The 144,179-nt window shown below is 40.1% G+C and overlaps 3 protein-coding genes across 6 annotated transcripts; 2 read left to right on the top strand and 1 right to left on the bottom strand.

The window, feature by feature from the left end:
- Positions 1-5,023: 5,023 nt before the first annotated feature.
- hcfc2 (host cell factor C2) lies at positions 5,024-30,592 on the top strand. Its single transcript, XM_003220885.4, has 16 exons — positions 5,024-5,218; positions 5,531-5,679; positions 6,306-6,466; positions 6,768-6,976; positions 8,802-8,886; positions 12,341-12,444; positions 13,011-13,199; positions 14,783-14,953; positions 15,876-15,925; positions 16,635-16,752; positions 19,328-19,513; positions 20,459-20,520; positions 22,230-22,370; positions 22,653-22,838; positions 23,303-23,588; positions 24,305-30,592. Exons 1-16 carry the CDS (start codon positions 5,053-5,055, stop codon positions 24,328-24,330), a joined length of 2,289 nt encoding a protein of 762 aa, XP_003220933.1. The 5' UTR covers positions 5,024-5,052; the 3' UTR covers positions 24,331-30,592.
- A 2,199-nt stretch (positions 30,593-32,791) lies between these two features.
- Positions 32,792-48,255, bottom strand: nfyb (nuclear transcription factor Y subunit beta). 2 transcript variants are annotated; one of them, XM_003220907.4, is made up of 7 exons: positions 48,100-48,255; positions 41,813-41,906; positions 40,768-40,898; positions 38,541-38,738; positions 36,720-36,801; positions 33,854-33,933; positions 32,792-33,703 (listed from the first exon to the last, which is right to left on the bottom strand). In XM_003220907.4, the coding sequence occupies exons 2-7, from the start codon at positions 41,904-41,906 to the stop codon at positions 33,671-33,673; spliced, it is 618 nt and encodes a 205-aa protein (XP_003220955.1). In that variant the 5' UTR covers positions 48,100-48,255; the 3' UTR covers positions 32,792-33,670. The 2 variants fall into 2 exon arrangements, with proteins under 2 accessions (XP_003220955.1, XP_003220956.1); XM_003220908.4 differs by lacking the exon at positions 48,100-48,255 and adding an exon at positions 45,142-47,558.
- Positions 48,256-57,421: 9,166 nt separating this feature from the next.
- Positions 57,422-143,926, top strand: txnrd1 (thioredoxin reductase 1). Of its 3 annotated transcripts, XM_062983042.1 has the most exons (19): positions 57,422-57,682; positions 64,809-64,959; positions 67,151-67,243; positions 81,045-81,181; positions 85,138-85,198; positions 98,887-98,996; positions 108,418-108,537; positions 117,481-117,553; positions 118,085-118,204; positions 118,801-118,946; positions 121,678-121,793; positions 123,217-123,442; positions 129,422-129,514; positions 130,031-130,107; positions 131,764-131,920; positions 133,129-133,236; positions 135,444-135,539; positions 137,594-137,728; positions 143,094-143,926. In XM_062983042.1, the coding sequence occupies exons 2-19, from the start codon at positions 64,878-64,880 to the stop codon at positions 143,154-143,156; spliced, it is 2,013 nt and encodes a 670-aa protein (XP_062839112.1). In that variant the 5' UTR covers positions 57,422-57,682; positions 64,809-64,877; the 3' UTR covers positions 143,157-143,926. The 3 variants fall into 3 exon arrangements, with proteins under 3 accessions (XP_062839112.1, XP_062839113.1, XP_008108798.1); XM_062983043.1 differs by lacking the exon at positions 64,809-64,959; XM_008110591.3 differs by lacking the exons at positions 57,422-57,682; positions 64,809-64,959; positions 67,151-67,243; positions 81,045-81,181; positions 85,138-85,198 and adding an exon at positions 89,233-89,251.
- The last annotated feature ends 253 nt before the right edge of the window (positions 143,927-144,179 follow it).

The following is a 144,179-nucleotide window of genomic DNA, read 5'->3' as shown; positions in this document are numbered from 1 at the left end:
CAAAAGCATCCTTCTAAGTAATTACTTGAAAATTGTCCATTCTCAATTAATGTATTTCGATGAAGAATCAAAAATGTACCTAGATTCCAAATGTGCCATAAGGGATTAATTGGCGAATATTTCCCATGGAATACAATGAGCATTGGTGAAGTTGCCACACTTCCTGCAATGGTGCTGCTGTATAGGTTTTCTCTGGGGAGGGAGGATAATCTGCCAGATAATCTGGGATCAGATCCTGGGATATAGGAGCAGTGTGGAAAGGTACTGAGAAGATACAGGGCAGACAGAGACTCCTTTTACACAGCTGTATAAAATCCAAATTATCTGCTTTGAACTGGATTATATGGCGGTGTAGACTCAGATAATCCAGTTCAAAGCAGATAATATATATTATCTGCTTTGATAATCTGGATTATGTGTCAGTGTAGAATGGGCCATAAAAGTCTTTATCCTTGTTTCCTCTCCAGTTACATAATGGCATGATTTTGGAACCTGTTTCTCCTGTATTCTTGGATAAGTTTCAGTTTGTGCAGCCCGAGGATATGGGCAGGATCCTCAGAGAGATGACTGCAACCACATGTGAGCTAGTTCCTTGCCCTCCCCAGCTTACAAAACCAGCCAGAGGAAGAATGGCAGAGTTGGTGAAGTGTCAATCAATGCCTCTTTAAAAGATAGAGTTCCAACTTGCCTTAGGCTGGTTCTACACTGACCATATAATGCAGTTTAAACTGAATTACAAGGTCAGTGTTGAATCCGCCTAAATGAGGCTGTTGTTAGGCCTTTGTTGAAAAGGTCATCCTGAATCCCTCTATAATAGATAATTATTGGCCAGTGTCCACCATATCATTTTTGGGCATGGTTTTGGAGTGTGTGGCAGCCTTCTATCTCGAGGGCTTTCTTAATGAAATAGATAATCTAGACATACTTCAATCAGGGTTCAGACCTGGCCACGAGAGGGAGTCAGCATTAGTTGTCTTGGTGGATGAATTGCACAGGGAACTGGACAGGATAATTATGTTCTTATTGATTCAGCTAGAGTTCTAATTAGCTTTCAATCCCATAAACTATGATACCCTCTGGGCTGCCTCTCTGGGATGGGACCCGAGGACACAGTCCTGCAATGGTTGGGGTCCTTATTGGAGGAACAAACAGAAGCCCCTTCTACGCAGCTGTATAAAATCCAGGTTATCTGCTGCTTTGAACTGGATTATATGGTGGTATAGACACAGATATTCCAGTTCAAAGCAGATAATATGGATTATCTGTTTTGATAATCTGGATTATATGGCAGTATAGAAGGGCCCAGAGATCATGGTGCTGGTGGACTCCTGTTCAACATCCTAATCACTGGTTTGTATAATGCCCCTTGCTGTTTAACATCTAGAGATGAAACCACCAGAAGTGGGCATCTAGAGTTTTAGTGATGGCACCCAATTCTCCCTCTTCTTTCCATCTGGTTACAAGGAAGTTGTGATAGTACTGAAACAAAGTATGTTGTAAGTAATGGACTGAAATAGTGCTACCAAACTGAATCTTGATCCAGACAAGTGCTCCTCATATGCAGAAGGGCAAATCAGAGAATAGGTACTCTACCAGTGTTGGATGTGGTTATGTTTCCCTTGAAATTACAGAATCACAGCTTGGGTGGTTTTTGGAGTTATAGCTGAATCTGGATGCTCAGATTTTGAGTGATCAGGAATGCATTTGCATAACTAAAAATAGTCATGAGTTCCACCCATTTCTTAATATGTCAGGTTTGGCTACAGTGACACATGCGTTGATTAAAATCCCATTTGGACTACTTACTTACTTAGGCGATCCCTCGTAGTTTGAGGATGATTGTCCTCTGTTCCTGTTGTCTTGAGGATGGGTTCTTAGGTGGCTGAAGAGACCTATTCTTGATCTGCATGTTCTACCACAGTGAGGACATCGGTTTCCAGGTGGAAAGCGGTCCCGGTCAGGGTTGGCTTGACGGGCCTTCCTCTTGGCACGTTTCTCCATTAAGCCCTCTATTTGTGCCTCTTCGAACTCTGCAGCACTGCTGGTCACAGCTGGTCACAGCTGACCTCCTGGCCAGGGCTTCCCAGTTGTCAGTGTCTATGCCACAGTTTTTAAGGTCGGCTTTAAGCCCATCTTTAAATCTCTTTTCTTGCCCACTAACATTCTGTTTCCCGTTCTTGAGTTCGGAGTAGAGTAGCTGCTTTGGGAGACGGTGATCGGGCATTCGGACAACGTGGCCAGTCCAATGGGCAGAGATGGTAGGATATGCAATGCAGTATGACCCCAATATCTACAAGGGATACATTCCTGGACTTTCTATGCAAATGGAAAACTGTGGATAATAGTTTATTTTTCATGCCAGGAGCAACTTGAAAGCTCATACAAAAACAAACCAAACAAAATTGTCTTAAAGGTAAAGTAAAGGTAAAGGTTTCCCCTGACGTTAAGTCCAGTCATGTCTGACTCTGGGGGTTGGTGCTCATCTCAATTTCTAAGCCGAAGAGCCGGCGTTGTTCGTAGACACTTCCAACGTCATGTGGCCGGCATGACTGCATGGAGCGCCATTAAAGATGATACTATATTTCCTTTCCCTCCCTTACTCTTTCTTTACACTCTTTCATTGTGCTTTCCAGGTAAATATTATTATTTCAGTAACTTGCATGCCATTTTCAAAACTTGAATATACATTTTTGAGAAAAATGCACAATTTCTTTAATATGTGGAAAAAAAACAGCCCAGATTTTAATCCTATACTTCCTCCTATGCAGTTATTTACTGATGCATTTGGAGATTTGTTAATGAATATTGATAATCTACTGACAATTGCAACAACATATGAAAACAGGAGAAGGTACAGCAAGGGAAGTAAGAAAAGTAAATGGTGAAGGCAATAATTTCTGCAGAATTAAATATTTTACCTTTCAAGGGCAGCGGAGCAAATTAGAATTCTGTGTCTGGAAAAAATACTGCTTTGCTATCTGGATGGTCTAATGTTTTAAAGACTCATGCCAGAACTGCCTCACTCTTGAAATCTTCCCTCAAGGCACGAGACCTAAAGGCTTGTTGTTATGTGTATCTTGTAGTTCCTCGAAGAAATGCTAATGCGAATAATTATCTTTTAAAATTGTTTTGTGCTTTATTTGAAACTGGTTTTTTCTGGAACTATGGACCTGCAAAGAATCTAGATACTGCCTTAGAACCTCATTGCATTCATTATTTTTAGTATCCTGGGATACTTGCAGGACTCTGAAAGTACAGAGCCTGCCAGATGCCATCAGCCTGCCAGATGCCATTTTTCCGACTTACATACAAATTCAACTTAAAAACAAACCCACAGAACCTATCTTGTTCATAACTTGGGAACTGTTTGCATTGGTTTGTGAAAGAAAGATGTGGCCAGAGGTTATTTTTAGCTATGAATTAGTTGCAATTAGAGGCTTCACTATCATTTGTAAAGCACAGATTGGTTTCTTTCTTAATTTTTTTTAGTGCATTCCATCATCCAACGTCTGTTTGCAACATGATCCCAAGGGCACTTTCCTTTCATAATTATAACAAACTTGAATGCCTTGCCCCAGATGCCTTGCCCCACAATCACAACTGGATTTTCCACAAATGGCAGCAGTGGAATGATAGTCTGGGGAGAAAAAAAAAACAGAGGAGGGGGCAACATCTAATGTAAAATATCTACAAAAAGGACATCTACCTGTACAAGAAATTCTTGCACGGCAGAAACTCAACATCAGGCACTGGGAAAGTCCTCACTGCATAAAAGGTTTAAGAAAAGTCAGAATGCAATGGTTTCAACAAGAATTTGGTTCAGATAACTCTTCCAGAACTGGGTTGCTGTGATTTTTCTGGGCTGTGTGGCCATGTCCCAGAAGCATTATTTCCTGACATTTCACCTGCATCTATGGCAGGCATCCTCAGAGGTTGTGAGGTATATAGGAAAGTTGGGTTTATATATCTGTGGAAGGTTCAGGGTGGGAGAAAGAATTCTTGTCTGTTGGAGGCAAGTGTGAATGCTGCAATTGGCCACCTAGATTAGCATTGAAAAGCCTTGCAACTGCGAAGCCTGGCTGCTTCCTGCCTTGGGGAATCCTTTGTTGGGAGGTGATTAACTGGCCCTGCAACAAGAGACAAGAAACAACCAGGGCCAACTAATCACCTGTCTGTTGGAAGCAGGTGTGAATGCTGCAATTGGCCACCTTGATTAGCATTGAATAGCCTTGCAGCTGCAATGCTTGGCTGCTTCCTGCCTGGGGGAATCCTTTGTTGGGAGGTGATTGGCTGGCCCTGAAACAAGAGACAAGAAACAAAGAAAGAATTCTTGTCTGTTGGAGGCAAGTTGATTAGCATTGAATAGCTTTGCACCTGCAATGCTTGGCTGCTTCCTGCCTGGGGGAATCCTTTGTTAGGGGGTGATTAGCTGGCCCTGAGACATGAGACAAGAAACAACCAGGGACAACTAATCACCTGTCTGTTGGAAGCAGGTGTGAATGCTGAAATTGGCCACCTTGATTAGGCATTGAATAGTCTTGCAGCTGCAATGCTTGGCTGCTTCCTGCCTGGGGGAATCCTTTATTGGGGAGGTGATTAGCTGGCCCTGACTGTTTCTTGTCTCTTGTCTCAGAGACAACTAATCATCACCCCCCAACAAAGGATGCCCCAAGCAGGAAGGCTATTCAATGCTAATCAAGGTGACCAACTGCAACATTCACACTTGCATCCAACAGAAAAAGAGTTATTTCTCCCACCTTGGACATTATTCCACAGATATATAAACCTCCCTTGCCTAGTTTCCAACAGACCTCACAACCTCTGAGGACGCCTGCCGTAGATGAGGGCGAAACGTCAGGAGAGAATTCTTCTGGAATATGGCCATGTTAGGAATTGTGGGAGTTGAAGTCCAAAACACCTGGAGGCCCGAGGCTTGCCCAGGCCTGCTCCATAGTATGAACGAAGCCTTTGCCAAATGGCATTCCTTCGGCAGGGTTCCTTTTTGATCAGCGACGCCGCCACCGCGGTGCATTGTGGGAGCGGCGTTCTAAGATGGCGGCGGACGCCGCTGCCCTCAACTGGAGGCGAGTGTCTTCCTTCACGGGGCCGGTGCCTCGATCCCGCCACGGGCACCGCGCCGCCGCCATCCGCGAGCTGGTCATCATCTTCGGAGGCGGGAACGAGGGCATCGCAGACGAGCTCCACGTCTACAACACCGGTGAGGACGCGAGGGCACAGGGAGGGATGGAGGAGGGTCTCCCCGTTGCCTTCAGGGTTGAAGGCCTGCTTTTGGTAGCAGGCCTTTGGGTTCAGCTGCTCGAAGAGGTGGTGGGGATGGGCCAACCTGGGCCTTCCAGGTGTTTTGGACTTCAACTCCCACCATTCCTAACAGCCTCAGGCCCCTTCCTTTCCCCCCTCAGCCGCTTAAGATTTCTTATCTAACAGTTTTGATGGGAAGTTGCAGTATTCAATTTGTATCATCTGATGCAGGCACATTTACATTTGAAATGTTTTGTGTGTTCTAACCTAGCTACAAACCAGTGGTTTCTTCCTGCTGTTAGAGGCGATATTCCGCCAGGCTGTGCAGCCCATGGATTTGTTTGTGATGGTACCAGAATACTGGTATTCGGAGGAATGGTTGAATATGGAAGATACAGTAATGATTTATATGAATTACAGGTATGAGTGATACTTATAATTATTTATCTCTCCTTAAAAATTACAGTGTTACATACTGGTTGACTGAGAATCCCTAGATCTCTTGAAAAGGATGATTGTGAATATATTTAGTTATAAAATTTGTAAAATGTGAACTGTGGTAGAATTTTACCTGTTGAAAAACTAGATGCATATCTTTTAAGAAAAAATCTTGAACTAGATGTACACTAACCAGTCTTCCCAGAAACATGTGCTCATAGCACAAGACTTATATGTAACTTCATGTGTAATGACTGTAGCCATTGCCAAACTGGCTGCTGTTATGATTTTACTGCAAATAAAATAAATGAGATCCTTACATCATTTTGCCAACCCTCCTCCGCAAGTGCATCTTTGCATCTGAGGTGCTGCCTAGGGTGCTTCCAGATGGATGGCTTCTTGCACTGTCAAAATGAATTGTACCACTTTTTTGGTATTTCTTCCCTGACAGTTAAAAAATGAAAAGAAGAAAGGTAGTGGTAACGTTATAAGCAGAGAACAACATCAGCCTCAGTTCCTCATAACGTTCCATGAAGTGAAAGTTTTGTCTGGTAATATTGTCAGTCTAATAAGTTGGTTTATGTACATGTTTCTGATCTATCTTCCAGGCAAGTCGATGGCTGTGGAAGAAAATGAAACCCCAACATCCATCAACAGGCTTGCCACCTTGTCCTCGCCTCGGCCACAGCTTTTCTTTGTATGGTAACAAGTGTTACTTATTTGGAGGACTAGCAAATGAGAGTGAAGACTCTAATAACAATATTCCCAGGTATGATGCAGAAGTTGGAACAGAATACTTAGAATTCCTTGTTTTGGCCTCCTAGTATTTAAACCTTCTTGTGGTGCTAGCAATTAGAACATACCTATTTTTTCTTGCTTGTTGAATGTGTAATTTCATATATACTTTGGCTTTGGCAACTATCTATGGGAGAGAATTCCAAAGTAATATGATATCTCTCTCAAATTCTTTTGGTCTTTCTAAACTACCCATAATTTTGGCAGCAAAACATGTATACTATATTGATAGAGTGAGGGTTTTACTGACTTCTTTTCTCATCATCACACCCTAGGTATTTAAATGATTTTTATGAGTTGGAGCTACAGCATGGTTCAGGAATCACAGGCTGGAATATTCCAGTAACCAAAGGTGTTCTGCCTTCACCCAGAGAATCTCATACAGCCGTTATATACTGTAGGAAAGACTCTGGAAATGCAAAGATGTTTATCTTTGGAGGGATGTCTGGCTGTCGACTTAATGACCTTTGGGAGCTTGACATTGGTGAGTATAGTCAAATGGCAAAAAAGTATTTCTGTGTGTCTTGCATATCAAATGCATATTTATTTATTTATTTACTGTACTTATACCCTACCCTTCTCACCCCCGAAGGGGGACTCAGGGCGGCTTACAAAATATAGCAATAGTTCAATGCTAGTTATGAAGAATTTATAATTTAAGTGCACAGTGTATATTGTGAATATTGCACTCATTGTGCAGCCTCTTCTTTTAACACAATATATATTAAAAACATATCCAACTTTGCCACCTTGTATATTTTGGACAGGGAACTGCAACCAATCCTCCTCCCCATCAGGTGTGCCTGTATGATACCACATATTTTAAAAATACCTTTTTGTATCATTCTCCTTTAATGTTTCAGGTGTACAGTAGGCCCTTCACATTTGTAGATTTGATATTTATTAATTCGATTATACACGGATTTGAGTTATAGGTTCTCTTTAGTCATCTCTACATCTTCCAATATGATTCTGTGATCAACTCTGCCAGACATTGATCATAGAGCTGTGCTGGAAGACCTAGAGAGAACACTTCTTTAAGCATTTTTAGATCTGCTAATATGCTTCTGTGGTCAACTTCCATCAGAATTTGACCATAGAGTCACACTGGAGGCTCTTGAAATTCCCAGAGAGTCATTCTCTCAGACTGAACAAATAGTGATTTTTTTATTTGCAGAATTTACACTTTTGTGAGAGCCCTGTGCCCCTAACCTCAGTGAATATGTAGGGCTGACTATATTCTTAAAATGCGTGAAGGTGGGCTCAAACTGCTCACTATTAGAAGATATGTTCACTTTAGAAGTATTTAAGTATTTGTAATAGTGATAATTCTGTCCTAAAACTGAGGTAAGCAACATGGGATCTATGGGCAATAGAAGGCTCAGTTCTCCTGTCTATTTTATAATTCCTACTATCACTGGCTCAATTGCCACTGCAATTGTGACATACCACTAGAAATTCTTTCCCCACCAAATCCTAAAGTATATGAGGAGTATGCACCTTGTTTTAAAGAAGAACTGTTCTCCTGGAAACCCCTTGGAAACACAGTTCTGTTTTACACAAGTCATGTGTTCCCCATATAGCTTGTTTCCAAAAGTAAATCTGTGGGGTTTCTTGCTGTACCATCAGAATTCAGCAGAGCAGCAACACATTTGGTGGCATAGCACCACAGTACAGTGGGTTCAGAGGCGGGTCGGAGAATCTCCCGCTTTCCCAGAGCTTGTCCACTTCTGTTTTTTGCAAGTACAGTATAACAATCCACAGACTCTGCCTTGTCCATATGCTACATTAAGTCTATGTCCTAGCTATATAAATTCCTTGAGAACTGTAGAGATATACGGCAAGCCCCAACCCTTTTGAGTTTTAGAAAAGCCTTAAAAACATGGCTTTGTGCCCAGGCTTTTAACGAATAAATGATAAAGACGACCCAGATTGTTATATGGATAAAATTGGAGGATATTGGACGAACGGATTTTAAGCATATGTTTTATGTTTTATATTTTATACTGTATTTAATTGATTGTAATATATTTTAATATGTTGTTGGTTTTAATGATGTATCGGCATCGAATTGTTGCCAATTGTACGCTGCCCTGAGTCCCTCCGGGTGAGAAGGGTGGGATAGAAATATTTGAAATAAATAAATAAACTGTAGGCAGATAATGCTATCTTAGACAGTTAGGTCCATGTGCCATTATGTGTTTTGCAGGCATTCAAGAAATGATATGGTCAATATCGTGTTCAAAGAAGTAATCTCTTCCTCCCTTTTCCCTCCCTCCTTCTCTCTCTCTGATTTTTTTTCTTAACAGAATCAATGACTTGGTCGAAATTAGAATCTAAAGGGACAGTGCCACTTCCTCGTAGTCTCCATACAGCCAATGTAATAGGAAACAAGTATGTCTGTTGTTAAAAGCTCACCTATAGAAAGGTACACCTAGTAGGAGACTGTTACTGTAGTGTTTATATTTAGGAATCCTGCCTGTGCCCATCTCTGTGAAAGCCAAACACCATCAGCCATACACAAAGCTTTCCTGTAGGTGAAAGAGTTGACTTTGGAACACCCAAAAACTGAAGTGTATTGCTTTGATTTGGGTGATTACCTACAAACGAATAACTCCCCTTTAGAGACATTTAATTCTCCGAATTGATTTCAGAGTCATAACTTGAAATTAATTAGAAACTTATGTTATCCTTTAGGGAAAGAAAAGGCAAATCTTTCTATCAGTTTAAAGCAGGGGGCATACACAGTCCACTGGGATCGCCAAATGTAAAATGGCTTCTCCTGAGATTTAAATGATTGGAGAGCAGGGCAAAAATCATTGGGGAAATTCCACACATACCCTAATAATGTTTAGGGTTGCTTGGAGGCAGTTGGGGCCCACCAGTTTCTTAGAATAGCAGGATCATAATTTTGGAAACACAAGATACTGACTTTTGAATTGATCATAACTTATATGGCTGCAATATGGCAGCTCACTCTGAATATCAGGATGAGGAGGTTTTCTGGTTCCAAGGCCAGGCCAAGTTCCAGTTTGGGAATTGAGCCTTTAGCAATTCTGGTGGCATTAGGATAGGAAGCAATTTAAATAACATCTTAGGATCAAATTGTTATTTGAGTGGTTTACCACCACATGTGCCATGCATAGCTCGATTCTGTGATTTCTTTTCAGGGGTATACGTTGGTATAGCTGCAAAGCACAGCTCAGTTCTACGCAGGTTATTTGAAGTTTAAGTGTTGTTTACATACTATTTTGATAAGAACAACCCCTGTGCATTTTGTATAGTATGCCAGTGAAAAATTAGGAAAAAAATAAAAAGCTAATAAAATATAATAAGAGCTACTCAATGTTAGCCCAGATAGCAGTTGAATTGAGATGTGTGGGAAGGCTTAAGTATAGCAGGTAAGAACTTTAAGTATATTTATTGGCTACTGGTATTGTTAGTATATTCCATTTACATGTACAGTATACAGTCACAGTCCTCTGAAGATGTCTAATCCAACATACCATGAGGAATGGATTTGAGTCAGAAGGCTTTTCTCCAGCACTGTTTCTACCAAACTTTTTTCTTCCAAGCATCCATAAACTGAATGTCACTTTCTATGTGCCAGTGCATGAAGACCACATCATGAGTAGGCTTATGCATGTAAACATCAAAAAGGCCCAGGAACAGTATGGTCAACGTCCCAGTATTCCTACCATCACCTGCTGTACGTTGGCTGAATATCTGGCTAGAGCTCCTATTAATGTCCATTGTGTAACTGGAAACATGGCACATGTATGCTGTAAGATATTTTATGTTTTAACTGTTTAGTTTTAAATGCTTTTGAGGAGTGTTTTTATTTGTCTTTAAAGCTTTTATTAATATATTTAATGTGTTAAATACATGTTGTCCATTGCCTAATGGGTAGAAAAGTTATATAAAAATGATAAATAGAAATAAAACTGAATTCTGATTTGGTCATGCTTTGAGTTAGGCACAACTAATTTGCTTCTTAATGCTTTCATTGGACCTTCTCTAAGCTTGACAAAATCTAGAGCTTAGATAGAGCTTAGATCTATCTTCTAGATAGAATTGTGCATGGCATCTTTTTTTTTAATGTATTTGTTATGGGCATATGATCCTCTTACACGGGGCTGCAGGTAATATTCCAGGCAAGGAATTATGTAGGTCTCCATGCTTTTCACTTTAGCTTTGTACAGCATAGAATCCATCACACCATTTACTGGATCCTTGCACCTTGTTGTATATATAACTCTGGATTCTTACTATTTTGCTACTGTTAACTCAAAAGCTTTGTTAAAAATAAGTTTGCTTGTTGGTTTTATTATATGGGGACATTTATGATGACACATCTGATTGTCTGGTAACAGATAGCTACAGATATCTCTTTACTTGTAGCTACTTACTATGATACAGGTTGAATATCCCTTATCCAGAATTCCACAATCCAGAATCCCCCAAAATCCAAAGTTGTCCACCTGAATGGCTGAGATAGTGATACATTTGTTTCTAATGGTTCAGTTTACACAAACTTTGTTTCATGCACAACATTATTTAAAATATTGTATAAAGTTACCTTCAGGCTGAGTATATATGAATCATAAATTAATTTTGTGTTTAGAGTTAGGTCTCATCTTCAAGAGATCTCATTGTGTATATACAGGCAGTCCCTGAAGGCATGAACAAGATATGTTCTGTAGATTTGTTCTTAAGTTGAATTTGTATGTCAGCTGGAACAGGTACATTTTTCAAGTTTAACTCCAGCCAAATACACATACAGACACACACACATATGTGTGTGCTTTGGATAGCATAATGAAGTGTTAACACCCATGTCGTCTTTGTTTTGCTCTCTGTGTCCCTGCTCAGAAGATTTCACATCACTTTTTGTCCCTGTGATAATTGGATTTTGAAAAGAATTGACTTGTGGAAACAAGGATTAGTGCTAAAGCTTCAGTTGTTGAGACACCTTTTCAAGACTGAATTTCCCTTCTGAGGGATAGATTTCTCACTTCCTGTTGTCTCACCCCGTTCTTAACTATGAGTTGGATGTTTGTAACCAGGGGACTGTCTGTATAGGCAAAAACAGGCATTCCAAAATCCAAAAACTGCACCCTGGTGTACATTGTTGGGTCATTCATACTTGTAAATAAACCATAACTCCCCACTCACTTTTTATATTGTGACATCCAAATTTTGCAGTTGTGCATGCTGCCTGATAGGTCCTGCTGCAAATGGATGCAGCTAAACAAACCTTCATTACATGGTTTGTTTCTTGTGATGTCCAAACCCAACAGCCTTGCCTTTCTCTTCCCTTACAAGCCAAATAAATAGCACAGATGGGTTTCTTTGTTTTTTGTTTTTTGCTTGGGTTTGTTGTGAGAGAGACAAGGTGGGTGTTTTGCACTTCAGCTCCCAGAATCCCTCACCATTAACCAAACTAACTTGTGATAGTTGGAGTTCAAAACATCTGGAAGGCCAAGGTTTGAGAATCACTAATCTAGGAAACAAGAAATCATGAGAGCAGCTTGCAGTGTGACACAGAAAATTGGAACTGGTAGAAAAGGAAAGAAGTTCAAGCTCTAATTTAAAAAAAGGAGGAAATTTTGTCCTATATACAACAAGTGTAGACCCATTGAATCAACAAAACATACATAGGTGTTGACTTATCAAGTTTCCAATGATTCAGCTGTTCTTCTCTAATTAGGATCAACAGTTGGATTTATGACAGAAATTTTGGAACAGTGTAAGAAATGACCATAGCAAAATAAACCTTGGAAAATAAATGTGCTTATCTTTTGAACCATTTTCTTCCTATCCTCCCTGCCCTCCTTCATGTTTGCAGAATGTATGTTTTTGGTGGATGGGTTCCACAGAACATAGATGAAAACTTATCTTCTCAAGATGGAGAATGGAAATGTACTGGCTCGTTTTCTTACTTAAACTTAGGTTAGTATCCTCATGCTTTTTTTTAATTTACAAAGCCACCCTGTATACTGGTGGAGCAGAAATATATCCCAATGACATATTGGAAGTGGTATAATTTTTATTCTGCTGGGGTTTCTGCCACTCTGTAGTTTGTCAACCAGTAGTTCTCAAGTATTACATTTCATTTTAAAAGATAACAAGTTAAAAGCCAATGCTGCATCTTAAGAGTGCCTGAAGGATTTAGTGAAGGTATGATACAAAACATTTAGACTTCAGTATTCATTTTGTGATATATAACATTCTTGTTTAGTTTTACTATTAGGCAGAATCCCAAAAGTTCTTAAAAGTCTAGTTATGTCTACTACATGTTCCTGTCATGCAGATTCTTTACCAAATATTTGGTTACTCAAAAATTAAAAAATTGCGATCATGAAAATATCTGATTTGTGGATTTTAAACACAATGTTCAAAGTGGAAATTTCCTCATACCTGTTTGATCAATCAATACTCTATAGATAGATTTAAAGTGATGGTTTGAGAACTATCATGCTTTCATTCACTGATTTTTGTTATGTTTTATTTGTTAGATACTATGGAATGGATAGGTCTAATCTCAGATTGTCAGGAAGACAAAAATAACTTGTTGCCTGGCCCAAGAGCTGGTCATTGTGCTGTTGTAGTTGGAACTCGTTTGTATGTATGGAGTGGCAGAGATGGCTACCGGAAAGCTTGGAACAATCAAGTTTGTTGCAAAGATCTTTGGTATCTCGATACAGGTGAGTGACCAAATAATAATCTTGATAACTTTATGGATTAACATTTGTAACCCATATACTATACATCTGATTTTTGTAAACATTCAAAAATATTACACATATTTCAGATGCATGACAAACCGAGCCTCCACATTTAGAGTTGATGCAGCTGTAACATTCCCATAGTTCAAGCTATTGTTCAAAGGTCTAGAAGAGTATAATATATTTCTGGACTTCCATTAAACTTCTTTTCCATTTTTTTTTCATTTCAGCAAACCATAATTTGCCATCATACTCAAGCTGGGCAAACTAGGGCTGCACAAACCCTATCTGCTATTTTTGTTAATAAAGTTTGTCCTCCATATCCACAGATTCAACCACCCACAACTTGAAAATATTCCTATATATATGGAACATCATTTTACCATGCCATTATATGTAATGGACTTAAGCATCCACAGATTTTGATATCCACTGGGAGTTCTGGAACCAAATCACAGTGGATATCAAGGTTCCACTATTTTGTTATTTGTAGCAAATTGGTTATGTGCAGCATCAAATATAAGCAGAAAAATTCATGGAAACATTTTATAGAACATTTCAGACTAGTCAAGCAAGTAAGCATTTTTATAAATAAAGTACTGAAAAAGGGCACTCTTCATTTCTTCCATATTCAGTCTAAACAGGTGGCACTTGTTGGACTCTGCCTTGGAAGTGATTATTTTTTCCCAGATGTCCTATCAGTACTTCCATATGCTCCCAAAAATCAGAAGTTAGACCTGGGAGTTTCAATATACATGACTTAATGTATGGAACCACAATATGACGCTAGTATGGCCTCAGTCTGTTTGTGTTCCCTTGGTGGTTGTTGTTATTATCATTTGATACACAACAAGTTAGTACACAGCAAACAAGATCACTATGCTGACTTTTGTATTGGATCATACATCGAACACTTCCCAAGTGTCTAGGACTATGTGATATATTGGCAAATAATGTATGCAGATCCGAGTAGGGTGGCCTTTTGCAGCTGATGGTAACTTTGTCGGCGCCAATTGTTTTCAAGTGCTGGCCAAGGTCTTTAGGCACTCACATAGTGTGCTGATCACCACTGGGACCACTTTTACTGACTTGTGCCAGAGTCTTTGCAGTTCAATCTTTAAATCCTCTTATCGCGTCAGCTTTTCCAGTTGCTTCTCGTCGATTCTGCTGTCACCTGGGATTGCAACATTGATGATCCGTACATTGTTTTTTAACATGATCGTGAGGTCAGGAGTATTGTTCTCCAAAACTCTGTCAGTCTGAATTTGGAAGTCTCAGAGTACTTTTACGTGTTCATTTTCTATAACTTTTCAGGCTTGTGATCCTATTATTATTATTATTATTATTATTATTATTATTATTATTATTATTATTATGTCTCCACAAAGGAGACACAAAGCAGCTTTGGTTTGTTTAGTCAGAGCTATTCAATGTGCAACATGCACTCTTTCCAGAGTGTTTATTGCTAAATAACAGATACATTTGATATTGAAGCATAAATAATGAGTCTCTTGCAGGATCTTAAACTGTCCTAATGTAATTGGAGCTCATTGTTCTTTAAGAGAAACCACCAGCACCCTCAGCGGTACAGCTAATCCGAGCAACTACTAATTCATTTCAAGTTAAGTGGGATGAAGTACCTACTGTGGAAGGGTATCTTCTTCAGTTGAATTTGGATGTTCCAACACCTGTGGCTGAAATGCCCATTACTGTGGTTCCTGAGGCATCTTCAGGTAATACATATGGTTTTTCAACATTCATTAAAATTATAGGCAAAACAGTTGTAAGACTTCTTTCTTTTTATTAAAGATGTGGGACCTGTGGTGTGTATCCGTTTTGGGGTGATACTGGGGGGGGGGGGGGGGGGGGGAGAGAGAGAGAGAGAGAGAGAGAGAGAGATAAAGGCCTAAATATCCTAAAGCGCCAGATCCTATCTGATCTTGGAAGCTAACAAGCTCAGCTCTATTTAGAACAGATGAGAGACCACCAAGAGGCTTCTTTTTTCAGAGTTAAACATATTGCTTTCCTCAACCTTCATAAATTCTGGGGTTTTTTTTTTCAGTTTCACATTTACTCATTCTAAAAAATTTGAAGGTGTGCTAGAGAAGGTTGGCTGAAGACAGATCTTGAGAAAATTAATATTTGTATGACAGAATCAACCATGAAGCTTTTCTCCTAATGTTTCTTAATCTCCCATTTTCATTTTATCTTCCATCATTAGAGCCAGTTATTTTCTACTGTTAATATTGCAACGACTTCTGGAATTGAAATGTTCCCTGATGCACTATATGCTGTCAATTCTGTTTAAAATTGACTGTGTTTTATCCTTAGAGAGATGAATTTCAGCTCCAATATCTATGCCTATAGTATGTGCTGGGTAATACTGATAGGAGTTGCAGTCCAAAAGACCATATGTTTTCTTCTTACCGTCTGTTTTCAGTTTAGAATATGTTGTCATGAGAAACAATTTTCATATCACTATTTTTGATAGTGATATGAAAACAAACTGAATCTTTGTGTTACACTTAAATGGTATAATAGATCTCAATGCATCTCAAAGCTTCATGCAATCTTCTGCTGTTTGTCACATGTATATGAAAGATAGTTCTTCCCTGCATTAAAACCTACAGTTAATGCATATCGTCTTTCCTCCAGGAATCAAGTTGGATCTTCACAGCCAAACTCTCAATAAAGCTCCGAACAATGTAAGTATATATTTATGAGGGATAAAGCTTGAATTTTCTAAACATTTATAATATGTTAGGGGAAAAATATTTTAGTTGAACTGTAGGCAGCTTGCAGATTGCAATTCCTATGAGTCATTTAACTTGGCTATGCTGGGTATGTCTGATGGGAGTTACAGTCCAATAACCTTTAGTCTAAGTTTAAGAACATTCATCCCTCTGTACAGCAAAATGTGAGGTGAGGTAACGTAGTAAGATGGGGCTTCAAGCATATACTCATGGCTACAGAAGCTGATGAAAAGATCTTGCTCAGTGTAGATACCATCAGAATTTTGATACTGCTATTCAATTCTGTACCTTAGTGTGTGAAATATAGATTCATAAAATAGCAGAAAGGTCAAAAAGAGGAGGCGGTAACTGCATGGAAGCTGTGTCCCAGTTTCCTCGGCAGCACTCTACAGGCTGTCCTCCTCCAAACTCAAATACCTGTTACTTCTATTTCCCTCTGTAGTCCCTCACAAAATTCCAACCCAAAGTAATCCTCTCACCATTTTAAGAAGGGCTGAAGATTGAAACATAGTTATTAGGCATGGTATTAAATTATTCTAGGTGCTTGTATATTTTTACATGTTTTGGAGGTTTTCTTCAGTTTTGGGACAAAACTGATGACGTGGCTGACATAGCAAATCATTTTATTGTAAACTAATTGCAGTTTGTTTCCCCTGTTTAGGTACAAGTTTCTATTTCTGAGACTAAAGGAAAGGTTTTGGAACCTGACAATGCAAAGAAAAACCATTCCATTTCCAAAGAGCCTGGTGCCTCTTTACGTTTACCTGGTAGCACTTTAGGTAAGAGGAGCATATGTGGTCAGTGAAAATGGAATTAGAAATGTGGGGTGACTTCCAGCTGTACAGAGAACAAAAAGATATGTTTCAGTGTTGGTTTAGTAAATGAACCAAGGTAGGGTTGAATGGAAACTGTTTTCAGACAACAGATGATGCTTCAGTGAATGAAGAAAGCATGTCAGACAGATAAGAACAAGCAATATTTGCATAGCCATGATTCCCCTGTATTGGTATATTTAATAAAATGACCAATGATTTTAAGATATTCAAAACATTTCCAGTATATGGCCTAGTGTTAAAGCAGATCATCTTTTCAGAGTGATTTACTTTAATTGGGAAATACTGAATCTGCCAGTGACTCATTAGTTTGTGCGTGTTTGGAGGCGGGGGGGGGGGGGGGGGAGATAGACCATGTCTGTCGCACAGTTGCCCTATCTGTAGGAGAGATTGCTTATTTTGTCTAAACAATAGCAAAGAGCTGTGGCATCTTAAAGTCTGGCAAGTTTTATTTGGCACAAGGTTTGGTGAGTTATTCTTTAGCTTCATCAATTCCATCTGATGAAGGGCGGCAGTAACAAAGACTTACCTACCGTGTTTCCCCGAAAATAAGACAGTGTCTTATATTAATTTTTGCTCCCAAAGATGTGCTAGGTCTTATTTTCAGGGGATGTCTTATTTTTCCATGAAGAAGAATTCACATTTATTGTTGAACAAAAAAATTGAACATTTATTATATACTGTACCATAGTTGTCATCACAAACCAGCATAACCAGACAAACTGTGAATCTTATCAAAAATTTCTTGTTACTATCATTATTTTCATGTACAACAATCTATGGTATGTACATTTACCAATCCTGCATGCTTTGGTGTTCTGTTCAACGGGCATGCTTCCAAACAAAAACTTTGCTAGGTCTTACTTTCGGGGGAGGCCTTATATTTAGCAATTCAGCAAAACCTCTACTAGGTCTTATTTTCTGGGGATGTCTTATTTTAGGGGAAACAGGGTATACACATAATAAAAGTGAAAATCTGTATGTGTGTATGTGGCATAGGTGTCCGCTCACACAGACAGTCTCCAGCCTCTACAAACAGGATATAGTTTCCAGTGCTGAGGAACCACCAAGTCACTCCCTTCCAGGACATTGCAGGTGACAGCAAGCACATCCCAATGTCCCTTTCTCTCTTCATTTGCATGACCCCACCCACTGACTCTTAACTCTTTCCTACTATTTCCTATGGCACACAGCAAACAGAGGAACTGATCAGCAACTGAACATACTAGAGAGGTTTGGGGAGAATTCACCATGATTTCTCGGAGTTGTAGGGACTGGGATCTATAGTTCACCTGCCATCTAAGAGCACTCTGAACCCCACCAACAATGGACCTGGAGCTCACTTGGCACACAGGTCCAACATGGCTAAATTTGCATACTGGCAGGGTTTGGGGGTGATTTACCTTGACACCCAGGAATTATAGTTCGCCCGTATTCCAAGAACACTGAACCTATCTGATGATGGATCTGGACTGAACTTACCACACAGAATCAACATGGCCAACTATGAATCTTGGCAGGTGTTTCAAGAAGATTGCCCTGGAAATCTGGGAGTTGTAATTCACCCTTATCCAGAGAACACTGAACCCAGCTGACGAAGGATCTGGACCAAATTGCCACACAGACCCAACACGGCCAACTTTGTATACTGGGGGAATTTTGGGAGGGTTGACTCAAGATTTTTGGAAATTGTAGTTCACCCACATCCTTATTCATTTTCTAATGAAAGCATTCATACAAAACAAAAGCAAAGACTTAGTTTTTTCTCTCTTAGAAATAGTGTAACATATGACCAAACTGATATTACCTCACATCTAAAAACAAACAAGGCCCTTTTCAAATAACCCAAGCATCGCTGGGTACCCAAGCTAGCGCTGAATAAAACATTGTATGCCCTCTAGGCTTTCATCATTTTGTTAAACTCATCTTGTGTGTTCTTAAATCCCATTCATACTTCTTCCCTTGTCCAAAATATATTGCAAGTTATCTTTGCAATTTTGAAAGAAGTTTCTGGAGTTGTACAGGAATCTAGTCCTCAATAAGGGTGTTGTTTTAAAAGCAGACAAATAAACTCCAAAGTCTCTGTATTCTAAATCCTGTATGTAGGCTAGGCTTTGCATTTAAATTGAATGAAGAAGTATTATGGATGGTACAACATAACATTGTTGGTAAAAGCTCATATTTTTAAATGTTGGTTTTGATATCAAAAGCATAAAACATCCTTGAAGTTGGATAGCACAGCCAGGGAAAGACTTATCTAAACATTTTCTCAGTGTTGTTTTGATGATTTTTGACCCTGTGAACTAGGATTTTAAAAAAGGAATAATTTATGCCTGCAGTCTGAAGTGGTATGGTCATACTTACACCTCAGTATTTTATCATTTCTGTTTGCTGCACTTGTAAACCAGGCCTAGTTCTAAAGGAAATTGAGGTCACATCTCTTTCTGAGAGAAATCCAAAGCTTGGATTTGCCATGCTTTTTGAAGTCACTCTTAATATGTGTTGTGCTTTTTCTTTTCAGTAAATGTGACTGAATTACTTGACTTTGACTCAAGATCTCAAAAACTGGACACTTCCGTATCCGGTATTGCCTCTACTGCACAAAATGTGGCATCCCAGCAGGCTGTTAAAACTGAGTCATCAAGTACAAATGGGGCAGCTTTAAAAGATGAAACTTCATTAACAGCAGCCACGTCAAAACCTGAAGGTTTGACATGTTTCACATACCATATATTTTTAATCATAATATCACCACCTTTATAATTGTGACTTTGTATCTCATATGGCACAGTGCTTATTAAACTGTGTTTATTAAACTGTGATATAAATAAGCCTTTTGTCACACAGGCAATTCTGTGTTTAAGTCTGCAAACAAATTTATGACCCAGTTATTGGTACTGGTTTCTTTTTGAGTTGTTTTTGAAAAAACGTGTTTTTTATTTTGAATTACTTAACCTTCCTTTTTGATTGTGGAAGCATTAGTTATTTCATTAAGTATTTTTGTAGATATCAGCTATTATTTTATGGTGACTTCTAATTGCATCCATCTGTAAGTATGGAGTTTGTGGGTGCTGAACATCTAAAAAATAAATACTTTCTTTCCCAAGGGACATAGTGCTTCCTCTTGTTAAATCTATTTTCTTGGATATCTTTTTTCACTCAGTATGTCATTTATTCGCCATACAAACACTGTGGAAGCTTTGTTTGTTTGTTTGTTTGTTTGTTTCCATGTTCATGAATTTTGAGTAAAACTATTTTGTCAGTGTTTTGAAGAAGTTTGGGCATTATTTCTAAAACTCATTGCATCTAAAAAATTGTGGAATTCATACTGAAAATCCTTCATTAATCCTGCTTCTTTTACTGTCAAAAACCCACTGCAATCAGCAATGTGTATTAATTCCACTCCATTTCTACCACTCAGTGTATACTTGCATGAAACTATATTCTTGACATATAGCCCCTTTGAGTCTCCTTGTGAGAAAGTGGGATACAAATACTGCAAATAAATAATTAGTTACAGTTTACAGCTACTTTCTAAAAAGAATGTCTGCGTTTAAAATTATGCTGATGAAGCATTATCCATGAAATGCATTCAAAAACTGCCATGGAAAGATATATTTACTGAAATGTAAAAACCTTCTTTTTCTTCTAGCTAAAGAGCCAACTATGTCCTCAACTAGAGACACTTCTATTAGTTCAGCTCTACAATTGCCTGTAAGTAAATGTATTGTGTGAAAGAAGGCGAGTTAATATGGCATGCCTCATACTGATGGCCTTTGGCTAGCTAATAAAGCTTGTTTTGGTAGTTGAACTAACGTAGATAGGCATCATAGTTTTAAAGTTGTCTCCCTCTGTCTAATGCAGAGGGGACTGTTTTTGCAGGGATGTGTGTGTGCATGCACCAGTAGTCCTCAAACTCACTATGATTTGCAACATACCCTTCTGTGCATTTGAATTTTTCACATTAGTTGCAACATAGCCTTTATCCCCCAAACCTTCCCTTTAAAAATATACATGCTCCCCAAACACCTGGCTTTGAAGAGAAAATTACATCTTTTTCTGATTTAACAACCAGTTTAGAGGCAACTGGAAGCAGTGTGTGTGGGGAGGGAGGGGGTAGCTACAACAATTTAATGCAGGTAAGTGTGAGGACTGTCAGAGAAGAGATAAAGCATGGCATCTCATTTCTGCCAAAGGAAAAAAAAGAAAGGGGCTGCTGTAAGATTACTAGAATTCTTAATCTCTCCTTTGCCAGACCCATTAGGCTAGTCGAGTATTTTGCAGATGAGTAAACAGCGAAGGCTTGTTTACAAGACTAATATATAAGATGACAGCATACACGCCATTGGTTTAGATATTATACTGTCATTGTAATATTGAAGAAATATTATACTGAAGAAATATCATGTGTATAAACTGCAATGAAGAAAAGCTGTACAAGAACTATCAATCCATATCAGCAGAGACTTGTTTGTTTTGATGTGCAAAATAACAAACCTATACCCTCAATTGAGATGGGAAAAAGAAAAGTATATGGCAATTAAAATTATCTAAATCTTTTTATAAAGTCAATAAAAAGGGGCAGTGATTTGTAGCCATCAGAATTTAGTAGCTTCAACATCTCTGAGCCTCAGCTCCACTGCAACAAAGAGATCATATTGTTATCATATTGCTGAGATAATCTATATTTTGAATACCTAAAAATGTTTGGTGGTGTTAATATCATGCCAATGCACATATGTGATAATTTGTGTATTTTCCGTACTGTTGGCAGGATATCTGTTGCCAGTATGGATAAATACAAAGTCCTTGTCTTTCTTCTTTATATCAAGCAACTAGCTGTGCCCAGCCACGCGTTGCTGTGGCGAAGTATGGTGGTATGGGAAATGAAGTATTGAGGAATTGGTGGTAGTTAAGGTAAAGGGTAAAGGTGTGGAGTCCAGATAATCCAGTTAAAGCAGATAATATAAGATTACATGGGTTATATAGCTGTGTGGAAGGGCCTTGAGTCTACACTGCCATATAATCCAGTTAAAATCTGATAATCTGTATTTTATAGGCAGTGTGGAAGAGGCCTAAGTGAGGCCTAACTCTGCCTGTCCCCTGGGTGAGTGGGTTGCTAGGAGACCAAGTGGGCGGAGCTTAGCCTTCTAACTGGCAGCAATTGGATAAAAACAATTATTCCTCTCCCTCTAATTAGGACTTTATTTTTCTTTTCTTTTTGTTGTATCAACCTAGAGGCGTGGATGATGGGTTGTGTTGTCAATTTTCGAGGTTGTGGGGTATTTAGTTTTGTTGTTTTGGCGGTCGCCAGGATTCCATCACTCTTTTATATATATAGATGCAAGGATGTGTGCTTATACTGTAAATTATTGCTATGTATACCATCCATACTTTAATGAAACTTGTTTTCCGAACCCTAGAAAACATCGCCGCCCAAACAGAATGCAAGGTTGAGAATGCAAGAACGAAGGTGGCATGATGTTGGTATTTTTCAAAGCAACAATGGTTTAGTGAACCAATTTTATTTACTAACAGAAGAAAAGGCCTTTATTTCTGGCAAGGTAACTGTTTATTCTATCCATCTTCTAGTTTAAAAACACCTGCAATGATTATAAAGAAGGAGGGAGAGAGATTTAGATTAAAAAAAGAAGAATCAGCTTGTGATCAGTGCAGTTTCGTGTATCTAAGTATCATTAATAGGTGGGTTGTGTTATTAAGATGAAGCAACTGCAGGTTCTTGATGCCCATTCTGCAAAGATAACATGCTAGAGTTTGCTTCTTTGAACTCTTAAAATTATCAAGCAAATAAATGATTTTGTTCCTCTTTGTTTTGTTTTGCTTAGGGAGACAATGTAGATGTTCCCAATGACACTTTACTTAAGAAACAGGATCTTACTCCTGGCACCTTATACAGGTTCAGAGTTGCTGCAATCAATGGCTGTGGTGTAGGGCCATTCAGTAAAGTCAGTGAATTCAAAACCTGCATCCCTGGATTTCCTGGCGCGCCTTCCATTGTCAAAATTAGCAAGGTGAGAAATGAACATGCAAACTGGTGGATATGTTTAGTATTTTGCAGCTTGCTCTTATCCCAAGGGGAAATAGTGATAGAAATAGATGGCAGGTGCTAAGTACTAAGTTCCCAGTATCAAAGATGGCAAATTTGCAGTTCGCCAAGTGATTTGGACTTCAGCTCACATCATCCCTTGCTGTTAGCTATGCTGGCTTGGGCAGATGAAAGCTGTAGGTTAACAGTTTTTGGAGGACCACATGTTTCCCATCACTATCCTTGGTGGTGACATAGCCATTTCTTCTTCTTTTTTGGTGTCCAGCAGAGTTTTGATGAAATGTAATATATAACAAAGAGAGCCTCTGTGTTACATTTTTAAAACACTCATGAGGAACCTTAACCAATCCTCCTATTTCTGAATTTAGGTTTAGTTCCCTAAAATTATCTTTCTATGTTATTTTTATGTTATTTCCTCCTCCTCCTCAGAGTGCTGATTGTATTCACCTTTCATGGGAGCCTCCTGTTTCGCCTTCAGGAAATATCTTGGAATATTCCGCCTACTTGGCTATAAGAACCACCCAGCTCCATGAGAATCCTAGTCAGCTTATGTTTATGAAAATCTATTGTGGCCTTAAGACCTCATGTACAGTGACTGCTGCGCAGCTTGCAAATGCCCATGTTGATCACACATCCAAACCTGCCATTGTGTTCCGGATCTCAGCCAAGAACGAGAGGGGATATGGACCAGCCACACAAGTTCGGTGGCTTCAAGGTAAAGGAAGTGATTTACCTAGATGCCCAAACCTTTCTCTCATATGTCTACTAGATGTTTGAAATTGTGATTTCGCTAATATTACTCAGCCATCCATATGGATACTTTGGGGTTTTAGAGGATTTTGGAATTCCAGATAAGGGATACTCAACCAATAGTTAGTATCCTGAACCCTGTGAGACATAGGGTTGACCATAGGAACGTAAGTCAGCACCACTGAGAATTCATCCAGCATTCTCTTGTTTAATGCCACTTCTTTCCACATCTTCCTCCTGAGTTTTCTTTTAAACCTCAACAAGGCTTATAAGAACATCCCATTTCAGCGCATTTATGTCTTTGTTCATGATGTAGGTTGCAGTGTGAGATGAGGGTATGTCTCGCTCCTGATTTTGTTTTTTTTCCATTTCTGTTTGCAGTTTGTTGTTGTCACAGTCTCCTTTGGTTTGTTCTCCAAAGGTTTACTTTTTAAACACTCTGTCGTAAAAGGACAAGATCATTCAAACTGCAGTGCTGTCTTGCAGGTCATTTGGATCATAGTACCACTGCTTCAGCCTGTTTCCTCCCAAACCATAACGCACACAACTATTTTGACATTTTCCCTTCTCCAAGGGTTCATTCCTCAAACCTGAGTTAAACCAAATCTAAAGCACATCAAAGCTGGACACATCTTCTCTGAAAGCTGGATGTTTTAAACAGCATTTTCTCTTTCTTTGCAGAAACGAAAACATCAGGTTCAAAATAGAAGCATCATGTTGTTACAGCAAGTTGTGGAGTAGCAATTAGAATTCACGAAAATCTTCCAAACATTTCGTTTTACAATGTCTTAACTTCACAGCATCAGTGCCATACAGGTGTGCAGAACTGGACCCATAGTGACTGTATTTTTATACTATTTTATCCAGTGTGGTCTCAGAGTGGAGTCCTTGGCTCATATCAAGAGGGTTACATGTGTATTTGAATTTTTGGAGAGTCTTCCTTTAAGCTACCAACTTATGTACCCCTCCCAGCCACCAACACATTAGCTTCCAGCTTATAGCAGTGTGCCATAGCTCAGTGAGCAAATGCTTGGCATATAAAGGTCCAGGGTTCAATCCCTGGCGCATCTTCAGTTACAACTTGAAAAGACCCTGGATGGAATTTTGAAGGGTCACTGTCGGTCGGAACAGACAACACTGAGCTAGATTATGTTTTAGCTCACTATGTTCATAGATGTAAATGTTCAGTTGAATTTTTAAACTTCACTATTTTTTTTAAAAAAAGGAAGACTGATTTAGCATGAAAAGTATTAGAAGAAGATGGATGGGGTAGGAACGACAGGTATGAACTTGTGCTAATTTTCTCCTTAAACAGCTCTCAATGCAAACTGACAAGTTTCAAATCTAATTGAACAGCTGCTTGAGGATCTGTTGGAAGAAAGAGTTCCCAAGAATGTTTGTCCCAGTAATTGCCTATTTATATTTTCTGTTGGTAGTTCTGATCATAATTTACAATTGTATGTGTTTCAGCTACATGTGATTTGTCTCTCTTCCTTCCACACCCAATTGTTAGGGTGTTGCGTCTAATATACAGCTTGCCACCAGGATATGCATTCCAAATCTCCCATACCAGCAAAGTAGTGGTGGGGGAAAACAGGAAGCGTTTGTGTGTGTATTTACATAAGTATATATTGATAAATCTGGCAAGGTGTATTGACATATATAATTCTTGGAGTACTGCTGTTTCCTTTTTAAAAAACTGTTTTCAAATTTACCGGTGGGAGTGATATGCAGCAAGTGAAAACAATTATAAGGGCAAACTCTCTGCATAACTCAGCATTGGTTTCTGCACTGACCCTGTGCTTTTCAGCACTGCTTATTTTACCCAGACAGGAACTAAAGAATGATGCTTACTTACAATGATGGTTAGCTAAGGGATGAGCAACTTCTTTCACAAAAAGGGCTGCATTTAATCACTGTTTTGGACACCAGGTTCAGCCTGTTATGTCTCTCCTTTTTAGACACCAGTCCTGCAAGCACTGAGTTGAGAATAGGTTCCCTTGAATTTGATGGGAATTGCTTCTGAGTAGACATGCACAGGATCATTCAACCAGGGTCTTTCTAGGTGGAATGCATGCAACCTGCCTTGTTAGATAGCAAGCTGTTCAACAATGGAATGTGCTACCTTGGAGTATGGTGGAGTCACTTTCTCTGTAGGTTTTCAAATAGGGCGGATGGTCATCTGCCAGGAGTACTTTGATTGGGTGCTCCTGCATGGCAGAATGGGGTTGGACTGGATGGCCCTTGGGATCTCTTCCAATTATGTGATTCTGACTCTTAGTCCCCATAGACTGAGCCCACATGGCCAGTGGTAACTGATGGTGGTAGTTGTGGTCCAGCACTGAGGGTCACATGCTTTCCATCCCTGCTGTTGACTTAGCTATACAGCACAGCTGAAGTCCTCATATTTTACAATGGAGATAATGTGATACCAGAGGCAAGTCTTCCAACAAACTCTTAACCAGATATCACATGAGAAATAGGTGCAAGGTGTACCAAATGCAGACTGAAAAATCATAAATGTATAGAAATTGCTCATCCCTGTCTTGATCTATATGTAGGTTTGTCAGTGTTTTTTCTGGCTTATATTTCATATTCATGCTACATTTTGTGAGGTGAATATTTTCATTTATAGTAACTTAAAATGTATAGAATATTTTAATATATTCCTTTTTGTAAAGATTTTTCTAGTGTTTGTAAACACATAATCTTTGAAAGTATCCCAATGATATGCAACTTGTAAGTCACTCCTGTTCTGAAAAGCAAAGTCAGTGTGAATGCACTACTATTACTATTTCTTATGGGCATAGAAATACTAAATCTGTAGATATTTTGAATGTTTACAACAGTTTTTATACGTTAAAGTCCTCCATAATAAGTGCTTCGTTTGGGAAAAAAGGAAAAGAAAACTGTATGCTTTGTTTCAGCATATTCATGCTATTTTGCACTAAATGTGAATTTAACTTTTGTAACATCTTTGTGTTACTTCCAGAAAAAAATTTTAGTGTAAAAGTTAAAAGCAAATTTGCACATATTTGCATGTTTCTGTGGCATACATTTTCATTTCCATTAGTTTTCTCTGTGGCCTTTTTTTTGGCCTTATGTTCATATCCTAATAATGAGATTTAATGTTAATCATGTTATCACTAATGTGCCAGCTTCAACCCCCTTCACATTTTTCCTGCATGGATGTAGGATCAAAACCATTTGCATACACCGAAATAGATGCTTGGATGGTGTTGACAAATGGCATTGTAAATCTTTATCCTACACCTTTTGTAGCAAAAAGTGTTCTGTGGGAAGCAGCTCTTGAATAGGAATGTTAATCTGTTCCTAACCACACAAGTGTACTAACTAAAGGCATTTGAATGCCCTTGTAGAGATAGTTGTTGACCAAATTATAGCGTAAAATATCTGAATTATGCCAGTACATTAGATTAATATAGCATAAAGGGACAATCCATTGGGAACACCGTGTTACGAATGGCAGCACTACTTACATTCATTTGAGTGAGCAAAGGTTCTTGTGGACTTTTACCCTTTCGTATCAAAATGAGATTTGCAAAAGGTGTTTTATTTTGAAACCTGGTTAGATGCATATGTGCAATAAACTGACTATTTTGCACTTCGATTTTCCCCTTAAGGCCTAATCAGTTAAGATGGGAATTACTTGATCTACACGATCATTTAAAAGTGGATTATGGTAATGCTAGTGTTTTACAATCATTTCTTTGTACCTGCAGAATTTCTTTGGGGAAGGCCACTTGTAGTCCCATTTATCAGACCAGGGGAAGCTATGCTGAGAAAAAGTGACTTGCTGAAAGTCACACAGTTAAGGTCTATTTTTTAAAAATGTACGACTTCAGAATAAGGTACTCCAACTGCATCCTCAGAACTGATTAATATAGTGAGAAAGAAATACTTAATCATATGACCATGAAGTGATCCAGTGTATCAGAACATAGTTTTTGTGGCCAGCATTGCATATCCTACAGCACTCTAATGCCATGAAAAAAAGAGTAGGAAATGTCTATAGCTTTTAGGTAGTACTTTTTATTGGATATTCCTTAAAAGTGTGTGTTATTTTTGTGCATAGAAGAGGCTTAAGCTATAATTCGGTGAATTTTTAGTATCAACCTCCAAATGGCAAACTGTTATTATCATTGTCAGCTCAGTGAAGTAGGTTATGCAGCATTTCACTTCGCGTATTAACTTTTTCTGAGATGAATTTTCTACATCCTGTTGGAAAAGGAGTGTTATTTATACAGTTGTCCTTTCCTGTTCGCTGTTTTGACTTTTGCAGATTTGGTCATTATTTGCGATTTTTCACTTCCACGGGGGTCTTATGCTCCTAACACCAGTGAATGTGGGGTGCTGGCTATGTTGCCTAATGACAACTGGCACCCTGTTAATGACAGATGCATATATAAAATTTCGTATTTGGGGCAGAGAGCTGTTTGTTCACCTTCATGCTCCCATCAAAAACCTCCCATACCTGGCACGAGTTAAGTCCTGTAATGGGCTGCTGTTGCTGCTACTCCTTCATGTCAGAAGGAATGAGGCAGAGGAGGGAAGGCAATTTAGACCAAGAAGATTCAGTTGCTTGAGATCCTGGGGGAAATGGAAAAAAAAGGGTGCACTCTTGCCCTCATTTCTTCTCCCACTAGTGGGGATCAACAGCTTCTGTATGTCTTGCCATGTTAAGCCGCCCTGAGTCCCCTTTGGGGTGAGAAGGTGGGGTAAAAGTATAGTAAATAAATAAATAAATGTCTGAATTGCCTACCCCTCTCCACAATAAGTGACAGCTGCAGAGTTCCACGGTGGGGGTTATTAACTACTGGGTAGCATAGGACATAAAACTACATATGCAGAGCTATACACACACACACAAGATCCCAGCCAAGGTGTCTAGCCTTTGGTTCACTGACATTGTGCACAGACTGGACTTATTAACTGTTTGTTTGATAAATACCCTTTCTTATTTGTGCATTTTCCGGGCTGTATGGCCATGTTCCAGAAGCATTCTCTCCTGACGTTTCATTCCTTTTCTAATGGATTTGTGCAACATTCGTGCCAGAAAAAGCTTAAGCTTCAGATAATTCTTAGCAATTAAAATCACATAAGCTATAAATCCGAGTTGGGCAAAGTACTGCTGAACAGCATCTTCCAGCTGCCCTTCCAACATAGCCATTGGTGAGGGATGCTAGGACAAGATTTGGATGATCACAAAATCCCCACTTCTGCTTTCCACAAATACAAGCTACCTTTTGATATTCCTTGCATTGGTTGTGGCTGGCTGAGGCACTTCGATATGGTAGGAAGACAACCAGTTGAGGAAGACTGCCTTAGATTGTTCTTAACCAGTACTGTGAAATACAAATTTTGGAAAATTTCTACAGTTGTAGCCTTTAAAGATGGAGGCTTGCCTAAGATTGTACCAGGCCTAAGATGGCCAGGAATGTGTCGTTTCTTCCTTTACTTGTCACAGACAAGCAGTGTGCTTCCTTCCACTATGGTCTTTCGATACACTACTTCCAACTCTGGATTAGATCCAGATCTGCCAATGACCATGGAGTGAAAAGATATACCTTTATAAATATGGGAAGACTCAAAAAGAGTTGTGAAATTTTACAACCCTTTTTGATAGAGGGGCATGCCGTGACAGGATGTGAGAATTTTGTTGTGTGGCTATTCAGTTACTAATAACTTTTGATTGTAGATACAGTACTTAACAATATGATCTGTTGAATACATCTGTGAGTATTTTGCACTTTGAGTTCATGTATTTCTGCACTTGTTTTTAAAAGGATTATCATGACTACCAAAGGTAAATTTACAGTGGTGTTAATCTAGACATGATTTTCAGTGTAAGTGTATTCTTAGCCATAGGCTATTATATAATTTGTCACATGTCTAGTTTCCCCCATAGTCAACATATTAATACCATGCATAATGGTTCTCTGTAGTAGCCCGTCCCCCGTTTTTATACTGTATAACTATTTTTGTGGCCTGTTTCTCTCAATAGCACTTAAAATGTATAAATCTCAATTTAGAGTTTATATTTGAAGCCTATTTTAGTCTCTAATCATTATACTTGGCTATCAGACCCACTGTAACTTTACTTAAAATATAAATCTGACTGTTTGAGAAACTAATAAAAGCTCTTTTTATTTGCTTTTGTAAAATATGTGTGTAACATCTTGTATACATCTGAATCCATCATGTAGTAATGTCAAGGAATAATAGACTTAGTATGAAAGTTATAAATAGAAGTTCATGCTATTTATGACATACTGCATCACTTCCACTTAAAAGTGTTTTGTGACTGAGTATCCAGCTATATGAACAAGAAACTGGCCTAATTCAGATTATATTACATCTTGAAAGCCAATGTGAAATACCTTTGCCTTGCTCAGTGATTGTGCTCATACCTTTGTGATCTAAGCATTCCAGGAAGCCAGTACTTAATTACCATGTCCTGTTTCAGGAAGCAGTTGCCTATATCCAATTTTTATTCCCAAATAAAGTAGGCTCATTCAATTAATGGCATCTTGAATTGTAGTGATTCACCAAGTCCACATTCGTTAGGATTAACATTTGGAAATAGACACATGGTTAGGAAAAGTGAATCTAGCTATGCTTTGCATTTGTTTTAATATGAATTGGAACTTTCCTGGTCTGATTATTGGGGCAGTAAAGTGGAGAAGGCTATTTCACATCTTGGCTTATTAAGATGGGGTATAATAATCTGAACAGCCATTTTAATGTATAATTTATAGCAATATTTGAGCATAATTTTGAAGTAGAGCACATTGGTAAGCCATTGACTTTACAAAAACTGGAACGTGGGGATAAGTAAAGCCAGATCATGATTGTCTTATGGCCTTTGGCTGCCATGTTCTGACAGAAATCCAATATTTTGTACAAGAAAAGCAGCATTGTTTGTAATAATAAAGTGATTTGTCCTAATTGTTTTATCTCTGTATGAATCATTTAAGGTTGTTAGTCATATTTATAGGAGACAGCATATGTAGTTGGATGATATATCTCTGGTATTTAGACAATTCATTTTTTTAAAAATGTCAATCTTTTAATTCATTTTCACTTATAAAGGTGCTAAGAGATACCTTGTATGTGCCTGGTAAAATATCAGCTACTAGGGCAAGGGCGGGATAAAAATAAAGTTTTACTTACTAGAGGGGATGAATGAGCAAGATCTTTGTACCTTTAATAGTATTTTTAATGCTTAAGGGTAGCTTATTATCAAGACTGAGTCAATAACACATGTAGGATTCCGCACTGACTGTAGAAATAGGTGCAGTATAATCCCACAGAAGGCAGTTACAATTTTAATCACTATAATCTCCCATTTGGACATAAAAGAGCAACCATGATGAAAATTGGAAGCTTCCATCAAAGTAAGGACACATCGAGGCAATGTAGTTGGTAACGAAAGGAACCAACAACTAAAATGATTAAGTACATAAAGTTCTGTTCCTATTAGAATTCAAAGTATCATGCAAGTAAGACAGCTGAGCCTTAACAAGCAGTGTCCCACCCACAGATTCAAAGCTATTTGATTGTTGAATCATGACCGCATCCATGGACACTGAGAACACGCATATTTATCTCTGTTGGGACAGTTACTTTGACATGAGCTTATAAATAATATAATCCCTTGTTTTCCTTGTCACATTACAAATAAGTATTACAACCAGCAATGTGGACAACTGGTGTGTTGCATGAGAGCCAATAATGCAGTTCAAGAAATGAACCTAAATTCATCGGCTATGGGATAGCTTTGTGTGGTGATGATTTAGTTTTGTTGCTAATTATTTTCACCTAGCTTGAACTTTACATTTTAACAACACCCACTACCCTGGTAGAAAGTCACTGAAAGCCAGAAATCTAGTTTGCTACTTGACACAGTTATCAGAACAAAATAACACTTGGCTGCTGAGCTTGGTCCATTTGCAGCAGTGACTCTGGCTTACTATAGTATTGCTACAACTGTTCAGAGTAGGGAAAGATAGAGGGGTGAAGTATCTGATGTGAAGATTGTTCTTATCATACCCATAACTGATCATTTCTTGTGCTGCCATCCATTACTGGACATGGGGGCAGACCTGAGACAGAACCTACTTACACTAGTTCTACTGTATATTAAAGCTCCCATGATCTATTGCATGTCCAACCTACAGGTCTGAAGAATCAGAGAAGTCAGGTTTAGTTTTTTTTAAAAAAAAGCTCACAAATGCCATATAGATGCTGTATGCCCTCAAATAGTTTCCACTTATGATGAGCCTAAGGCAGTGGTTCTTAACCTGTGGGTCCCCAGGTGTTTTGACCTACAACTCCCAGAAATCCCAGCCAGCTTACCTGCTGTTAGGATTTCTAGGAGTTGCAGGCCAAAACATCTGGGGACCCGCAGGTTGAGAACCACTGGCCTAAGGAAACCTTATGACGGGGTTTTCCTGGACCAAGTGTGTAACTTGCCCAAGGATATCCAGTGGCTTTTCATGGCTGATATGAGCCCATGTCTCTAGTAGTCTAATGCTCAAACCACTGTGGCTCACTGGCTTCTTTGTATAAATGTTACTTTTATTAAAGGGCTACTGTGAAGAAGAAGGATGACAGATTAAAAATCCAATGAAGGGGAGGAAGAGAGAGGAAGAGTTCAATATAGCTGTTTCATTTTCAAAGTCTTGATGCCAGGCCATGGTTTTTTCAGAAGCCAGATATATCATCTTTAGCTACCATTTCATCTACAGTGGATCATCTCCTTTCATACAAATACTGTGAATTGACTTGCTGATCATAGCAACTGTTATTTGAACACCAACAGCATAATTCAGTATTGTCAGAATAATCCCATCCTAGGTAATAATGTACTGGCACTGTCTTTGGAACAATCTGTACATCTACAAAATTAAGTACAATTATTTAGGTAGATTAATTTATTGCAAAGACAGGAAACAGCAATGTCAAAGCTCAGGCCTCCCATATCAGATCCATTCAGACACATGCTTACAATTTCACCTGTTCTACAGATATCATTTGAATTCCCATTGATGGCTGAAATGTAAGTGAACCTTATTTTTTTTAAAAGAAAATTTACCAAAACTGTCAAAATTGAGTAGAGAACGTGGCTTCTTTAAAAAGAGACCATAAATTAAAAAGGGTTTTATTTCAAAAACAATGAGACAAATGCCTCTAAATCAATGGGATCAACAAAAATTGTACTACATAGTTCTAGTTCTTGCAAAACAGACTGCACTACAAAGTACAGTTAACACTGCTGCTGGGCTCCAGACAATCAGCACAACTAGCCCTGCACACAAGTAGACTGTCAAATTCCCATCTCTTTTATTTAAGTTGTGCAAAGCAGCTCTTCCAAGATTATGTCTCAAGCTTCTAATGCTAAGTTCTAAGACTGGTTTCTTCCAGATTCACATGAATTCTATTATTACATTTTAAAAACTGGGAGATTTTGAACTGCTGGCGCTTGAGGAATTCCCTTTCAAAGTTAAAATATTAATAAATAGTTATTGTAACTTAGTCATGCAAGACAGTTACAAAAGAAAAGGTCATCTAATTTTTTTATAAGAAAGGCAACTTGCATTCAAGATGAACTGTACCCTTATGTTTTATTCAAAGGGTAAAACAAGAATTAAACCCAGCTGTTTACTAGAATTACAAAAGTAACATGATTCAATATGAAAATAAGAAACTGTCTACAAATCTCTGACAGTAGTAAATTGCAATATACAATGCATACAGGAGTTATACAGAGCAACAAACTTGTACAAAACAAAAATAGTTTAATACCTTTAAAATCCAATTTCTTTTAAAATCATTCATGAAAAAAGATTTGAGTTCACACCTCAATTAGTCAAGCCTCAGGCAGCTACATTACAGCTATTGAATATACAAAGTGACATTTTTCTCTTTTTTACCAGTCATTTCAAACTAAATTTTCCTTTCCTCTAGCATTCGCTAGTTTGTTGACCATCTCTCTCATGTCCCCAAGTCCAAGGCCTTCTTCCATCATGAAAACTGAATCTGCTGAACACCGGAAATCTAGAAAATGCAAAATAAAGTAAGATCAAGGGCCCAACTAGCAAAGAGATTACTGAACTATTTCACGAATTCAGTAGTTGGAATTATGCTGCAGAAAAGTGGGAGCATTGAAATGTTAACAAAGAGAAATAGAAGTTGGATCAACTATACCTGTTGATAAGATGTTGTATAAACCATAACGTTTTGCTGTTGGCCATCTGTAGTTATTAAACCTGCTGGCAACTGGTTAGCTGAAAAAGAAAAAAGCAGTTTAATTAAGGTACAACATACACTAAAAACTAATTTACCTTATTCACTATTAAACAAAAATTCATGCTCAGCATACAATTATTGGACTACTACACGTGGGTTTAACCTCCACAGATCTGATGATCTCCTTCAATGTCATTGTCCTAGAAGGTGGAGAGGGGAAAATACAGGTGGAGGCAGCTTGGAGCAAGGCAGAGGCATCATGGTATCAAAGCAGCAAAAGGAGTGACAGGCCAGGGTTGTTGGTGGGAAATGAGTCAAGTGGAAAAGGAGGATGAATGCTGTCAGCTTGGCCCTCCCGCAAGTATCTCCTTCAGTGTTATCCTCCTCCTCAAGAAAGATCATGACACTAGAGATTTGTAGAGCTGCAGCTGGGAACTAGTTTGTAACATTCATGTTTGGAGGGCCTAGAGATATTTGCTGTTTTCACACGTTCGCGGAGATGCTGCACCACAACTCCCACAAATGCAGAAGACCAAATTACATCTATTCTGTTTCAACAACACATTTTTAAAAGATGACACAGATACACCAGATGCTATTTAACAGACTCATGTAAAAACAAAAATATATATAGTTCAACGGTGAAACATTTGATTACCACCTCATTTGGAAAGCAAAAAGTTGTAAGAAAACATGTGGAACACCTAATCAAAAAGTTAACTTGTGTTTTAGCTGTTATAGCTTTCAGCTGAGAATAAGCACCTCACAGGTGCGGCTGGTGGGGACAAGAGACAGGGCTTTCTCAGTGGTGGCTCCTTGGCTGTGGAACTCCCTCCCTAGTGACATCCGGCAGGCTCCATCCCTTTTGAGTTTTAGAAAGAAAGTGAAGACCTGGCTATGTGAGCAAGCGTTCAAAGAATAAGTTTCGTTGGCTTCAACTCAGTCTGGACTAAGGTTTATGTACAAGGTTTTGTGGATTAATGGCTCAGGTATTTTGTATTGTTTCAAATTTGTTTTTAATTGCTTATGTTTTATTCTTTTGTATTGTATATTGGCATCGAATTCTGCCAGTTTTGTAAGCAGCCCTGAGTCCCTTCGGGTGAGATTGGGGGGGATAGAAATGATGGAAATAAATAAATACAGAAATAAATTAAGTAGCCACTTTTTGCTACTGACATTTCCACTCCACATTGTAAATGTGTATTTTCAGTTTGCTACACAGCATGGCTATTCTACCACACAAAATTCTCCTTTATGAAGTTTGATTTTTCACCATGTCCAACACTGTCCTGTAAGCAAACAGAAACTTTGTTCCTTCATGGTATTTGTATTTGTCTGTGTTTGCCAATACTCTTGAATACATGAACATGCACAAGCCCTTCCAATAAATCAAACACACATAATGCGGACAATGTTTCTAGAACAAGGAGATCCTCCAGACACATCCATAGTTCTACTCCTGTGAGGAAATTTCACATATACAGTTTAAAAAGTGATATAAAACAAGTATTGTTGGGCCAGATTCAGATATATCTATATAACTGGGCTGGCAGAAACAGTAGCACCTCCAGCATCATGAAAACACTCTACATAGAGTCCACAGGTCCTGCTGAATGGGGCAGGCTAGGCCATAGAGGCAATGTTCTGCTTCCTATCCTTGCTCACCATGGCTAAATTCAAGTTAGCTCAAAGATAAATTTCATCTCTACATAAACAGTAGCAGTTCTTTCTTATACTTCAATAACCCATCCAATGAAGTAAACAAACTGGATTCCTTTTCTTAAAGACCAGTACAACGAACACAGAATTTTCATTTTATCTCTAATCCAGTCTTCAGCAGAACCCACATGCACATTCAGCTGTGAGCTGATCAGAATTGTTGACAAATTATATCCATGCGTGTGTGTTATAGGCCAAAAGGTATAATCTACAACCTGTATTTCAATTTAGCTACCAAAGACTTGTATGCAAGTGACACAATAGCAGTTGTCCTGCATCTCATTCACTGTACGTTGCTTATCACTGTATTATTATTATTTATTTATTTCCCGCCTTTTTTGACCCTTGGGGAGACTCAAGGCGGCTCACAAACGGCACTACACAGTGCCTACAACATAAAACATTAAAAACCTACATTAAGATTAAATAAATATACATAAACACATACTTAAATACAATCCAATGTTAAGACACAGCATCCAAAGACAAGATCTAAGGCCAATCCAGAGTCAATTGCACGATTTCAAGTAAACATATTGCACAACTACTTATTGAAGGCTTCCTCCCAAAGCCAGGTTTTAACTCTCTTTCTGAAAGCCAGGAGGGAGGGGGCTGACCTGACATCATTTGGGAGGGAGTTCCACAACCGGGGAGCCACCGAGAAGGCCCTATCTCTCGTCCCCACCAACTGCGGTTGCGAAGGTGGTGGGACTGAGAGCAGGGCCTCCCCAGACTATCTCAGACTCTGAGATGGTTCGTAGGGGGAGATACGTTCGGACAGGTAGACTGGGCCGGAACCGTTTAGGGCTTTGTAGGCTAAACCCAGTACTTCAAATTGGGCTTGGAAGCAGATTGGCAGCCAGTGGAACTGACATAACGGGGGTGGTATGCTCCCTGTACGTCACTCCAATGAGCAACCTGGCTGCCGCCCGTTGGACCAAACTGTTTTCGAAGGCAACCCCATGTACACCGCTTTGAGTCCAACCCATGGGTGAAAAGTGGGATAAAAATTAATAATAATTTACTGTAAACCTTTCTCACAAATACTAGTTAAAGTTAAAAGAGCTCCTTCCAACAGATGTTAAGTAATGGTAATAATACTTACTAAATGCTTCTTCTGTGAGTTCCTCACTGAGCCCATCCGCTGTGGCAACTGCCCCTCCAATACCCTTTTCTCCCTTCATGGCCTTAAAAAAAAAGAAAATAATAAATAGCATGCAAACACAGCACAGGACTGGTACCTATGATTCCATTTACCTAAATCTGAAAAAAAAGGAGCAGGGCAAAAAGCAGTGTCCTCCAATCAGTGGTGGCTCATCCAAGTACCACTCATATGCTTGTTCTCAGCAAGGTTTGGCTGCAAGCACAACAGGCCACCAGAATTGGGGAGTCACCTTGTTTACTGGTTGGGTGGCGGATCCCCAAACATTGTGAAGGAGAGAGCAGCTTTTACAGAGTCATCAGACAGTGTGCTACTTGGATTCTTTGGGCAAGAATTCTAAGAATTCCACCTCTGTGGTTGCCCTGTCAGTTTTTAGTGAGTACATTTTGTAGATTCTCTTCAAGCCTCACAAAATAAAAGTGTTCGCTCACAAGTTTTGCACAGAAACTGCAAAAGTGTTCATTTAAAAGTGGCACAGGGCAACCGTGGAGGAGGAAGAGGCTACTTGCTTCTTCCTCCTCCTTGCAGAAGCAAGCAGTTGATGGGGTGGCTGGAGTGCTTCCAACTGCAGATTTAAATGTACAGTATTGTGTACGTTTCAATCCATAGTGGGGTTGAATCCATGGATTGCGAAGCCATGGATACAGCAGACCCACTGTATACCATAGAATCATAGAATAGTAGAGTTGGAAGAGACCTCATGGGCCATTGGCTTTCTTAGCAGCCGCATCACATTGCTGGCTCATGTTTAACTTGTTGTCCACAAGGACTCCAAGATCTTTTTCACATGTACTGCTGTCTAGCCAGGCGTCTCCCATTCTGTATCTTTGCATTCCATTTTTTCTGCCGAAGTGAAGTATCTTGCATTTGTCCCTGTTGAACTTCATTTTGTTAGTTTCGGCCCATCTCTCTAGTCTGTTAAGATCGTTTTGAATTCTGCTCCTTTCTTCTGGAGTGTTGGCTATCCCTCCCAGTTTGGTGTCATCTGCAAACTTGATGATTGTGCCTTCTAACCCTTCATCTAAGTCGTTAATAAAGATGTTAAACAGAACCGGGCCCAGGACAGAACCCTGCGGCATCCACTCGTGACTTCTTTCCAAGATGAAGACGACACATTGGTGAGCACCCTTTGGGTTCATTTGCTTAGCCAATTACAGATCCACCTAACCGTAGTTTTGTCTAGCCCACATTTTACTAGTTTGCCAGAAGGTTGTGAGGGACTTTGTCGAAGGCCTTACTGAAATCTAGGTACGCTACATCCATGGTATCGACCCAACTCGTAACTTTATCGAAAAAAGAGATCAGATTAGTCTGGCATGACTTGTTTTTGGTACCACACCACACAGGGCACGTGCAAGAACAGAAAATTATGTAAATAGAAGTTTATTACTCTGGCCTGTACATATCTTCCAAATAAATATATTTTCTTTCCTATATCGCCTCTGTTCAATCTGTTGTGATCATTATGTATTTTATATTGTTGTATTTTATACTGTGCATTTTATACCGCCGTATTTTATTGTATGTTGCTGGGCTTGGTCCCCATGTGAGCTAACCCGAGTCCCCTTGGGGAGATGGGGCAGGATACAAAAATAAAGTTATTATATTATTATTATTATTATTATTATTATTATTATTATTATTATTATTATTATTATTATCATTACCAATAAAATATCAGTAAAATAAAATAAAATATTTAACAAATAAAATTATGCAAATCATTGCAAATGGCATTCCAATGGGAAGGAAGAGATTACAAACCTCTCTGAACTTCTGCAGATATAATTTCAACGGCTCAACATAGCTGTCAAATCCCAAGGTGGACATGGCAAAGAGAATATCCTCTCCATTTATAGTCTTCCGTTTTTCTTGGTGACATCTCTCACTTGCTTCTGACGTTATAAAGCTGATGAATTCACTCACGCACTCTTGTACACATTCCTTTGCGTCTTTAGCAATCTAAAAATACATAATTTATATCCAGTAAATCAATAGTACTTGTCAGTATAATATAAATTAACACTCTAATAAATCCAATGTAAACTGCCAACAAAATTAAACATTTCAGAGGATTAATCTTGTAAAACCTAAATAAATAAAGCTCATGCCTCACACAAAATATACTTCTGAGAATTTGGAATTAATTATGGTATTTCCCCCTGTATGATCAATGAGAAGATAAGCTACTTCTTATTTTAAGAATGCCCGGAGGGTTCAAGAATAATTCCAGTTATAATGGAAAGGAAGCTCCCCAAAAAATTAAGAAATATAATGGATAAAGTATTAAGGAGGAAAAAACCTAGACAAAATAGGGGACTGGACTAAGATTGGAATGAAGAAGGAAAAGATAATGGAGGAATTTGGGGAAATAAAACTGACATGGTCCCATGATGTTCAGCTAGAGCAATGGTATAAGAATTGGGTAAAAAATAATAAAGAGAGGAAGGAACTTAACCAATATGAACAAATAATATATAATGGAAGGGATACAGATAACCATAAAAAATTGAAAGGTGTAACTGGTAGAATCTATAGGATATTGTGTGAAATAGAAGAAGGAGAAAGAAAAAATATCACTCTTATGGATATATTGGAGGTGGAGTTAGAGATGAAAATACAGTAGAGTCTCACTTATCCAACATAAACGGGCCGGCAGAACGTTGGATAAGTGAATATGTTGGATAATAAGGAGAGATTCAGAAAAAGCCTATTAAACATCAAAATAGGTTATGATTTTACAAATTAAGCACCAAAACATCATGTTATACAACAAATTTGACAGAAAATGTACTTCAATACGCATGAATGCTATGTAGTAATTACTGTATTTACGAATTTAGCACCAAAATATCAGGATGTATTGAAAACATTGACTACAAAAATGCGTTGGATAATCCAGAACGTTGGGTAAGTGAGTGTTGGATAAGTGAGACTCTACTGTAAATGAAATGGAATGGTCGCAATTGAATCAACAAAGGCATTTGAAAAACTTGTCAATAAGAGTCAAAGAAAATTATTATAAGATAATTTGAAAATGGTATTTAACACCATTAAAAATGTCAAATATTAATAAAAACCATTCAAATAATTGCTGGAGAGGCTGTCAGGAAGTGGGAACATATATACATATGTGGTAGCATTGTAAATATGTAAGGAAATTTTGGCATAAAGTATTTAAAGAGATAGAGGATATAATGAACATCAAATTGGAAAGAAATCCTAGTACTACATTATTATCAATGTATAATAATAAGATGAATAAAAAAGAAAAAGAAGCATTAACAAATTTATTGACAATAGCAAGACTGCTTATAGCAAGGAATTGGAGAAAAGTAATAAATGTTCAGATCGAAGAATGGTATAAGGAAGTATGGAAATTGGCAATAAATGATAAGCTAACATGCAAATTAAAAGTTAAAAAGAGGGATATGGGAAAAAATGATTTTGAGGATGTATGGGGTAAACTTATTGAGAAAGTACTCCAAAAAAGGGATGGAGGGCTACTGCCTCAGGAAAAAAATGAGATTTTGGTTAGACAATAACTAAGAAGTGGCTCGGGGTGGGAGGGGGGATACACAGTGAAGAAATGTAGATGGACAAATGTTGAGATAATAGTAGATATAAATCAACAGTAGATATAAAAGAACAATGCAAGTATTGTATGATATATATCTGCTATGTGATAAAAGTGATTATTGTATGGAAAATTTTAAATTCAATAAAAACTATTTTAAAAAAATGCCAGTCAATTTGTCATTGAAATCTTGTACACTTCCCATGAGAGGAAAAGGAGACCTTTTATTTTGGTTTGTATAGAGATGCAGAAGAACAAAGAGTATATAATACCACATTCCAAGCAATTCACAATCTTTGGCCTTAAAACCGCAATGACTATAAGACAGTTCTGAATGTCTTTTGAAATACCCCAAGCTTCATGATCTCATAAATGCTGCGGAATACTAGCAAAGCTTTCTATTCAAGATATTACCTTTCCTGTTTGAGGTATGGCATTTTTCATTATCCTTGCCACATTTGCAATTGGAAGGTATATATCTTGTTCTCTGAAACTCTCTTTAGAGCCATTTGTGTCTTCATGGTCATTCATGCTGTCTTCTGTATCTAAAAATGCAATGTAAGTATTAGCTACAAACACTGAGAATTTCTGACGGCCATATTTATATTTTGTATTACCGTGTTTCCCTGAAAATAAGACAGTGTCTTATATTAATTTTTGCTCCCAAAGATGCTCTAGGTCTTATTTTCAGGGGATGTCTTATTTTTCCATGAAGAAGAATTTACATTTATTGTTGAACAAAAAAATGAACATTTATTATATACTGTACAGTAGTTGTTATCACAAACCAGCATAACCAGACAAACTGTGAATCCTATCAAGAATTTCTTGTTACTGCCATTACTCCCATGTAAGCTGATATGTACATTTACCAATTCTGCATGCTTTGGTGTTCTGTTTGGCAGGCGCCAGGCATGCTTCTAAACAAAAACTTTGCTAGGTCTTACTTTTGGGGGAGGCCTTATATTTAGCAATTCAGCAAAACTTCTACTAGGTCTTATTTTCTGGGGATGTCTTATTTTAGGGGAAACAGGGTAGCAAACTGTGCTTTCACCACAATCAGTAATTCCCTTCCACCTGCATGCCTCTCTACACCCTAAAAATCTGGTCCCCTGGAACAGAGTTTTGATGCCACATAACATATGAGGTCAAGGCTGCAGCAAGAAAGAAAAATCCCGGATTGTTCTGTTGTTGTATATGGAAGCACACTATCAACTGTAGGCTGTTAGCATCTGACCATAATAAAAACTGCTATTAAAAATTCCTAAAATGATTGTCTCATATTTTTACTTAACATTTCAGCATGATGTTTCACTGACTTTGATTCCAATTAATTATGAATACTGAAGAATGTTTACAATACAGTTTTGATCCACCAGCTATATCCATTTTGCTGGTGAAAGGACACCATGGAACACAACCCAGAGTGCCTTCTCATTGTTATGGGTATGGAACTTACCATCATGAGGCTGTATAACATAATGGCTTCCACCAATGTAATCCCCAGCAATTCCCAACTGAGAAGCATCTGTTGTAGAGTTATCACCATCCATCTGGAATAAAACGAGGAGTTCTTAAATAATCACTGCTTTTTTTTTCAACGTTGTGGCTGGCAGCATGTTGAGAAGTCACATTATCATAGTTGCTGGGTATTCACACTCATTAATAATTGAACATGATCACAAGAACCTACATTTGATAATGGGCATGGTAGCCCAAGCTTGGGAAAAGCTACTTTATAAAGTCTTGTTCAATCAGATGAGCCAAATATGATCTGAGCATTCGACTACAACTTCGGAGACTAGGATTTGAATATCTGCTTGGCCATGGAAACTCACTGGGTGATCTTGGGCAAGCTACGCTATCTCAGCCTCAAAGAAAGACAAACATTGCCGAGAAAATCGCAATGTCAAAATATGCATACTGGAAATAAGTCAGCACTGAATTACATGTTATGAAAGTGGCTTGTTTTCACTAGCCATATGTTAATTTATTACTAACCCATTTAGAGCATAGATGATATGCCACACTGGTATTAATTTATGGGTTCTCTTCAGTTATACTACATTAACAATGAACAAAGATGAAGAGATCCCAGATTCATTCTTATAACACTAAAACACTATAACATAGTTATATCCAGACAAAATCATTTGCTATCGAAAACTAACTGCTTTGTGTACTTTTATTAGTAAAAAGGCTGGATATGAATGACAGTGAATAAATAATATAAAAAATAAATGGCAAGAATTTCATTTATACTGTCAGCAAAATCCGATGAGGAAAACTAACATGTAATTAAAATCAAGATGCACTCATTATTTTTACATTAAAAGTTGCCAGTTGACATAATAGAGGAAAAGAAATAAACTTCTAAAATAATCATTTGCCAATTTACCTCCTAATTCTTTAGGGGCATCATGTCCTTGAACCAAGACTTTTTTTTTGGAAAAGGCAACTTGTACTCCCAGGAAAGGCTCCATCAATTAAAAGAGACTGTAAAATGTTTTATTCAAGAGCCCAAATGATCGATCCTTACATTGAGGTCTTTGCTAGTAAGTTTTAATAGCTGCAAAACCAGTCAAGCTATTCAATTCTACATGTACATTAAGACTACATGCTATCATATAGAGTTAAAACCAAAAGCATTTGCATAAATACCATCAAGTGGGTAATTCTATATTTGTTGTTGTGTGCTTTTAAGTTGTTTCCTACTTATGATGAACCTAACATGGGACTTTCTTGGCAAGATTTGTTTGGGGGGTTGTGTTTGCCTTCCTCTGATGCTAAGGGTGTGTAATTTGGCCAAGATCATCCAGTGGGTTTCCACAGTGCTGAACAAAATGTTATCCCTGGTCTCCAGAGTCTTAGTACAGCACTCAAACTATTACATCACATTGGCTCATGTTCCATATACATACATACTCATTTTCTAAATGTATGCAACAAAACATATATGCATAATTTCATGTCCAAGGAAATAAGTCTCTGGCATCATCAAAATGATTCTAGACATAAAGAGAAACATGGTAAAGGTAAAGGTTTCCCCTGACGTTAAATCCAGTCTTGTCCGACTCTAGGAGTTGGTGCTCATCTCCATTAAGCCAAAGAGCCAGCGTTGTCCGTAAACACCTCCAAGGTCATGTGGCCAGCATGACTGCATGGAGAACCGTTACCTTCCCACCAGAGCGGTACCTATTGATGTACTCACATTTGCATATTTTTGAACTGCTAGGTTGGCAGAAGCTGGAGCTAACAGTGGGCGCTCACTCCACTCCCCAGATTTGAACCTGCGACCTTTCAGTCTGCAAGTTCAGCAGCTCAGCACTTTAACACGCTGCGCCATGAACAAGGCAACATAGAAAACCTCAGATGTGAAATTCTTCTAGAATTCAGCACATGATTATGATCTACACTACCGAGTAGTTAGAATTGCCAGATCTCAGTAATAAAGAGCTCTTTTCTGAAAAATAATTATTTGAACAGCCAAAAAAATGAACCAGCCTCCCTTCAAATGCCTATTCAAAAACATCAGATAAAGTACACGAAGTCCTACTGTTTTATTCTCACATCAGTAAAATGATACAAATGAAGAAGGCAAAGGCAAAATACAAGTATTGTTCATCTTGAGAATAAAAAACATCTGGATGCATAATTCAAAAACTGTGGAAAGAGTATTATTGGATTGTAATGACCTAATGTAGAGAGAAGGGGGATGCTATTTTTTGTACTAGGTAATTTTTACTAAATATCTTGTTGATAAAACAGTATTTTGTTTGTCTGAATTCAGAATGAACTTCCTGGACATTTTGGACTTTGTCCTAAACTGCTACTTCCAACTAAGTGATAGTTATGACAATTCTTTAGCTTTTTGTTATTTTTTGGTTCATTCTGGCCTGAAAAAAAAGACTAGATCACATCAAAGACTCATTCAGTTGTAGCAGGATTTTAATGAGCTAGATTAGTTACATTACAGCTACTCAGTATATATCAGATTTCCTTCATCTAATTTAGTTTTAGTGCGGCAATCCTATACCTAGCAAAAAACCCACTCAACTCAAGTGGAGCATGTTTTGAATAACCATGCATATAATTGCCCTGTAAGACTTTAGGACTCTACTAGGGATGTCAGAATCATGAAATAAATGTACCTAATTCCACCTGACCAGTGGCACTCTCAAGAAATCAACAGATCAATAACACTTTGTATAAAGGACAAAATATGTTCTCCAATAAGTTACATGAAAGGATAACATATGCACAGTCTCATTTGTTGTAGGCTGTTTAAACAAATTAAGTAACTACAACTAAAAGGAGAAACACATGCTGTCCCAAACAAAACAAACAAATGTTTTAAAATGGGAATCCATACAACAACTACTCAAACCTTTAAAAATCATTTCAGAAGATATTTTGTCTAGGACTGAAGCAAACAAGCAATGGCTCAAATGTAGTAAACACAAGATAAAATCTGACCCTTTCCAAAAATTACAGAAACCCTAAATGACAGCCAGCTATTTCTCAGTCTTGATTCATACGGTTCCATCCACTACTATGTGCATGCATATACTCTAAAAGCCAGAGGTCTCAAGATTTCCATATATACTCCTAGATTTATGGCATGAAGGTGCTTCAGTTTTACAAGGAGATTTGGGAAGAAGAAAAAAGAGACTAGAAAGGAGAATGAAAAAGCCCAGATGCATAAGACAAAACCTGGAACAAGTCACAAGTCAGGAGTCAACAGGCAATGTCTGAATCCTTAAAGTCTTAGAAAAATTGCCCACTCACCAATGATTGTGAGATGACATCCAGCATCACAGCACCATAAAAGCACTTTCAGTCTTAGATGTGCAAATCAGGTGGAGCGAGACAAGAGCAGGAGTGTCTCCAATGAGGGGAGAGACCCACTTGTCAAGCTGTCTTCCAAACACCACCCCATCCCCCATCCAGGAAGGGTAGAAGAGCAAAAACAAAAAACAAAATTCCTTTCTAAAAGTCTAGGTTATTGCCACTACAGTGCAGGGATAGAGAAAGAATGATCAAGAAACAAGGCAGACAAAAGCCCATCTACAAAAACAGACCCAACTCCACCCTAGTAAAGGAAAGGATTTTTGAAAGGGGGAGGGGGGATAAAGTGAAGGGAGCCCAAGCCTTGGGAATATAAGAGTGTATAGCTGGAACCTGCAAAGGGAGCAATGCTACCAATCTCCAAGTGACTCCATAGGGTTCCCTATTGTCTCAGCCCTATCCCCTCCCACCCTATGGCGGAAAAGTGGGAAAGGGGGGCTGTGAAGCTATTCCTTGCTGGTTTTGCCTGCTTCCACTTCTTTGAACCAAACATGCAAGTCTATCCTAATAGGTAGGCTTCATTTTTTTCCATTTCGAGGAGGGGTTGTCTCCTGTCACACACTATCTCCAACAACACTCTTTCCTCCTCCACCTGCCCTCATTTTGAGGGGGTGGGCTCCCTTCATAACATTTCTAGGGGGTGGGGTCTGTCATGGCAACCCATTTGCCACAATACTCTCTCCTGCATCCCCCATTATGAGGGAGTTACCTCCTGTCACAACAACACTCTTTCGTCCTTCTCCTGTCCTCATTTTGAGAGGGGGGCTCCCTTTACATTTCGAAGGGGGTTTGTCACGGCAATACATTTGCCGCAATACTCTCTCCTGCACCCTCCCCATTATGAGGGGGTATGTCCTGTCACAACAACACTCCTCCTCCTCCTGCCCTCATTGAGAGGGTGTGCTCCCTTCACAACATTGTGATGGGGGGTCTGTCACGGCAACACTCTCCCCCTCCTTACTGCCCCATTTTGGGCAAGCCAGAATCCTATCACAGCAACATTTTGCCACAAAATCTCTTCCTACCCTTATTTCAAGGAGGCGGAGAATCTGCTCCTGATGGGACAAAATAATAATAATAATAATAATAATAATAATAATAATACTTTATTTTTACCCCACCACCATCTCCCTAAAGGGATTCGGGACGGTTTACCAAGCACTTGTAATGGAACAATGCATACGGTGCAATAATACAGATACATCAGCATCAAAGGAAAACATAATTTACATCATTGACACATAGAACAATACCACAATGAAATCAATCAACCCTAAAATAGACATTGATAAGGCGTTACGGTAATTATAGACATAAACATCCCATTTTGAGGCTGGTTGTCTCTTGCCACGACACTGCTATCTCCCTCTGCCCCCATTTTGGGCTGTTTTGAGGACAATATTTTGAGGAAAGGGGGGAAACGGGCTCTTGCAGCAGCAGCAGCAGCAACAACAACATTTCTTCACAACAACAACATTTCCTCAGGCCCCAATTTCGAAGGGGGTGAATTCTAGTCACAACAGCAACACTGGACCTCTCTATGATATCAGACTGCACAGAGAAGCCATTGAAATCCACAAACATGTGGACAATTTCAACAGAAAGGAGGAAACAATGAAAATGAACAAAATCTGGCAACCAGTATTTTAAAAACCCTTAAAATCAGAACAGTAAATAAAGAACAACAGTCTGAAAACAGAGGAATTACAGACATGAATCAATCAGAGGTAGCTAACACTTCAGAACAAAGGATTCCCCCAGGCAGGAATGAAGCTGGCAAGGCCATTAATGCTAATCAAGGTGATTAATTACAACATTCACACTGGCCTCCAACACACAAGAGTTCTTTCTTCCACCCTGGACCTTCAACAGATATATAAACCTCCCTTGCTTAGTTTTCCAATATACCTCACAACCTCTGAAGATAACTGCCATAGAATTGAGCAAAACGTCAGCTTCTGGAACATGGCTATATTTATTTTATTTATTTCCCATACTTGTATCCTGCCCTTCTAACTCGGAAGGGGACTCGGGGCAGCCTCACAACCGGCAACAATTCGATGCCCAACATACAATTCTAAAAGTAACAATTACAGTGCACAACAACCCAATAACAACACTCTTTTCCTTTTCTCCTCCTGCCCCCGTTTTACACAGGTCTGATCCTTTGGCATGGGCAAACTTGGGTCCTTCAGGTGTTTTGCGCTTAAGTGGTTGAGGGGGGAGGGGGGAAGGGCCTGAGGCTGTTAAGAATGGTGGGAACACCTGGAGGGCCCAAGTTTGCCCATGCCCGCTTCACAACATTTTGAAGCAGCCCACTCTCTCCTCTTGCCCCCATTTTGAGAAACGCCTGGCATAAACAACAACACTCTTGCCTCTTTCTCAAGCTCTCCATTTTTGAGGGGGGGAAAGGGTGGGCTCCTGTCAGGAGAGCCCTCCCTCTGCTGCTCCCATTTTGAGGGGGAATTGTCTCTCGCCACAACAACAACAACACCATCTCTTCAGGCCCCCGTTTGGATGGGGATCAGTGGCTCCTGTCAAGGAAACCTGGCGAGGCCTGCTCCTTTCGCCCCCATTCTGAGGGGCTGGGCTCCTTCAGAAACATTATCCCCCCCTGTGGCGACGACATCTCTCCCTGACTAGGCCTCTGTTAGGCCCCTCGGCCTTCCTTTCCCGCGCAGGGCCTCCTCCTCCTCCTCTCCTTCAGAAACAGTACAAAGCGCCAGTCGGGCGGGAGTTGGGCCCGCTCTTCTTTCTTTCCTTGTTTCCATCCTTCCTTCCTTCCCTCCACAGCGATAGGAGCGGCGGCCAACTCGGCCCGGGAGGAGGGAGACGGACATTTCATTCGAGCCTGCAGTGAAACCGGTTACCAATCATTGGCCGGAGCCAGGCACAAACCTCCAGTGCGGCCCTGGTTGGCTCCCTCCGCAAATCGGCTGTTTGGTTGGACAGAAAATGGCTGCGAAGGAACCAGTCCCAGCGCGGAGCCCCACTTCCCGGAGCCGGCCTGCCCTCCCTCCGCACCGCCTCCCAGGCAACGGCCCCGCCCGCGGGAAAAGGCTCTTCCCGCCAGGGGACGCTCCGCCCTCCGCTGACGCCGCCAAGCCCAGCAAAACAGAGAGACACAGCACAGCATTGGCATGCATGCTCCCTTTTTGCAGTGAGCCCAAATAAATGCACAAAGGGTGGTTAATAATAACTCCTTTATTACCATAGCACCTCGTGTTATATATAGAATAGATGAAGCATGAGCAAACTTGGGCCCTCCAGGTGTTTTGGACTTCAACTCCCACAATTCTTAAGAGTAATGACTTTCTGTATTTCAAATTTCAATAATACAGTATTCCAAATTTATTTAATGCTTGACCATAGGTCTTTCGCATGCAAGACAAACAAACAAATACACAAAAGCCAGACCATCAAATACAATATAAAACATGCCATTAAAACCCTATATAAATCATTAAAACATTAAAATGCTGAAAATATCAATGTCAGGATATGCCCTTCAAATACTGCATATTTCATGGCAATAATACAGTAGAGTCTCACTTATCCAAGCTAAACGGGTCGGCAGAACGTTGGATAAGCGAATATGTTAGATAATAAGGAAGGATTAAGGAAAAGCCTATTAAACATCAAATTAGGTTATGATTTTACAAATTAAGCACCAAAACATCATGTTATACAACAAATTTGACAGAAAAAGTAGTTCAATACGCAGTAATGTTATGTTGTAATTACTGTATTTACGAATTTAGCACCAAAATATCACGATATATTGAAAACACTGACTACAAAAATGGATAATCCAGAAGCTTGGATAAGCGAAGCTTGGATAAGTGAGAGACTACTGTATATTTCAGATTTCAATAATAATGTCAAAAATAACGCAGTATGATTTTACATAGGATTTGTGCTACATTAGAACAGGAAAGACAAATATCACTTAAGTAAAATAAACATTAAAATATTAAATAACCAAAAAATAAAATAAAATAAGCTATAAAATAAGTAAAATAAACATTAAATATTAAATAACCAAAAATAAAATAAAAAGGTGTAAAAACTAAACTAATCTGGGAATCTTGCTATTGCAACACATCCAAACAATCTAATATACAATCAGAAAATATACATTCAAAAATAATGAAACTTAGCTAGATCTGTATTCAAATGGCAACTTGTGCAAAATAAGTATAACATACTTGACCATTCACTCGAATTAAAAGACATTTTCAAAGCAAAATCCATGCAAATTATTCCTAACTAGAGTTACTGGTTACTATGTTTTAGGAAAAACTGTTTCCATCTGGATAATAGCAATAGTGCCACCAGCAATAGTACCACCATTCATTATTGTGCTGTGAGTTTTCTGGGCTGTATGGCCATGTTCCAGAAGCATTCTCTCATGACGTTTTGCCCACATCTATGGCAGGCATCATTTTGTGACACAGTAATTCAGTTCTACTAACAAACCAGAGATTAAACCAACCCCTTATAAGAGATAGAGACAGATACATACATAAACTGTAATAATTGAATGTATGGGGACACAACACATTCATTTATATTTTTAACTATGTGATTTATTGCTTATTTCACATAGAGTCAGATTTCTTATATTTATGCAAAACACCTACACACTAATGCATTGTGACACACTGTTTGGAAAACTCTGCATTAGAAGTTCACTATTTATTCCTAGGATGTATTGTTGAAGGCTTTCATGGCCAGAATCAATGAGTTGCTGTGAGTCTCTCGGGCTGTATGGCCATGTTCCAGAAATTTTCTCTCCTGACGTTTTGCCTACATACCTCACACCTCTGATTTTGTATATGGTGTTACTGTAACATATGGTGTTACACTAATTGGCTAATAAATCAAAATATGGCATCACTTGTTCAAACACCACTTTGCATGAGAAAATGACCTTGGTTCCCAGCTCCTTCTCTTCCTAGATTTCCCTCCTTGATCTTTCCAGGTGTTGGCCATTAATTGGTGTTGGTTCCCGCAAAGTACAACATGCCATTGCCTACTTGTAATTCCCATCTAGTAGTTTAGCATGGAATGTGCACAATATTGTGGAGCAGTTTATAGTAATACATACTATGCAAAAGGGAGATATCAAAACCAAGATATATAGCAGTCTCATACTATGACAGGTCCTGTGTGAGGAGACTGACATTGTTGCTATTATGTGACAGTACTTTTATTGATGCTTACTGAAAAGATTCAGGTGGATTTTGACCATCCCAAATCTCACAGTTTCTCATATTCTTCCCTTTCCCTATATAGTTACAAGTCCCAAAAAGAGGAAATGTTCAGTTATGTATACACTACTGTATTATGAATATTATGATTCTGATTTAATATTATTATTTTTAAGATGTATCTCTTTCGGCAGGTCTACCCAGTCAATTTTGAACTGTGAATTATAGCCTGCCTTTTATTGGTGTTATTATTGTGTGTATTTGATAATATGCATTGTGTCTGTTTTAACAGTGTTATACCCCGCCTGGAACCACAAGGAGAGGCAGGTAACAAATAAATTTAGTGTTACTATTACTTCTACTACTAGTAGTATGTTGCAAAAAGAAGGCACGTGTGACCAGAATGTGTTTGTACGAATAGTGGGATTATTATACATAGTAAAATAAAATGAATTTTAATGCATGTGTGTGGAATGAGCATACAACAAATAGAAGGGTTCTAGGAATGAACACTTTTTAGTATCTAATAATAAGCCTATATTTCCCATAACTTGCTATCTGATATATAGACATTTTACATTTTCTCTGTGAAGACATGAGTAACATGCATTCCTTTTAATCTTCCGATATATATGCTTCAGGGGTTTACATTTTGAAAAATACACATAAAATATTGCACCCAGCCCATAGTACCAAGTTATCTGTTATAGTACAAATGTCCAGAAACACAGCTACTTTGCTAAGTGAGGCAGGTCTATATATCACACCAAACTCCTGGAGCATTTCCATCAGCGTTTCCTCAGGAAAATCTTGCAAATCTCTTGGGAAGACAGGCGGACAAATGTCAGCGTGCTTGAGGAAGCAAAGACCACCAGCATTGAAGCGATGCTCCTACGCCATCAACTCCGCTGGATTGGCCACGTTGTCCGAATGCCCGATTACCGGCTCCCAAAGCAGTTACTCTACTCCGAACGCAAGAATGGGGAACGGAATGTTGGTGGGCAGGAAAAGAGATTTAAAGATGGGCTCAAAGCTAACCTTAAAAACTGTGGCATAGACACTTTTGTGGCTCAAAAGTGACATGCACAAGAAGTGGAAAAGGGGAGAAATCACCAAAGAAGAATTCAAACGTATAGCCAACACCTGTAGGGAAAAGGTTTGCAAGGCTAAAGCGCAAAATGAGCTCAGGCTTGCCAGGGACATAAAAAACAACAAAAAAGGCTTTTTTGCTTACGTTGGTAGAAAAAGGAAGAAAAAGGAGGTGATAGGGCCTCTGCAAGGAGAAGATGGGGTGATGGCGACAGGGGACAGGGAAAAGGCAGAACTGCTCAATGCCTTCTTTGCCTCGGTCTTCTCACAAAAAGCAAGCCATCTTCAACCTCAGCAACATGAAATGGACGAAGGATTGGGGGAAATCTAACCCCAAATAGGGAAACAAGCTGTCCAGGAACACCTGGCCTCCCTAAACGAATTCAAGTCCCCAGGGCCAGATCAGCTACATCCAAGAGTATTGAAGGAATTAGCGGAAGTTATTTCAGAACCACTAGCAATTATCTTCGAGAGTTCTTGGAGAACGGGAGAAGTCCCAGCAGATTGGAGGAGGGCGAATGTGGTCCCTATCTTCAAGAAGGGAAAAAAGAACGACCCAAACAATTACCGTCCGCTCAGCCTCACATCGATACCAGGCAAGATTCTGGAAAAGATCATCAAGGAAGTGGCCTGCGAACACTTAGAAACAAATGCGGTCATTGCTAATAGTCAACACGGATTTACCAAAAACAAGTCATGCCAGACTAATCTGATCTCTTTTTTCGATAGAGTTACGAGTTGGGTCGATACAGGGAATGCTGTGGATGTAGCCTACCTGGATTTCAGTAAGGCCTTCGACAAAGTCCCCCACGACCTTCTGGCAAATAAACTAGTAAAATGTGGGCTAGACAAAACTACGGTTAGGTGGATCTGTAATTGGCTAAGCGAATGAACCCAAAGGGTGCTCACCAATGCGTCATCTTCATCATGGAAAGAAGTGACAAGTGGAGTGCCACAGGGCTCCGTCCTGGGCCCGGTTCTGTTCAACATCTTTATTAACGACTTAGATGAAGGGTTAGAAGGCACGATCATCAAGTTTGCAGATGACACCAAACTGGGAGGGATAGCTAACACTCCAGAAGACAGGAGAAGAATTCAAAACGATCTTGACAGACTAGAGAGATGGGCCGAAACTAACAAAATGAAGTTCAACAGGGACAAATGCAAGATACTTCACTTCGGCAGAAAAAATGGAAATCAAAGATACAGAATGGGGGACGCCTGGCTTGACAGCAGTGTGTGTGAAAAAGACCTTGGAGTCCTCGTGGACAACAAGTTAAGCATGAGCCAACAATGTGATGCAGCAGTTAAAAAAGCCAACGGGATTCTGGCCTGCATCAATAGGGGAATAGCGTCTAGATCCAGGGAAGTCATGCTCCCCCTCTATTCTGCCTTGGTCAGACCACACCTGGAATACTGCATCCAATTCTGGGCACCACAGTTGAAGGGAGATGTTGACAAGCTGGAAAGCGTCCAGAGGAGGGCAACTAAAATGATCAAAGGTCTGGAGAACAAGCCCTATGAGGAGCGGCTTAAAGAACTAGGCATGTTTAGCCTGCAAAAGAGAAGACTGAGAGGAGACATGATAGCCATGTACAAATACGTGAAGGGAAGTCATAGGGAGGAGGGAGCAAGCTTGTTTTCTGCTGCCCTGCAGACTAGGAACAATGGCTTCAAACTACAGGAAAGGAGATTCCACCTGAACATCAGGAAGAACTTCCTCACTGTGAGGGCTGTTCGACAGTGGAACTCTCTCCTCCGGGCTGTGGTGGAGGCTCCTTCCTTGGAGGCTTTTAAGCAGAGGCTGGATGGCCATCTGTCGGGGGTGCTTTGAATGCGATTTCCTGCTTCTTGGCAGGGGGTTGGACTGGATGGCCCATGAGGTCTCTTCCAACTCTACTATTCTATGATTCTATGATTCTATGACACTGAGAACTGGGAAGCCCTGGCCCTTGAGCGCTCTAATTGGAGGTCAGCTGTGACCAGCAGTGCTGCGGAGTTGAAAGAGGCACGAATGGAGGGCTTAAGGGAGAAACGTGCCAAGAGGAAGGAGCGTCAAGCTAACCCCGACCGGGATCGCCTTCCACCTGGAAACCAATGTCCTCACTGCGGGAGAATATGCGGGTCAAGAATCGGTCTCTTCAGCCACCTAAGAACACACACCCAAGATGGAAGACAATCGTCCTCGAGCTACGAGGGATCGCCTAAGTAATTAAGTAAGTAAGTAAAGGTCTATATATTGCTCAGAATGTACTTTAGACTCAGATTGATATGATGGAAGTGATGATATCTAAAGTTTTATACTGCAGCAAATTACTAGGCATTCATATGCTTCATAAATAAGCCATTCTGATTCCTAGTAAGATGATTTGCGGCAGATTTTTTCCTTTTCCTTTTGTAGAACCTTAAGTTCTATAATGTACATTATCTTCTTAAGATTCCCCAATGCAAAATGTTTCAAAATGACAGCCAAATTCAATGGATTTTGCTTCCAGGTAAGTGCATATGAGATGGCTGCCTTAACGCTGTTGAATTCCAGGACTTTTATGAACAATATTGGCATCGTTATGATTTAAGTACTTTGGCATTAATATTTGAAGAGTCCGGTCCATTTGCAGTAACACCCCTGGCAGGATATTGGCACTACTGGAGAATGGCTTTTCTCTTTCTTTCAATATACATTATTTAGAGCTTAGGAAAGTTATACTTCCTGCCTCCCCAGTATTTACCCAATTATAAATCAACAGTAATTGAGCCGTTTCCAGACAACACCAAATTGGGAGGCATAGCTAATACTCTAGAAGACAGGAGCAGAATTCAAAATGATCTTAACAGATTAGAGAGATGGGCCGAAACTAACAAAATGAAGTTCAACGGGGACAAATGCATGATACTTCACTTAGGCAGAAAAAATAAAATGCAAAGATTCAGAATGGGGGATGCCTGGCTCGACAGCAGGATGTGTGAAAAAGGTCTTGGAGTCCTCATGGACAGCAAGTTAAACATGAGCCAACAATGTCATGCAGCAACAAAAAAGCCAATGGGATTTTGGCATGCATCAATAGGAGTATAGTGTCTAGATCCAGGGAAGTCATGCTACCCCTCTATTCTGCCTTGGTCAGACCACACCTGGAATCACATTGTGTCTAATTCTGGGCACTGCAATTGAAGGAAGATGTTGAAAAGCTAGAAGGTGTCCAAAGGAGAGCGACTAAAATGACCAAGGGACTGGAGAAGAAGCTTTATGAGGAGCGGCTGAAAGAGCTACGCATGTTTAGCCTGCAGAAAAGAAGGCTAAGAGGAGACATGATAGCTATGTATAAGTATGTGAGGGGAAGTCATAGGGAGGAGGGAGCAAGCTTGTTTTCTGCTGCCCTGGAGATTAGGACGTGGAACAACAGCTTCAAACTACAGGAAAAGAGATTCTACCTGAACATTAGGAAGAACTTCCTAACTGTGAGAGTTGTTCAACAGTGGAACTCTCTGCCCCAAAGTGTGGTGGAGGCGCCTTCTTTGGAGGCGTTCAAAAAGAGGCTGGATGGCCATCTGTCAGTGGTGCTTTGAAAGCGATTTTCCGGCTTCTTGGCAGGAGGTTGGACTGGATGGCCCATGAGGTCTCTACCAACTTTGTGATTCTATGGTTCTTTGAGTAGTGAGCTCCATTGGATTCAATTGGATAAGTGGATGATGCATTTTCTGGGAATAAATACCATTGAGCCCAGTGGTGTCTACTTTTGAGTAGCAGTGGTATCCTAAATATTTGACATTTACATAAATGTTACCAATTTGTACATTATGGAAAATATTTGTGAGATTTTATAAGCTAGACATAGCATTTGGGATAATTTGTTTCATATATCTTATTGCAATGTGTTCCATAACTTTCTACCTTATCCAAAATCAGTCTGTCCTCCATATTTGTGATGATGATAATAATAATTTGAATTTGTTACATTGTAGAGCAGCTCACCTAAAGAGTACAAGGATAGGTTAAGCTGACTTAATGATATATTAAATCCCACAATAACTTTGTGATAATGGGAATGCATGGGACCCATAAATTAATAACATTCTTCTTAAGGTCTGTAATATAGGGAGGAGAAGGAGGAAAATGTCCTAGATGGCGTAAGGTGCATCTACACTATGGAATTAATGTAGTTTGACACCACTTTAATTGCCATGGCTCAGTGCTATGGAATCCTGAGAGCTGGAATCATAGATGTGTACCAGAGAAGGCAAAACATCTTGCAGATTCACAAGTATTTTGCCTTCTCTGCAAAATAGTTTTGGTGCCTACAAATTCCATAGCATTGAGCCATGGCAGATTAAGTGGTGTAAAATTGCATTAATTGCATCATTTTCCTTTAGCTTCAGTGACAAGATCGGCATGGTATGTACTATGAATGGCCATTATTTTCAAAATATCAAACAGCACTTAAGGATCACAGTTGAATCCACGTACACGCACGTATTAGCATAATGCATAATACTAATATTATATTACATTATATAGTAATATAACAAATACATATATTTATAAGAGTGGTTGTCCAACGCAATTCAAATGTTATGGCAAGGCATTTCCTCTTCTGATTTCTTCAGCTGCACAAAATAGAAGTGTGGTTATTATTAGTTAATAATGGAGAGGACGGAGGGTTTCATTATAGGTTATTTATTTAGTTCAGTTATTTTATATCTCGGCTTTCTTCAAACATGGAACCTAAAGCAGCTTACAATATGACTATGAATTAACGTAACATACGCACATCTAAAAATGGCAAGTGATAATAATTGTATACCCAAATTGACACCTTAACTTAGCTTTTGGACACTCAGTGCATTACTCCCATCCCTGTCCCCATGCCTTTTGCAAGTTGCTGAAAACCATTTTTTAAAAATAAAAATCCCCAAATGTGTATCCTTTGTAATTCCAGATCAGTTATGTTTTTAAATCAATTTTTCTCGGCTTTGATGAGGTGTATTTCTGCTTTTTAATGCATTTTTTCTGGTGATGGGCAGGACAATAAAAATTGTTTGCTAGTATGGTGATGTATGTCAATTTATTTGCAGCTCATTGACTTCATTTAAAAATTACTAGACTTGGATTTTATATAACAGAGAAGTATCAGCACTCTTTAGTGGAGAGGACTAAAGAACTTGTAAAATTACAACTCCCTGACTGCATAGCATTGAGCCGTGGCAGTTAAAGTGGTGCCAAACCACATTAATTCTACAGTATAGACGCTCCCAAAGTGGTGTCAGACTACATTCAAACTACACTGTAGATGTACCCAAAGTGGTGTCAGACTGTATTCATTCTACAGTGTAGATGCGCCCAAATTGGTGTCAAACTGCCTTAACTCTACATTGAAGATGCACCCAAAGTGGTGTCAAACTGTATTCATTCTACAGTGTAGATACACCCAAAGTGGTGTCAAACTGCTTTAATTCTACAGTGTAGATACACCCAAAGTGGTGTCAAACTGCTTTAATTCTACAGTGTAGATGCACCCAAAGTAGTGTCAAACTGTATTCATTTTACAGTGTAGTTGCACCCAAATGGTGTCAAAGTGCTTTAATTCTACAGTGTAGATGCACCCAAAGTGGTGCCAAACTGCCTTAATTTTACATTGTAGATCCACTCAAAGTGCTGTCAAACTGTATTAATTCTACAGTGTAGATTCCTCCCAAAACAGTTTTGGTCCCAAGTATTCTCAACCTGTAATTAAACAGCTGCAGTGCCCGTCTCGACCAGCAGGGGTCGCGCTTTCCTTTCCCTTATTCAGGAATTCATTCCTTTGTTTCACGTTCGATTGCCTTCGTAACCTGCGCTCGGGCGGGCGGGGGATGGAACCCAGCGATTGTCTTCAGGCGGCGGCAGAGAGGAAGGCGCTTGCTTCCCTTCACAGCACGGAACGGGAAAAGGGGCCAGGCAGCATCGCCCCGTCCAACGCATCAATAGGCGAAGCGAGAGGGAACGTAAGGTCAACGTCCTGTTGTAAAGTACTTAAGCCTTCTTTCTTTTATTTGGTCTTGACGCTGCTAGGCACCGAGTGGCCACCAGAGGGAGCCAAAGAAGCGCAGAGCTAGCCTCAAAGGACCCTCTAAGAACAGCGGTGGGGCCAACGCAGCGCAGGCCATGGGAAGTTCCGTGGGAAAGGGAGAGGTGGAAGCCATAGGTGGGTAATGCAATGCAGTATGCAGTGGAAGTATCTACATTGTAGAGTGCATCTACACCAGGTATAAGCAAACTTTGGCCCTCTGGGTGTATTGGACTTCAACTCCCACAATTCCTTTTAAAATGGGTTTAAAAATTATAATTTTTAATTGGTACATTCATTCAATTAAACTTTTCCCATACAAGACTTAGCTCAATAAATGTGCCAAAAATCACTTTACCTTATATGATTCTTTATACATTCCTTAGATGTGTATCTCCCATTACCCATACCCACCCCATTCCCCCCCTCCCTCCTAGAACAGCAAGTCTGAATGATGTCATTATATACATTTAACTGTGTGGAAAGCCTGGTCATCTACATCTATCTTCTCAGTCTATTTTGTCGGTTAGAATAGACCATTTCCTATACCAGTCTTATTTTGTATGATTATTCATATAGTTGGGGCCCCTGGTGGCACAGTGTGTTAAAGCACGGAGCTGCTGAACTTGTGGACCAAAAGGTCCCAGGTTCAAATCCTGGGAGCAGAATGAGCGCCGGCTGTTAGCCCCAGCTCCTGCCAACCTAGCAGTTCAAAAACATGCAAATGTGAATAGATCAATAGGTACCGCTTTGGCGGGACGGTAACAGCACTCCATGCAGTCTTGCCGGCCACATGACCTTGGAGGTGTCTATGGACAACGCCGACTCTTCAGCTTAGAAATGGAGATGAGTACCAACCCCCAGAGTCGGTCACGACTGGACTTAACGTCAGGGGAAACCTTTACGTTCATATAGTTGTTTTTCTTTTGATTAATGAAATGGCATTTTGGCCTGCATAAATAGGAATATAATAATAATAATAATAATAATAATAATAATAATAATAATAAATATTTTATTTATATACTGCCCACTGAAATCCCACTGGAGCATTGCAGCACACCAAAATACTTGGGAGTTACCCTGGCCCGGGCTCTAACTTACAAGAAGCACTGCCTCACTATCAAGCAAAAAGTAGGTGCTAGAAATAACATTGTACGAAAGCTGACTGGCACAACCTGGGGTCACAACCAGACACAATGAAGACATCTGCCTTTGTGCTTTGCTATTCTGCTGCTGAATATGCATGCCCAGTGTGGAATGCATCTCACCATGTTAAAACAGTGGATGTGGCTCTTAATGAGATATGCCACATTATCACAGGATGTCTATGCCACACACCACTGGAGAAAATATACTGCTTAGCTGGTATTGCTAGCCATCCACCGGAAAGTAGCAGCCAATAATGGAAGGACCTAGGCATTGACATCTCAGGCCCATCCCGTTTGGATATCAGCCAGCACGCCAATACCTTAAATCAATAAATAGTTTTCTAAGATCTACAGAGATACTTGCAGGAACACCTCAGCAAGCGAGAGTCCAAAAGTGGCAGGCTAAAACCCTGAACCTCAATCAGTGACCGATGCCGGATGAGAGACTCCCTCCTGGGCACACAGAAGACTGGGTAACTTGGAAGGCACTGAACAGACTGCGCTCTGGCACCACGAGATGCAGAGCGAACCTTAAGAAATGGGGCTACAAAGTGGAGTCCACAACATGGGCGTGTGGAGAAGAGCAAACCACAGACCATCTACTACAATGCAGCCTGAGCCCTGCCACATGCACAATGGAGGACCTTCTTACAGCAACACCAGAGGCACTCCAAGTGGCCAGATACTGGGCAGAAGACAGTATTAATGACAAGTTTTTTTAAAAAAAACTTTGTGTCTTCAAATACAATACAACTTGTATCCTCTGTTTGCTTCTGACACAATAAATAAATAACCGCCCTATGTCCTCAGGAGGACTCAAGGCAGTTTCCAACATAAAGCAAAACATTCAATTGACCATACAACAACGTGAACATAACAAAAAAAAATAAACATAATAAAACAAGAACATACAATTCAAAACAATCCACAAAAGTTAAAATCCAGTTTCAAAATGCTCAATAGTGTCCAGATCCAGGGAAGTCATGCTCCCCTCTATTCTGCCTTGGTCAGACCACACCTGGAATACTGTGTCCAATTCTAGGCACCGCAGTTGAAGGGAGATGTTGACAAGTTGGAAAGCGTCCAGAGGAGGGCGACTAAAATGATCAAGGGTCTGGAGAACAAGCCCTATGAAGAGCAGCTTAAAGAGCTGGGCATGTTTAGCCTGCAGAAGAGAAGGCTGAGAGGAGACCTGATAACCATGTATAAATATGTGAAGGGAAGTCATAGGGAAGAGGGAGCAGGCTTGTTTTCTACTGCCCTGGAGATTAGGATGCAGAACAATGGCTTCAAACTACAGGAAAGGAGATTCCACCTGAACATCAGGAAGAACCTCCTCACTGTGAGAGCTGTTCAGCAGTGGAACTCTCTGCCCTGGAGTGTGTTGGAGGCTCCTTCTTTGGAGGCTTTTAAACAGGTGGATGGCCATTATTAGGTTCCTGAATATAGTGTCCTTATTTTCCAAGGTTTCTAATGGAAAAGGGTCAATTTTATTTATTTATAATTTATTTTGCCATTTCCCCCCAAATTAACAACATTGATAAGCAGGTTCTTTAAGTTCTTTAAGTCTTTTTGTTTGTTGGTTTATTCTCTCTCCCATACATGTTCCCTTTTTCCAACTACAGTAGAGTCTCACTTATCCAACATAAACGGGCCAGCAGAACGTTAGATAAGTGAATATGTTGGATAATAAGGAGGGATTAAGGAAAAGCCTATTACACATCAAATTAGGTTATGATTTTACAAATTAAGCACCAAAACATCATGTTATACAACAAATTTGACAGAAAAAGTAGTTCAATACGCAGTAATGCTATGTAGTAATTACTGTATTTACGAATTTAGCACCAAAATATCACGATGTATTGAAAACATTGACTACAAAAATGCGTTGGATAATCCAGAACGTTGGATAAGCGAGTCTTGGATAAGTGAGACTCTATTGTATTTGCTTCCTTTTCTATTTGCACCCATCTTTTTGACCCTTCCATTTCAAATTCTAATAAGCTGGCTAACTGACTTGCCTCATAGTATATTCCCAAATAAGGGGCCCCCATCCACCTATTTCTTGTTTACCCTTATTTCTTTCCCCATGTGTTAATTTGTTTGCTTACATTTTTCCATAGATGGTTAAAGTTCATTGGTATTATGTTACTGAATTGTAGGCTGTTAGGAATTGTGGGAGTTGAAGTCCAAAACACCCGGAGGGCTGTAGTTTGCCCATGCCTGTTTCACAAGAACCTTTCTCAAGAAGGAAGGCGAGGCTGTGACCCGTCTCTTAGGGTTGTATTGAGAACAACTATAGGATGCAAATAATTTATTAGTTATAATATGATTCCAATGTTTATACTAAAGGTATGATTATGTCTAATGACCTGTATTGGTTTGATGTGCCATCAAGTTGGCTTCAATGTAGGGCAACCCTACAAAAGATGTGGCTGTCGAAATACAGCTCAGGTCTTGTGAACCCAGGGCCCTGGTTTATTCACTTGTAATATGGTCTTTTTTTCCTTTCTTCCTTCCATTATACTATGGTATTTTTCAATGTATATTTATCATACACTTTTTGAAAAAGCTTTGCTGTGAAAAGCAACCTTTCAGACTTGTTTTTTTTTTAAGGAATAAAAATCGCAGAGAGTCTTTGTGATTCAAACTAATCTTCTTGATTGCATATAATTTGAGAACACAGAAATGCTGGACCACTCTAACAACCACCATGTCAGACAGCACAGAGAAGCCATTGAAATCCACAAGTATGTGGACAATTTCAACAGAAAGGAGGAAACCGTGAAAATGAACAAAATCTGGCTACTAGTATTAAAAACTCTAAAATCAGGACAGTAAATAAAGAACAACACTAAAACAACAGGGGAATTCCAGACATGAAACAAACAGGGCCAGCTGATCACCTCCCAACAAAGGATTCCCTCAGGCAGGAAGCAGCCAGGCTTTGAAGCTGCAATGCTATTCAATGCTAATCAAAGTGATCAATTGCAACATTCACACTTGCCTCAAACAGACAAGAGTTCTTTCTCCCACCCTGGACATTATTCCACAGATATATAAACCCCACTTGCCTAATTTCCAACAGACTTCACAACCTCTGAGGATGCCTGCCATAGATGTGGGTGAAACATCAGGAGAGAATGCTTCCGGAACATGACCATACAGCCCAGAAAACTCAGCAACTCTTCCTGATTGAATTTGTACATTCATTTTTCTCAGACTCCTGATGCCACACAATCAAAGAGATTTTCTGCCTATTTATAGAACGTTGCTACGGGTTAATTAGCACTTGTAAGGCTCTTTGAAGAACAGAGGCAAAACTCTCCTGAAGCCGTTCTCTCTGCTTGGATTTTTCTTTCATTCAACAGAAATCCCCTCTCCCTCCTCCCTACAGAACCGAACACACACAGAGCTGTAGCGGCAGCATAATGTACTGGTTTGGGTATTGCATTATAATTTTCAGACCAGGCTTCCAAACGTTGCTCTGCCATAGAAATCCACCTGGTAACCTTAGGCAAGTCACACTCTCTCAGCCTCAGAGAAAGGCAAAATTTCTCTGAACAAATCTTGCCAAGAAAACCACAATAGATTCATTTTAGAGTTGCCATAAATTGGAAAGGCATCACTTTAACTGCCATGACTCAATGTTATGGAATCATGAGAGTTGTAGTTTGGTGAGTCCCCAGACTCTTTGGCAGAGACAGCCTTGTAAAATTACAACTCCCATGATTCCATAGGAAGCTATGGCAGTTAATACTGGTGTCAAACTACATTAATTCCACAATGTAGATGTGCCCTTGGAAGAATGCGCAGAAGCAATAGTCCTTTGTATTCTGGAATTCTTTAGCATCGCAGATCTCTGAAACAGAGGAAATCCATTTTATCTTGGTGTAAAGTGGCCATTGATGCCCCGGTGGCGAAGTGCGTTAAAGCACTGAGCTGGAGACCGAAAGGTCCCAGGTTCAAACGCGTGAGCGGCCGCTGTTACTGTGTTTCCCCGAAAATAAGACGGAGTCTTATATTAATTTTTGCTCCCAAAGATGCTCTAGGTCTTATTTTCAGGGGATGTCTTATTTTTCCATGAAGAAGAATTCACATTTATTGTTGAACAAAAAATGAACATTTATTATATACTGTACAGTAATTGTCATCACAAACCAGCATAACCAGACAAACTGTGAATCCTATCAAGAATTTCTTGTTACTACTATTATTTCCATGTACAACTGTTATGTACATTTACCAATTCTGCGCTTTGGTGTTCTGTTTGGCAGGCGCCGGGCATGCTTCCAAACAAAAACTTTGCTAGGTCTTACATTCGGGGGAGGCCTTATATTTAGCAATTCAGCAAAACTTCTACTAGGTCTTATTTTTTGGGGATGTCTTATTTTAGGGGAAACAGGGTAGCTCCAGCTCCTGCCAACCTAGCAGTTCGAAAACATGCCAATGTGAGTAGATCAATAGGTACCGCTCCGGCGGGAAGGTAACGGCGCTCCATGCAGTCATGCCGGCCACATGACCTTGGAGGTGTCTACGGATAACGCCGGCTCTTCAGCTTAGAAATGGAGATGAGCACCAACCCCCAGAGTTGGTCACGACTGGACTTAACGTCAGGGGAAAACCTTTACCTTTAACCTAAAGTGGCTATTGAGCTTAGATTTGCTATTAAATAAGTATAGCATATCCTCATGATAACAGGAGCATATTTGTTAATGACTCCATCTAATATGGGGTTTCTCAAACTGTGCTCCTCCAGATGTTTTGGACTTCAGCTCCCACAATTCCTAAAGCTGGTAAGATGGTTGGGATTTCAGGGAGCTGAAGTCCAAAACACCTGAAGGAGCACAGTTGAGAAACACTGGTAACAGTCTTGGAAGATTTCCTTTTTGGAGTCCCACTTGCACTATCCTTCATTTTTTATGATGATGATGATTTTAGGTTGCTGTGAGTTTTCCGGACTGTATGGTCATGTTCCAGAAGCATTCTCTCCTGGCGTTTCACCCACATGCAACCCAGTGATTCCGGCCATGAAAGCCTTCGACAACACAATGATGATGATGTTTATTTCTACCCCACTTTTTCTCTCCACGAGGAGACTCATTTAGCATGGGAAGCAAAGAGTAAGACCACATCTACATTGCCATATGATCCAGTTTCAAAATGCAAATTAACTGCATTGAACTTGATTATATGGCAGTGTAGCCTCATATAATCCAAATCAATGTGGTTCATTCTACATCATGTGAGTCTACACTGAGCATTGTAATGCAGTACAAGATGAATTATATGCCAGTGCAGATGGGCCGTGGGTTTCACATGTCCTGACCAACCAAGATATTTCAACAATGAAAAGCAAGACACATGTGTCCATGCAACATCTAAGTGTATTCAAGATGACAAAAGATATCAACAAGGAAGAAGAATCCAATTAGGAGAGAGTGCATCAATTTGCTTTTGCTTGAGTCTACTGGGAGAAGCAAGTTTCACCCCCTCCTTTCCTCACCACTGATTTAATTGAGTGCAAAACACTTTTGCACATTGAACTCGGTTTGCAGCAGTTTAGTCACTGAAGGGATTTCCTAAGTAGTTTCCTGCACATTATGCTCAGTAACAGGCATGGGCAAACTTCAGCCCTTCAGGTGTTTTGAATTTCAACTCCCACAATTCCTAACAGTCAGTAGGATGACATCAATTTAGGTAGAGTGGTATCAATTTATTTCTGTGCCTGTTTGTTGTATGGCATGAATAAGATAACTAAAGAGAAGAGTATACTTCCCTTCCCAACATGTTACCCTATTATCTCCAGGAAATCAGGGAGAACCCAAAATTACAACTCCCCCTCCTGCAGTATATACAGGTGCAGACCCAAACCTTTTAACTTGAGTCTACTCCAAACTTATATTCTGTAAAACATCTGCAATAACTATTAGATAACCGAATTATGGGAAAATTACCGAAGTTATAATGTGTATGTTTTTAAAATGCAATTTAGCTTTAATCTCAAGGCATTATAATTTCTGATACTTTGAAGGAGTTAATAAAACTTCACAAATCTTAGGGGGAAAGTGCTTTTTTGGTCCAATGTAAAACATTCAATTGTTTTACAGAATAAGACTTGAACAGGAGGATAAAGCAAGAGGCCTCATTGGACGTTCGCCCTCTTACTAATAGTGTACATGGAGTATTTTAAGAAGCCGCTCCTTCTTAGCTGTTTGAAAGTCAGACCTCTTCTTACAGAATTTATACATTGCTTATACGGTAAGACCCCTGTAGCAACGGGACCTGTATCCCCAGCTTCACATATTCATGAATGGAGGGAAATGGTCTTTCTAGGAATTGGCTATGCCTCCCAAGTGATTCTATGGTATACCTTCCCAGGAACTACCATAAAATTATCTTGGAGGACCTAGTAAATTTCTAGAGATAATACTTCTCTAGAGATCTCTACGTCCTCCAACACTATGGTATGCTAGCACCATTGGTTGTATTCAATTTCACATAACGGTGGTCTGTATACGTAACCTCTGAGGATGCCTGCCATAGATGTGGGCGAAACGTCAGGAGAAAATGCTTCTGGAACATGGCCACACAGCCCGGAAAACTCAACAACAACCCAGTCTGGTCAAAAACGTATCCCTTATGGATGGGGGCTTTCTGTACATTGATGTCCTTCTCTATTTATAGGGTTTCCGAAATATAAAAAATAAAATAGCCACAATATGGATGAGCATTCCCATCCTCACTGTGATAGTCACCCAGACGCCATCAGATATCTGTGTAGGTTTTTCAATGCGTTTGATAATGTTTAGGCTTTCTGTGTCTAATAGTTTTAGTGTAACTCAATAGGGACTCATAGCTGAATCATAATAGTAATCCCAACTAGAGTAGACCCATTGGCTGAATGAGATGTACATAAATTAACATGATTAGGTGCCCTTTTTCGGAGCTAAAATCCTGTCTGGGCAGATTTGGAAGGGAAGGCTAAGTTGCTACTATTTAAATACAAGGAAGATGTCTAGGAGCGATCACCACAGCCTATATAGCAGGAGTATTGAAAGTTAAGTGGGAGTTGCCATAGTGATTAATAGTTTGAAGTAGACAGCTGGTAAATGTGTCCTCGTTTTTTGCTTTTCAGAATATGGTAACCTTAACATAAGTTCAGACTCACCATTCATTGATTCAGTGAGCATTTATTTGAAACCACCAAGAATGACTCTAAATGTGGGAGTATGAATCAGATCTCCAATTTTAAAACATTAGCTGCTCCCCGACTTCCATCGATATTGAAAATACCTGGAGCAAGGCTTGATACTATTTGTTGAACAACTTTATGACTCAGTGTATGCATTTATGTGTTTAGCCGTCTGGAGTTCCTGGGAGCAAGAATATAGATTCTGTAGATACAGGCAGTCCCCAAGTTACAAACATCTGACTTATAAGCAACTCATAATAAAAAAAGAGGGGGGTTAAGCATCAGGAAGTGAGAAAAATGTTACTGCTCAGAAGAAAATTCACTCCTCAAAGAGTTATCATGGGGAAAAGGTGTCTCCAATGAAACTTTATCACCAATCCTTGTTTCCACAAAAAGCCACATTTTTTTCAAAATCCAATTATCACAGAAAATGAGGTAAAAATCTTCTGAATAGAGGCACAGACAGGAAAATAAAAACCACAGGCTAAATGTTCTAGCCTCCCCAAACATCCCATAGAAAATATGGGATGGATTGTTTGTACTTTGTCTAAGGACATTCTAACACACCAGAGAAATGAATGTGCCTCGGACACATTACCGTTTTCTCTCTACATTTGTGGGTTTCATACTCATGGTTTTGATTATTTGTGATCTTTTAGTCATGCAACATATTTATGAAAAATATTAAAGAGTAATGGCACTAGGAAACACTGTAGCGACTCAAGATCACTTTCTAACTGGAAGTACAGCCACTGGACAACTCTTTAAACACACTTTTTTGACCAGACATGCTTCTATCTGAGTGTTTCCCCATCTATTCCATATCTTGCTAATCAGAATGCTATATGGGACTTCATCAAATGCTTGGCTCAAATCTAGATATGTGACATAAATGTTATGCTTGTGCATTTGGAGATTTCCACATTTAGGGAAAATTACTTTTTAAGATTACAACTCCTAGAATTCCCTACTCTGTATGGCACTGTTAATAACAACTAGTAGATTTGAGATATTACAGTTCCCAAAAAGAAATACTTCCAGGCTCTGGGGATGCCAGTGCTTTGCCATTACTATTTTGAGACTGAAATTTCCATGTGGCAAGCATCATCTTCCTAACTTGAATAGGAAATGTGTAGAATTTATATGCATACAAGCCAGAAACTGCTATTTGTAAGTGGTAAAGTATAGCTGATGTACTCAGTGAAGGCAACCAGATAGATGGAATTACATATTCTTTTCTTCCAATACAAAACACAGGGCTGTGTGGATGCTGTCAAAAAACTGCGAGCATTCAAGGTTCCAAGCATGGTGCAAAAAAAAGAGATTACACCACTATCAGTGAGGAATCAAGTGAGTGCAAATCATCATCATCATCATCATCAACATCATCATGTTTTGATGTTATTAATAGTAAAGAAGAAGGGGAAAGGTTATAGAAATATAATTCATGTGTTTTCTTGTTGGACTGCAACTCACACAATCCCCAAGTTTTGAATCCCCAAGTTGTCTGGGTCATTCAGAGAGTCAGAGTCCATAAAAATAACTTTTCTAAGCTTTAGAACAATTCATGATAGAGTATGAGTTGTTTTAATTTCTTTTAAAGCAATCATATAATGGGTAGGCTGAATTACCTTTACTCAGAGTTGGTGTACTAAGCTAATCCTGTTCCACTAATTTATTGATGTGTATCCATCATCAGTGGTGCTTTCAGGGCAGGGCAGAAATCCACAGTCCCACTTTGCAAAATAAGTGAGAATAGAACAAGGCTTGCCTGACCACATTTTGCATTAAATAATAAATATTATTATGCTATCTGAAGTGTGGCAGAGGTTGTAAGCCCAGTAATGCCAAAGCATTTGATCAGCATTGATTCTGGTGGAAGACGTTTCGCCACAGACATCCCATCCCTGTTATCTCTTCTCACATCCATTGCTCTGGTTTCTATCACATTTTGATAACCCCTTGGAGTAAGACAGACCTGGTTCTCAAGTATAGGATGTCCTTTAGACTAATCCATTATGGAAGATGTGATTGTCATAATAAGACAGCTCTTTGGAAAGCCATTTGGGCTCAAATGCTGAGAATGAGATCCTTCCAGCACATATTGTCTCTCTACAATGTCTCTGTGAGAGGATGGACCCCCCTACCTCTAAACATTTGGGGCTAGAGTAGAGCCAGTGTTGTGCAATGGTCTCAGGACAGAATATAAGGTGCATTTACACTGTAGATTTAATGCATTTTGACCCCACTTTAAATGCTATGGCTCAGTGTTATGGAACTGTGGGTGTTGTAGTTTTACAAGGATTTTAGCTTTCCCCCCTAGTGCAGTGGTTCCCAACCTGTGGGTTTCCAGGTGTTTTGGCCTACAATTCTCAGAAATCCCAGTCAGTTCACCAGCTATTAGGATTTCTGGGAGTTGAAGGCCAAAACATCTGGGGACCCACATGTTGAGAACCCCTGTTCTAGTGCTTCATCAAACTACAGATCCCAGAATTCCATAGCATTACGCCATGTAAGTTAAAATAGTGTCAAACTGGATTATAAATGCACCTTAAGACCCTGGCTGATTTAAATTCTCACTTGGTTTCGGAGACTCACTAGGTGATCTTGTGCAAACCATACTCAATCTCAGAGGAAGGCAATGGCAACCGCCCCCTTTTTAAGCAAATCCTGCCAATTAAACCTTATGATATGTTCACATTAGGATCAGCATCAATCTGAGTTGACTTGAAGGCACACTACAGACAGTGGCAACAACATTTTTGAAGAGTTCATCTGTCTTGCTCTGATGTGGTTTTAAGGTTAAGATAAAATGGGTGGGTGGCTTCTTGGGGTGCTCCTTCAACTAGGAAGAGCTATGTTGGTAGGTCTGTATGGAGCATTTTTAGAGTATTTATTTTACTCCAGCAAGGTAGTGTTAGGAGGCTTTCAGAGCATGATTGGTGGAGTAGTCTTCCATTAATTCATCTTTGTTCCATGTAGCAGAGAATTCAGCTCAACCCTAGTCAACGCAGATTTTAAACTGACATTACAAAGCAATCACGCATGAGCTGATTTAGGCTCTGTATGCCATCAGCCCTGTTTGGTATTTGAATGAGAGATGTGTGCCAGGTGTTGTAAACTATATTTCAGAGGAAAGAACTGGCTAAACCACATCTGAGTTTCCCTTACCTAAGAAAACCCTATGAAATTCATGGGGTTACCATAAGCAACAGGTGACTTGAAGGCATATACATACAAACACTCACATGAATGAATCTGAGCTGACATATACATCTGCATCCTGTTGGTTAGTTCCAATTATAGTAGATGAATTTATTTGATTGTTGAATTATAATTCATTTAATTGGTCTACTCTATTTGAATTAACAGGTCTATTCTGTTTAGGACTAGCAACAGGATTGAGATCAGAATATGTAAACCACACTATATACTGGTCTATGTAATGAAGTAAAAATATTTTGTGGCATCTTGCAAGTTCATTATAGCAGTGAGCTTCTGCTTTGTCAGATACATGCCTTGTTCAAGACTACGTAGACTGTTGTCTGTGAGTGAATAATCCTAATGCATTCATTGTTAAGTTGTTACAAGACCAAATATTTTTTCTCAAGTAGATGATGATCATGATCATTTTAATTTGTTACCTGTCTCTCTTGATGCTGTCACTTAACAATGGTCCTTCTTTAAGTTGCTGCGTGTTTATGTTATGAATAAATTTTCAATAACTTTAAAGCATAGGCTCTTTTTATTGCAAGTTCAGTCTGAGAGGTATAGCAGAACTTTTACAGAACAAAAAAGAACGACACTAGACATACAGACATACAGATTCTATGCAGCTACATTGGATTCACAAACAACCTATTACATTGGCTAACAAACAAGGTGGGTTTACATTTTCAGTCAGCATTCACACACATCTACATGCATCCATCTTCATGCATACAAATATTACCATATCCTTTCTCCCTCCTTGGAGAAGCACCTGCTTAGGTCAGACCCAACTTCCACTGCTGCCTGCCAACACATAATTCCAAAATGCCAAAATGCCAAAACTTCAAAAATGCAAAAAGAACATGACTCCAAAATGCACTCCTTTCTCTTCCCATGAGAAAAGGAGGCCCCCAAAAAGTGAACAGAATCCTGCTTTCCCACAGCAGATCTGCCACTCCCAAGTACACCATCTCCACTGAGTATGGCGGGTGAACAGCGTTGCTGTTTGTCACACGTTTCGGACTGTCATAAGGTCACTTATATAGCAATCTTTTGCTGATGTTGTCCCAAAGTTGTAAATGAATGATAGACGTCTTCCATCCTGGAATATTCTCAGTTTCCTGGACCAGATGTTGATTCCTCTTGATTGGTGTTAACAAACACAAGCAGAGGATTTCCTTCTTAACAGTGGCAAACATTTCCTTAATTTGGTGTAAACATTTCTCTTATCAGTCACAGTTCTTATCACAGTTTACCAGGCAGGTCAACTATTTCAGTTCTCATTAGCAGGTTTTAATTACAATTCCTAAGCAGGTAGTTAATGGTTTGCAGGCCTTAATATTTTAGACTGGTGTCTTCAAAATTACTAGCTCTCTTTCATTCATCCATTCATACTCACATATAATAAATTCATATTTCATTTGATCTTGTTACATTTAGACCTGCCTTTTCCAACTTGGTACTCTCCATGCTGACTGAGGATAATGGGACTGGTACTCCAACACATCCATAATAATATTATCGGAATGTAGACTGATGGTGCTTAAGTATACAAAACAGTATCCAGTGGGTGGGAAGATAAAATTATGACTAAACTCTGCCTAATTTGCAATGTTTCTAGGCTCTGATGCTGTAAGGTTGGGGACCATTATAAAGCAAAAGCTTAATCTGGGCTATAAAAGAGTCTGATCTGCATTAGAGGCACAGCTGATTTTATATTGCCATGTATAATAACAATAGATGTAGAGTGATTATGTGCGCAACTGCCAAAAATTGTTATAATCTAGTATAAATACATAATTAAAGATAGAGATGAGAAACTGTTTTTTCCTGGAACCAATTCCTTGGTTCCAGGAAAAGAGCCCAGTGTGCTCTTTTCCATGATCTACCAAAGTTTTTCAGATTTATCATGCATGTATACACTATCCAACAGGTAACACATTAAGAAAATATGTTAAGTAGTCCAATGTATGCACTCTAGTTAATAAGATAAAGTTTACATTTTTAGATTAGGCTAAGGTCCACTAAATTTAGAATTCTTTGGAAACATTTCAGCAACAGTAGGCATTTTCCTTTCCAAAGCTTAAAACAGTTTTTTTTATAAAAGAAATGATAACTTTAAGATTTATGATTCCAGGAGTCATAGTCCAAATAAATCTATTCAGATTTCGGTTTCTTTCCAGCAAGATAACTGAACAATGCTGCACTGCTGGAGAGTAGATAGATTTGGGGAAGGGTCAAAAGTTAAAGTTTAATGACTTCTAAAACTAATGTAAAAGTTCAGGCCTTTGGCTAAGATTTTGGAGAGCTGCTGGACAAACAATTTTGCCTTCTGTTGTGATTATTGCAGGGTTTCCATAGGAAAGTGAGAACCAAATTTATTCTGCATTTACACTTGATCTTAACAGCATAAAAATGGGAGAGAGAAAAAAAAACATTTTCCATTGTCTAAACCCAAAAGGGGATGATAATATTCAGGAAACACAGGATTAATTTGCACGAATCTTGTTCGACAACTACGCATGTGTAATGTATGTTTTGAATGCTTGTGCCGTCCGCCGGACAATAAAAAACTATAAAACTGAAACGTGCTGTCCTTTATCCGGGCGAACTGCAAATCCCTATAAGCTGTCCTATAGATATTGAACGACTGAGTCTGGATAACTTCAAAAAGGATGTTTATTCATACAAGGTTGTAAACCTGGCACAGATCTTAAAGTTGCAGAAAATGAAACAAATTTCTATAGGTTTTAGGTACAGAATTATCCCTGGTTCCAGAAAGCAAAGGTGATTATAAAACCACTATACCCTAATCACGCTGCCTATATTAGAAGGAGAAACTCTTTCCTTCCCTATCTTTACAGCAAAGATTAGTTCTAGAAGCGACAGAATAACCCTGCTCCTATAACTAGATTTCCTATTCCAGATCAATATAATTCAATACTTATCTAATTTGGATAGGCTTAGATTGGCCTGGTTTTGAGGATGATTTGTCCCAGTTAGCCTTGCACAGCTCCAGCACGTTGGAAAACTATAGCCAGAATGAAGCTCCAAAATGGAGACTAGACCCTGGTAAAAAGGGCGGTCCTAAGATGTTGCACTCTTTGACCAATCACTGCAAAGAAAACTGCAGCCAGCTTTTGCAGATTCCAAGCCACTTTTCCTGGGCTTTGCAGCCAGAGGCTGAAACAAGATGCAAAGGAGGGAAAACAAACAAACGACCAATAGGTAAGGTAAACCATCGTCCTGGGGGACGGAACACTCCCCGCTAAATTCCCAGGATGTGGGAATTTACCAATCAAAAACATACAAACACCTTTGTATACACAACAATAAAACAGTATAAAACTTACACACTTTGGACAGGCAACACGAAATTGCTGGTTGGTCTGTCCAGGACAGACATTTTGTCCTTACTATGAGTCTTTACCTGAACTTTTCTAACCTTACCGTCAGGGCAAGGAAAGGTCTTTAGTATAATGCCCATAGGCCAGGCATAGCGGGGCAAGTCTTTGTCCTTTAGCAACACAAGGTTTCCCACCTTGAAATTGTCCTCTGGGGTTTGCCAGAGTCTTCTGGTTGGAAGCTGGCTTAAGTATTCGGCCTTCCACCTCTTCCAGAAGTGGTTGGCTAAGGTCTGCACATGCAAAATTGGTGCCACAGTCCGATCGAATTGACTTAATTGGCCCTCTGAGGGCTATGAACCTTTTCAATGCGTTTATGAATGATGAAGTGTCCATTCCCTCTGCAACCTCTATATGGACAGCTCGTACTGACAAACAAGTAAACAAAACCGCACATCTTTTGTTATTTACAACACCACCCCTGGTTTTCCTAGTGACAACCTCCCAAGGACCAAACACATCGATTCCCACATGGGAAAAGGGTGGGTCTGTCAAAGTCCTATCCTGAGGTAGTTCTGCCATCAACTGACTTTGACAGTTTCGCCTAAGGCGCCTGCATTTAACACATTTGAAAATACAACTGTTGACCAACCTTTTGGCATTAACTACCCACAGACCTTCGTTTCTAAGGGCTGCCTCAGTTAGAGTTCTACCCTGATGATGGATTCTTTTCTTTAGGGACCAGAGTCTTTTCCCTGCCATGTGTCTATTGTTTGGCGAAGTGGGCTTATCTGACTTAAAGGGCAAAGGAGCTACCCAATTTCCCTCTGTACTTCGTGAGACTTGAGCATTCATAATGTCCGAAAATCTTTGCTCATCTTTCGAGAGCGCTATGGCTTCGTCTCTCTCAGAGACTTTGAAGATGGAGGAATACTCTGGAGTTATTGCTTGGCAGTAGACCGAGATGTGACTTAGGCAACTGCGCACAAGTGTAGGACGTCCACCTTTAAGCACCTGTGCTTGATTGGAGTCCAACGACGATGGTGGGTGCATCTTGTTTATGCACACTGGGCCTATGACTGTCCAGCCTAATGGCAATTGTTGCGCGATAGGTGCACCTGGAGGTCCTTTAACTTGGTCGTTCACACAGAACAAGCTCGGGCAGTCCGAGCCAAGCAAAAGGGCAATGTCCACATCTGGCCGAAAGGCTGGTATAGCATTCTTTAACCGTCGCAAATGTGGATGAGCCTCCACAACTTCTCTAGTTACAATTTGTTTTTTGTTCCGAGGGATGGAGGAACACTCAATCAGGTCTGGCAACTTGAACTGTCTCTTCTGGTCGCAAGAGGAGACAACAAAGCCAGATGCTATGCGACCCTGCAACTTCTTTTTTCCTGCACACGTAGTCATAGTGTAGTCGACCATCTTGGTTTTAAGGTCAAACATGCGGAAGAACTCTGGAGTAGCCAGGGAGGCGTCGCTCTGTGAATCCAGGGCCACATAGAGTCTCTTTCTAAGCCAAGGGCTCTTGGCTGGATATACATCCGCTAGGCAGATAGGATGACAAACTCTGTACTGGTGCGAGTCAGAACACAGCTCTGTACAGGCGACTGCTGAAACTTCCACCTGCATCTCTGGTGCGGCTGGCTTGTCGGTGTCTTCGACTGCTGACTTTTCTTTTGGTGAAGCGTTCTCTTTGGGGTGGGAGATGATATTGGAGTTGTGCATTGCGGTGCAATGCTTGAGGCTGTTGCATTTCTCACACTTGATGTTTTCTTTGCAGTTGGATGCAAAGTGTGGAGTTGCTCCACAGCATCTAAAGCAGATTCCCTGCTTTTGAACTAGCTGTTGCCTTTCTTTGTATGTCTTTCTACTAAACTCCCTGCAGTTGGCCAAGCTGTGAGGCTTTTGGTGAATAGGGCAAAGCAACTCTTTTACCTCCGACCTGGGTTCGTCAGTCTTGAGTTGAGTTTCGACTGCCTTTACGCTGACAGGTCTATTGGCCTCTCTAGGTGGTTTCTTGTCCACTTCAGGTGCCTTCTCTGGCTGGGTCCCTTGGTATAAGGTGGGGAGGCCCGTCTGTGGATCATTCCTTTCTCTGGCTGCCCTGGTGATGAACTGGACCAAATGAGAAAATGGAGGGTATGCCTGGGAGTGGGCCTCCTTGTAGTTGAAGACCTCCTGTCCCCAGCGTTCTTGCAAAGTGAAGGGCAGCTTGGTCAAGATCTGCCTCTGGGACAGGTGCTGATCGAGGCACTTCAAACCGGGCAGTTCTGGATTCTCCTTGGCCGACTCTAATTCCGCAAGGAGATCGCTGAGGTCCCACAAGAGTTTGAAGTCTTTGAGTTTTAAAGCTGGGAACCTTTGGAGCTTGTCCATAAGAGATGCTTCAATCTCTGTGCTGGCCCCATACCTCTGCTGCAACCTGGCCCAGGCCTTTTCCAGGGCTTTGTCGGGATCGGCTACGTGGGCTGCGTAGATCTTCTTAACTTGTGAGGATGAGGCTGGGCCCAACCATGCAGCCAGAAGAGTCAGTTCTTCCTCAGGCAATAACTTTAAGTCTCTGATTGCTCTCTGGAAGGTGGCCTTCCAGAGAAGAAATTCCTCAGGCTTGTCCGAAAACTTTTCGACACCCTTGTCCTTAAGATCTCTTCTGGGACTTCTGATGATGGAGACAAGCTGGGACTCCGGCGTCGAAGGGAACAATTGAGGAGTTTGCTGTTGTGGAGTGGACTCCCACCGTGTACCTTGCGTCAACCTTTGGCCTCTTGGAGGGATGACATCGACCACTGACGAATCGATGGTTCCCTGTGCAGCTGTCTGTAGGGGCCAACTAGCGCTCGGCCTTGAGGCCCTGATTGACTGACCTAGGGTTTTAGCAGGAGGCACAGGTAGCTCGAGCAAGGGTGAGCTCCCCGCTATGACGCTCTGCTCTGCAGGAAACTCAAAAGTGACTTTGGGGCCCTGCTCTGGGTAAGGAGAGAAGTCTCCCTGTTCCTCATCCGAAAACTGGCTGTACATGCTGCCAAGGTGCGCAAACACTTTGGCAGAAGGGTCCTGTATTGGTAACTGGCTTACATTTTCTTCTGTGAGTGGCTCAATTAGGGCCTTGGCCAAAGTCTCAGCCCTTACCCTTTTGGCTGCGGCATCCATCTTTATTCTAAGCATCTCTATACGAGCCTGTTCTATTTGCATTTCGCTTTGTCTACGGGCCTGTTCTATTTGCATTTCGCTTTGTCTTTGGGCCTGTTCCATTTGCATTTCGCTTTGTCTACGGGCCTGTTCCATTTGCATTTCGCTTTGTCTACGGGCCTGTTCTATTTGCAGTCGTTGCTCTTCTTCTTTAAAGGGAAGGGTGAGATCAGCTGCCTTAGCATCAGCCTCCGCCCCCGCTACCTTGCTCTTTAGCTCCAGACGTGCAGCCTCCTTAATGTGCAAGGCAGCTAGGGAAGAGATGGCACTCCCAGCAGCAGAAGACTTGCTAGAGTGGCTGTGTTTAGACGATGCACGCTCCCTTAGTTTAGATACCTGGCTAGAGCGGTTGGACTTAAGACTAAGTGCCACAGCAGGTGATTTCAAAAGATTGGTCTCATGGCTGCATAAGGAAGCTAGGATTGCCCTCACCCTATTTTCTTTCTCATTAGTGTCAGCTAAAACACTCCCTATTTCTAACTCTGAATCCTTGGCGTTAATGCGCTCGAGGACCTGGACTATCTTAGACACTAAACCCCTCCAAAGACCGAAGGCTTCTTCGAGGTCTGTCTGTAATATGGCTGGCACCCTTGTGATACCCAAGCTCTCTATTCTGTCCATTAATGTTACAATTCGCTCCCATGCCGAACCTAACCTCACATGGAGGAGCTCCTTTTCATCTATTAGATGGGCTAGCATCTTGGCTGAAGGGTGCTTTATCCTTTGGGGCCTTTCATTCCTACTTTCAGCCTCAGAAGGAGGTACGCCATCTGTATCATCTTGAAATTGCATAGACATTATGTATTCTTAATAGCAAGTAAATTTACAACAAAAGCAAATACAACATATAACACAATGCACAACACTTAACCATAGCAGTATATATCACTAAGTAACTATACTTTACAAAGATTGTGACCTTTGGCGCCAAACTTTGGTGGGCAAGTTGCAAAATGCCAACTGACAGCAACTTGCCACTTGTTACCTCCCTTGCCCGAGTGACGTAAACTGCCAAAATGGCGACTTCGCCAAATTTTCAAGCACCTCGTGCTCTGCGGCTCGAGGCCTGCCGCCGAAGGAGCACCGAGGCTGGCTTTGGAAAGGAGGAGAGAAGAGACGCCTCCTCCCCGCTGTGAAGGGAGGTCACCACCGCAGGTCGATGAAACAGGTCACCACCGCAGGACGATGAAGCAGGTCACCACCGCAGGACGATGAGGCAGGTCACCACCGCAGGACGATGAGGCAGGTCACCACCGCAGGACGATGAGGCAGGTCACCACCGCAGGACGATGAGGCAGGTCACCACCGCAGGACGATGAGGCAGGTCACCACCGCAGGACGATGAGGCAGGTCACCACCGCAGGACGATGAGGCAGGTCACCACCGCCAGGCGATGAGGCAGGTCACCACCGCAGGACGATGAGGCAGGTCACCACCGCCGGACCATGAGGCAGGTCACCACCGCAGGACGATGAGGCAGGTCGAAGCCGGCCGAGTGCTCCGGCCGAACTCGCAGCAGCGTTGCCAGGCCTGTCCAGGTTCTAGCCTGGTTCTGGTGGGCTTCACGCCTCAGAGCCAGCCAAAGAACTGTCGCTGGTGCTCCGCGGCTCGAGGTCTACCGCCGAGGGAGCCCTGGACGTTGCTGGGAACTGCACAGCCTGTGCAAACCCAGAAAGCCACTGGGCCACGTGCGCACACGCGAGCCAAATAGCAAGGAAATAGAGCCCCACTAATTGACTCCTTCAGGTCTGAGAGCGGGCTCCACTGCCTCAGACGCTGGTAGAGTCTTTAGGTATGCAGACTGAGCTCAGGCGGAAAAGCCGCAGCCTATACTAAAACTTCCTAAACTATAAAAAACTATAAAGCCGTGCAAGCTAGCTGAAGCGGAAAAACCGCTGATCTACCTCAAAACTGTGCCGTCCGCCGGACAATAAAAAACTATAAAACTGAAACGTGCTGTCCTTTATCCGGGCGAACTGCAAATCCCTATAAGCTGTCCTATAGATATTGAACGACTGAGTCTGGATAACTTCAAAAAGGATGTTTATTCATACAAGGTTGTAAACCTGGCACAGATCTTAAAGTTGCAGAAAATGAAACAAATTTCTATAGGTTTTAGGTACAGAATTATCCCTGGTTCCAGAAAGCAAAGGTGATTATAAAACCACTATACCCTAATCACGCTGCCTATATTAGAAGGAGAAACTCTTTCCTTCCCTATCTTTACAGCAAAGATTAGTTCTAGAAGCGACAGAATAACCCTGCTCCTATAACTAGATTTCCTATTCCAGATCAATATAATTCAATACTTATCTAATTTGGATAGGCTTAGATTGGCCTGGTTTTGAGGATGATTTGTCCCAGTTAGCCTTGCACAGCTCCAGCACGTTGGAAAACTATAGCCAGAATGAAGCTCCAAAATGGAGACTAGACCCTGGTAAAAAGGGCGGTCCTAAGATGTTGCACTCTTTGACCAATCACTGCAAAGAAAACTGCAGCCAGCTTTTGCAGATTCCAAGCCACTTTTCCTGGGCTTTGCAGCCAGAGGCTGAAACAAGATGCAAAGGAGGGAAAACAAACAAACGACCAATAGGTAAGGTAAACCATCGTCCTGGGGGACGGAACAATGCTCTTAAAATGTCTTCAGGTGAAAACCTAGGTGTACAAAAACAACTCCATTAACTTTAATTGGAGCTACACAACTGAATTCCTCTATGCTTGTCTTAAAATAGGCTGCAATCATGCACAAAGCTATTAAAAGTAGAGGGTAGCAAAATGCTTTACAACATCGCTCAGGTGGTTATGATTAATGCCACTTTTGCATATCATTCTCACTGTAATGTTTTGCCTGGGGAAAACAGGACACCTTCCCAAGACTGCCATCATTTTGACAAGATCATAACATAACATGTTATTTGGCAACATAACATCACAACATTCAGTCTGAGAAATTATCTGTGATTCTCAGTCTCATTTGCTTCTATCTTTTGGTAGGTCTGAACAGCTGGTCTACTACTTTTTGTCTCCTATAATATTAACAACTGATCTTTCCAGTGACAATTTAGAGAGAAACCAAATCTTGCCAAACTGAATTAAGATTTCTTAATTTTTTGTCAAAGACCCCAGGAGAGAAAGGACAGGACTGCAGTCTGGTGTTATTAAGTCTGCTTCTAGAGCCCTGAACTCATACATGCTCTGGGTCTACATACCTTTAAGGGATATTTTGACCATTGCACATCTTTAGACTCAACCTACTTCCACACAAAGTTATCTAAAAGGGAGCCTTATTCAAGAGTCCAGAGATATACAATGATTACATTTGGAAAGGATATAAGTTATACAGTATTAAAACTTCATAAATAGCAAACACTAGCTACAAAACACAAGCTAATAAATTGCATTTGCTTCTCTCTGGGGAAATATCAATTCAATGAGTTAAATCACAAGACTGAGAAAATTTGTGGCTAAGTACTCGGATCTTAAGACAGATCAGAAAAGAGAGAGAAAAGGGTTCAGAAGTATAATAATTTTCTAATCTGTTACTGGGATACAGGGGAGTAGTGTGGGATGGGGCCAATTAGCAAAGAAGATATTCCTGTAAAGATCCAGTTTAAGAGTGACAGGATAAATTGCCCTTCTGAGTCTTGCTGGATTTTGCTGGCGAGAAGTGCTGTACTTCTGGTTGCAGCAATGCAAAGAAAAGGCCAGACTGGCCCATGTCTTCTCAATATTTTAATGAAGAGAAGTCAGGCAAGGGGATTCCTTGGCTAAATTCTCAGATCATGGGGATCATGGGGAGAGAGGTTTTCATTTCATGGCCAAAGTCTTCCAATAGACTTTCAAGACACTGTAATTCATATATATGAGATGCAAAAATCTGCTCAAAAGCACTAAAATGGGGCCGCGGTGGCAGAATGGGTTAAACCATTGAACTGTTGAATCTGCTGACCTAAAGGTTGGCAGTTCGAAACTGTGGGTCGGGGTGAACTCCCGTTGTTAGCCCAAGGTCGTGCCAACCTAGCAATTCGAAAACATATGAATGTGAGTAGATCAATAGGTACCGCCTTTGCAAGAAGATGATAAAGACGCCCATGCAGCCATGCCGGCAGCACAACCAGGAGGTGTCTATGAACAACAGGCTCCTTGGCTTGGAAATGAAACTAGAGTACCTCCCCATGGCCAGAGTTGAGCACCAGAAAGCCAGAGATGGAAGGGGAAGCTTTACTGTACTTTTGTTCTGTGTATTTGTATGTCATTGCTATTCCACTGTATTAAAGGCATTGAATGTTTGCCTATCTATTTATGTTGTAATCCGCTCTGAGTCCCCTCAGGGAGATAGAGCGGAATATAAATCAAGTGTATTATTATTATTATTATTATTATTATTGACACAAAGGCAGAGTATGACACAGCAAATGAGATATATATGCTGGATTTCGTATCACAAAATCACAAGTCAAACACTTCCCAAGCCTTTAGGACTGTATGATGTATTTTTGGATGATGTGTGCAGATCCCAGTTTATTATTATTATTATTATTATTATTATTATTATTATTATTATTATTATTCACACAGGAATATCAGTGTCCACTCTTAAAAGGTGTGTAACAACAGAATTGATAAAAACATTGAGCTCATGAAAGAACTCTATGTGGTGTGTCAGTAGATGTAGATGTGTGTTATGGGATGGGAGCCAGTGGGCTCCGTTGCAAAAGGGAAGATGAATCGTCGTATGATGGGCAATTTAGCCCATATGATGAGATTATTAACATAATAATAATAGTAATAATAATATGTTGTTATTATTAACATTACCTAGTGGCTATTTTAGACATTTACACAAATCTGTTGTGCAGTGTTTATAGTGGACTATGCAGAAGATGCTTCAGCAGGAAAATCAACCTGTTTATCAAGCCTTGCAAATGCTGGTTTGTTGTCACTAAATGCTTGGCTTTTATACCTATTTTCTATACCTATATACCCAGGGTGATGAAACATTTCTCAGGCCAAAAGAAGTCCTAAGTGGAAAAGTTTAAGAAGGCCCATCCTGGTCAACTACATCATAGAAGACAAGAGACCCAATTACAGATCTCTGTTGCCTTGTCAAGGTTGATTCTAGGTTTAGAGCAAATTTCTGCAACCTAGTACAGTCCAAGTTCATTGGACTATAAGTCCCATTATTAGCCAACACACTGATTGGAGAACACTATATTGAGAATCAAGTTGGTTAAGTATCTTATGCATACTTAACTATAAATATCATTCAGTGCAATGATCTAATTTCCAAGTAGATGTGTTTGTGATTACAGTGTTAATAAACTGTGAAAATAAATAATTAACTTTCTTACCTTTGAACCTCTTTCTTAGCATTACAATATAATTTATATTTCTTGTTGCAACAGAAGTTTTGGCTCAGAAGGCACTGGAAATCTGTCGTTCAGGGAAAAAAACGGGAAACTGGAAACAAGTAATTGAGACACTTGTAAAGAAAAACAATATTATCATTTTCAGTAACACAACCTGCAGCAAGTGTTCCAAGGTAATGCATTTGTTTTTGAGCAAAAGGCTACAGAATTTGGTATCTGAAAACAAAGATGAATGCTGAGAAAGTTGTTGAAGAGTTCCAAAAATTGACACAAAATAATACAAAATAAAATTAATGTCGCTATTCTTCTTAAATCATGAACATTTTGGCAGTTGAGGAGCCTTACAGAGCAATACATGATAAATATTAGGCCCAAATCTAACTGTTAATCCCAAATCAAATAGGAAATTTACATAGCTGTTGATTTCCTCAACTCCTATTGATTTATTGGGTCTATTCTAATTGGAAGTAGCAATTGGATTGGGCCATAGTTTTTAGCATTTTAAATTAATTAATATATATTTCACATATACATTAATACTTTAAATTGTTTTGGATGTACTAGCAAGAGGTCCATTTTAACCTGTCAGAATAATCTGGAAGATTTGAACTCAGGAATTTGTGGTTTGGCTAAACTACGTATGTTTGATCCTGGTTTGAATAATCCTTGTCATCAGAAAATCAGCTGAGATCTGCATTGCTTTTATCAGATCCAGAACAAGTATTTTCAGGGTGATAACTGTCTTAGCAACAACAACAGCAAAATAAAGTCCTGTGATACCTTAAAAATTCACACCTTTTCGTTGGCACAGGAGCCCACTTATACAATCAGATGCATGAAGTATTGCCTAAGCATTGAAACAGAGACAACACTTAGCATGTATTTAGAAGCTAAGTGTTTCTTCAAGTCTTAAAAAGATGTCTGAAGATAGCATGAGTTTTCTCACCTTCCAAAGCTAGTAAATTAGTTTGCTTTGTTTTACAGTAAGGCTGTAGCAAAGTCACAACACACTGAGCACCATCAAAGTGTATTGGTATGATAGCTACTGTTTTCTAGTTACAGTTTAAAGACATTTTTTAAAGTCTTTCTCCTATCTTTCTCCCACCCTGGACATTCCATAGATATATAAACCCCGCTTGCCTAGTTTCCAACATACCTCACAACCTCTGAGAATGCCTACCATAGATGTGGGTGAAATGTCAGGAGAGAATGCTTCCGGAATGTTGCCATACAGCACAGAAAACTCACAGCAACCCATTGATTCTGGCCATGAAAGCCTTCGACAACATATTTTTTAAAAGCCTTGGCATTTTAACAAGGAGTGATGTTCATTATACCTTTTTATTCTCAGGGGGCATCTACACTGTGGAATTAATGCAGTTTGAGCCTACTTTATCTGCATAGGCTTTATAATAGGGAATCATGGGAGTTATCACCTGGTGGGATATCAACACTCTTTGGCAAGGAAGGCTAAAGACCATGTCAAACTACAACTCCCATGAGTCCATAGTATTGAGCCATAGCAGTTCAAGTGTGTCAAATTGCATTAATTCTACAGTGTAGATGCACCCTTAATTCCCACCCCATTCGCTCAGCTTATCCACCAAGTATTATTTTGCTACCTCTTAGGGCCAGACCTAACCTTAGGCAGAATGAGAAAGACACTTCAGATAGCCAATCTCTGCCTTTCAGGATAAGCAAAAGTGATTAATTATTTCATTTCCTGTTACTGTATTTTTGCTGCCAGATAGGGGCGAAGATACTAATAAAAGGTCCTGCCTTATAATTTGATTCAGTATAGACAAAATTTGCATTTAATTCTGCTGAGGGCAATGAGGAAAGTGGAAAGGGAAATGGGGAAATATTTAAAAGCAGCCTAAATGGTTTGAGGACAGAAGATTAAGTGGTTGTGTCCTTAGCAAACTAGGACAGTTGAAGGGTACACATTTGCTGCTCTGCCTCAGATTGCAAAATAGCTTGCTCGGCCCTTCTAATTTGAAAAACACAATAAAAAGTATCATAACAACACACAGTACTTTCACAATTTCCCCTACTAATTTTAGTTAGTCACATATTACAACATAACACCACCAAAGTACATTGTGGAAAAAAAACTAAGTAATGGAGCAAATCTAAGCTCATTTTTGGATTTAGAACACCAAAATCCAACATCCAAAAGCCAATAAAGTCAACAGACATTTTTAAGATCTTCAATTTTTCAGGCCTGTATATGTTTATCAATCTCCATTTTGTGAAAAAAAACCCCACTGTATTATATTTAATTTCCCATCCTGTTGAGCCACAGCAGAGGGAAAGGCTGACAAAAATAGTTCACTCAATTGTCTCAGCTATGTAACCATAGGCGATTTGGCGCCTTTTCCTGAAACATTTATATTCCTGTTGGCCATCGTAAGGACTATGTGACACAGACTTTTTGCTGATGTTCCTCTATAAATTCCCCTTCCACCCTGTCTTTGTGGGCAGGGACCAACCTCCTTTTAATCTTCATATAATACTTAGGAATATTCATGAAATATATAAAACAAATGATAATGATGATAATACGAGCAAATTATGGCTGGAATTTTGCTTGTGAGCTTGAACTAGAGTAGGGCCAACACATGGATAAATCTAACTGATTAATGGGCCTATTCTAGTTGCAACTAACAACAAGATTTAGACTTATGGGAATTAATATAATTTTACTTATTGTAAAATAAATGCAATTTATTCCATGAAGTCTCCACCAATGAACATCTTGTGATTGTACTCTGAATCAGATTTAGTTTCCAGATACAGTAGGCTTGCATATTACATGAGGGATTTATTCCAATGTGCTTCATGTAATATGATCTCCACATACTCTGGAACCCTATTTTTTTTTTTACTCTGAATTATATCTTGGGTTTCCTGCCAAAGTGTAACACATACAGTAGAGTCTCACTTATCCAACATAAACGGGCCGGCAGAACGTTGGATAAGCAAATATGTTAGATAATAAGGAGAGATTAAGAAAAAGCCTATTAAACATCAAAATAGGTTATGATTTTACAAATTAAGCACCAAAACACCATGTTATACAACAAATTTGACAGAAAAAGTAGTTCATTATACATTAATGCTATGTAGTAATTACTGTGTTTACGAATTTAGCACCAAAATATCACAATGCATTGAAAACGTTGACTACAAAAATGCGTTGGATAATCCAGAACATTGGATAAGTGAGTGTTGTATAAGTGAGACTCTACTGTAATTGCTGTAGTGGACCTAGCAATACCACTGACATGTTCTACCTATGCCAGGCACGGGAAAACTTTTTTCTCTTGGGGCCACATTGCGGGTCCGGTTGGGAGGGCCGGGCCAAGAGGGAGGGGGGCTGGGCACACACTGGGTGGGGCGGGCCCGGGGGGGGGGGGAAGGGTCCAAGAGAGGTTGGGACCAGGAGGGGGCAGGGCTTGGGTCATCCTCAGGTTGTCCTCCCAGCATAGGGACGGGCTCCTCGGAGCAACCGCCCTGATCCTCTCCCCGATCCCCTTCCTTATCCTCTTCCCCCGATCCTCGGGCTGTCCTCTTGGCATTATGCCAGGAGGAGGGTGAGACAGGCGGTGATTGAGAGTGCTCTAGAGGGCTCTCAAATGCTGTGTGCCTTCTTCGAGCCATCCTCCTAGCATAAGGATGGGGCTGCTCACACCATCCTTAGGTCTGGAGGCAGGTTGAGACACATGATGGCTGAGAGTGCTCCAGAGAGCTCTCAGCTGCTACGTGTCTTCCTCCCCCAACTTTTTGGCATTAGGATGCAACAGGCTGCTGTGTCCTGCCAACAGGACAGGGGAAATGAGGAGGGTCTGAGATAAGCACCCATGTCAGATCTATGCCTTCAATGTGATTCTGTGGTCAACGTATGGCAGAACGTTTGGTTGTCGTTGACCATAGATATGCCCCGGACGACCAGAGAGATCACTTCTGTAGCCATCACTAGGTCCTTCAGAGTAGTTCTCTGATACTCAAAGCTCTTTGCATATAAATAAAACTGTGTACAATGGGCTCACATAATAAGTGAGCCAACCATATTTTCCAAACTACTAGTTATTCTTAATATCAATACTTTCTTTCAATAAAAATTCAGGTGAAGGAGCTGTTCCAATCCATGAAAATTCCCTACACTGTTGTTGAACTTGACAAAACAGGTAAGACAAGTTACATCCTAATATGTAAATAGCAAGTCTTGCTGGATTATAAAGAACTCATGCAGTTATTTTGTAAGATTGCTTCCTCTTGAACAGTTCCAGTTCCTGCTAGATTATAACGAACCCATCACTCATTCACCTGTATGAGTTGGCTCCAAGCTACCTGAAGGTCCATGTCTTCCTATATGAGCCTCCCTGGGCCCTGAGGTCTTTGGGGGATCCTTTCTCCCAGTCCATTCATTTTCCCAGGCACTTTGAGAGAAATAAGGGAGAGGGTTTTGACAGTGACTGAAGGAGGAGTATCCCTTAGCTACACTTCAGGGTTTTGATTATGACCGTGGTTCATTCATGGAAGTTTACAAGGGGAGTGGTTTGGACAATGGTGTCTTCATTCATAATGCTCTCTTGCTTATTTCTTTTTCCTCCTGAAAATCTTCCACAAGAAAGAAAGAGAATCCTTGCTGCACCTTCTGACTTCTAGCACTAGGAGCCCTTCATCTAGAAATGGCTCCCCAGTTCTGCAACGGCTATTTTCCCTGCAGAAAAAAATGCTGGCTGTTGGAAATAGTCTGAAGCAGGCCTAGCAAAATTACTTTATGGGCCACAATTCCCAGAATTGCCTTGATTGGTCATAGTGGCTGGTTGCCTCATTTTAAGGATATAGACAAATTGGAACAGTTTCAAAAAAGAACAAGGAAAAGAGCAAAATTTATCAGAGGAGGAAAGTTCACTATACCCCATGTTGGTGAATCATCTTTGGAAGTACAGGAAGTCCCCATGTTACGAACGAGATAGGTTCTGTAGATTTGTTCTTAAGTTTAATTTGTATGTAAGTTGGAACAAGTACCATATATACTCAAGTATAAGCTGAGTTTTTCAGCCCTTTTTAGAGCAGAAAAAGCCTCCCTTGGCTTATACTCGAATGAGTGTCCTGGCCGGCTTATATTCAGGTTGGTTTATACTTGGGTATATAGGTAATCAGAGTTTGACAGTCCTATCTTATTAAAGTCTTATTATTATCTTAAATTACAGTTTTATGTAAATATTCAAAAACATTTAACCTACTGATGCCTCAATTAATATAATTTTATTGGTATTTATTTTTATTTTTGAAATTTACGAGTAGCTGCTGCATTTCCCACCTTCGTCTTATACTCGAGTCAATGATTTTTCCTAGTTTTTTGTGGTAAAATTAGATGCCTTGGTTTATGTTCAGGTCGGCTTATACTCAAGTATACGGTACATTTTTAAGTGTAATACTCTCTCTATATATATATGTATACACACACACACACACACATGCATATGTATGCACTTTGGATGGCATTGGGAAGGGTTAACACTTTTTTAGTGTTTATTTTGTTGTCAGTGCCTGTTTAGAAGATTTCACCTCACTTTTTGTCCCTGTGAACATTGGATTTTGAAAAAAATGGTTTGTTCTGGAAATAAGGATTGGTGATAAAGCTTCAGTGGAGATACCTTTTCCCCACAACAACTTTTCCAGGAGTGAATTTCACTTCCTTGATTTTTCTCACTTCATTTGTAAGTTGGATGTTTATAACTCAGGACTGCCTGCTCTCTGTTCACTCCTGAGCGCCTCATCTTGGTGCTCAGGATATAGACAAGTTGGAGCAGGTTCAGGGAAGGGCAACAAGGATGATAAAAGTATTAGGCAAAGTTGAAGGAGCTGAGCATGTTCGGTTTGGAGAAGACCGAGGGGTGAAGTGATTGTACTCTATACTTTATATATATCCTAACGGCTGTCACAAAGAAGGAGGAGTGGATTTGTTCTCTGCCACAGAGCTTAGAGCCAGGTCTAATAGTCCTAAGCTGTTACAAGAGGATAGATTTTGATTGAAAACTAGAAAGAACATGTTGATGGTAAAAGTAGTTTGGCAATAGAACTAAATACCTAAAGAGATGGTGAAGTCTCTCTTGGACATCTTCTTTGAACATCTTTTTTTAAAAGCTGGAGATATATATGTTAGGGACACTTTTGCCGGTGTTTCACATTGGGCAGTGTATATGGGTCTTCTGCCAATTCTGATTTTACATATCTTTTTATATCCTGGTTGCACGATGTGGGAATTTTTTTTTTTTTGCTTTTGCCTTGTCATGCTGTGCTTAGCAGTTTGCATAGAGCAAAAGGTGTGGCATCCAAATGCTCTAAATGAAAGTCTTCTCTTTCTCTCTATTCCTGCTTGTGATAGATAGGAACATCTGAAAGATATTTTAAAGATTTAAGTACATTCATAAGAAATCACAAACATTTCTAGGTGCAATTATCAAAAAGAAAAAAAGCATTCAGAAGGGTAAATCAGAAGCAGCAGCAGTTTAGCAGACCAGAAGCTTCTAGTGTAGCAGTAGAGCGATTGAGCTTAAGCAGTTCAGGAACAGAGTCAAACCTAAAAGTTATAAAATACCTACATATTGTGATAGGAAAGTTAACACGGCCTAGCTATTGAACATAACTCACAGAAGACATCTTGTCTCTCCATGCTTACAGGAGAAGAAGAAAATGGAGAACTCTGAGCAGTTGCTCAGAAACTTTGCATAGCGTGTCTCCCTAAGAAGCACCAGTCTAACAAGAAAGGCGATAGGTGGACAGAGAGAAAGACAGACAAAGAAACCAGTGGGAAGGGGCTTTTCTCTGGCAGCTCACTCACCTGCCTATCTAAGTCTTTGATGAGGACTACACACTTGTTCCAAAATATGGTTGAGTTCCAACACTTTTCACTTGAAGTTGTTGGCTTTGCTGTTGTCAGGACCCAGGCTGCAGAGCACCAATAACCATGCGCAGAGACCAGAATCTATCTAATATCTTTATTAAAGGATTATATAAAGTCAATAAAAATAAGTGAAGAATAAAGTTCAGAAATAGACCTTTCAGGAAAGGTCAAATATAGTCCAAGAAAATAATGTCCAATAGGAGATATTAAGGTCCAAAGTTATAATCCAATAACCGAAACACACACTCTGCCGAGCAAAGTGTGGGGAAATGACAAGGTCCTTTAGTCCATTGAAGCTTGACAACAGGGCTGGAAAACAAACTAGATTCTTGGCAAACAAGACTTGATACAAGGCAACAAAAGCAAGAACAAGGTCCGTGGCGAGGTCCGGGGAACAAGGCAGGCTTGGAACTAGAACAAGGTCCGTGGCGAGGTCCGGGGAACAAGGCAGGCTTGGAACTTGGCCCTGGAAACAAGGAACTGGAGTAGCGTAGTCCACACACGTTCTCACTCCTCAAGCTGATGAATTGACTCCGCAAGGATCTCCTTGCGGTAAAACACCTATATAGGATCTTGTTTTCCTGCCAAGGAACACTTTCCCTGGAGAACAAGAAGTGAAACCCAAACTGTGTCCAGATGCATGACTCCTTAGAATTTCCCAAGGGAAACAGGCTTAATCAGCTAATTGTCTGCAGCGATTCTGGCGCTTCGGCGATTTGCCTCCCTAGCGCCTCTATCTCTATTATAATTATCCTTACGAGAGAACGAGGGAGAATTCTGCCCAAGGCTTGTTTGGCTGACTTCTTGAGGGCAAACATCCTGCAGGTGCAGGGGCTCCGATTCTGGCTGAATCGGTGGGAAACCCAAGTTTTCCTCTTCGTCCGCCACAATAGTACTAGGAACGGGACTACATGGCCCATGAGACATCACAGCTGTGGACATGTTACTACTGTATTTATTCAATTCTAAGACACTCTTTCAGCCCCCTATATAAACATCTTTAAAAATGGGGTGCAGCTTAGAATCACAGTTGTATCTTATGTATTTTTATTGGTGGTGGCAGTGGTATTGGAATTAGGGTGCGTCTTACAGTTGATGGCATCTTACAATTGAAGAATGAGGGTACATGTTGAAAATGAATGAGAATCAACTCACACTGTTGTCAGCTTTAAGATCTAGGCTCCCCCTTAGGCTTTCTTCGTTACTGCAGTCTAATTAAGGAAGAGGAAGAGGAAGCATTTTGGTTGTTACTGTGATTAAATCACTTGAGAGTCAGGAGCAGTTCCTGATGCTAGAAGTGCAACAAGGTCAGCATAAACCTGAGGTGTGTAGACCAAAACCTGAGATGTCCCAAATTATTAAGTCATTCAGTGTTCTGCATTAAGTATCAATCGCAGTTGCTAACATCTTATTATTGAAACAAACAGACTGAGAACATATTTTCTTCTTTGGGAATTAAGAGAGAAGTCTTAGCTAAAGTAGCTGTTCCCAGATCAAGATGAAATGAGAGGATTATTAGGGAATTAGGGAGATAAGGGTTTTTATTTAAGTGCCTTCAAGTTGCCTGTCGATTTACGGTAATCTCATGAATTTTAAGGGTCTTTTAATTCAAGGAATACTCAGAGATGGATTTGCTAGCTCTTCTCTGAAACATAACCTACATCACCTGATAGTAATTGGTAGTTTTCCATCCAGCTACTAACCAGTGCTGACCCTGCTTAGCTTCTAAAATTTAGAGAAGATCTGGTGCCTTTAGAGCAGTGATTTTCAACATGTGGGTCCCCAGGTATTTTGGCCTACAACTCCCAGAAATTCCAGCCAGTTTACCAGCTGTTAGGATTTCTGGGAGTTGAAGGTCAAAACATCTGGGGAATCACAGGTTGAGAACCACTGTTTAGGGTATTTGGGCTCTCTTGAGAAAATGCTCTATTCTAGCTAACAGCCAGAGTGACTACAACTCCTTCAGTTCTTGTATTGATCAGATATGTGAATGTGTGTGTGTATACACACACACACACACACACACAGTTCTGTTCAGCCCAACATTTTGGGTGAGGGAAAGTTAAATTATATTTATTACATTTTAATATCAAAGCATCAGTATAGTGGATGTTCTAGAAGACGGAACTGAACACATAATTCTGAACTTTTGAACCAAAGAATAGACAAGGAACCAGGAAACAAGGAAATTAATGATGTAAAAAAAACCCTTCAAAAATACCTAGGTTACAATTTTATTGGACTTGGGGCAAGCTGAAGCAGGAACATTCAGTTTCTAAATTAAGTTTTATTTTTCATGGACTAGAACAGATCCAGTAAAGAAACTGTGTTGCCCTCTGGAAAACTCCCCATAGAATAATTCATGTACATTTTGTTTACTTCTGTTTATTATCTTGTAGTACACTGGGAACACAGATTTTAATCTTAGATGTACATCTTGCAAAGTGGAGAGATTACTAACCATGGGATTTTGATACTTAAATCCTACACATTAAGTCATCTCTTGCAACATTATACAGCCAGTTGTCTACAATTCATATGAGTTCACTGCTCTGTTCTGCTTTCCCCCCTCCTTCCCTCTGATATGGGTCTTCTGAGTAGTCCGAAGCCCCTTTGTATACAGATTTCTCCCATGACAATCTGCTACTGTGAAGGTTGTGGTCCTACCATCCCCTCTAAAGACATTAGTCACAATAGATGCTTTGGGTCTCCAGAGCTACTAAGGCTACCCAATAGCTTGGGTCGGTCTTATCTTGGGAAATCTCCCTAAGCACCCTGTCCTCCAGTCTGAAATCAAGGAAGGACCACTTGGGACTGGCCACTTGGGAATGACCAACTCCATGGAGAGCAGTTTCCTCTCTCACTCTCAAAGTAAGAGAGTAGGGTAGCAAGAGATGAGTTCTTGTTGTACTCCATTTGCTCTCTTGATTGAGACCCAAGGCACATTATTGAGAGACCTAAAGTGGCTGATGTGGCAGATGTACTGCCTATCTTGATTCCTACCAAATTCAAACCAAAACGCTGCTGGGAAGTTCAGAAATAGGGACCAAAGATGCTATTTTATAGGAAAGGAGATTCTACCTGAACATTAGGAAGAACTTTCTGGCCGTAAAAGCTGTTCAACAGTGGAACTCTCTGCCTTGAAGTGTGGTGGAAGCTGCTTCCTTGAAGGCTTTTAAACAGAGGCTGGATGGCCATCTGTCAGGGGTGCTTTGTGCTTTTCTTGCGTAGCAAGGTGTTGGACTAGATGGCCTATGAGGCGTCTTCCAGCTCTATGATTCTATTATTCCACTTTGGCAGGGACTTCAAAAGTCCCTGAAATGGCTCTTTAATGGTGGTGACCTTCCCTGGTTACAAAACTCTTTAATACTAAGTGCACTTTTTTGCACCAGGGTCAAACTGGACATTACTAGTAACTTAACCTTGAAGTCTCTTCTCCTTGGTCTAAACACAGCATAATAATTCATTGAGATGAAAGCTCATGGATGCCAGAACTTTGGCTTATATTTTGAGGCAAATTAAAGTAGTTGTACTGTTCTGTTAAGAGCACACAGACGCGCACACCACCAGCAGAGCTAAAATATCTCAAAATTTCATGTTTGCCAGAACCAGACTGTACATTAAGCAAAATAAAAAAGACAGAACGAGAAGAAATTATATTGTGACTGAGCACAGCCAAAAACCTCAAATCTGGACATTGTGCTGGTGCTTAGATGGAAAAGGAGATGCATTGTGTAGACTTAATTCAATTAAGCTTCTTTGGTGCTAAAAAGATTACCAAGCAGCACCAAAGAGACCATAAAGAAAGAGAAGCAAAAATGTCTCCCTTTGATCACATAAAGCTAATTGTTTTCTGCCGGCACCCACATTAATTGAACCATGTTGTGTGTAGAGGAAAAAGCAGACATACCATGTAGACGGCATAGTACAAAAGACTGAGATTAATTTAGATTGGTTCACTAGATAAGAGATTATCAGAAGCCAAATTAGGTAGTATTGGCCAATTTAGAAATAAGCACCCCAATATTTTCTAGGTCAGTGGTTCCCAACATTTAATGAGACAACTGTAGTTGCAATTTTTTTTGCACAGTTTTCTTATTTTAGGTTCAAGTGATGATAATTGCAGGCAGATACCTTGTTGTGTATTGAAGTGGCTTCTGTATTTTGTTTTGGTACCTGTATAGGCAGAGAATCCCCTTTCACAGAGGCATGTAGTTGAGAAAGGCAGCAATACTAATTTTGTTTTTGCAGATAAGAATTTGAATTCATCTTGTAAAGGCAGCCAAAATGCCAGTAAACTTTGGTCTTGAAACATGATATTTTGATTATACTTTTTGTTTCTTATTCTTTAATTGCATTCAATTTTTATTTATTTTCCTGGAGCAGATGCAGAGCCCCTGGGAAGTGCACATGGAGATCCTAGGGCTTCATGGAGCACAGGTTGGGAGCCACCGTTCAGGAGACCTGAGGGTTACAGTTTATTGGACTAGTGTTGCTTGTTCCTAGTAAGAGCTGTGGGATGATGTACAAAAAGTGAGAGATGAATATTATTTCTTTAACACACAGCATGGAGCACCTGGTGGCGCACTGGGTTAAACCCTTGTGCTGACAGGAGTGCTGACTGAAAGGTTGGTGGTTCGAATCCGGGGAGTGGGGTGAGCATCTGCAAAGTGGGAAAGACAGCAGGGAAGAGTCCAGAGCTTGGAAAAAGTTGTCATTTTGTACTCTAGAGTTCCGAACAGCCATGGAGCTGTAGCCCCAAAAGTTTTAATATTTTCCCATCTCTGGAAAAGGGATTGCTCTTGCCATGCCTGCAGCATGAGAGAAATCACACTTCTTTAGAGCTCTGCCTTGATAATGAACAAAACCTTTGTCTTTCTGCTTCGTCATGCTGTAGCTGGCAGTTTTCCCAGAACAAAAGGGAGTGGCAATGCAAAAGCATGTTTGTTACAGTCTTTGGCGTCTTGTGTGTACATTTACTCTGTGATTTCTGGGATGCAGATAGCAAAAGATGAAGTGTTTATTTAAGTCAAGGTACTTGAAAACGATTCTTTTCAAGAACACTAAAACTGTTTAGATAAGGCCTTCAATAGAGCATCTGAATACAACAGCTTTATCCTGACCTAAATTGTTTTTTTAAAGTAAGTCCCTTTTATCTCAGGGAAACAAGCTAAAATCAAAACAAACAGAAAAGGGATTTAAATGACACCATGTTAAATGATCCAGTAAGGTGACATGATCACTAGTTGATGTTTTTGTATACCTTAAAGTTATTTCTGACTATTGGCAACACTGTGATTGGCAAGATTTGTTCAGATGGGGTTTGCCTTCTCCTCTTTGAGGCTGAAAGAGTGTGCCTAAGGTAATCCAGTGGCTTTCCATAGCTGAGCAAAGTTTCGAACCTTGGTCTCCAGAGTTACAGTCCAGTGTTCAGACCACAGCAGCTCACTGGCTCCCAATAAACAGTCAGGAGAATCCATAAACCAGTTAAATGAAGATCAAATATCTCGGCAAGCAAAAAGATGTACATAGTGCCAAACAAATTACATTGCTGGTGCAACAGATATCCCTGTAATCATTCTTGTCTTCTTTGTCTTCCTAGTCTCCCCCCCCCCCTCTCTTCCTGGTATTCATTTCCATAGCTGCCTTCTGAGACAGTACAATGAAACACACATATAAAACAATTTACATAGACAACAGTAAATAAAATGAATTATAATAAAAAACCAATCTTATTCATTGGCAGCAAACACCATAAAATATTTCATTGAAAAAACAGGGAGAACAGATGAGCTTTAGAAATTCTTCTTGGGAGGAAATCCCATAGGATAATACAATTCAACTTTCATGCTACAATTGACAAACATCACTCTAGAGAAATCAAGAAGGAAGATTTGTGTGCTGTGGTTTACAGATCTGTTTCTGTTCTGGCACATAAATGAATCCAAATTTGCTATGAAAATGGCAACATTAAAAAAACAGTGGGTGAGCGTTCAGTTCTTATGGAGTGTGTTGTTCCATACCTGGGCACCATTGTTTGTCAACAAAGAATTTAAGAAAGATACTATTCTGAGATTGTCAGAGGGTTTCCCCCCCACTTTCACTGCAGATGTTCAAGGCCAAAATACTTCAAAGGCACCAATTCCATCTGCGCTAGTTGCCTCTTGTTGATAATTGGATGGGAGGCCACCAATGAATTTTAAGCGCTGTTGGCTATATTTCAGAGGAAGAAACTGGCAAAACCACTTTACCTAAAAAGCATAAACCCAATGAAATTCATGGAGTTGCCATACATCTCCATAAAGTGTCCTGAAGGCATACAAACATCCATATGTTACTATAGTTAGTACAGTTAGTATAGCAAAGCTGTAGGTGTGATTGTGTTACTTACTACTATTTGTTATCTGTGCTTTTTTCTTATACGTATTTTATCTTTCTCTGAAAACATAATACACCTTGCTGTTTATAATTGTCTCTATTGTATCCTGTGTATGTTTGATATACTGAGAACAACACTTCATAAATCTTCACATCCCCCAAAATGTGTATTCCAGCAAATCTGTCAAAATTTAAGATCCCTTGAGCCTCTTCTGATACAGTTCTGTTTCTTTCACCTTTTGAGTTCTGTTGAAACATCACACTAACAACCAGATTTTGTCCTTGTTGTCTAAATGTCCAGTTTTTGTGGGTTATCTCTAGGCAAGAGTGCTGTTGTTTGGTCTCTTAAAGTTGTGTTTGTCTTATAACAACCCAAAGGTTTTGAGGTTTTTCTGGCAAGATCTCTTCAGAGAGAGAGATTGCCTTTGTCTTTCTCTGAGGCTGAGAGAGTGTGACTTGCCTAAAGTCACCTAGTGGGTTTCCATGACTGAGTGTCATTCAAACTCTGTGCTCCAGAATTGCAGGCTAATGCTCAAGCCATTACCCAGTGACAGCTCTCAGCAAGTTTTTGTGGCCTTCCTTCTAAACAGATCAAATTGCCAGGAAGGAGGAATACCTGACCTCCAGGCCTCTTGAAGAAACAGAGAACCTGTCATATAAATCTGTATGAGAAGCCTGTTATTATCAACCTGTAAGCTGTAGCCCTCCTTGCCCTGAGGCCGTTTGCTGGAAAGGAAAGAGGTGATGTCCCAAAAATCATTCTCTAAACAGCTTTCCAGAGAATTACAGGAGAAGCAAATCTGTAATGATGCAGGTGAACTGGTCCAGAGATCTGGCATGCATATGGAATGAAAGGTGAAGAATGCCAGTTGCCAGGGAAGTTTTTCTTAATGTTTATGTGGAATCTCTTTCCTTGTAGTTTGAACACAGTGCTTCACCTCCCAGTCTCCATCTATATTGCCTACTTAAGCTGGTATAGATGTGGATCAGCTCTCTGTGATGGCCAAATTGGGCTGATCCAGGGTAATTCAGGACAATGTCCTACTTTCTCCTGCTCCAAAAACAGAGCAATGGATTCAAGCTACAGGAAAAGAGATTCCACCTATCATTAGGAAGAACTTCCTGGTGGCTGGAGCTGTTTGACACTTGAATATGCCACCTTGGAGCGTGGTGGAGTCTCTTTCTCTTGAGGATTATAAATAAAGGCTGGATGGCCATTAGTTGGGAGTGCTTTGATTGTGTATTGCATGACAGAATGGGGTTGGACTGGATGACCCTTGGAGGTCTCTTCCAACTTGTTTCTGTGATCTTCAGTGAAGCAGGATGAGGTTGGCCTGGGTAGGTAGGCTACCATTTTCTCTGCAATGAGATGCAAAAGGCCAAGCAGAAATTTCCTGCTGCCATAGTTATGCTCCTCATAATGCAATGCTGGCTATGTTTATTCAGGAGTAAATCCCACTAAGCTCCGTGAGGCTATTACAGGGTATTTAATGTGTTAGGAAGGGATGGGGGAAATCCATAAACATTCTTGGAATCACATAGTCCTCCCAATGTTATTGACTACAGCTTCCCGCACCTCCCCATTGCTGTGCTGGCTGGGCCTGATGGGGTTTGTAGTCAGATGAGGAAATAATAATCTTCCCCAGAAGAGATAATATAAATCATGCCATGAAATCTTAGTTTTTAGAAATCAGTTTGTGTGATTTCCCCCCAGTAGACAAAGCCCTGATTGCCTTAAACACACCCAAAATCCAGGGCATTTTTTCTGAACAGAGGCCATGCTTTTATGCTCTTTAGGTCCCATCAAACTCACTGGGATCTTTTTCAGAGCAAAAATGTAAAGTCTGGAAGAGTTTAAGTTGGCTTAAGAGATGTATGTTGTAGGGTTGCATCCAAGCCTAAGACATTTTGCTGGGGGTGCATCTACACTGCAGTTTGACCCTGTTTTGACTGCTATGGCTCCATGCTAGGGAATGCTGAGAGTTGTAGTTTGGTGAAGCACTAGCACTCTTTGGCAGAGAAGCCTCAAAACCTTGTAGAATAATAGAATCATAGAGTTGGAAGAGACCTTGTGGGCCATCCAGTCCAACCCCATGCCAAGAAGCAGGAAAATTGCATTCAAAGCACTCCTGACAGATGGCCATCCAGCTTCTGTTTAAAAGCTTCCAAAGAAGGAACCTCCTCTACACTCCAAGGCAGAGAGTTCCACTGCTGAACAGCTCTCACAGTGAGGAAGTTCTTCCTAATGTTGAGGTGGAATCTTCTTTCCTGTAGTTTAAAGTCATTGTTCCACATCCTGGTCTCTAGGGCAGCAGAAAACAAGCTTGCTCCCTCCTCCCTATGACTTTCCTTCACATATTTATATATGGCCATCATGTCTCCTCTCAGCCTTCTCTTCTGCCGGCTAAACATGCCCAGCTCTTTAAGCCGCTCCTCATAGAGCTTGTTCTCCAGACCCTTGATCATTTTAGTCACCCTCCTTTGGACACATTCTAGCTTGTCGGCATCCCCCTTCAATTGCGCTGTCCAGAATTGGACACAGTATTCCAGGGGTGGTCTGACCAAGGCAGAATAGAGGGGTAGCATGCATGTAAAACTACAACTCTCAGGATTTCACAGCATGGGGCCATAGCAGTTAAAGTGCATCAATTCTACATGTTGTTGTTATTTAAACCCAAACCTGAGTTGCATCTACACCTGTAGAATGAATGTAGTTTGATACCACTTCAACAGATATGGACAAGCTTAGGAAGGTGACTAGAAGGTTGAGAGAAGACATGATAGCCATGTATAAATATGTGAAAGGATGTCATAAGGAAGAGGGAGCAGGATTGTTTCAGCTGCCCTAGAAACCAGGACTTGGAGCAATGGGCTCAAACTACAAGAAAGGAGATTCCACCTGAACATTAAGAAGAACTTCCTGACTGTGAGAACTGTTCAGCAGTGTCTCAGAATGTGGTGGAAGCTCCATCTATGGAGGCTTGTAAACAGAGGCTGGATGGCCATCTGTGTGAGGTGCTTTGTGCTTTTCCTGCATGGGAGGGGGTTGGACTGGATGGCCCATATGGTCTCTTCCAACTCTTTCAACCACCATGCCAGACCACACAGAGAAGCCATTGAAATCCACAAGCATGTGGACAATTTCAACAGAAAGGAGGAAACCATGAAAATCAACAAAATCTGGCTACCGGTATTAACAAAACTCTAAAATCAGGACAGTAAATAAAGAACAACACTCACTAAACAGGAATTCCAGACAGGGCCAGCTAATCACACCGCCCAACAAAGGATCCCCCCAGGCAGGAATCAGTCAGGCTTTGAAGCTGCAAGGCTTTTCAATGCTAATCAAGGTATTTAATTGCAACATTCACACTTGCCTCCAACAGACAAAAGTTCTTTCTCCCACCCTGGACCTTCCACAGATATATAAAACCCAACCTGCCTAGTTTCCGACTAACTTAGATGCCACAGATGAGGGTAAAACGTCAGGAGAGAATGCTTCTAGAACATGGCCATACAGCCCGGGAAATTCCACCTGAATGTTAGGAAGAACTTTCTGACTGTACGAGCTGCTCAGAAGTGCTTAGGGATGTGGTGGAAGCTCCGTCTATGGAGGCTTGTAAACAGAGGTTGGGTGGGGTTGTTGTATGTCTTTCGGGCTGTGTGGCCATGTTCCAGAAGTATTCTCTCCTGACGTTTCGCCCACATCTATGGCAGGCATCCTCAGAGGTTGTGAGGCATGGAGAGACTAGGCAAGGAAGGTAAATATATACAGTAGAGTCTCATTTATCCAACACTCGCTTATCCAACGTTCTGGATTATCCAACACATTTTTGTAGTCAATGTTTGCAATATATCATATTTTGGTGCGAAATTTGTAAATACAGTAATTACTACATAACATTAATGTGTAATAAGCTACTTTCTCTATCAAATTTGTTGTATAACATGATGTTGTGGTGCTTAATTTGTAAAATCATAACCTATTTTGATGTTTAATAGGCTTTTTCTTAATCTCTCCTTATTATCCAACGTATTCACTTATCCAACGTTCTGCCGGCCCGTTTATGTTGGATAAGTGAGACTCTACTGTATCTGTGGAGAGTCCAGGGTGTGACAAGAGTCCTTTGTCAGTTGGAAGTCAGCGTTAATGTTGCAGTTGGGTGGTTATCTGTCGGGGGTGCTTTGCGTGTGCTTTTCCTGCATGGCAAGGGGTTGGCCTATGCGGTCACTTCCAACTCTGAATCTAACGGACAACTCCTTGATTCCATAGCCCTGCGCCGTGGCATTAAAGTGGTGTCAAACAAGTGGTGTAGACGCAGCCTTGGAGGCTTGGGGTTTCTTTCCGTCCCGAGCGAAGGCGTGGAAAGGCGGAAAGAGCAAGTCATGCTTACGGCGGAGGGGAAACGTGGGTGGGTGGGGCGTCCCAGAAGAGGAAAAAGAAGAAGAAGAGGCTGGTCCCGTCCAGTTTCCTCCTCTTTCTCCTCCTCCGGGACAAGAGCCCTTCTTCATAAAAGGAGGAGCCCCGGCGCCCGCGTCATCCTCGCCTCCTTCCTCCCTTCTTTCCCTTCTCTTTGGCAGAAAATGAGCCGGAGCTGAAAGCCGCCGTGTTGAGTCTAGCGATGGAGCCCTCCCTGCCCGTGGTCTTCGTCCGGAAGGAGACCCTCGGAGGCTACGACAAGACCGCCAAGGTAGGCAGGGAGGCTCAATGCCTTGGGATCCTGGCAGCTGGAGTTTGGTGAAGTTTAGCATTGTATATCAGGCATGGGCCAACTTGGGCCCTCCGGGTGTTTTGGACTTCAACTCCCACCATTCCTAACAGCCTCAGGCCCTTTCCTTTCCCCCCTCAGCCGCTTAAGCGGCTGAGGGGGGAAAGGAAAGGGCCTGAGGCTGTTAGGAATGGTGGGAGTTGAAGTCCAAAACACCTGCAGGGCCCAAGTTTGCCTATATACACCTTAGAGAGATCTTAAAGGTGGGACCCAAGTCTAAACATAACATTCCTCCATGTCTCATCTACATCTAGCTGGAAAGTACTTTTAAACATTTCTTTAGTTATTTGGTGCATAAAAAAAAGTTGGGCTGCACTGAACCATCAGAAGGCCAAGGGATCATTACCTCTGCCACCCATATGGACAGCTTCAGATTTTGGAGTGTTTCAGAGTTCTCGATAAGGGATACTCAACCCGTATCATAATATTGTTGTACAATAGCTTGTGTTTTTAATATACCTGTATAGTTAGTTAACTGTGCCTCCACCTAGGAGACGCTAGAAAATGCTATTACAGTAGAGTCTCACTTATCCAACATAAACGGGCCAGCACAATACCAACACCAATAAAAGGCAGGCAATAATTCACAGTTCAAAATTGACTGGGTAGACCTGCCGAAAGAGATACCTCTTCAAAATAATAATATTAAATCAGAATCAGAATATTCATAATACAGTAGTGCAGGGGTCCCCAAACTTTTTATGCAGAGGGCCAGTCCACAATCCTTCAAACTGTTGAGGGGCCAAATTATCATTTGAAAAATTCCAATGTACACTACACATGTCTTATTTGTAGTGCAAAAACAACAACAACAACAATGAAATAACAATGAAAGAGCAATACAATATTTAAAAATAAAAACAATTTTAACCAACATACATTTATCAGGATTTCAATGGGAATTGTGGGCCTGCTTATGGCCAATGAGATAGTCAAGTTAATTAGGGTTGTTGTTGTTGTTGTTGTTGTGTGCCTTCAAGTCATTTCAGACTTTGGGCGAGCCTAAGTCTAAAATTTATTTATTTATTTACTATATTTATTTACTACATTTGTATCACACCCTTCTCACCCCAAAGGGGACTCAGAGTGGTTTACAAATTATATGTACATACAATATGTTATATTATTAGCATAGCATACTATTAGCATTATAGATTACTATATTGAACTATACCACTATACTGTAATATTATTAGTAATATATAATATATAATTAATACTATTGTATTGGATTATTATTATTAGTGTTATATTGTATTACATTATAATATTATTATCAATATTATATGTATATACAATATATTATATTATAAAACTGAGGGCCGGGGCCAGGTAAATGACCTTGGAGGGCTGCATCCGGCCCCCGGGCCTTAGTTTGGGGACCCCTGCAGTAGTGTATACATAACTGAACATTTCCTCTTTTTGGGACTTGTAACTACTGTACCTGTATAGTTTTGCCACCACCTAAGAGACGATAGAAAATGCTATTAATTAATTTCTATTCTTTTTAATTTCTAATGTCTTTCCCCCAGATTGGGACTCAAAAGAGTTTGCAATAGTTAAAAAGAGAGTCATTAAAAAAAACCCCACGAAATCCAAAAGTGAAAAACCATTAGTAGTAAAGGTAAAGGTTTTTCCCTAACATTAAGTCGGTTCTGTCCGACTCTGAGAGGTGGAGCTCATCTCCATTTCTAAGCTGAAGAGCCGGCGTTGTCCGTAGACACCTCCAAGGTCATGCGACCAGCATGACTGCATGGAGCACCGTTACCTTTCCGCCAGAGCAGTACCTATTGATCTACTTACATTTGCATGTCTTCGAACTGTTAGGTTGGCAGAAGCTGGGGCTGACAGCGGGGGCTCACCTCATTGCCCAGATTCAAACTGCCAATCTTTCAGTCAACAAGTTCAGCTGCTCAGTGGTTTAACCCACTGCACCACCGGGCTATGAAATTAATTCAGACCAGGTTAAACCATGTGCCATTAGACACACACCAGCACAACAACTGGCCATATCATGTGTGTTGTATAAGATGAGCCTTTTTGAGTGTCACTGCTTGAATACCTATCAGAATAGAAACGTTTTTACAGTGTGCATCCATGGCTTGAGAATATTGCACTCTCCCAAGGAAACCTCCCTGTTGCCATTTTGTATAAAGGGACATCATCTTTATGTTATTATATAATAATAGGAGTTGAACATAACATGTTGGTGTCTATTCAGGGTCTTGAAACCAAACTTGAGTGGATAGTATACCAAGGGCTCTCTGAACTTGTCTGTGAAAAGAAAGTGGGGAAGTTGCCAGGCTTCACTTCTCAGAGAACATGGTCTTTCAAATACCTTAGACCAGACCTGTGTGTGAAGTTTTACAGGTCATAACCAGTACTTCAAATTGTGCTTGGAAATGGACCTGTAGCTAGTGGCCTGTCACAAGGGAGTTGTGTGTTCCCCATGTAGCTATCTTGCTGCAGGTCTTTGGATCAGTTGAAGTTTTCAAACCTTTATCAAAGACAATCCATCCTTTGTACAGTGCTTTACAGTAATGTATCACAGGCATGAGCAAACTTCGGCCTTCCATGTGTTTTGGACTTCAACTCCAAGAATTCTCATCCAGCTAACTGGGTGTTAGGAATTGTAGGAGTTGAAGTCCAAAACACCTGGAGGATCAAAGTTTGCAGATGTCTGCTGTATCCAGATCATCTTTGAGTCATTCTGATTGTTTCTAGAGGGAGTGAAAGATAAGGTTATAGTTTACTGGGATGGAAAACTCATGGTCCACCAGATGATGTTGGACTGCAACTCCCAACATTCCTTACTGGCTGTGTTGACCAGGGCTGCTGGAAGTTATAGTACAACATCTGGATGGCTTTGTGATTCCAGTGTCCTGCCTTAAGAGTTCAAAAGCAGGACTGCTTTAAGAGTTCAAAACCTCTTTGATGCTGTAGTCCTTTATACACTTTCTTAGGTGCAAGACCTACTCATTTCAGCGAACGCTTACTCAGGAGGGTAGTTTGGCTGTGCTTCTCTGTCTGGGGTTTGTGAACAATGTTTGAACACCCAGGCCTTGGGGGAGTTGGGAAGGGAAAAGATAATATTTTGCAATTTCATTAAAAAGGTCTCAGTTACAATGATAGTTTAGCACAGTGATTCCCAAAGTGGACGCTACCGCCCCCTGGTGGGCGCTGCAGCGATCCAGGGGGCGGTGCTGGCACCTATTAGGAGATGGGGGTGGGGCCAGGGGATGGGCGGGGCCTCTTCCCAAGTGCCGGAGACAGGGCTGAGCACCTGAGGCGCCTGTTAGGACACAGGGGGCGGAGCTAGAGTGGGCGTGGCTTCTTCCCAAGAGCCCAAGACAGGGCTGAGAATCTATACGTCTCTTGAGGCGCTTGTTGGAACACAGAGGGCGGAGCTAGGGAAGGGGGCGGGGGCGGGGCCTCCTTCCAAGAGCCCGAGGCAGGCTGAGCCTCTCCTGAGAGACCTTTTAGGACTAAAGGGCGGGGCTGGGGGCGGGGGCAGGGCCTCTTCCCAAGAGCAGGAGACAGGGCTGAGCCTCTCCCGAGAGGCCTTTTAGGACTAAAGGGCGGGGATAGGGGCGGGGGTGAGGCCTCTTCCCAAATGCACGAGACAGGGCTGAGTCTCTGTATAGCTCCCCTGAGGCACTTGTTAGAACTCCTCTAGTCCTGCCCCCTGTGACCTGGCAGGCGCCCCACCTCAGAGCTCGTAACTCCGCCCATCCCAGTCCTGGCCGCCCATTCGTGGCCCTGCCCACCTTCTCCTCCCAGCCCTGCATCTTGGACTAGGGGAGAGGCTCCGCCCCGCCCCTTGAGCAGGAGCCACACCCACCCCTCTAAGCCACACCCCCATTCCAGGGGGCACTGAGTAATATTTTTTCTGGAAAGAGAGCGGTAGGCCAAATAAGTTTGGGAACCATTGGTTTAGCATCATCATCTATATTATCCTTGATGTATGCCATGCTGTTCTTCTAGAACTGGGATCCAAGGCAGTTACCAGCAAGTTTTTTACAGCACATCAAGTTTAAAGGCAGTTGAGCTTTTCAAAAAAGTTTTAAGAGTATTTTTTCTTCAAGTGTTAATGAAGGAGTAGAGCACACACCAGCTTGATATCCCTTTACTAAAAGACACGTGAATAGGAAGGTCATTTCCCCCCTATTCCCTTTGTCTACTTTCTCCTTTGAATTTGGAATATTTTGGATTACAGAATTCTGAAGCTTGTACTAAAAACAGGAAAGTTACATTGTTGAAACACAGACAGCATCATAAACAAAATGAAAAGCATATCAGAAAAAGTAGCATCTTCTATTATATGCAGTCGGTCACAGGCATTGTTTACCTGTTGGGCTGTACAGGTGTAGCTCATATTACTATGCATGAATACAGTCACATTGAGCACAGGTAGTTGAGAAGTATTTACACCCAAGACTCTGAAAAGCCTGTATGTTGCAATATGTATATCATGTGGAGTTGCTATTATTGTGGGAGGCACTTCCTGCTGGAAAAAAGCAAGGTAATTTCTTTGATTGCATTGTAGAAAGTTGTAGCAGCTCTTACTTGACACATATAGTGTGTTTTCATCCCCAGTTTTGGGGAATTGCTTTTAAATGAGCTTATAAAGTTATAGTTCTGTATTTAGTTAACGTAATGGAATAATATACATTATTTGCAGATTAATCTTGCCTCAATATTAGAAAGGAAGAAGGTGGTCAGATTGGCCTTGTGGTTCCCAATCTGGCAGAGTATCCAGACAGAGTGTTTCTGTCATTCCCTTTATGTCTCATTAGGTACTGTTTTAATTTCAATTCTGATAATTTCCAGCCATCTTCTGAAGACTTGTGGAAGTTGCGGTTTAACAACATCTAGATTCTAGAACAGAGCTTCCCAAGCTTTTTATATTGGTGACACGCTTTCTAGACCCTCTAGAGTCGAGTGGAGTCACCTCTGAATGTTTTTGAACTGAGGCTGGATGGCCATCTGTTTTGGGGGCATTGACTGTATCTTCCTGCCTGGCTGAAGGGGGTTGGACTAGATGCCCTTCCTCCACTCAGCACTGCCTTTGTTGGTGGGGTTGGGGTGGGGTGTGGACCATTTTTCAGGTGACACAGCTGTGGATTACAGGTGACACACTAGTGTACCCTGACACACAGTTTAGAAAGATTTGCTCTAGAGAATCAAGCTTTTCCCAGCCCTTTATTAAACCTTGGTTGTTCTATACTGAGAATCAACATAGTGTACGGTAGTTGTTTAAGTGTTGGAGTACTACCCCCCTTTATATCTTATTCATCTTTACCCAAGAATCTAGGCAGGATACAACATAAATGAAAATACAATATATATCTAAAAATGCATCCAACCATTTACAATACATAGATTTTAAACACAGAAACATTAGATTAAGACACACACCATTACACAATAGTCATCCATACATATAAAAATGTCAATTTACAATTCATAGTTTAAAATTGCGCAGGCCTGCCGGAAGAGATAGGTATTTCATTATGTTTTGAATTCTGACAGCTTGCTTAGCCGTTGAATCTCTTCTAGCAGGTTATTCCACAGTCTAGGGAGACTGACAGAAAGGATTTTTGACTGATTGTTGCCAGTCTAGGCCTGCCTGGTTGAAGTAAATGTTCACCAGAGTACCTGAGTGTGTGGGGCGAATTGTACAGGAGGGGTTAACCTAGATCAAATCATGTATGAATTTAACCAACATTTAGTACTTTGCCCAAAAACTAATTGGCAACCAGTGGAGTGATTTTAATGTGGTATTAGTATTATGTTCTTCCTCCTGGGTGTACCAAATAACCAATCTGTTTGCCACATTTAGAATTAATTGGAGTTTCTGAACATTGTACAGAGATAGCCCAACGTACGATGCATTGCAGAAGTCAAGCCATGGTTGACTCTAAGAGATTAGCATTCCAATATCTGAACAACCATGGAGACTTGCTGCATGACTTTGGACAAGGTATACACTCTCTGGTTAAGAAAATCCTATGAGTTTAACAAAAATTGAAATCACTTTGAAGGCACATAATAACTTTACTGCAAGATAGCAGAACCTTATAGTTTTTTCTCCTCACATCACCAGTGGAAGCATTTGCTAAGTAGTACCGTAATTCAGGAATGCTTTGGGTATGTGACAAACACAAAGAGTTAAAGAACAAGGGTGACTCCAAAGCCTATGTTCAGCCTAGCATCTTTAGTCAGAAAATGTTTCTAGCCTGTTCACACAAACACAATGCACCCCCAGGTTTCCCCTGTCCTCATCTTTCACACACCCCATCTTTACAGACAGTTTTAAACAGGAAGAAAAAGTTCAGCTGTATAGTAATTGTTATCAAACGACTGGAAATAAAAAGCAATTGAAGATCTACAGCAAACTCTTGTTTGAGATTTGGTTCCAGATCCCCCTGTGTATGCTTAGGTCCCACTGTATATAATGGGAACAATGAATACATTGCTCAGTTCATACAATCGCACTGGTTTTTTTGTTTTGGCACCTCTGGCACTCTTTCTATTGTGATTCCCCACCAATAGCTCTTTTTTTTGTTACCTTTTTAAAGGCCGTTCCAAAATCCACAATATTCTAGCATGCAAAGCTACCAAAATTAATTTTATGCTATCTTGATTATCCTAATAAAAGGTGTCACCACAATATGGGCGACATAATTTGTTTCATGCTTAAAATGATCACCTTGCATACAGATAAATAAAATACTCCACTGCCAAAAGCTAGGGCCTTCTGTCTGTGCTATAGTTGCCATTTTATTCACTCTTATGTCTTCCATCTTCTGTCACTATGGTCAGTGGGCATAGAGCATTCCCCGGATGCAAACAGATAGATGAATCAGGCCATTTTTGTTTTGTTTTGTTTTTTGGCTCCTAGTGTAGCGTGAGCCTAATTCAAACAGAGGGACTAAATTTCAGCTGACAGGATATGGAGATTAATGGATGCACTTTCCAGACCCGAGCTGTCAACACTCATTTGTGGAATCCAGACTGTCATTAAACCCAAATAATGGCAGCCAGTCCACAAATGTGGACCAGGAGCCAGATTCTCCTGTGGGTGCAGCATGGCACCATCTGCATTTCAAGCTTGTAAGCCAAAACTCAAATGAGACGCATGCCAACAAAAGAGTAGTCTCATGCATGGTTCGTCTCAAGGGTATACTTATGCAAATATTCCTGTTAAGCCACAGAAATGATCCCTTTTATTAGCTAGTGGGTCCTGTTTCCATATAATTATTGCCTTTGCAACAGGCACCTTGGAACCCTGTCATATTCTTCCCATCTCTTCCAGGAAAAAAAACATACTATGCTATCATGACCTCACATCTCTTTTTATGGGATCTCTGTACCATGACAGTATTCAAGGAAGTTACTTTTTTGGACTAGAGCTCTTAACAATCTTTCAGCTGATTGGATCAATAGAGGGAGGGGTCTAGGAATGTAGGGATTTATTATCCAGAAAGGTAGGTTCCCCAAGCTGTCCTTGTGCTTGCATCTCTTGTAAAATGCAGGGCTCCGCAATGCACGACTGCTGGAAAAGCTTTGTTGCAAATGCACACCTAAAAGCAAGAGACTGGCGTCAGGTTTCTAATTATTTTTGAAGGTTTGGATATTTATGAGGAATAGCTTGGCATAGCCAGCAAGGCAGCAAAATGCTAATAAAATGCTTCTGACCTATTATATGTGCGTCTTACAAGTATGTTTGCAGCAAGAAGTGGAGAAAACAAGATTCAACTAGATTTGGCATGCAACTGCATCTATCTTTCCCTGAACTTGATACACAGATTTTAAAACAAAATGCCATTTAGGGAGATTATTAGAAGAAGAGGAGAGAGGAAAAGGAGCTGATTAATTCTCAGTCCTTTGTCCAGCTTTTTGCTCAAGCTCCTAGGTACAACCATCTACTTCTCCCCCTTGTGGCATTAGAACGGGCAAAGTTGTTACCAGAGTTTCCCAGTACTAGAAGCTTTGTCAAAGCAAACAGAATGTTAGGTCTATTTTTAAAAATTATATGGCAATCTTATATTATCTCCCCAATAAAATATCATGCCATAGCCCAGGGGTGAGACACATGCAAACCTCCAGATGTTGTTGGATTCTAATTCATTGAATATGGCCAACAGTATGAGATGCTGGGAGCTGCAGTTCAGCAACATCTGGAGGGATACATGATGCCTATTTCTCCCATGGCTGGATTCCAGGATGTTTTGACTGTAATATCCCATCTCACTCACTGTCTTGGACTAGCTAAAGATGGTGGAGGTTGTGGTACAGTGCATAGATAGTGCCAAGTTGTGGAGAGCTGAAGGCAGTGATGATCCTCAGAGCAAAAGATCTTGCAGATTACCACCCAAAGATCAGCCAGCAAATGGAGGCAGGAGCACCAGATCCAGCTATCATGCTAGTCTCCGGGTGTACTTGGTATAGGAGTTCATATTTGTAAAAAAGATATTATCATGGAGTGGCTAGCTGGGTGTTTATGTAGCTATAAATGCTCATTGTATTACTTTTACTAAATGATATGTTCATGATTTAAAATGCAATGCTCTCTACAATGTACATAGCTTGATCTGCTTATGTGCCTTGGGAATAAATGTAATAGTGCTGTCTCCAAGGGACAAACAAGCATCAAGTGTTAAACACAAGGCAGTCGTTTCTTGGTTTATTGAATTCTTGGTCAGGGGTTTTATGCAAAAAACAAACTTTCAACAGTAATGGAAACATCTGTAAAATGTGACATTTAACTTGTTTCATTTTCCACAAGCTGCCAAAACCACAAGACCTCCTTAGCTTCGTAGACCTGTCACTGCACTTACATGTCACTGAAAAGCCTTTTAGGGAGGGATGCCAGAATAAAAATTTACCCCTGTATTTTCTTTAATTAAGGGGCATAAAAGTGTTGGAACTTGGCCTGTAATGAGCACAATTACCTTAAGTGTGACGGAAGATGCCACCCCTTCTGATGTCTTTTTGCCACCTTCTGTGACACAGGGAAGAGGCTGTCATTTTGTCATTTCCCTCAGCCAGCAAAATGTCTTGGACCTACCCTGGTAATGGGTTGTGCAAGACACTTCTGTTTGAATATGTGGAATGCCATTATCTGGAGATGAGAGCAAGTATTTAGCTCGATTATCTAATTTTGAATTTAAGCAGCTTCTTGTTTCCTTAAAAAGCGAACTCCCCAGTTGCATGTGCATTCTTTGTAGAGTTCTTTTCTCACCATACAAATGCTTCTCTTTCATCTTCAGTTTGTGTAATTGCTATGATCTGTGGAGGATTCTTTTCATGAACAGTTTTCTGTGTTTGCTTTCGTTAGGCACACCGTGAAGGAAAGCTTCACAAATTGCTTGATGTGAATGGCCGAGCAGAGGGAGCATCTTATGACTATGATCTGATAGTCATTGGAGGGGGTTCTGGCGGACTTGCAGCGTCCAAGGTAAGAGCAACAAAAATACTTATGAAAGAAGCTTGGTTTTGCAGGTCAGTGTAGTGCTGGATCTGCTCTGGGTTTTATTCTAAACCTTTAAAGCAATATCCAACCTATTTTGAGTTTAGGTTTCAGTGTTTTTGATAGTATATTTAAAGTTCAGGCTGAACTCCAGAGTAGATTTGTTTCTCCATTGATGTCTGATTCTCCAGTGGTTTCTAAATCAGGATTTTTTTGGGAGTCCTCTCCTCCATGCATCACACAACTGCTCCAGGGTTTTAATGTTCAGGGGACTGTGCCTTTCTTGCTGATAGAAACAACTGCATACCATTTTTAGCCTTCTCTGTCCATACAGCTCCATCATTCATCAGAAGCTTTCAGATTCACCATCTGGATTTGAGTTGTTATGGATACATGTCACTTCTTTACTGTTTACTGAGCAGTGAAAAAATCTCAAGTATCTGGAGAGGTCTTGAATTTGAAGGAGCAGTGGTTTCCAACTTTTGTTTGATCAGGGACCACCAGTGGACCATGGCCCAAGATTTGGAAACCACTGACCTATGATGATATGTTCAGTTATTTGTAATATCTACAAGGCATGCATTAGTCCTTCTGATATGATAGGGTTTTGCCTCCCATGAGTCCTAGCCTGAAGATATGATGGGATTTGCAGTCCAACCAGTTATAGAAGGGGTTACACAATTCCTTAGCCTTGCCAAAGTACAGAGCAAATCCCTACTAATAGGACTTTTAATGAAAATACATTAATTTTAGAATTCAGAACATAGCTACTGATAAATAATTCTCTGAAATCTTAACCTTAGGCATGAAATGTGCAAAGTTCTTTGGGTTTAGTATTTTCCATTTAGCCCTCTTATTGTTCAATAAAATGAAAAATGTAATAGCTTTGAAGGAGCACAACTGAGTGATGTGCTCATGAATTATGTAGATTTTTAAAAGCAGACACTGTTGATCATCAGCTTGGAAATTAGCAGAATGAATTGGGGGGGAAACAGAAAGAGGGGATTCATAAATACTATCTATACTGAGAGGAAGAGAACATATCTTTCAGGCAGTATTTTTTGGAACACATTTGTGAGTTAGGCTATAAACCTGTTGGCACAGGGAATCTGATGGCTTTCACATGGATTGGATTGTAGCTCCCATTTATTCAGCTGGCTTGACCAATGGCTGTTGTAGTCCAAAACATTGGGGAAATCCTGGGTTACCCACCCATTGTGCTAGAGACTTTTCTAGGAGCATTAGCATCATGTCAGTTCTCTCAGTATTGTCTGCACCCATAATGTGAATCCATGTCATCCTCCAGCATGACATAGTACTTTGTGTGTTGGATTACAACTAGGCTAGAATCTCTGCTTTGCTATGAAAACTCACTGGTTGACTTTGGGGAAGTCATACACTCTTAAGGGAGCTTCCTAGCATTGGTTATGCTGGCTAGGAGTTCTGGAAGTTGCAGTCCAGTGAGCTCTAGAGGACCCCTAATGACTTTTCAAAGTTTTACAGAAGTCTATCCTACTGTTACCTAGAGAGCAAATGGATTAGATTTGGGGCCATTTCAATGTAAAGTACATGCTCTTTTGTATCTGTGCCATTTTATAAATTTGAAAATTAAACTGAGGAGCTGAGGAAAATGGCATTTGCCCTTAGCTTTAAGGGTACTTCATAAAGATTTTATTATATTCCTGCTAATACCCAAGGGTAATTTTGGTACTAATTATTTCACTTCTTCATGGCTTGTGCTGAGATTTAATTGGTTTTTTCCACAGCCTGTGTTTCATTATGACGGTGAGATATGTAGTTGCTTTTTGGTAGAGGCTTGTTGCTTTTTCAGATGATATACCGATGGTAATGTATGAAACCAGCATACTAGGAACATAGAATGAAGATCTCAATTCCTGCATTACTTGAGATGTGGAAACCCTTTTTGATTTGTATTTTTTACGGTCTCTGGCAAATTAGTTGTGAGCTAAGCACAGGACAGAGTTGATCGTGAGTACAGATAACACAAAACTATCACAGATATGTTTCCACGAGCAAAGCTTGAGTGGTTGTTTTTAATATCATAATTCCCAGAATCCTTTGGTCATAATGGTGGATGATGGTTTCCTTATAGTTAAGTTTCTTTTTTTGCAATAACTAAAGAATTCACATTGCAAATATAATTTTGTGGTGTAATTCTTCTGGGAACCTTTAATGGAGTGTGTGAACACATTATTTTTTTAATCACATATGAATGGCATGTAACCTTTTGATGTTCCTTTAAAGTAGTGTTTAAAGTAGTGGCCTTCCAGATGTTTTGGATTTCAGCCCCAGAATCCCTGGTCATTGGCCAAGGCAGCTGAGACTTCTGGGAGTTGAAGCCCAAAACACCTGGAGGACTAGAATTTGGGAATCACTGCTTTAAAGTAACCACTAACTTTTAAATAATGGCAAAATAAAAAATATTCCGAAGTAAACACTGCAGTATTACATCAACAAAAATGATTTTAGCCTTGGAACAATGATTGTAGTTTATTTGAAAAATAACTTATCAGGCTCTTAGCTTCTTTCCTCCTATCCTCACCCCGACATTTGAAAGTCCATAAATTTCATGCTTTTAAAGGGATTTGAGCATGCAGCATCTGTGTTAAAATATGCAAAGCTATTTTATCAGTTCTGCTTGAGCTTAATAGAATTATGTTGTTCTTGGCTAACTCACAACAGAAATAAATTGTCTCTATTTAGGTATTTATATATACTCTGCTTTTGCTTTGCCAATTCATTAGTAACTGGGAATGGGCCACACACCCATTATAATTGGATTTTTAATTCATTGGCACTTGCATTTGTGTTCTTCATGGTGATGTGACATACCTGTCTCATGTTCTTGGGCCTCCTGATTTAACTTTGTAATGATATTTCCCCCACATTTGCTGCTGCTGCTTATGACTTTCTGGGTGTGAAGATCTATAAACACATCAATTTATAATAGTTAATTCATGATTAATAGGTACTCGTTCTCAGAATCTGATGCCACAGTCTTGCATTAGTCTCTGCCCCCAGATTGTTGTGTTCTGCTGCAACAACTATTATCACTGCTCTTCCAACTGAACCTTTTGAAAGTCTCCATTCTCACTTTAGTATCATTTTCGTCCTGTGACTGTAGCAACCACAATTGGGAAGTGAGCAAGTCTGCAGGGTATTTGGGCACCTGACATTGAGAGAACATTCTGGTGCCTTCTTAATGGCTCCATTGCATTTTTGGAGGCCACAGTGGAGAACCAAAATGGAAAATCGCTGATTATACTCTGCTGATTATCATGGCAAGCCCAGTGTTAGTGTTAGTGTTAGTGATGGGCTCTAACCTGCACAGTTGGCTCAACAATTGCCTCTGAGCATGCCACACATTAAAGGTTTTACTTGGAAAGGTGGCACATTTTTATGTGACTAATATCCTCAGTTTTGGTTAGGTGCTTAGGGGCAAACGAGGCATCCTATTATTAACACCTGGGATATGTATGTTTGCTTAACCTGCATAAGTTTGCCTGTATTTCTTCACACAAGCTACATCAGTGGTTCTCAACCTTTGAGTCCCCAAATGATCTGGTCTACAACTCCCAGAAATCCCAGCTAATTTATCAGCTGTTAGGATTTCTGGGAGCTGAAGGCCAAAACATCTGGGGACCCATAGGTTGAGAACCACTGAGCTACATAATCTTGATCAGGAACGTAGTTTCAATCTAGACCAGTGATTCCCAAAATGGGCGCTACCATCCCCCGGTGGGCGCTGGAGTGATCAAGGGGGGCGGTGATGGCGCCTGTGAGGACACACAGGGGGTGGAGCTAGAGGAGTGGGCGTGGCTTCTTCCCAAGAGCCCAAGACAGGGCTGAGAATCTATACCTCTCCTGAGGTCCTTGTTGGGACACAGAGGGCAGAGCTAGGGAAGGGGGCAGGGCCTCCTTCCAAGAGCCTGAGACAGGGCTGAGCCTCTATACCTCTCCTGAGAGGCCTTTTAGGACTAAAGGACAGGGCTGGGGCAGGGGCGGGGCCTCTTCCCAAGAGCCTCTGTAACAAGAGCGCTTGTTAGAACACAGGGGCGGGGTATAGAGGTCCAGCCCCGTCAGGCACTTGGGAAGAGGCCCCGCCCCCTCCTCTAGCCCCACCCCCTGTGTCCTGACAGGCACTGCAGGACAGGGATTGAAGCTCAGCCCTGCCTCAGAGCTCGTAATTCCACTCATTCCAGTCCTGGCCTCCCATTTGTGGCCCCGCCCACCTCCCCCTCCCAGCCCTGCATCTTGGACTGGGTAGAGGCTCAGCCCTGCCCTCTTGAGCAGGAACCACGCCCACCCCTCTAAGCCACACCCCCTTTCCAGGGGGTCCTGAGTAATATTTTTTCTGGAAAGGGGGCGGTAGCCCAAATAAGTTTGGGAACCACTGATCAAGACCAAATATCACAACAGATTTCTGACCAGCCTTCCCTCACCCTTCCCTTTGGCTCCTGTTTGCTTCTGGAGGTACCCGTTCTAAAATACAGAACCTACAACAGCAAATCAGAATTGGGGTGATGGTGGGTTTTTGTTTGGCAAGCTTGTGGCTACCTTTTCTCCCAAAGAAGCGGTGCATTTAAGTTGTTGTTGTGTGTCTTTTAAGTGGTTTCTAATCCACAAAAATGGCGCTCCATGCAGTCATGCCTGCCACATGGCCTTGGAGGTGTCTACGGACAACGCTGGCTCTTCGGCTTAGAAATGGAGATGAGCACCAACCCCCAGAGTCGGTCACGACTGGACTTAACGTCAGGGGAAAACCTTTACCTTTACCTTTTAATCCACAAAATATCTTGTTCTTTTAAAGCATGTTTAGTGTGTCTTACATTTGTGTCTTATTGCATCCTACTATTTTTTAATGTTGCAAATTGTTGTTGTGTTCCTTCAACTCATTTCTGAGTTATAGCGACCCTAAAGCAGACCCAGTCATGAGATTTTCTTGGCAAACTTTGTTCAGAGAGGGGTTTCTATTGCTTTCCTCTGAAACAGAGAATGTTTGAGCTGCCCAAGGAATCATGATTAAGTGGGTATTTGAACCCTAGATTCCAGAGTTATAATGCTTAAACCACAACACCTACACTGGCATCCCCCCCCCTTTTAAAAACCATGGATTTTATAATGTGTAGCATATTTCTCTGATTTGGATGATGGTCAGTTGCAACCTATAAGTCTACCATTACATATAGGGTATTGGATTGCTGTGTTTTTTCTGGACTGTATGGCCATGTTCCAGAAGCATTCTCTCCTGATGTTTCACCCACATCTATGGCAGGCATCCTCAGAGGTTGTGAGGTCTATTGGAAACTATGCAAGTGATGTTTATATATATTTGTGGAATGTTCAGAGTGGGAAAAAGAACTCTTGTCTGCCCGAGGCAAGTGTGAATGTTGCAATTCACTGGCTTGATTAGCACTAAATAGCCTCGCAGCTTCAAAGCTTTGCTGCTTCCTGCCTGGGGGAATCCTTTTCTTTCTCCCCTCTGAACATTCTACAGATATATAAGCACCACTTGCCTAGTTTCCAATAGATCTCACAACCTCTGAGGATGCCTGCTATAGATGTGGGTGAAACATCAGGAGGGAATGCTTCTGGAACATGGCCATATAGCCCAGAAAACTCACAGAAACCTAGTGATTTTGGCCATGAAAGCCTTTGACAACATATATTATGTGTCATGATTTGTCTTCAAGTGCTTAAAACAGATCATGACTTGAAGACTTTTTTTTTCATGTCTGGAGCAATTTGAGAAACTGCAAGTTGTTTCTGATGTGAGAAATTGGCTATCTGCAAGAACGTTGCCCAGGGGACACCCAGACTTTTTAAAAAAATGTTTTTACCATCCTTGTGGAAGGCTTCTCCCATGTCTCTGCATGCAGCTGGAGCTGATTGAGGGAGCTCATCCATGCTCTCCCCAGGTAGAATTTTAACCGGCAACTTTCAAGTCAGCAACCCAACCTGCCGGCACAAGGCTTTAACTCACTACATCACCAAAGACTAAGACTGAGTTTATGTGCCCATGTCACTTAAAAGTTGCATCATTTCTTGTCTCAGGGGAAAAAAAAACTCTAAAATAATGAGGTGTTTGGAGTATAATACCATGTGATCCAAAGTCTTTAAGGACCATTCATGTAATGAATGCTACCTATCATTTGACGAAGTTGTGGTTAATTCAGGCAGCCAGATTATCCTCTGGCATTTAATTAAGTTCATGTTGTTACAGTTTATTTCCCCCTGCCCCCAGCATTCAGCTAAATGTTGCTTTTGCTTCACGATTAAAGTAATTGCCATGAAAATCCAATCTTGTGTTTTCATCAAAAGAGAAAATGAAACAGGGAATTGAATGAAATTTCTCTGAGAGGTTTCCTCACCTCATCCCTCTCTCACACACACTTTAGACAAAGATTAACAAATCCATTTTGGCAATATGTTTTCCCAATAATTGACTGTCATGCCAATTAGTAATTTGCTTGAGGGAAGAATTGCCCCTTGTGATGTATGGTTACTTATGCACAAATAAAATTCTATTGTTTTTAAAATCAGCATCAGTTCCATGGGTGTTTAGAATAGTATCAGGTATAATGACAGTAATTATGGGGAATTACTTGTGTTATAATGCAGCCTGTATATTCTTTTAGACACACTTCAGTTTCCATTTTTGACTGGCCTTCCCACTCATTCAGTATTTAGTCAGTTGCTGGTTGTTCAGTGTAAAATTGGCTTAATCTTGGATTGCATCCTCATCCTTTCTTAGAAAATAAATTGGTGCACAATTTAAATAGGATATCAGTTGATATCAGTTTTCATTAAATGGACCAAGATGTACATCTGATCTTCTAGACGGAGAGAGGCAGCATGTTGTTCTAGCTTGAATGTTGTGCTTGGCCTGGAGGGGACCAGGGTTCAAATGTTTGCTTGATCATGGAAACTGACCAGATGACTTTGAGCAAGTTCCACTCTAATTTTCAGAGGAAGGCAGTGGTAAATCCCCTTTGAACCAATCTTGTCAAGAGAAACAATCTTGTCAAGAAAATCTTGTCACCATACATCTAAATTTCAGTTCTTACCACATAGTTGGGAACAATGGATGGTGTAATCTGTCATTTGAAGTTCAGAAAGTTGAGAGAAAGTTCAGCTTGTTAGTCTGGATAAGAAGTAAGAAGTGCAATTCTCTTATTTGGAAATGGCTCTGAACTCTTACAGCTTTTTGGGATGTACTGTAATTGCTTGCCATTGTTCTATTTGCTGCATGACAATGGGCCATTGCCCAACTTCTTTAATGATTGGGTCATTGTGTTACTTCATTGTGTTACTTCTATAATCTTCAAGATTGGTGTGGGTGATGGCTGCTATCCATTTCCCTCCTCTTCCTCATTCATGTTCACTGAGCATTAACAGGGGGCAAGCTGCTAGTTTAGGTTCCTGGGCATAGCTCTAGTTCTAGTTCCTAGGAACAGCAACAACAGTAAATGTTGTAACTTCAAAAAGATGGTCAAATTTATGATGAAATAAAGTTTTGTGGATGCTGAGTACTTTGTCAGGTGCACAATTGGTTAACCTGAAGTTGGCAGATTTATGTACCACCTATGACATAAGATATACCAATTTGTGGTGAATTTGCTAATTTGATGGTGAATTTGCTAATTTGATGTTGATACATAAGATGTCCGTGGAACTGGACAGCTACTGTGAAAGCTTATGTATTAATGATTGCTGAGGGCCTTCCAGCCTTAAATCTAGCAATTAGACATTATAATAATCTTGAGCTGAGGAGATACCAACATTTACTTTGTAGTGTATTATTTCTTCACTGTCCAGGGCCACAGAGGTCTCCACCCTAGGGGTTCCTCTGTTTCTACTCCACCATGTCTGTAATGAATATGTTAGCCTTTGAAGTGACACAAGGATCTTATTCTTTTGTGCAACAGAGTAACACAACAATTCCCTTAGAAATAATTTCTGATTAGAACTGTAGATCTTCATTTCTTCAGTGGTACAGCCATAAACAACCACTGGCCCTAGGGTTGTATGCAATCTCAGCTCAGTTTCAAAACCTCCTACTAGCAGTCACCTTAGACCTATGGCAAGAGCAGTCTGTGACTTCCCTAGAACCCATTGCACCAGAACGTGAACTTTGATTTTTAAAAAAGCTTCTCCTTTTCTGCTTTAGGAGGTGAAATGATGACCTTATTGTGTGTGTTTTTGTGCTCCTTCAAGTTGTCTATTAGCTTGATGGCAGCCCATGAATTTCATAAGGTTGTTTTAGGCAACGAATGCTGCAGTGGCACAATGGGTTAAGTCCTTGTGCCAGCTGAACTGCTGACCTGAAGGTTGGCAGTTTGAATCTGCATCTGCGATCTGCTCCTATCTGTCAGCCCCAGCTTCCCATGCAGGGAAATGAGAGAAGCCTCCCACAGGATGGTAAAACATCTGGGTATCCTGGTAACACGTCTTTGTAAATGGCCATTTCTCTCGCACCAGAAGCAAATTGCAGTATGTTCTCTATTCACCTCTGACACGATAGAAAAAGGCAAAGAATATTCAGACATGATTTTGCTAGTTTCTTTCTTGGAAATATATCCTACATCACCTGCTATCCATAGACAGCCTGTTATCTAAGTACTAAATGTCCCTGGAAAAAAATTCCTTTGAGGAGGAGAAAAATACTAGAAACAGCCCAGTGACAATTGGGTTGGCTTAATGGTAATGGAATACTGAATGACTATGGGAGATAATTCAAAGCAATTTAGGGGAAAGGCAGTTAACTAAACTGGAAGAGGGCATACTTGGGTGATAGCACATTTTTTTTGCAGATTCCACATTACCTATAATGTATTTTTTGCATGTTTTCAATTCATACTATTGGTGGAATTTCTACCTTTCAAAAGTTTGTTTTTATTTCGTATCCAGGAAGCTGCCAAACTTGGCAAGAAGGTCATGGTTCTAGATTTTGTGGTCCCAACTCCCATGGGAACAACATGGGGTAAGTAATTGGTTCTCAACTTCTGTTATTTGGAAAGCTGCCTTCTGTTTATGTATTGAATTTCTTTTTACCTTCAGCCAATGTGACATGTGTTGCTTAATTTTTTGAAATGAAATGTTGAGTCGTAATTCCAAGCAACTTCAGTGATGCATAAATCAATAAATAAGGTTGATGGGAGTTGCAGTTGAATGACACCTAGATTGCCCACTCTTAACTTATAGGCAATTGGGTTTTCCCTCCTTCAGGAGGAAGTAAAGACAGCTCTTTTGTAAAGTAAATAATAACATAATAATAATGATAAATTTTATTTCTAACCCATACCTTTTTCCCTGGAAATATCTCCCCAGAGGGGAGAGAAGTGTCAAGAGAAGGCTGACAGCCTTCTATCGCTGTCAGTCTTCCATAGAGAAGGCTAACAGCTACTAAAAATGAACAGATCAGAGTTTTTAATGATTGTGCCCTTGTTTGCTATGATCTCCAGCTAGGCATAAGTTCCCATATGAAACAGAACATGTCTTTTTCCATTTCCAGGACTTGGAGGAACTTGTGTGAATGTAGGCTGCATACCTAAAAAGCTCATGCACCAGACAGCTTTGCTTGGGCAAGCCTTACGAGATGCCCCTAAGTTTGGTTGGAAGTTGGACGACAAGGGTAAGAATATAGAATGCATTTATCTTGTATATTCTTGTTTAGAGTACTAAACCAGAGAAAGAGGAAGTTAAAGAAACAAGGAGAGATTGTGGGATTCAAATATTTCACGGCCTCTTTGTTTAAAGTGCAAAAAATTATGTATTTTTACAAGAAATTGTTATAGTTACTTTTAAAATGTCTTGTAATAAGCAGAGATAGGGAAACTGACAGCGCAAACAAGAGTGCCTAGAGGGCATGTTGAAGCATATTCATTCATAACAAAGAGACTGACACAAACCTATAATGATATCAAAGCAAATATGAATTTTACATATGTAAGACCTTCACTTTAAAAAAAATGGTTTGGGTGATTTCAAAACGTGCTGATACAGCAACATACAAAGCATTTTGCACCTTGTTCTTCCGCATCATTATCCTCATGTTGTGTCAGCAAAACTCCACAAACCGGGTAATCTTAATTTAATTTTCAAGAAAGGGAGGGGGATAGCCATGGGGCATGTGTGGGTCTGTTATTAGGCAACTGCTACTGGAAACTGAATTCTTTGGGAAACTCAAGACCTAAATGAAAACTAGTTTCTCTTTCTTTTAATGTTCAGCCGTAAAGCACAGTTGGGATACCATGACGGAAGCAATTCAGAATTATATCGGCTCTTTGAATTGGGGATATAGGGTATCTCTTCGGGAGAAAAGCATCACATATGAAAATGCTTATGGAGAATTTGCTGGGCCACACAAAATAAAGGTACTGAAGCTTATCTCTTTTCCACCTTCTGCATCATAACTCTTGTACTTCTTTTCCTGGAAGGTTGTCAACTTGTTGGTGTGAAATTAGAATATACAACTTTATTTGGCAGCCAGACCCCAGCAAGGCATTCTAGATCAGGAATAGGAACATCCAACCCACCAAATATTTGTGGTGTGCAGAGTGGATGGAAGTTGTAGTCCAAAAAAATCTGGAGGGCCACAAGTCCCCCCCCCCTTGGGTTTGCCGGGAGATTTGTTAGAAGAAGCAAGGTTTGACAGCTATGGATTGCATTTCATGGTCCCTTATCCATGAATGCTTAGGATGCAAAACATGTGTCTTTTAGCTGCCACAGATTATGATGGGTTTTTTTCTGGTCTTTTGTTCTAGATTTCATCAATAGTATTAACTGTGCAAAGCTTAGGAAGCCTGCCCCAGTGGGAGATATGGAGTGGAAGTGGATGAATCGTGAATTTTTGAAAGCAAGAGTTAGGTGTGCACTTTGAGAGTCAGGATGTGAGGAAACCTCAGGCAACCATAGGGAACAAAGTGGAAAAAAGGGTTCTAGATTTTTTGCATGGGGCTATTTTAAAACTACGTCCTGGGTCTAGGTTGCATAATCACTCTTTTGGTCTATGTACACTGGGGCTGAGGAATTATTTGGGGTGGATATCAGCTTATATGGTCCCATCCCCCCACAATTTTGGACTCCCAGGTATAGTGTCAGGTTGAGCTTCTCCACTTGGTGCTTTGGTTAGGAACCCAGCTTGACCTCTCCTTTCTCTCTTCCCCTCACACTCTCAGCCACTGCTTTCAAGAGCCTTGCAGCAGAAGTTAACATCAGTTGTAGTGGGGATTGCATTTTCCTACCCAGTAATTGGTGATAATGGTTGCTCCTTTTCCCCACCTGTCATGTTGGGCTCCGGAGCCTCTGGTGGCCTAGGGGATAAAAGCCTTGTGACTTGAAGGTTGGGCTGCTGACCTGAAGGCTGCCAGGTTCGAATCCCACCCGGGGAGAGCGCGGATGAGCTCCCTCTATCAGCTCCAGCTCCATGCGGGGACATGAGAGAAGCCTCCCATAAGGATTGTAAAAACATCATAACATCCGGGTGTTCCCTGGGCAATGTCCTTGCAGACGGCCAATTCTCTCACTCCAGAAGCAACTCCTGTTGCTTCTGACACACACACACACACACACACACAAAATGTGGGGCTCCAAAAAGGCATAGCAATAACTTGATCCATGTCTGTGCCAGATTAGGGCTATTGGTGTGAGCTTCTCCCTAAATTCTCAATATATAAGGATAACCTCTAGTGGATAACTGTAATTTCATACCTACAAGTTAGGCCTTAATTGGAGACAACCCATCAACACAATACAGTTCTTGCTGTAAAAGTGGAGAAATTGTAACTTTACAGATCTCTACTGTACAGCAAATCTTATCATCCCCAGTGGTAGTGATCATGAAAATTGTAATCCAGCAACATCTTGAGGTGCACAAGTTGTCCACCAGAAACGACCTATAAGATGCTTTTCCCTTTTGTAGACTTGTTCAGTGTTTGCAGTCGCCTAGAAAGGTCCTCCAAGGCAGTTCCACATGATCCTAGTGTTTGCTTGGCAAGCATTTGGAGCAAGACCTTCAGTACAATGGCTCCTATTACAGAATTTCAACATGCTCCAACTATGCTCAGTTTACAGAACATATTAACATATTTAAGCAAATCTTTCCTGATTAGTCCAAAATCTATGTCTTTTTTTAATAATAGTTTTTATTGTGCTTTTATCTATTATTACAGTGAAAGCGAGGAAAACAGTTGTGTGTAGACAGTGGGGTGAAAGTAGAGACCAGAGATCAAAAAAGCAAAAGAAGATAACACCAGCAAAGGAAAGATAAATAAATAATAAACTTAAAAAAATAGGTGTAAAAAAAAAATTTAAAAAGAGAGAAAAAATAATAAAAATAAAAAAAACAAAAAAATGTGGATGACTTCCCCTTGACCTCTTGAGGGTTTCAAAATCTTGTAGTCTGTTTTCATCTCAGGTATTAACAGTCTTGTAGTTTTGGTGTATATCACATACCAAATAAGTCTATTGTTAAATTATATCCTTCTTTCTGAATGAAGTCTCTGAAGCCCAGCCAGTCTGTTTTTTCTTTGACTTCTCTTAGTCTTTGAGTTAACATATCCATTTGTATTATATCAAACAATTTTAGAATCCAATCGTTGATGGACGGTACCTCCTTTTGCTTCCATATTCTGGCTACAACTAGTCTTGCTGCGGTTCCAATAAGAAATAGTAATTTGTCTTGATTCTTGTTTGTTTTTACATTTGATATTCCTAATAGATAAGTCTCTGGTGATAGAGGGAACTTGAGTCCTAGTATTGATTGTGATGCCTTGTGGACTTTTTTCCAGTATTCTTTGATTTTCTTACATTTCCACAATTGGTGTAAGAAGGTTCCTACTTCTTTGTTACATTTCCAGCATTTATTCGTATTGTGTTTGTTAAAATTTGCTAGTTTGACAGGGGTGAAATCTATGTCTTGAACCTCAGAAAGAATGAATGCTCTCTATTTGTGTTTCTGTTTTAAATTTTATTGAAATGTATGGTATATAAATATTTGCAAACAAATAGATAAACAGAATGAGAGTTGGCAGTGTTGTAAAGGCAATACAGTTCCTGCCCTGTGGTTAAGACAGAAAAGGACTCTTCCTGTAATTTTATTCCTAGGCAACAAATAATAAAGGAATAGAGGCATTTTACACAGCAGAAAAGTTTCTGATTGCCACTGGAGAAAGGCCTCGCTACCTGGATATTCCTGGAGACAAAGAATACTGCATCACTAGGTAAGAAGAAATGCTGTGATGGCTCTGCAGGCCTGTTTTCATTCCCAATGTGTGTCAGAAGTTATAAGTAAAGTAAATGGAGCTACTTGAAATATGATTGCTTTGAAGTGGAACAAGCTCAGTATTTCCTCATTGAGCAAAGAATCTGTTTTCTGAAATTTTATTTTTATGCTTAAATGTGTAGAAAAGAGAATGGAGTTATCAGCTGCAATGAGCTCTGTTTGATGCTGTCTGGCATCCTCATAGAATGATAAAATCTTAGGATTGAAAGTGGCCTCATGAATCATTGAGTTCAACACCCTGTTCAGGGTATGATTTCCATCGAAAGCATTCTCACCAGGTAGCTATCGATCTCACCTCCCACTAGGCAATTGTTTCCATGCCTGAACTGCTCTTATTTTAAAAAGTTCTGTCTAATGTTCTGTTGAAATATCCCTTCCTGTAACTTCAAATCATTAGACCTGGTCTACTCTCTGGAACACCAGAGAACAAACCCACCTTCTCCTCTCAGTGACAGCCTTTGAGGTATTGAAAGAGTACAAATATGGCTTAGGGAGCAGGGCATGTTTAGCCTGGAGGAGAGAAAGCTAGGAGGTGTCAAAATAGTCATGGTTAAAGAATTGAATGGATGATGTATTGAGGAGGGAAAAAGCTTGCTTACTGATGCACCAGAGACTAAGACCAGAAGCAATGGATTCCAACTACAAGAAAAGAGATTCCACCCAAACATTAGAAAGAACTTACTGATGGTAAGAACTGTTCAACAATGGAATATTCTGCCTAAGAGCATGGCAGAGTCTCCTCCTTTTTTTGAAGATTTTTGAAGAGGGGTTTGGATGACCATCTGTTGTGCGTGCTTTGATATTTGAGTCTTCTAGTATGGCAGGGGTTTGGATTGGATGTTTCTTGTGGTCTCTTCCAATCCTATCTTAGGATAAGGGATGCTCAGCCTGTAAAGTCAGCTCTTTACATTTGCTGGTGTTATGGGCACAGAACTCCCATGAAAGTGAAAAAGAAATAGCAATTTTTTAACTTGAGAAGACACCTCTCTAGGAATTTCTAGATTTTTAAGCACAACTCTGGTCAACTTCTGCTGGAAGTGGATTATAGAGTCACATTGGAGGACCTACAGATTACCAGAGAAACCTTATCTCTAGAAATCTCTAGGTCCTCTAGCATGACTAGAGGAAGTTGATCAAAGAGTCTTCAGGAGGACCTAAAGATTCCCGGAAAGAACATTTTTAATCCAATCTGTAAATTATCAAATCCTCAAATGTCAAAACTGCAAGAGTGGAGGGACACCTGTATTCTCCTTGAAAGTTATTTTTCTTCTCATAGTGGTGTTACATCTTGGAAGCATCTATTTTCCCTTTTCTCACACTTTGCCTCACATGCTCATTCATATATATCTTTTATTTTCCAGCGATGATCTTTTCTCCCTTCCCTATTGCCCAGGGAAGACATTGGTGGTTGGAGCTTCCTATGTGGCCCTTGAGTGTGCCGGCTTCCTTGCAGGCCTTGGCTTAGATGTGACGGTCATGGTGCGCTCCATTTTCTTGAGAGGCTTTGATCAGGATATGGCAAACAAAGTAGGAGACTACATGGAAGACCATGGTATCAAGTTCATTAAAAAATACGTGCCCAAGAAGGTAAGAGTTAAACATTACCTCTCCCCATTGCATCAACAAACATATAATTTTAAAAGTAGCCGTCACATAAATATGTTTAAAGAAATAGATGTTTGTCTTGGGACTTTGGAAAAAATGCTTACTCATTTCTTTGTTCCTTTTGCAAAATCTTAGTTTCTGGATTGGGTTTATAGAAGTTGTAGTTTAGCACTTCTCGAGAGTGATGAAGAACGAACCTTATGTCAAGCTAGACTATTTGTCCATCTAGCTCTAAAGTGCAGCCTTCCAGTTGCATATTTCAGCAATCCATCTGTGTAGTCAGAGGGGAGGAATGCTGCAGATTGCATTTGAAGAGCCATATGACCTGCTCGCATCCCAATATTGTCTCCTCTAACCAACGTTACCAGTCCAGGTTCTCAGGTCAAGCTCTTTCTTGTTGCTTAATAATTTGCAGTGAAAGTGTTGAGTTTCTGCATGCAAGGTAGGAATTGTTGTGTGGCTTGGAGTTGTTTCCGTTGTATGGTAACCCACTTGAGTTTTTCTGAGTATGTGCCCTTCCCAGTGGGTTTTCATGGCTGGGCAGAGACTCAAACCCTGTTCTCCAAAGTTTATAGTTCAATGTTCAAACCACTGTGCTGCAAAAGTCCCTGTTTTGGGCTATGTGAGAATGTATAAGCAACACATCCAATGTGTGTTTTGTTGCTGCAGTATTCCTTGAGATGCCAGAAAGGATAATGGTTTCAGCTTGATTTTGGGAACAAGTTACAAACCTTTAAGAGGAAGCAGGTGAATTTAGTTTAGTGGTGAGGGGCAGTCATTCCTCTGTCTTTTCCCACTCAATTCTCTTTTTAATCCAATGTGCAATTACAGTGTCAATGCATGCTGCTAGGGTTGAAACATCAGCTACCAAAATCATTCAGTTGTGACTATTAAAGGCAGCAGGAAAAACACATTTGAAAAAGATATGGCTGGCTTAGTAAGCACCTCAGTCCCAAATTGTTTTTTGACAATTTTTGGCATCTTCTTTGGAAAAAACAGACAAAAATACCTTCCTTAATTTTGAGAGCCTATGAGTTTTTCACAGCCCAAGAGAGAGAAAAATCACATCGTTCTGCCTGTTCTGAATTTAACAGACATGAAACCTGTCAAAATAGCTTCCAAACCATTAATGCTCTGGTGGATCTTATTTATTCTTTCAATGTCTGTCTTTCTATGTTTTCACCCATCAAAGACAGCGTACTACATAAAATCAAATGGAAATCACATAAATAATAAAGTAGGGATTTAAAATGTTTCTACTTCTTTGTCCAATGGTAAGGGGTTTTCTTCTGAGAGAGGAACAGCATCTGTGTGTGCCATGGAGGGAGAAGAAGCATTTCCTGTAATGACTAATACATAATTATTTTCCCGTAAAGGGTAATGGTTTTTCAATTTTGGTGAGACATCCAGCCAGTACATTATAGATTTTCAGATATTCAGAGCGGAACTTTAAATAAAATAGATTCTGCCTGTGTTTTTTTCTTAGTGAATCAAGTTGTTTGGAGGGAAGGAAAACCTTCAGTGTGTCTAGCCATCCTTTGCTGAGCAAATTGTACCTTGCCTTCATAAACAATTTGAAATTCATCAGAAAGGCACAGTGTAAAAACACAGAGAATGCCATGCATAAATTATATCCATTGCTAGCATAAAAGAGGGAAAACATTTCTTTCTTCAAGCTATATTTAACCAGTGTATAGCAGGTTAGTCTTATTATTGTCCTTCCTTTGTGAAGTGCGGTTTATTCTTAGAATCATAGAATAATAGAGTTGGAAGAGATCACATGGGTCATCCAGTCCAACCCCCTGCCATGCAGGAAAAGCACAATCAAAACACCCCCGACAGATGGCCATTCAGACTCTGATAAAGAGCCTCTAAGGAAGGAGCTTACACCACACTCTGAAGCAGAGAGGTCCACTGTTGAACAACTCTTGTAGTTCATGGTGAGAAGCTCCCAGAGTTTAGTGCCTGAGGACCAAAAATGTTACTCTTTCTGCATCAGAGAAATAATTTGGTGCGTTTTGATCTCTCTAATTTGTTTTAGGCCTCATTTTAAACATGAAGACAAAAAAAAAGTTAACTTGTGGTTGGTTTCCTGATTTAATGAGTTCTCTCCTGGCTCAAAACAGAGCAGGGGCCAAAATATGGGGAAACTGCCCCTACACTGCAAGGACATGAAAGTGCATTTTGAGCCAAAAAATGTTTTTAAGTATTCAAAAAATGGGAGGGTGCTGCTGGTGGTGGCTTCAAAAACCATCTTGACAGGATTTATAGGCTTTGCTTGCCACTTCCCTGATATAATGAGGTGATGCAGAGGGGAAAATGAGGGAATGTATGCACCAGTATTCATGGCCATGTGATTTTTCAAAGCTTGGTGGGGTGGGATCCCCAGAGTCCCCATCCAGCATGCCCATTAGTGTCTTCAGAGGATTTGGAAAGCTTTAGTCCAACCATATCTTTTCTAAGTTATTAACTGAGATAAGATATGAAACATGCAGCATGATTTGCAAATAGACCAGCAAAGTGGAATGAATTTTCTTATGGGGTTTTGGATTCAGACGTCATCTAAGGTGGCCAGAAAACTGAAGAGGGCTCCGAAACCTTTAATTCTTGTGTAGAGGATAGAATTTCACTAGGCATTGATGCCAACAACATTACCTGAAATTCCATTTTCAACTCAACCATGAAAGATACAGGAATTTTGGTCTGGCAACCTTATTCTGATCTATATCAGTGCTGCGTGTTTTGGTGAAAGGTAATGGTTAGAACTGTTTTTCAAATCTTCGCTGGATCATGGTTGCAGGTGGCTACCAGGGAGGAACTACCTTGGACTTCCTCCAAGGAGGTTCACTTGATGCATTACTGTTGTACTCCAGGGCAGGAAGCACCTCTGTACTTAACCACCACACTTCAGTTCAAATTAAATCAGCAAAGTAGTTTATTGAAAATTATATAAGAAGCGGTTCAGCAAAAATAGTAAAATGTCAAAGTCTAAATGTCCACAAGATTCAAGGTACAAGAGTAGTTTCAAAAACCCAGAACAACAGGACATCTAGCACGGGAATACAACAGAACCAGGATATGTGAGGCAGCATAAAATTCAATACAAAAATCCAGGAACATTCCTTCAAACTTGGAAGCATGAAGCATGCACGAACGAAGACATGGAACTAGAATTCCCTTAGCAGGCTTGACTAGGATTTGGCAAGACATGTTGCCCCAGTTACCAATGTTGACCAGACTGCTGGAACTCTCTAATATACACATGGAATCATGCTGTTTTCCCTGACTACCTGATAACGGCTTCTTCTCTAACAAGCGCTTTGACCTTCGGAGATTCTGTTGAGCAGCCCGGAGTTTACAAAAACTAAGTCTCCTATCTATCAGCTCATTATCCTCTCCATCTGGGATTTCATCCTCTGAACTCATTTCTGCCTCTGACCTTGCTTCCCTAGAGAAAGATTTCTCAGCAACATTTGGGGCCCATTCTGGAATGTAATGCCTTCACCAGCTGCTGGAGACACAGACTGCTCAGTTTCAGGACTTAAAATTACATGCTAGCTCGCAGGCCCAGAAATCCCATGATTCACTTCCTTATTGACATTAGGAGCAGGCACAATCATGGGCTGAACTACAACAATTACATATGTGAAGGCACTAAATCAGTGGTTCTCAACATGTGGGTCCCCAGATGTTTTGGCCTTTAACTCCCAGAAATCCTAACAGCTGGTAAACTGGCTGGGATTTCTGGGAGTTGTAGGCCAAACATCTGGGGACCACAGGTTGAAAACCACTGCACTAGATCAAGGGTTGGAAATGTGGTCTTCTTGATGTTGCTGGACCTCTGTCCCAGTCGTCAACATGGCCAATCATGATAGGACTCAGTACTCAAGAAGATCTGAAGGATCACAACTTTCCACTGTCATCTACTGCTTTCAGTATTATCATAACAAACCAAGTCAAGCTTATTCCATTCTCTTAAACATCAATTTTTAATTAGATTTACCCAACAGTGCTGGGTTTTGTATTGTTCTGCTGCTTTGCTGTAGTACTGTTCGTTTTAAGATGCCTTTTGCTAATTGTTTTTAATGTCTGTTGTAAGCTGCCTGGAGGATTATTGTTAATAGTGGAAAGGTGGGGGAAGGAAGAAAAGGTCTTTAATGGCCCCAGGACACTGCAGCAGGAAGGCTGAAAGAGAGATTCTGTCTTGCAGTCTCTGTGGTCCAGAGTAGTTCTTAACTGAGTTCCTAATTAAGCCCATGCCGAGGTCTCATCATCAAACCAGCATGCATACAGAATTTGCTGAGATGGGTATTTCTTGATCATATTGCCTGCTGTATCCTGGAAAGAGCTGAAATCCTACCTCTCCACATTGCTACTGCGTGTAGCAAAGTCATGTAAAACAGACCTGAATTTTGTTTAAGCTTGGCACTGACTCACCATGGATGTATATAGTTTTTAACATATAGTTGGTTTCTTCCCACCATTCAGCCAATGTTGGTTTAAGGAAAGCATTTAATGCTATGTAAGATGGACTCAACAATAGGAAGCACTGGGTGATCTACAAGTCAGGAAGGGCATTTTTGCTGAGTTTAGTGACAGTAGAAATTATATTTGCTAAAGCTTTTTCTGCCACAAAGATTCAGGCATTCCTTTAGGCCAAGGCACTCAGCATTTTGTGTAATTAAAGGCCTTTCATTACAGGAAGTGTGCTAGTTTGTACTCTCAAAGTGGCATTTCCATTAGTTAATACTCTTTAAATTTTCTTATCTTTCTAAAAACTGGGCTTCTCCCAGCTTCTGTCGTCTTTGTGTTTGAATCTGGATGCTGTAGCATAAATCGATGGTGGAGGCAGCAACCTTACTTTATTATATTCATTTCTTACGCAGTGATGTTCTAAAAGAACTCTAATTCAGCTGTTATAAAAATGATGTATTGATTTGTCAACAGCAAGACTTCGCACACTATGTATGAGGTTAACACTGAGGAATGCTTAACTGCACCCGCCTCGCAGCTTATATCTCTCAAGTCCCATATAGTCATTATTTTTCTTTGGAGATTGTATTGAAGCATGTGGTGTCAATTTAGAGCTTTTTGTTAAAATCTTCTGGGTACATAGCAGGTTTGTCTTTTCCTTTTATAGCCATTCGATACTGACATCAAGGTCAAACTGAGTGTGATTGAGGGCATCTACCTTTGTTTCGTCAAGGGTCTGCTTCCCCAATTCACATATAAAGCTGATGGTGACGTAATCTGGAAAATTTAGTGATCATGTGTGCATCCCATTTTAGTATCCTTGTTACCAAAGTGATGTTCCCACCTGAGGCAGCTTATTTAGGGCCTCATGAAAAGGCAGTATATTGTATTTTTGCTGGCATAGATGTTGCAATGCTTCTGTTTTTTCCCCCTGCTGAGTTAGTCCTATACATCTGGCTCTGTGGAAGGACGCAGTGGAGAAGATTTCAACTCTTCTAAGATATTATCTTTTCGTTGTTAACATAAGATCTCCCACCTCAAGCACTACTTAATTTATACACAGGCAGAGGAGGCATCTAAACAGTGGACATAGTTGCCTCCATCATGTCTGGGATGTTCTCCTGAAGGGTGGATTCATACGAGCACATCCTGAGGTTAAACATAGATAACTTTGCACCTTAGTAATTTTAGTGGTGGCCCAGCACAAACCTGGATATTGGTTTTCTTTATATCTAGAATCATAGACTAATAAAGTTGGAAGAGATCACAAAGGGCCATCCAGCCCAATGAAACTGCTGGGTTTTCAATCTTTCCTATCTTTCCAGGAATTTAGTTCAAACAGTGTGCCTTTTGAAGGATTTGATGGGTTCAGAATCAAAGTATTGTAATATTAGGTGATGCAAGAGTGAAAATAAACTTCTGTTTTGGTGATGTGAACAAATCTATGTGCTTCTCCCATATGAATAATGTTCACATTTTCTTTTGCAGATTGAACAGATCAAGAAAGGAACTCCTGGACTACTAAAAGTCACAGCTCATGCTACAGAGGGTTCTGAGATATTTCAAGGGGAATACAACACGGTAAATAATTTGCATTGATCTTTTTTATTTAGTTATACTGCATCAATGACTTTGCAGGGTCTGTTTTTCTTTAGTTGTCATTGTATTTCTCTGTGTGTATGTGTACAACTATAATGTGTGGAAATTATATGGGGACTAAGAATTGGTCTGTAGCTTCATTCATTTATTCATATGATTGTAGCAAAACAGCAGTCTGCATAATTGTCTGAAGGACAGACAATTGCCACTTTGTTATTTATCTAGGATTGCAATGCTATGATGGCTGCTTGTGTGCCAGAGCTGCGTGAACCTGTCCCATATACTCTTCACATGTGAGCCGCCCCAAGTCCCTTTGGGGAGGTGGGGCGTGATATAAAAATAAACATTATTATTAAACTTATTATAATTAGTTCAGTGGATGTTGAATTTTGAAAAGATTTCCTGGAAGTTATCTCAATGCAATATAATGAAACTTATAGCAAAACAGAAGAATGAAACAAAACCTTCCTTCTAACACAAAATGCTGATGTTCTGCAGGTATTGTTGGCTATAGGAAGGGATGCCTGCACAAGAAAAATTGGCTTGGAGAAAGTTGGAGTGAAGATCAATGAAAAGTAAGGCTAAATCTCTTGGCTGTCTAATTACTGCTTCTGTGTGGTTTGTATTTTTGCAACATCAATCTCATAGACTTAAAGGATTTAATTTGTCTGGGAGGAATAAATTTTCCCCCTAACACATTTTTGTTGGAGGAAGGAGGAATGCTTTCATATATAGCTTCCCATTACTGAACAAGCCAAAAGGGCAAACTTTGCCATAATTGAAATGGTAGCGATTAACATTCAGGCAGTCAAAGTGTCTGCATCATCTTGCTGCCTATTGCATGAAAAAATCCTTTCATATTAGCTGCTACTGTGAAATGGAGCTTTTGTGCTCCATTCTGCCGCCAGTTTCAATGCAGGATGGGGTTACATCAAGAGGTGAATTTGAAAGATGTGGCTCCTTTTGTCGTAGCGCAGCAGAAACGAAACTTCGGAGACTTCTACTCACATGTTAAAGGCAAAGAAATCCTGCCATAGTATATCTAATAACCCCTTCTCTTTTTATTCAGTTTGTATCTCACTGCAGTATTTTGCAGAATAGTGTGACCTGACAGGCAAAGTTATGCTTGACTGATGTTCAAATAACTGAACGTCTTTAGCAAAAAAACGAAACACGCACAAAACCTTTCACTGTTAGCAGAAAACATTTCATGATATACAACAGTAGACTTCATAAGAAAACAGCATCTAGCAGGCTTGAAACCCAGAAAGAAGAAGAAGAAGCCTGAGCAAAGAAGCTTGTCATCAAACCAGATCTAAAACATCCAACAGATGCAGATTCTTATAAAGCAATAAGAGGGTTGTGAGGATGTTCTGAAATGTAGGTGCTGTCATAGAAATAAGAAACTAAGCTTGGATCACTGTCAGATGATACCACTGGCCAAGACACATTTTGGTGCCTCAAATGTTAGACCTGTTTCTGAGTATATTTGACCTGCTGATTCCAGAAATGGCACCTGTTTCCCCCTACCAGCTCTAGTTTTTGAGATACAGAATATATGCCATATATCAGTCTCTATCTGCTCACCCATAGAAAATTAGGAAAATTATATCTAAGAAAGTAGAGCTGATGTGGTCTATCCAATGCAATTTTGTGAATGAGCTCCCCAAATAACTCCAGAAATAGGCCTAAAATCAAGACATCAAGAATTCTTTTGTTTGGCTGTGTAGTCAATTGATCATGGAGCCATGAGCAAGATCTCCTGACATGATCTTAGTGCACTTATGGCTCTAGAAAGGGAAATGTAACTTGGCCTACAGTTAATACAAAGACTGTGAAAATTGATCAGTGACTTATAGACAAGACAGTGCAATTCAATCAGGATCAGTAGTTACGTGCCTTGAAGTCAATTTCGTCTTATGATGATCTTAAAGCATATCTATTATTGGGTGTTACTTGGCAAGATTGGTTCAGAGGGGGTTTGCCCTTGCTTTCCTTTGAGGATTTCCAGTGGATTCCATGGCCAAGCAGGGATTTGAACCCTGGCCTCCCAGCCTTCTAGGCTATTTTGTTCAAATTACAAAGCCTGGTATATACAGGAGTAACATTGTTTCTTCTAGAGATGGTAAAATAAACACATTTTAACAACGTTTTGATATTTTAATATAGAACCTATAGTTCTCATAATCTCCTATCCCTCTCTCTCCCCCTGTCTTGATACAATCCTTTAGAACTGGAAAAATCCCCGTCAACGATGTGGAGCAAACCAACGTGCCATATATCTATGCCATTGGCGACGTGTTGGAAGGCAAACTAGAGCTCACCCCACTGGCAATTCAGGCGGGTAGGCTGCTAGCACAGAGGCTTTATGGTGGATCTAAGAAAAAGGTAAGGAAGTAGTTGATTCTGCTGGTTCACAATTAATCAATAAATCACATTAAACCAATGGTTCTGGAGCCAAAATAATGATGATGATTTTTAAAAAAATCTTAGCATCTCCATTTGAAGTTCTGTTCAAAACAATGTTTGGCTTGCAATTTCCAGAAAGTAGCCATGTTAGCTAGGGGTTTCTGGGAGTTGTTATTTTTTAAATCAATATTTCGGATGTATGTTGCTTTCAAGATGAGGCATATATGTATTGCAACAAATATTAACTTAGACCAGCTTGGGTCATTTTGAGTACTTTGTCCCACAACCACCCATCACCCCCAGGAAGTGTGGTCATTGGGAATATCAGGAGCTGCCTGAAATATCTGGAAGTGTCCAATTGGGACAGCTGGATTCAGCCCAGGAGTGATTACTAATTAGGAATTAGAGGGAAAGATTTCCTCCAGGAGATATTATACACCTGGCCCTCCATCCTCCAGATATGGAGGGCGTGTTTACCAAATTTTGGAACATATATGAAAAGAGGCATCTCCTTGAAGTTAGTGCCTGCCCTTTACATTATAAATAGGCATTACAAAAGGTACTAAATGTGTAGTATCAGCCACAAAATGGTTGCCTCATTAACTGCTTTTTCATCGGTAATAGTTTTGAACTGATCAAACCCATTTGTTAATTAAATATCATAGTGTAAATTTCACTACATGCTGTCATTGCTCATAACTTTGAAAGATCATGGTCTTGCAATTGTACTGAATGCAATTTCCAGAAGACAGCACAAGCAATCATCCTCCAGTTGGTTTTGGTCAAACCTAATGGTAGATTGCGAACCATCCCCACCCAATCAAAATAATATAAGCTGTTGCCACATCCCAACCCACACACTCTTGTTTACATGATGGATAGTTGGGCCTGTGACACCTTCCCTTGTGTTTTTCATGGCTGTTTTCCCAATCCTGTGGTTAGTAGTGATAAGCATGTTCATTTCAGCCCTACTGCCACAATTTCTTTCTCTCTGGGAAATGAGAGTGGGAGGCCAATTGTCCATAGCTGATAATATCCTCTACTGTTGTTGCCTTCCCTTGTTATTTAGAATGCTAAAACCCTATATGTTTCCTCTGTTGGGGTTTTTGTCAGATGTCAGCTTGGTCCATTTATTGATAGTGCAGAGATCTGTGATACTTACACATTTCTATTTATTTTCTTGACAGTGTGATTATGTGAATGTTCCCACCACAGTATTCACACCTATGGAATATGGTGCCTGTGGTTATTCTGAAGAAAAAGCAATAGAGAAATATGGAGTGAAAAATATTGAGGTACTCAGATTTTAAAAAATATTCTTTGGAATACAGCATGGCCCTTGTATTTGTGGTTTCATTTATCTGTGTGCTCTATAGACATTTTCTAGGTTCTCCAGCACAACCATATGTTATTCTGGGTCCATAAGTCCTTCATTTCAATAGGGTTCACTATTTTCTGAGATTCAACATATCCATACAGAGTCCAGGACATATCCCCTGTGGATATGGGGACTGTACTATTTTCCCATTATAGTAAAGCAACTAAGATGCAATATATATATATATATATATGTAATGACAAGTAACATTGTTGTTTATTTAGCTAGTAAGTAACATTTACCTGCATATTACTTTTCCTTCTTACTTTCTGGGGATTTTTTAAAAGGCTATTTGGGAGCATTTTGAGGAGGTTTTTTAATCATTTAAAATATTTTGCTTTTATTTAAAAGATGCATTATTTTTAGAAAAAGTAACAAAAAGAAAAAAGAAGTAGGTTACAGAAGCAACTAAAACAATGTTTTGTGCCACTAATAACCATATGTTGCTTTTCACAAAGTTATATAACAAATTGCTTTCCAAAGAAATTAGGATAGCCATTCAGGACTCAGAAAAACAGGATATATTCTTTATGCATTCCCACTTCTTGGTGACCATCTCATTTTGGCAAGAATAGTGCCCTCACCTGGAGGAACCCAGAGTTGTATCTGAGTTCCAGGATTATTGTACAGTAGAGTCTCACTTATCCAAGCTAAACAGGCCGGCGAAGATTGGATAAGCGAATATCTTGGCTAATAAGGAGAGATTAAGGAAAAGCCTATTAAACATCAAATTAGATTATGATTTTATAAATTAAGCACCAAGACATCATGTTATACAACACATTTGACAGAAAAAGTAGTTCAATACGCAGTAATGTTATATTGTAATTACTGTATTTACAAATTTAGCACCAAAATATTACAATATATTGAAAACATTGTCTACAAAAATGGCTTGGATAAGCAAGGCTTGGATAAGTGAGACTCTACTGTATATAATGCAGCAGCTTTGGCGATAATCAAGGAATTGGGTTTCCTGAGTAGCTGGATCGGAGAACAGTCTTAGGAATTTGTGTAATATAGAAGAAAACTGGAGTGGATGTTTTTTGGTGTCAGGAGCAACTTGAGAAACTGCAAGATGCATCTTGTGTGAGAGAATTGGCTGTCTACATGGATGTTGCCTGGGGATGCCCAGATTTTTTTTGATGTTTTACCATCCTTGTGGGAGGTTTCTCTCATGTCCCCACATGGAGCTAGAGCTGACAGGGGGAGCTCATCTGCGCTCTCCCTGGGTTGGATTTAAATCAGCAGCCTTTGGGTCAGCAACCCAACCTTCAAATTAGCAGTCCTGCTGGCACAAGGCTTTAATTCATTGTGCCACCAGCGGCTCCCAATGGAGTGGATGTAATAAAACATGTAAAACTATTGTCCCTGTCTTCTGTGAAGAAGTCATTCTTTGCCATCATTCAGAAGTTAAATATAAAGCTGGTATTTTATTTTAGATCTTGTCCTTTGATAATAAGGAAATGGTGCTTCATGCAGTCATGCTGGCCACATGATCTTGGAGGTGTCTAAGAACAACACCAGCTCTTCAGCTTAGAAATGGAGATGAGCACTACTCAAATGTCAAGGGGAAACCTTTAGCCTTACCTTTAATGAATTTCATGTTCAGGACTAGTTAATACAACTCCTGAAAGGTTTTAACATAATTTTAATCATTTTATAATTATTTTTACTTTTTACAATATAGGTTGAGTATCCCTTCTTCAAAATGTTTGAGACCAAAAATGTTTTGCATTTTTGAATATAGATTTTTTTATTTATTTTGGAAATGTGCATATGCATACATAATGTAATATCTTGGAGATGAAAGATGAAATTCATTTATGTTTCATATATAATTTATATACACATCATGAAGGTAATTTTAATGCAATATTGTTTCATAATTTTGTATACTTTGAAACATCAGCAAGCCACTCATATGGACAGCTTAGGATTTTCAAGCATTTCTGATTTTGGATATTCAACCTGCATCATTGTTTTGTTGTCATTTGTATTTTTGATATACCTTTACAAATGTACCTCCACCGAGGAGACTGGTCCGCAGGCAGTTTTTTAAAAAGTGAAATGAATATATTTAAGGAGCAAAACTCTTCATTTAGTATATTATTGTATTCCTAGGTTTACCATAGTTACTTCTGGCCATTGGAATGGACTGTCCCATCCCGAGACAACAACAGATGCTATGCGAAGGTCATCTGTCTTATTCCAGAGAAGGTAATTATGGCATTTAGAAAACCCTTAAATGCTTTTACCCCAACTTTCCCCATCCTGCAGAATTTTGTAGTTCTTGTCGTGTTCATTTTGCATGAATTTCAGTACATACCTGTATATTAGGTAGTGCATTACATCCCTATCCAAATACCTGGGCTGCTGTGTCACCTTCAGATATCTAATTGATAATGACAGTGTACAGCTTCACTTGAATTTTAAATAAAAGTACTCCCTCCACTTTGACAAATGTTACCTTGGAAATATTAGCTAGATAGGAACCACCCACATATCCAATTCTCAATTACATTCTCTTTGTTACTGTGTAATAATACCTTAGCTAAACTTCACAGTCATTAAGTAGCATTCTCTTTTAACTTCCATCAAGATAATATCTGTTTAATAGGCACTGATGCCATCATTTTCGTGTTGTAATCATGTTTGGAATCCAAAGCGTTATAGAAAGAAACAGACCCCTGTAACCATTTCTGACTGCTTTGAAAATTCAACTTGGAACAGAGTGAAGGAATTGCATGCTTAAAGAGAATTAAGTAAAGAATTCCTTCTTAATCTCTTTGGTTCATGTCTCTGGCTTCCACCTTGTTTTTTCATTCATGTTTTCTTATCTTGATCAGCTGTTGTTTATCCCAGTTCTGGATTCCTGAACTGAGATCATTAGCTTCTCAGATATAGAACTATATATAATCCGAATACTTTAAAACCATGGTATGAATAATTTCTTTAGTCTGAACCTATTCTCCAATGCCTAGGCACTGTTTTTATAATGCATTCTCAACATAGATAGTCAAGCACTTAAGTTGCAATACTATGCATAGATCTATTGAAGCAAACTTGGAATTATTGGTTTCCCAGGAACCTTTACTGAAAAGAACTGTATACATTGTTAACTGTAGGTGTCTCGAGGCCATGATAGTAAGGTGGGAAGCATTTGGGAATCTGTTGCTGTGAACATTAATGCCTAGTAGTCCCTTTGCTTTGAAAAAGTTTACTATTCAAAGGCATGCCCTATACACTTCTAATATATTGAACTGACCCTATCTGAGATTGGAGTCTGCTGACCAGTTTTGGATGACACAGGCTCAATGCTATGGATTCCTAGGTGTTGTAGTTTATGAGGCATCAGCATTCTTTGTCAAAGCATGATAAAGATCTTGCCAAAATTACAATTCCCATGATTGCATAGCATTGAGCAATGGCAGTTAAGGTGATGTCAAACTGCATTGATTCTACAGTAGAGATGCACCCTTATTCTGTTCTCCTGATCCCTTCATGCATGGAAGTCCCCCTTTCCCATCATCCCCTTTTTTATTTGATGGAAGAAGTTTTGTGCCAAGTTTGCTTCAGAACATAAGAGAGATGAATGGATGAGCTAGATGTGAGGTCAGAAAATCATAGAGTTGGGAAAGACCACAAGCTCCATCCAGTCCACCTTCTGCTATGCAGTGAATGCAAAATCAAATTACTCCTCAAACCCCATTGGTTAATGTGATGTCTAAGAAGATCTTGGAACCCTTAGCATATTTTTGGATTACATGGCTCAGCTGGCTGGAGGGTTTTGGGAACTGCAATCAAAAAAGTAACTTTTCAAATATTATTTAAGCTATAGTTCAGCTTTGCCTCTAAACCACCTCACAGTTATTTGTGGAAGCCAGATTTTTTATCTATGAAATAGACACAAAGCAATATAAAGATGATTTGAAAGCAGTTTTTTCAAGTTTGTTAATCTTTTATGTCAGACTTAATTTGTTTTCCATTTTATTAAAAAATTAAAACAAGATCAATTTGTATGTTAATTCTGAATTCCATATTTAGGGCAAGAAAGGCCTATTCTTCTGCAATTCTTTGTCATGCATTCAATCCTCAGAATTTATCCCAGTCGAATTAAAACATGTCCCTTGTGGAGATAACCAATTAGAAAAAATGGGACTGGAAAGAGATCAGTGACAGTTCTCTTGGGACTGAATAATCCTTCCATAATCTGAAGGAAATAATTGTTTCAGGCTGTCTGAATTGGGCTCTTCTTGTCTGCTGTTCTTTAGCAACGTGTTATTGGCTTCCATGTGCTTGGTCCAAATGCTGGAGAAGTCACCCAGGGATTTGCAGCAGCCATAAAATGTGGCATGACAAAGGATCTACTGGATAGTACAATAGGAATCCATCCAGTCTGTGCTGAGGTATGTATGAGGCTTGCAAAAATGCTGTCTACTTTCTTCCCTTTGGTTTATTTACTAGTGTTGATGTAAAACTGGAGCAGTTCTGTTTCCAAGATATACATACCCTGTGCATTAATTCACAGATTAAATCAGTATGAGACATATAAAGTATGTGGTAGATTTCCTTTACATTTCTGGTTGTCTACAATCTGAGTCCATGGATGTATAAGATGGAGTGCTCTCTCTGTGGCCGACAAAGCTGGGACTTTACTTCATTGGCAGTTTCCATGTTAGTGCAGCACCAAGGGCTTCATCATATGCAATTCCTCAGAACGATGCCTTCTGTCTCCTTTAGAGTAAGGAGATTAGAAGGGAAAGGAAAGGAGCCCAAGGGAATGGTGTCTGCTTTAAGAATAATGCCTTTTGTCTCCTCTATGGATGGTTGAGCTAGGGGTGGGAGGAGACAATCCTGTATGATGGGGTATGTAAATTCTCAGTCTTCTTTAAAGACAGAATCCCACACAAAGAAGACGATTTTTGTTGCTTTCCCCCGTTCCCCTCCATTTTCCCCAGCTCTGTCTGATGAAGTCCCAATCCAGTTTTGAAATTGCTATCCAAGGTGCTGAATCTAGTAACAACAACTTTTCCCTGTCTCTCCCCAAGATACAGAGAAAGTACAACATAGAATGTAAACTCAATAAATAACTAAAGACACATAAAACCATTTTAAACACATAGATTAAGAACACAAATATGTGTGTTGTTGAAGGCTTTCATGGCCAGAATCACTGGGTTGCTGTGAGTTTTCTGGGCTGTATGGTCATGTTCCAGAAGCATTCTCTCCTGACATTTCACACATTTTTATGGCAGGCATCCCCAGAGGTTGTGAGGTCTGTTGGAAACTAGACAAGTGGGGTTTATATATCTGTGAAATGCCCAAAGTGGAAAAAAGAACCCTTGTCTGTTTGAGGCAAGTGTAAATATTGCAAATATAAGTTTAAAACATTGCACATTAAAATCCATACATTTAATTTCCATAGTTCAAAATCCATTATTTAAAATTGACTGAGTAGGCTTGCTTGAAAAGATATGTCTTTAATATTTTAAAGCTACAGTAGAGTCTCACTTATCCAAGCCTCGCTTATCCAAGCCTCTGGATAATCCAAGCCATTTTTGTAGTCAATTTTTTCAATATATCATGATAATTTGGTGCTAAATTCATAAATACAGTAATTACAACATAGCATTACTGCGTATTGAACTACTTTTTCTATTAAATTTGTTGTATAACATAATGTTTTGGTGCTTAATTTGTAAAATCATAACCTAATTTGATGTTTAATAGGCTTTTCCTTAATCCCTCCTTATTATCCAAGATATTCACTTATCCAAGCTTCTGCCGGCCCGTTTAGCTTGGATAAGTGAGACTCTACTGTATTTAGATAGCAGATTTATCCCCAAAATAGAGTAGGCCTTACTCTGTGGGGATTAGAGGTGCAGAATCCATGTGAAAATGGAAACAAATGCAAATTAAAAATGGCTGTATTTTTTCCATGAGAAATCACTGTTGTAGTAATCCTTTGGTCCTCCAGTACAACTTTAGGGTCAACTTCAAGAACAAGTTAACATAGAGTTGTACTGGAAGACCTAGAGATTTCTAGAGAGATCAAATCTGCAAAAGTCAAACCTGTCAATGTAGAAGGCTGACTGTAGCTGTAGATAGATTCTTTTAAAGTTAGGATCCTTTTGTGGATGGAGCTTTGGCACTTTTGTAGTTTCAGTTCATTTATTTCATTTTTAAAAGGCAGTTTGGCAGCAGTGAACTGTTTAGTGGGTAATGGATAAGAAATCACTTTCCAAATAACAATAGAACATAATGGCAGCAAATTGCTTTCTTTAAAAGTAACATCAATGCATTATTTAAAGGTTAAAATGTAAATAATATTTCTAAACTCTATATTATCACTTGGGAGAGTGATACAGAGGTCTCTAGCACTGAGTTCTAAGTATGATAGTTCAGCAAACTATAAATCCACAAATTCTGTAATACGGAGTCCCGGCAGTCAAAGTGCATAGGAAAGTCAAGGAAAGTCAAGCAGTCACTGGTCACTGGAATATTTATTTATATGGCATATACAAATCATCTAAGTTTTTTTTTCTGTAGCATTTTAAAGCCAAGCTTAGTTGCAATTTTTGATAATTATTTATGTGACGGATACCATAGAGCCAACTGAAATCCAAATCTGTTTCAAAATGGGGAGAGCTTCATCCTTGAAGTCTTTCCCTTGGCCCTAACAATTAGTCTTTCCTTAAATACAGCGTTGAATCCAATCATATTTAAATTGCTAAGAAAGTTGTTTTTATATGACTATAATGCTGTAAACGGGCCAAAAATTAGAGGACAACCCTTTTGTGAAAATGATTGCAGCTTCTAATTTGCATCTTAAAAAAAATAACTAAAGAAAAGCGTTTGAGGCTTTTAATATTTAAAATAGATATACAATCATGATAGTTCTCGCATATGGAGAGGTTGAGCTCTGATAAATGTTCAGATCTGTGCTTTGTACATGAGTTTTAGCCTTATTTGCATAGCTAACATGTTGCAGAGTCTCTTTTCTGCTCTCCTTTTATTCTCCCTCCGAGATTACTTTGATGCCAGCTAATTACTTTAGCTTTGAACCATTTAGACTGAAGTGGGTTTGATTTCCTGTAATCCTCCTACCTATACTTAGATGTCTGCAAAACAAAGCGAGCAGTTGTTCAATAAACCTTAACTAAAGCAACTTACCACATTTCCTGTCATCTGCTCTTCCATTTGCTTTCTGCTTGGAGCTGGAAAGTATCCCAAGGGCAAAAGTCTTAAGCACCACCTGCAGAGGCCAGTTCCAACCCACAACAACAACAACAACAACAACAATCATTGCTTAAAACCAGTTGGTCATTCTCGCCTAAAAGCTTTCTAGCAGAGATGGACAAAGCGTGGCTCTCTAGATGTTATTGGACTGCAGTTTCCAACAATTCCTCACCACAGGCTATACTGGCAAGGATGGATGGGAATTGCAGACCACCAACACCTGAAGGGTCATGCATTGTTCACCATGGTTTTCTAGGGATCAGAGATACCATTTGACCAGTTGACTACTGTATGGAGGCAAGTTGTTTTCTTCACAATTATTTCCTGAGCTCAGACTTGGGTGCTACTGGCATAATAGACTAAATCCCAACCTTCAATCATTAGTTCATATCCCACTATGTTATAATAATCATAATAATCATCATTGTCATCATCATTTGTTTGTTACTTGGCACCAGCACAGTTAAAACACATCATCATAAACTACGTACCATAAGTTGCACACACGAAAACAGACTGTTACAAAGTACATATATTAAAATACATAGTGCAAGGATTAAAATAAAATATAAATGCATATATTAAAATAGAAGGCAAATTTAAAATGCACAATTTAAAATTGACTGGGTAAGCCTGCCAGAAGAGATAAGTTTTCAGTTCTGTATTGAATACTGATAGTGATATCACAGTATCTTCATGTTTTCTTTACATATGTATAGCAAAACTGAAGGAGGTAGAGAAAGGTGCAGTTTAAATGATATGAAAGACAGGGCCATACTTCTCTTTTTTAATATAAGTCGTTGATGGTTTTGGGTTCATTTTGCCAAGGGAAGACTAGGGCTGACCCAAGGCATGTTGCTGTGTGACACACAAGACAGTATGATCTCCCTCCATTCCATGTGCAGAAATTATTTGGATTGGCAGTTGGACCTTACCTCAAAACACCTCCACCCTATCCATCCCATTTTTGCTCCCTCAGTCAATTTAAGATCAGGAAGAGCCTTTATTTAAAATGGAGTCACCCCCACTACCTGTGGTAAATCGAAATATCTTCTAGATTGAAAGTGGTGATAGGGAGCAAAAACAAATAGCAAACAATACCAATCCTCCTCCATAAATCTCATTGCAATGGGGAAATGTTTGTTTGTTTTGCTTTGCAAAGTGGGAGATTAATATATACTGGGTGTTTTCAATATAGCAATTTGGAACACATAACCTTCCTTTGGCTAAGACACAGTTATTACCCTGGCACAGTCCACGTTAATTCCAATAGATAAAAATTCTTTTTATCCATTTTTGCATTTAACTAAAGTAAATCTTTATTTTTCCATGGTGGAAATAATCCCTGACCTGCACACTCAATGAGTAGCTAGCTGCTCATTAATTCTCACCACACTGTACAGTGCATTGCCAGACCCCCACCTACCTACATACCTACCTTCATGGAATGAGGTTTAGTGCATATAGATAAGAGGGACTTACAAAGCGAGATTTTTTCCCCTTATTTGTTTCCCTTTGCTGGGTCAAAAATCAAGACAGAAGAATTTTCTGTATCATGAGAACCTTTGTTATATACTTTTATTTTCCCCTCATTCCCCTCCATGGATTTTGCAATAAGACCTAGTAGATTAGCTTCTTAGGATACAACTGCACTGTAGAATAAATGTATTTTGACACCATTATAACTGCCCTTGCTCAGTGCTGTGAAATTCCGGGGTTGGTAGTTTGGTGAGGTGCCAACACTCTTTGACAGAGAAGGCTGAAGACGTTGTAAACTCCCAGGGCTCCAAAGTATTGATCCGTGGTGATTAAAGTGGTATCACACTGCATTAATTCTGCAGTATAGATGCACCCTTGGACTCATAGGCCTGTTGCAATAATTTGGAGATGACTTCGAAATAAAACTACATATGCTGATTGTAAGTTTTGCAGGGCCATAACTGAATAAAAAAATGTCAGGCAACATCTGGAATGCAGAAGACATTTTGCCTCTCATATAATCTTGAAGGGCCCCATTTTCGCCCTTTCTTAGAAATTTAAGAGTCATAAAGTTAGAAGGCAATTCAAGGGTCATTATCCTCCCATGCAAAAATTCACAGCTAAAGAGAGATGACCATCCAGCCTCTGTTTAAAAACCTCCAAGGTAGGAAAGCCCACAGATTTCCTAAGTATGCACAAGGTTTCTAAATTATATCTGCCAATAAGATTTTGCCCGTTATGTCCTGGTACTCATAATGTCCTGGTACTCTCACTACAAAACCTCCCTGACGTCCCAAAAGGCTCTTAATGTGTGATTTCCCCATTTGAAAGGCCTCCTTGCATATATTTTTTTGGCCCAGGTAGCTCTTTTCTGAATTAGTTACTAAACTAAAACCAGCAAGGCTAGCATTGTGGAGTGACTGTTCAGTAAGTAATCCTGGTGACTGTGTACTAAGTAATCCTGGGCTTTGTCCAGTTAAAAAAATGCTCTCTGACATTATCTTCTTGCTGTTTTCTCTCTCCCTCTCTCCCTGATCCCACTTTTCTTTTTAGATATTCACTACGCTGTCTGTGACCAAGCGCTCAGGGGAAAATATCCTCCAGAGCGGATGCTGAGGTTAAAGCCACCCACTGTTGTCTGCCTTTGCCAGAGACTCGCTTTCATCGCCTTTGTTGGCTGACTCTCAAAAGTCAGAGGGAAGAGCAGCTTAGGAAGTAAGAAACAGCAACATCACTTATCGACTTCCACTCTCTTCAGTATAAGCCAGCTCCATCAGTAGAGCAAATGAAGAACTGGAAAAGTGAACTGACGATGATTTAATGGCAATTGGCACAACAGTGGGAAAAAACCCTTATCAAGATGATGTTGGCAAGGCATTGTTCAAGATGCTTCCATGAAGTCACAGTCTAAAACCAGTGCTTTCTGGTAGGCAGTGATGGAAAGATTGCTGGCACAACTTGAGACTTAACCCTTTTCTCCTCTCAAGATGAAGATATTTCTCGCACCTCATTATGGGACCCCGGCAAGGCATCCTCGAAAGAGAGGGCCGCACATCATCTGGAGCCTTGCACTCAACTTATCCTACGGACGACTGCTTCTGTTCTTGTCAGATAGTTTTAAAGAAGTGACACTCTTTCATATATCCACCTTATTTTACCCAGAGCAGTAGAATAGTGTGGCTTCTCAGACTCCAAAATCAAAGAACAAATACTCCAGGCTCACTTTCAGAAACTGTAAGCTACGTTGTTGAGTCAGTTTCCAAGTGAAATGTCTTCCCCCTTTGAGTATATAGAACCTTCTCTGAATTATTTATATAACAGATTAGAAAGTATACATTATTATATGTATATTTTGAAATATTAGATAAATATTTTCTTGAAAATGGTGCCTGTTCATACATATTGTCTTTATTGAATGACAAAAAGAAACCTTTCTCCCAGGTTTTATTTCAGTGATATATTTACAATGTTTTACACCACATTTTCCCCCTTCATCTGGTGTCCCAGAAAGTGCAGGACTAGGCAATATACCCTTTTGGACCAATCTTGTTCCATGGCTTGTTCCAAAATCTTAATATAAGCACTGTTCTTACATGCCTGCTTTAATCTTTTGGCAGAGACATAAGAATCTTAGAAATG

The sequence above is a fragment of the Anolis carolinensis genome, chromosome 5 (assembly GCF_035594765.1).
Source record: "Anolis carolinensis isolate JA03-04 chromosome 5, rAnoCar3.1.pri, whole genome shotgun sequence".
Classification (NCBI taxonomy): Eukaryota; Metazoa; Chordata; class Lepidosauria; order Squamata; family Dactyloidae; genus Anolis; species Anolis carolinensis.
Note: the sequence above shows the minus strand (reverse complement) of the source record. Positions and strands in the feature narration are given on the sequence as shown.

Excerpts from the sequence above, each read along its gene's own strand:
- hcfc2 (XM_003220885.4), top strand. The coding sequence starts at position 5,053 with ATGGCGGCGGACGCCGCTGCCCTCAACTGGAGGCGAGTGTCTTCCTTC. Across the intron at positions 19,514-20,458 it reads AGCCACGTCAAAACCTGAAG|CTAAAGAGCCAACTATGTCC; the intron begins GTTTGACATGTT and ends TTTTTCTTCTAG. Across the intron at positions 22,371-22,652 it reads AGGCCTTTATTTCTGGCAAG|GGAGACAATGTAGATGTTCC; the intron begins GTAACTGTTTAT and ends TGTTTTGCTTAG.
- nfyb (XM_003220908.4), bottom strand. The coding sequence starts at position 45,168 with ATGCTGGATGTCATCTCACAATCATTG. Across the intron at positions 33,934-36,719 it reads ACTCACAGAAGAAGCATTTA|CTAACCAGTTGCCAGCAGGT; the intron begins GTAAGTATTATT and ends TTTCTTTTTCAG. Across the intron at positions 33,704-33,853 it reads ATACAACATCTTATCAACAG|ATTTCCGGTGTTCAGCAGAT; the intron begins GTATAGTTGATC and ends TGCATTTTCTAG.
- txnrd1 (XM_062983042.1), top strand. The coding sequence starts at position 64,878 with ATGGAGTATTTTAAGAAGCCGCTCCTTCTTAGCTGTTTGAAAGTCAGA. Across the intron at positions 81,182-85,137 it reads CCTGCAGCAAGTGTTCCAAG|GTGAAGGAGCTGTTCCAATC; the intron begins GTAATGCATTTG and ends ATAAAAATTCAG. Across the intron at positions 117,554-118,084 it reads TCCCATGGGAACAACATGGG|GACTTGGAGGAACTTGTGTG; the intron begins GTAAGTAATTGG and ends TTCCATTTCCAG.